This window comes from Chiloscyllium punctatum, chromosome 26 (assembly GCF_047496795.1).
Source record: "Chiloscyllium punctatum isolate Juve2018m chromosome 26, sChiPun1.3, whole genome shotgun sequence".
In the NCBI taxonomy this organism is placed as follows: Eukaryota; Metazoa; Chordata; class Chondrichthyes; order Orectolobiformes; family Hemiscylliidae; genus Chiloscyllium; species Chiloscyllium punctatum.
The window spans coordinates 20,965,114-21,109,292 of NC_092764.1; the positions used below are offsets into that span (position 1 = coordinate 20,965,114).

General features: G+C 40.7%; 1 long non-coding RNA gene across 1 annotated transcript; it reads left to right on the forward strand.

The window, feature by feature from the left end:
• Positions 1-43,552: 43,552 nt before the first annotated feature.
• Positions 43,553-114,953, forward strand: LOC140496159 (uncharacterized). The gene is made up of 4 exons (XR_011964187.1): positions 43,553-43,664; positions 58,556-58,645; positions 98,455-98,697; positions 114,761-114,953. It is a non-coding gene; the product is annotated as an uncharacterized lncRNA (long non-coding RNA).
• Positions 114,954-144,179: the final 29,226 nt, after the last annotated feature.

Sequence of the window (144,179 nt, forward strand, 5' to 3'; positions counted from 1 at the left end):
AAGAGGACTAGAGTAGAACCTTAACTTCTCTTTTATTCCTTTATGGGATGCGAACGTTGCTGACTAGACTAGAATTTATTTCCCAACCCTCACTGCCTTCAAAATGGCAGTCAGCTGTTAAGTTAAGGGTCATTTCAATTATCTGAGCTACATAAGAGCAGGGCCTTCCAGTAGGTGTCCTGCTTGCTTGCTAAACATGAGTAAGTCAGCATTGAGCTCCATATGAAAAGAATAGGATTAAGTCAGCCAAGCTACTCAGGGTATTTCAACTATGTGAAACTATGTGATTCCAGGCACATTGACAATATGCTGCTTAGTTTATGCTGGATAGGAAGCAAATTGAAATCCTTCATCATATTACCTCTCCACATCTGATCTGAAACTCCCCTTTCCTTGGGATCTTACAATGACCACTTTCAGAATCTGCTGTGATTCCAACACTGAGGTCCAAGTGTTATCATGCTCTGAAATGGGAACCTCCTTAGCTAGATCCCATAGGTCCAGTTTTCACATGCCCTGAACAATTTAGAATGAAAATAGAAAACAAAATACTGAGCATCTATGAAGGCAGAAACAATGTTAATGTTACAGGTCAATGTCCTTTCATCAGAACATCTATCAGTAATGTTTCTTGAATATATGGTCAAAAGGTAAGTACTTATGTTTATTGTCTGTACTGTGTACACTTTAATCAGTTTTTGTATTACAAACACTTTACCCAAGTGCTCTTGTTGGTGAGGTGGACAAAGGAATATGGAATTTGGTTTGTGGTTCAACTCAATTTTATTAACAAAATATCCCTTATTAGAACACTGTGTGAGCATTTCTTAAATTCCCACAATGTTTACTTTCTATTTAGTTCTATCCATCAGAGAAAGGATATTGCCCACAACAATCCATGTGTTTGAGCTGGTCTGTTGAATCTCCTTACTCTCCGAAGTACGGCTGGCTCTCTTTCACAAAGATGGGTCTTGAGGTTGGACTGGATTTTCTCTCTTTCTCTGTCTCTCTCTCACTCTCTCTCCTGGTGCTCAGAGCTCTGCTGCTGAGCCAGTGAGTCTTTACAGCAAGATTTCACTTAGAGGGTATGATCCTGGTGTTTGTTCTTATCCCCCCTTGTCCCTGGCATACCAGACTGTTCTATGCCCTTTGGCCAATGGTGTCATAAGCTGTGCTCAAATCATCCAGTGGGGTCACACTGACATAGGTGCCATATTGGGAGGGGTAAAGTGCACATCCTCAGGCAGTCAAGATGCCAGAATATCTGATCAACACCCCTCCAATCCACCATTATCATTGCCTCAAAGTTTTGTCCTTAGCCCCTCCCTTCTGACTGACATCCTGTCCCTCAGTGACACCACCAAAAACTACAACTACAGGTTCCATATGCACAAAAGAAAGTAAAATTTCCAAAGCAACAATCTTTTGGGGGCTAGATTACAATACATCTTTAAATTTGAAGACGATCAAGAAAAGTCCTAAGAATCCTATGTGATCTTACTTATGCTGTCTGTGCTTTGTAAGTTCCAGACAACCCTGCTCAAATATCTCATTACATGGCCCAGTGATAAATCCTGATACATAATGCTCCTGTAATAATGGAATAGTGTATTAAATTACAGATTCTATAAAAAATTGTAAGAAGTTGCAATGGCATGAATTGCAAACTGTAAATGAACTCTAACTTACCAATTTGACTCATTCTGTAAGATGGTGAATGCATGCCTAGAAATGCAGCATCTCATCAGAATTAAACAACATAGCTTTCATTTCAGCAATAAATTATGTACTCTGCTGTGGACCTAATGAACATTACTCTTTAACAGAAAGTAAGAAGATCAGTTAGAAACATAGGGAGTGAATTTAAAAAAAATTACTGGCCACTACTTTGATTAGATCATTTTTCTTTCATTGGCATTCATGAAATCATGATATCTAAAAGTGTAATTTTGAGTATTATGTAATGCAGTAAATTTCAAGCAAAACAAATTACGATTATTGTATTTTGTTGAAAAGAGACATATGTTGCCTAAGGTGTTTACCATACTCTCATCAGGACAATCACAAGAATGCCAAATTTTAAATTATCACAGCAATTTACATTACAAGAGTCACAATGGTTGGCAAATTGACTCTGACTGGCTAAGGCATTGTTGTGGAATAGGTAACAGAGAACCATAGATCCAGAAAAGCTCTGGAATGTATGGAGCGATAAGCTCCACGGTAATTGAATAAAGATCTGAGGCTTCAACACATTCATTTTGTTTGCAGAGAATGAATATCCATTTCTAAATGTACGTCACTTCTAGCTGTAAAATAAGGTAATGGTTCTGAAAGGGTGAGTGTTGAAGACTAAAATTAACACTACCAAATCTGATAGTGCCATACAGTCTTGAGTGGCAAAGCAAGGAGTCCACCTCAGGGTCCCAATGAAGACAGATATGTCAGCAATGCTTTCTATTGGTCTTGATTATTATATCTAATGTAGCTTGTATCTATTACTGCCATACAATATTGTTAAAACAATTTTTTTTCCATTAAAACTCATTACCTGTTGATTTTCTTATCACTGTTAACTAAATGGGCCTTTAGTCTCAGAGGAAATGATTATTGGGCAGCATTTTATCTAAACTATAAGCTGGTAGCAGTTGATGCCACAACACGTATATCACTAGCAAGTGTAAATGAGCCATATAAATAATTTGAGTCTTAACTATCATAAAGACTGCAAGAAGAGTCAAAGCCAAGAAGTTAAGGAATGTGAAATTCTGGAAAATAATTAAACACTGCAGGAGATATGACAATGAGCCAGGGATTTCATTACAGTGAAGATATGTGAAGTGGAAGTAAGTATTAGATAATGTGTTTAAAGCTGAAAAGTGAGGAAAAAAAGGCCATTCAGAGAAGGAATAACTTCGGCATAACTGATCAGTTCCTGATGTGTGAACTCATATCAATCAAAATGGGAAAGATAGTGGTGCCAAGTAATATTTTCTGTATCTGCCATGGGTTGAATCATATGTGCAGTAGATAGATTGCAGGCTAAAGGAGTATCGCTTACAATGTTACAAATTTTTCTCATGATCGGCCCTGAAATGCAAGAGAGGTCCTGAAGTAATCTCCAAGATTGTTGAGCAGTGTTCAAGTCTGACCCCAAAATTATTTTATGAAGAGTAGTTGTATTTGATAGCTCTCAGATGGCACCGCCAGGACAGTACCTCAGGACTGCTACTTAACTGTTCGCTGGCAGATTACTGGATTGCTATGGCACCAAGCAGGACTCCTTGCACATCACAATGCAAAGTTAGCATGGTAGAGGTTTTGCAATGGCAAGAACGAATTTTGAAAGAAAGAAGTATAAACTTCCTCTGCGGCACTAAGATGTTCGATAACTGCTCCTTGAGCTGTATTGGAAGCTGCAACTTTGGCCATCAAACATTACATCGTGGATTGATCCACAAGTGTGTCAAGGGAATTGATCACACTTGCATGCTGGAAAAGAATGACTCCAAACTTAGCACAAAACGCTGTGCTAAATTTGTCCTGGACTCGACTGAACTCCTTAACATTCATGACAGGCTTGTGGGTAGAGTACCCAATGCAATGTGCATCTTATTGGGGGTATACCTAGCAGTGTCCTAGTGACGTTCTTACTTGAGTCCTCTGCATGTGCAGACTCACCATCTAATGGACTGGGACCAATTCAAGTCTGGCATCCTTCTTTGGCTGCAGCATACTTGTGTTTGCTATCTCATCATGAATGTCACGCACCAGTATGTTATCCCCTAAATGATACACAATGTTAAGCTCTGAGCTGGTGGCCGTGTTAGTGTGTAAGAAATCAAATTGTGGTGGGCCTTCATCACTTTCTCCTCACTGCATCCAGCCTAGAAACACCTCCACAGGATTCCTCTTTAGATTTCAGAAGTGCTAGCCATCATAGTATTGGCCCTTTACTGATACCTCCAAACAACAAGCAATGGATTTGGTACAGCCTAGATGGTAAAATCAGTGAAATGTTCAGGCAACATGATATTGTTGCAATGCCAGCATTGCAATCGACAGGCACTGGTTGATTGTACATTGCATTTTCTGCACTCCCTTTCTGTGAAACCAAGTTAGCACCCAATGTTTCACTGATTTGATATGGGACACATTTAACTCTGTGGTGATACCTAAATTGCTCTTTTACTCAGAATAATTCCAACCAGACATTCTAAATTATTGAAAGAATTTACTTTATTACCTCTGGGAAAGTCCAATTTCTATCAGATAAATTATTTGTAGTTTTGCAGATGACTATAGAATGTGTTTCAAATTATTTTATACACCATATACAGTTGTACAGACAAATGCAAAAGGAATTTAGAAGCTTCATGCATTTAATTTGTTCCATTTTATTAAAATGTTAAACACATCAAGAATTAATTCAGCTGTAATTACGTGTTAAAACTGGGATCCAAAGGAGCTTGTTCTATTTGGCTGCATTTTAAGTTGTAAAACTGCTGATTTTTGTAGAGAGCAAACAGGCATTCAATACCTGCCAAGCTTATTTATTCAATGATCAATGCCTCCTTAATGACTAAACAGCTTTTATTTCCAATGATCTCCAAAGGTTTTGAGTGGCAGTTTTTGTTGCTGAGCTCCTATTGTCTTCAGATTGGCTTCACAATGACAATGGTGGGTGGAGGGCAGGATGCTGATCACCAGATACCACTTGTGGCAATGAACCGTGCACCGCTGACTGACAGCTCGAGCCCCCTTCGTGCTTTGTGGGTCACAGTCACAGATGGCTTCATGCTTAAAGGAGCAATGACCATGGAAGGATGGTCGGACTCCATCCAATGGCCACAATAAAGAGGTTCAGCATCCGCTGCACTTTCAAACTTCAAAACATTAATCAACAACAGACGTTTCTACAGACTGGAGCAATCAGTGCCTTTACAGAGTTTCATGCGTGTCTTGACTATTGCCAATTTTTAGCCCCAGCACACTTCACTGTTTTAAAATCTCTGAAAAGAATGCGAATCACAAAGATCTTACAATTCTGCCTGTTTGGGAGGAGGATGCCTCAAATAATTAGTGTGAAACCCGGATGCATCTTTTTTCCCCAGATACCTAAAGCAAAAACCCATTAAGAAAACCAAGCTGACAAAGAAAACAGCATTAGGAGCCCTGTGGATTAATAAAACAATCATATTTCTTGAACGTGAATCATCTGCTTTTAATCATACTGGGGAGAGGGTTCCTTTCAAAAGTTAAACCTGGCCAAAATCTCCCTGAGGTCTACTCATTGAGCAGCTGGAGAAAGACGAAGGAAAAAAAAATTAATAGCGAAGTTAACATTTGAACTTAATAATTAAAATTCACCACTTGTACCTAGAGAGATCATAAAAATTTATCCTTTTACTTATAATTGTCCATGTGATTCCCATGGGTTAGGAGATTTTAGCAGTTCCTAGAATGCCTTTGGTCCTCTTTACAGCTAAATTTGATAACAGGTCGAATACATTTACACTGAATGTAAATATGTTGAATAAAATGTGAAATGAAATTGGCCTTAGAGAGCACTTGCCTGCTTCTGGACTTCAAAAGTTCACAGCATGCCTAAGGCATAATAAAAAAAAGGCTGCACCTTCACACACATGTTTATTTTTATTAACTATAAAGAAGTAATTTATACATTGGTACCCCTCCTATGCAAGAATTACTTCCATATTTTGTGGTTTTTATTTTTATAAAACTTCTATAAAAGTTTGCTTAAAACTATCAGTATTATCCAAATGGGCTCAATTTATCCTGCAAATTAAAGGATTCATTGTCTTGGCAATTAGGTGTTGTGGTGAAATAAAACCACATATTTATATAACAAAAAATTTGGCTTGGGCACACACATTTGTGAAACGTGTACAGTGCAGTGACAAACAAAATAATAATCTTAGGATCTGGGAACATTGCATCATTGATTCTACAGAGTGAATCTCTACAAATGCTTGAATTCAAACACAAACATGGAAAATTCTGGAAATGCTCAGCAGGTCAGATGTCAGCTGTAGAAGGAGACGGAAGCATAAACGTTGGACAAAGTTTTCTTGAGGGCTATGGAACCCCAACATTGAGGCAAGATAATGTTCAAGAAACTGTACTTCTGTGGGATTGAAGAATGACCAAGCAACTTTCCCAGATACCAGTTTTGAATTTACCTCTGTTCCTACTGTTCAGTTATGAAGGGCTTTTAATGTTGCTAGCCTAATCAGAGAGAGAGAGAGAGAGAGATAGCGAGGTAGGTGTTGCTGAGGCAGGTGGAAAACCACTAGAGTCCCATTCAATTAAAGGGATTCTAGAGGCAGAAAATTAAACAAGTAAATCAGATTGGAGAAATTGTTGAGGATTGGATAAGAAATGCATCCAACTGGATTGTTGGGACAACAACTGATATGGGTTTCGCAATATTATTCTGGAATTGTGGTTCATTACCCTCTGTGAGATGGTTTCTTGGAGGCATTTGCTGAGGTATTTGTCTTTCAGGATGCATAGTGGTCGTACGTTACCTGTAGCTCCTGGGTCGAGTTTAGCTTTGGTCTGCCTGTTCAAAAGTTCTGATATTAATGGTTGTAGAAGTTTCTAATTGACATATTCTGTTGACATGGAATGTGATGTTAACAATAATATGGAGAACTGGGTCATATTCTGAAACTTTCCTTTCGTTTGATTAATTCTGACCCTCATTGATGTATTTGCATTTGTTTACTTTCCTAATGCTACCAGTGTTGTGGTGTTGTATCATCTTATTGGTCATCTGTGTTTCTTCTGGGATTTGTCTAAGCTTTTGAAAACAGATTTCCTGCAATTATGTGCCCAATATCCCTTTCTGCCATATGATTTACATGTTGAAAAGCTGGACAGGTTTTAGCTGGTGTAACAAACTAAATCTGTCACAGATTTTGGTAGCTTGGTGTGTTTTGTTGACCATAGCAATCATGCTGGCTCCATCTAAAAAATATGATTGCTTTGGCCTGCCACAATGGCTTTACATTTACATTAATCTTCAAGAAATTTATCATTGGTGTGGCCCCTTTTCTTAACTAATAGATACAACTTTAATAGGAGTGGAGGTGATTACTAACTTAATGAGCCTCTGTGAAAGTTCCTCTTTGAAAAAGTTCCACTCATGACCTTTGGTGCTGCATCTTCTGACAAATTGGTCAATAGACCAGTATGTAAGTTAGCTCAATGAGCATGAAGGTTTGTTTTCAGACATTTAGTATCCATACTGGCTAACATCATCAGTGAGAGTCTCTGGTGAAGCGCTGGTGGTATGTCCCTCCTCTCTATTTATAGGCCTTGGTTTCTGAAGGTGGGTGATGTCATTTCCGGTTCTTTTCTTCAAGGGAAGGTAGATAATGTCTAAATCGATATATTTATTGATGGTCAATAGACCATTGGACTAAATGATATAATTGGAGTCTGCTAGTCCTGGAATTAATTCTTATCCTGAAGAACTTTCCAGATGTGTTCTAGTTCTTTCTAATTGTTTGCAGAAAGACCAGTTATGATGATCCTGAGAAGAACTTCCTAAGTATTATTGTCTCAGTACTATCTGTCCCTTCATCAGTAAAACAAAACTGAATACATTCTTTACAGAGTTGTTGTTCTGGAAGTGGTTTCACTGGATACCGTTCAGTCCATAACTAAGCATTTTCCTTCCTTTTTTTGTGCAATTCTTGGCAGTGTTTGAGAAGTGGAGTGCAATGGAGGCTTTGTTTATTTCTTTTGCTGGCTTTTCTTCTATTTTGAGATTTCCTTTATTTGCTTCTGGTTCCCTTTATTTTTCTAAGTTGTGGCTTCTTTATTTGTCTTTCTGTTCTTAAAAACTGTTGCTTTAAGAACTACAGGCTTGGAATTCAAGAATCACAGGCCTACAGTTGTCGGTTTTAGCCAGTAAGTGACATTCATACCAAAAGGATGTGATGACTTCATGCAGGCTCCCATCTGTAATTGTATTGATTTGGAGAAAGAAAATGGAAAAACCAACTGACACTTACACACAGTTAACTCTTTTTTTGTGTGTAGAAAATTGCTGTTCGTGTTTTAAAGCTGTATTTTCTTCGAGGAATGCTTTGTAGCTGTGGTAATAACACCATTTAATTTTTTTTTAAACCATCAGGACAACACTGTCTTATTTATTTTGTTAAAGAGAAAGAGAGCAATTAAGAGAATTCACTGCGATGGATTTGTAGCTTTTGGTTTTGATTTTATTTGTAACTTGAACCTTATTATTATTATAAGACAATAAGAATCATCAAGATTTTAGTTGTGACTTCTTTTTGGTCAATGCCCTATCCATAGGTCTGTGCAGGTGTATGTACTCATTTAAATGGATGCTGCTGATTGTCCAAATTTTCTGATTTCCAGACCTGTAGTCCAGTTCAACTTCAATTCAACAAGGTTCCCCATGGGAGACTGGTTAGCAAGGTTAGACCTCACAAAATACAGGGAGAAGTAGCCATTTGGATACAGAACTGGCTCAAAGGTAGAAGACAGAGGGTGGTGGTGGAGGGTTGTTTTTCAGAATGGATGCCATTCTGAAAAACCAGTGGAGTGCCACAAGGATTGGTGCTGGGTCCAGTACTTTTCTTTTTTTATATAAATGATTTGGACGTGAGCATAAGAGGTATAGTTAATATGTTTGCAGATGACACCAAAATTGGAGGCGTAGTGAACAGCGAAAAAGGTTACCTCAGATTACAATGGGATCTTGATCAGATTGGCCAATGAGCTGAGAAATGGCAGATGGAATTTAATTTAGATAAATGTGAGGTGCTGTATTTTGAGAAAGCAAATCTTAGCAGGACTTAAGGGTGGCACGGTGCCACATTGGTTAGCACTGTTGCCTCACAGCGCCAGAGACCCGGGTTCAATTCCCGCCTCAGGCGACTGACTGTGTGGAGTTTGCACATTCTCCCTATGTCTGTGTGGGTTTCCTCCGGGTGCTCCGTTTTCCTCCCACAATCCAAAAAATGTGCAGGTTAGGCAAATTGGCCTTGCTAAATTGCACGTAGTGTTAGGTGAAGGGGTAAATGTAGGGGAATGGGTCTGGGTGGGTTACGCTTCGGCGGGTTGGTGTGGACTTGTTGGGCCGAAGGGCCTGTTTCCACACTGTAAGTAATCTAATCTTATACACTTAATAGTAAGGCCCTAAGGAGTGTTGATGAACAAAGAGACCTTGGAGTGTAGGTTCATAGCTCCTTGAAAGTGGAGTTGCAGGTAGATAGGATAGTGAAGAAGACGTTTGGTATGCATTTCATTATTGGTTAGAATATTGAGTACAGGAGTTGGGAGGTCATGTTGGGGCTGTACAGGCATTGATTTGGCCGCTTTTTGAATATTGTCTATAATTCTGGTCTCCTTCCTATCGGAAGGATGTTGTGAAACTTGAAAGGGGTCAGAAAAGCTTTACAAGAATGTTGCCAAGGTTGGGTATTTGAGCGATGGGGAGAGGTTGAATAGGCAAGGCCTGTATTCCCTGGAATGTCGGAGGCTGAGGGGTGACCTTATAGAGACTTATAAAATCATGAGAGTATGGATAGGATAAATAGACAAAGTCTCTTCCCGGGGTGGAGGAGTCCAGAACTAGAGGGCATAGGTTTAGGGTGAAAGGGGAAAGGTATAAAAGAGACCTAAAGGGCAACCTTTTCACACAGAGGGTGGTACGTGTATGGAATGAGCTGCCAATGGAAGTGGTGGAGGCTATCACAATTGCAACATTTAAAAGGCATCTGGATGGGTATATGAATAGGTAGGGTTTAGAAGGATATGGATTAGTGGTGCTGGAAGAGCACAGCAGTTCAGGCAGCATCCAAGTAGCTTCGAAATTGACGTTTCGGGCAAAAGCCCTTCATCAGGAATTCCTGATGAAGGGCTTTTGCCCAAAACGTCGATTTCGAAGCTACTTGGATGCTGCCTGAACTGCTGTGCTCTTCCAGCACCACTAATCCAGAATCTGGTTTCCAGCATCTGCAGTCATTGTTTTTACCCCTTAGAAGGATGTGGGCTGGGTGCTGGCAGATGGGACTAAATTGGGTTGGGCTATCTGGTCGGCATGGACAAGTTGGACCAAAGGGTCTGTTCCATGCTGTACATCACTATGACTCTATGACTCTAATTCATTCTCTAAATATCTGGCATGGAGCTCTTGAAATGTTCATTATAGATGACCACTGTTGCTAACCATGATGCAACTTTTGCATCCAAGAGGGTAATTTATCTAATGTGGCAATGCTTCCCTTTCCCCATGTAAAACAAAAAACTAGGCATGGATAATGGGATAGGGTAAAAACAATGACTGCAGATGCTGAAAATCAAATACTGGATTAGTGGTGCTGGAAGAGCACAGCAGTTCAGGCAGCATCCAACGAGCAGCGAAATCAACGTTTCGGGCAAAAGCCCTTCATCAGGAATACTATGGATAATGGGATATTGAAGAATCTAACAGACATTTAGTACAGTTCATTAATATATGTAAATATTACATTCATAGACATATCAGTGTCTGGGTTCACACTAAAGTATTAGAATATAAAGAACAATATATTTCTCTTAGCAAACCATGCTTTATGCATTTTGATTTAAGCTGGAGGATGCGATCACTCAAACCCTAAGCCACATGCTACTGTACAATGATAATGTCATGAGAATGCCTCTGTTAACTGAACACAGTGTCTCTTAAAGTTATACTGATATACTGACCATGAGCCATAATACAGCAATAGATGCTTTCTTACAAAACCATAAACTCCTCTCGATCAAGTAGAGTTCTAACTTTCATAGCCTCCATCCTGTGACTAGGAGACTGACAGCATTGACCTGGCAACCTTAAAGGCTGGAAGTCAGTTCATTGTGGCTAGTGGTGCCTCAGCATTGTCCTGTATTGGGAGCCCTGAGGTATATGAATCAGTTACTTGTTGCTGGTCTCCTTTCCAATCCATCACTGGGAAAGTTAGCATTCTGACATGGATCCTCACTATTTTGCCAGCCTTTCCCCACCTTTCCACTTCCAACACCACATGGGCTCAGGAATTTTTGGCCAATGTTTCAGATCAATAACGTTTCCTTGAAGTGGAAGGTAGAGAAGTAAAAAAAGTGTGAAGGAAAGAAAAGGAAAGATTGATGATCGGGGTGAAAGGCAGAATAGATTAATTGTTAAAAGACATTACAATGTAAGGTAATAGGAAATGGGAATGGTAAATAAAGAAATATTATTTAGCCCGGAGGATATGAGAATGCTAAAGTCATTACCAAAAGATGCCTTCCAGAAGCCAAAATTGCTGGAGTCCTGAAGGCTGAAAAGTACCCAATTTTAAGATCCATTGGAACAATGTGGGCACTAGAGGACAGCGGAGTTAGATGGTAATGGAGCAGAGTGTTAAAGTGAAACATAACCAGAAGCTTGAACTCATGGTTACATGATTATTGGAAGTGTTTCTTTAAAGCAATCACCCAAGCATCTCCTTATTTTAAGCAGCGACTACATTATATTCAACTGAAAGGCTGTCATGTAGATCGTTGCTTAATAGCAGGGAATATTTGAGGCCATGGATGATGAGAAAGGTGGAGGTAAAATGATACATATTGCATCCCCTGTGCTTGCTGGGAAAGTGCCCTGGAAAGGGGAAGAGTTATTGGCAGCTATTAAGGAACAGAAGGGCTTAAGAAAGGAATGATCCCCTCAGAAACCAGAATTGGGAAATAATGGGGAAGATAGATTAAATATCTCCACAGTGGAGGGCAGAGACATTCAGCTGATGGTTCACTGAATGCAGAGACTGGAGGGTTGGAAGGTGATGACAAGAGTAAATATATGAGCAGAAGTACAAGAAATGTCACACTTGATGGGTGTCAAGGAAGCTTCTGAGAGCTTAATTTCAAAGGGAAAACAGTACTAGAAACTGATCTATGCTGTTGTGTGAGTAATCTCAGACTGGGAACATGACAAGAGAAAAGTGAACAGTTTGAGATTTTACACTTCAAGGACACACAGATGGAAATAGGATTAAAAGCCAATTGAAACCCTGGTCCGTGCGTGCTATGAAGGTTTGTGCTATGACGATCACAGCTCAGAAATTCTCCCCATCATCCCTGTGTTGCAGGTTAAAAAAAAGGAACTCTATCTCCTTCGTTGATGGAATCCAGAAAATAAGTGAAACTGCCCTCAAAAGAAAATAGGACAAAGGCTTATCAGTTGACATGCAAAGCCAAGCATCTAAAAATCACCAGTATCACCCAACACACCAGCTGTAACATTGCACTGTTTACTCTTCATGAAACTCAGAGACTGATCTGTATATCTTTTTCTAGCTTTTATCATTTTTGGACTCAAAATCATTTCTAATCTGAGATCATGCATGTTGAATTGTTCTTTCCCCTTGCATTTTAGTAAATAAACATGTTCCTTTGTTAACTTAAAAAAGCCTGGTTAAACTGGCTCCTCAGACCTTATTGATTTGAGAGAAAGGTATCCACAAGGGAAGGGATCCTTTTTAAATTAACCTTGTTGCAGCTAATCGAGGAGCGGGTGAATAAATAAAGGGATGCAGCTCACTCAGGAGTTTTACAATGTAGAGTACCCTGCCTGGAACTATAACAAATTGACGAACATTGTTAAGGAACTATTTATATAATACAGTATCATGTGAATGTGAGGGAAGAGTGGGAAATTTGAAATAAAGTTAATGACATTTGCCAGTCAGGACAAGTGCAGAAATAATACCAATGGAGTTATCAATGTACTGGACAAAGAGGTCTAGGAGGTACCTGAGTAAGATGAAACAGAAAATTATCCATTTATCCCAAGGGTAGGTATAACAACCATATTTCTCCCATAGCAACATTATTTAGAGGATCTTAGTTCAGAAAGCAGAAAGGCTGGAAAACAAATGAATGTAATGTGACAAAACACACATAGATTGTGTGATGGAGCAGCTTTACAGCTATATCATAAAAACTTCACGAAGGCACATGCTTAATGCTGCAATGTTTTCTCACAAACATTCACACTGAACTCCACAAAGGACTGAACTGTTAATCCCACTTGTTCCTTTAGATTAGGCGAGGCTTTGAAATACTGGAAGGGAGTGAGCAGGTTTTTTCTTCTTTATCATGCATCTGTCCATGATTGCTATCAATGCAGGCCAGCGGTGAAGTGAAAGAAAGTGCATTAGCAACAGGGCAAAGGACAGTGTCCCAGTGTGGAATGTGCATCTGCTACAGCGCCAGGCAAAACAAGTTAGTAGCATTGATAACACAGTAACCTTCAGAAACCAAATCAATACAGAATTCTTAGTCTTGACAGATCCAATTTTTATCTGTTTAGAAGATCTAGGTCAGAGCAGAACAATTCATCCAAAATATCATTTCAACAAAACAGTTGTGATTCTTGTGGAAACGCTCTACTCAATAGTCCTTGCCCATTTTCATTAACCCATAGGCTACTTTTTGCTTTCATTTTCTTTAGATTGAGCTGTATGCTTTAGTTTTCAATTTTTGAGCCTTTATAAAGGAAACATAACTCTCCATGTTCTCCCCATAAAATGTGATTTTAAATGTTCTCTCTACCAAAAGCCCCAAAACCCAAGCTAGCACCAATCCAAGATGGCTGATGGGTTCAGATATATCATCATCTACAGATTATTGTATTTCTTTGCATTTATAAATTCCACTCTGGTTAAAGCCATTCATTACAATTGCATGTAGGAAAGTATACAAAGTACAATCAAGATACAGGTATATTTGCCAAACAACATAAATAAGGACATACCTGCATTTGTCCCAAACATAATGAGGGAAGTTGATCAAATAGAGCCCAAAATTCCCAAGATGGCTATTCTGGCGCTGATGTATATGTAGCTACAGTTTGCAAATGGAATTATGAAGTGAGCAGGACACGTTCATCAATAATGATATGTGCCCTGATTTTCATCCCTGGATCGGGTGCACAGAGACATAAGTATTTTTGATTTCATGAAGTCAAACTTCTGCATTCCTCATTTTCAGGGGTATGGGCTGGATTGAAAGCTGGATCAGCTGACACAGGAAGAAATGAAGAAGCTTCCAGTTCTGAATGCAGGCAGGGCAGAAGGCCTGCCTCAGAGATTACAGGCAAGGCAATGGTTTAGTGATATTTTCACTAGACTATTAATCCAGGTAATGTCTGAGGACCTACCCAAATGGCAGATATTGGAATTTGAATTCAATAGAAATCTGGCATTAAGAGCCTAATGATGACCATGAAACCACTGTCAATTATCAAGGACAAACCGATCTGGTTCAGTAATGTCTTTTAGGAAAGGAAACCTGCCATCCATACTGGTCTGATCTACATATAACTCCAGACTCATAACAATGTGGTTGATTCTCAACTGCCCTGTGGGCAATTAGGGATGGGCAATAAATACTGCCTATCCAGCAACATCAACATCTCGTGAATGAATATTTTAAAAACCCAGAACTGTATCTAAAAGCTAAAATCAAAGAAGAAAACATCACATTCATCTCTCATTTCCCTTCCTCTGTATGCCCCAACAAATGTCAGCTGAGCCTCTCTGTCCATCCAGCAGCATCCCTCAGTGCACTGCACCATCCTATTCTCCTCTACTTGTACAGCATGGCTAATCATATGCCATTGACAACTTAATACCTATTTCTATTTACCATGCTTTCCCTCTTCACTTGCCATGTCAAATAATCATAAATATCTGAAAATTAACATGCAGACAGGAGAAAAATGAAGTTGTTTTAATAAGGTGCCTGTATTTCATATTACATTACATTGAAAAGAGCATTCTCAATTATAAATCACACTCTGACAGGCATTTACTCCATATATTTGGACTGGAGTTGACAATTCCTAACACTTCTTAACATATCTTGATAGTTCTTGACAGATCTATATAGTTTTGACACTTCTTAATAGGTCATGAAAGTTCCTGACTGCACCAAAATGTCTTAGCAGAACTTGACACTTCTTGACAAGTGACAATTCTTGACAAGTTTGATCATTCTTAACAGTCTTGATCCTTCTTGAGATCTTGATGTTTCATGACAGGTTTTGACAGATTTGACATTGCTTTACAGATCCTAATAGATTTGACCTTTATTTTATTGCTCTGAAAGTTCCAAGGGATTTATGAACAACTTACACATAATTTTCATGCAAGCTAACAATGGGAAACAGCACCTGATGACTAAATCTGATTATTCAATAGCCCCTGAACTGTTCCAAGTGATCCTTGAAAGATTGTCAATAAACATTGCCCTTGTTCATACACAGAAATAGATGTCGCTTCATTGTAACATCATGCTCCCTGATATTATAAATCTCCAGCTGACTTTCCAGACAGTTGTCAGTGTCTCAGCCATAATAAGCAAAGATGCCTGCTTGCCTTGATTCCATCTCATAGTACATTAAAAAAGTCTTACTTGCTGGCTTCATCCATGAAGGCATACATGCAAATGAGTTGTGGCTCTTCTCACAGCTAATTTTATCATTGAGCATTTGTGCTATTCATGTACAATGCACACAACCATGTTGAATTTAGACACAATGTACTATTTGATTTGGCCTAAACTAATCCATGGTCATTGAATGTAAAGCGAGATTCAAATCAGTGAAGCCACTATTAAAGCTTACAGTGCAAATAGAAACACACTGTTTTCTAAATTCAGGGATTGATACACTCATGATGAGAGAGCACTGCATCATTACATGAGGTATTAAGCTGTGGTTCTCCACAATCCACTGAAATTACAGTCCAGATTTCACTGTTGAAGCAGGTAGTTCAAGTCAATCAGAACAGCCTTATCATGGAAAAGCAGACAATTGGTTGCTCCACGTGGGTGGGCAGGTTAGATTCAGACCCACAGCCTCCAGAAGTAAATTGGCAGTTTGCAAAACATGGGGCAGTTGAGTGCTGAGGTGGATTAGTTAAAAGATCTGACTCTTACATGTGTGAGGATATCCAATCCTCCTGAAAGAGATGTCCTTCCCGAAAGTAAATGTCCTCACCATGTATGCTAAGAGCCAAACTTTAAGGAGTGTTCCCTCAAGAAGGAGCCCTATTTGGACAGATGGAGAGAACTATTGACTTTGCGTTATTGACATATTTAAATGACTGAGCTATATTTTCCTTTCTGTGCTACATTTCATTAATATCATGCTTTTTGCACAAGACTGAGTAATAAAGTGATTGAAGCACCTATTATTGATACTGTTAATGGTCTGTCTAACATTTTATAGGGTTTTAGGAGCAAAAAAAAATTTTTTTTCTCTGAATGGTTTTATACATGTCATTGTTTCAAAAGGGTTTTAGTTCTGCATTTAGCATATACTTGATGATGGGCATATAAGAGTTATCAGGGATGGTGTGGAAGTGAGGTTAGTGGCATGAGTTCATATGGAAGGTGGCACCAGGACATAGAATATACCTGGGAAGGGTGTGATCATTGGTAAGACCTTTTGAAAGTGAGACCTTTCAACATATTTCCAAATTCAGACTTTGATTCATGACTTCTCTGATGAGTCATGGCTACATATCATGTAGAAGCTCTTCCAAATTCATAAAAATTGCAGGGGGCTAGGAGGTGTCCAACACTGCAACAGAGTCAGTGGAATTGTGGAGGGCATCCTGAAATTGAATCCTGCTCATCAACTTTAAATAACTCTTGAGTCATTCTGAAAAACTCTAGGCCTATAAATTTATCATAATTTACTGAAATAGCTCAGTAGGTGCCCTCATCAACATTGTTCCGACTCAACAAATAAATTGGTCATTCTTTGTATTTCTGTTTGTGGAATATTAATAGCACCAATTCTTGCTATGTCACATATATCAAAATCACGACAATCCTAGAGCAATTCATTCAATGATATGCTCTGAGATATCAGTGACTGATTTGGTGTTTTGTTTTAATATTTCCTCATGGTATTTGAGTAACATTCTCAAGCACCCAAAGACCATGTGGCATTCTCCACTCACATTATTTTCCATACTGATTTGGTACCACTTATTGTTTTCCTAGGCCATTTCAGAAGACAATGAAGGGTTAACACTGTGCTATAGAATTGGAGATATATGCTGCTAGATTGTGAAAGAATTCTCCTACTGAAGAGCATTAGTTTCCTAGTCGGGTTTTGACAACAATTCATGATTTCACTACTATCACTACTAATGAGATCAGCATTTTATTCCAGATTAGTTAATGAATTAATATAAATTGCTGTGCTGTCTACAGCCCCTGGATTACTGGTTTAATAGCATTACCATTATGCTACCAATACTTTACAAGAGCTGCATTTTCTTAAACAAGTTAAAATAAGTAGGTTTCTTTCACTTTTAATTTCATAAGAAGGAAAATGATAGCCCTGGAGGAGTGTGTAGAAACTGGTTGTTGAGTGGGATCATATCAAATACATTTTGAGGCTCAGTGCACAGTTTCAAGACTTGAGGAGTATAAGCAAAGGCATCAGTGCCATATGGACACTGTGTAAATTAGCATGTACTGCTATTATTATCTGACTTAAATTCTATGTGTCTGATTCTTCAAGGGCTGGTTCACAATAAGGAATTTATTACTGATTCACCAAAGATTTCGAAATGTAGCTGCACCAGTGGGTATGACCTAGAATGTCACTGGGGATGTGGATGAAAACATGATTGACAAATCTCCTAGTGCTACATCTGCTGTAATACCCAAAACAGAATTGTGGGAATATCTCCAAGGTGTGTGGAGCCAGTCCCATGTTGAGTTCAGAATTCTGGTGGTCCGTCTGTGTTTGTTTGAAATTCAGCTCAATAACTCAAATAAGAATAAAGATTCCCTGGAATGTAAGCCAATGGTGTCCAGACAGTTCTGTCAGCGAGTTCAGGAAGCTGGCTGAAAAATATTGGGTAGGGGCCCAGCTGTAAAACAACCTGCAGGGAGCTAATAAGAACAAAGTGTTCCTGGTTTTTTTAACAGATTGAAAATGAATGCTCATGCACATTTTAACGACCCTGTTGTCTTCAACACAATGGACATTTGTTGTAGATAAGTATAGAATGAACAGCATGATGAGATTTGTTTTTCCGAAACCTAAATTCTTGTTGAGCTCTGCGCTCACATTTACTGGGTTGTGGTAAAATGTGTAGGAGTGGTATCAGCAATGTCAGAGGCACTCATTCTTTTTCCATCCAGCCTTTGACAACATAGCAAAAACACTGTAATTACACAAAAAAACAAAACTGGGGTGCCTGCACTCGAAATCACTTGAATGCAACAATACTGCTGCTGATCCACAATCTGACTGACAATCCCCAGCTCTTACTTGTAATCAAACGTAATTCTTTGGATGTTAGGTGAAAAAAATAGTGAAGACATCTGATAGCAAAACACCATTATAGAAACTCAATGCAGGCCAAGTTCAAACTGAAGTCACATGCAATGGATTTTTTAGTTCTTACTAAACCACACATTTCATGGTGAGAATTGAATAACATAAATTGACAGTCCTTTCCAGGGAACTGGGAATAGGTGTTGGCTTTGGCTCAGTGGTAATATGCTTGCTTTTAATTCAGCAGTCCCACTGCCTGAGGTGCTGACATCTCGTTGGAGCATTGTATCATAGAAGCACTTTTGAATGGGATTTTAAACCAGGAGTACTGTCAGGTCCTTCTGTTGTAAACTCACATGGAGTACATGTGACAATAGAGCTAATTCATTTCAGGTGGGATTTGGCAGATTCAAACATTTCATTCAAACAAAATATTGTCGTACCCAACAGTAACATTTCAAGAAACACAAGCAAAGAACAGGTTTTCTGCCCATTCATCTTCTTACTGTTGGTGGGAACAAGTTGCATGTAAACTATTTTTGAGGGTTGCATTCAAATGGTCGATACTTAAAAGTGCTTCATTTAACTGGTAGAACACTCTAGTGAGTCCTAAGTTGCTATTTCATTTTAGCAATACTCTTTCTTTGGGATGTAAACTTTCACTTGCTAGGCTGGAATTTATTTGTCCATCCATGAAGGCTTTTATGGAGATCACGATAAGTCCACTGCTTGCAGCCCGTGTTCAGTAGGTACACCCACAGTGTGATTTGGAAAAGAGTTCCAAGACTTTTATCTAAAACAGGAGGTGAACAGCAATATAGTTCAAAATCAGAATGTTGTGTGATTTGGAAGGAGTGGAGTAAAGGATTAATTATACTCTTAATCTAAGAATAGCTTCTGAGCACATGCATCCAAGCACATATATCATAGTGATGTCAAATCACATGGAACTGTGACCTGGATCAACAGGCATTTCCTCTCTTACCACCCCTTGTAAATGCTACATTAAATAAAGCTTATTAATAGTCACACAACTGAGCATGGATTTGATTTTACTATGTGATGGCAAGTAATGACAAGACCCATATCACCAGAGGCAAATGGAAAATCAGTGCCCAAAGTGAAGCTTAGGAGCAGTACAATGCAGTGGATGAGGAATGAGACCAGGCTGACAAACTGACTGCAGGAGAGTGGCAAGAGCCTGGGGAGGATCCCATTGGCATACAGTGCAGCGAGCAAATGACTTCAAGGCAAACCCAGTCAACAGAGCAGATGGCCCCGTAAAACATGGACTCTGACTTGGAACAGCATTCTGCTCTAACTTACCCAAGAACTTTTCAGACAACACAAGGCCCCAGATAGGCTGAGCGAGAACAAAATCGTCACTGCAAATGCAGAACTGCAGCAACAAAAAAAAACTTATAAAAAATGGGTCATCTTTCATTTGAAAGCTTCTTGTACTGGCATGAATGAGATCCAGAGAAGGAAAGAATGCCCCACACGCACTACCAAAACTATAGCTGTAGTCACAACACGTCCTTTATTCAAAAATACAAAGTCACTCCTTTTAAGGCAAACCACACAGCAAATGATTCCTCTTGAGGGTGTCATTGACCATAATGGTGACATTATTCAGAATATTACCATTACTGTCAATGACCAATACAAGCACATTAAATTAGATGCAAGGGCAAAGTCACTGTTTAGTCAGACAGTTGTAAATGACTGAAAAGATTACTCTTCAACCTCTATCAACCACCAAGCTGAATAGCTCAAGGCAAAAGGTCCACCTCAGGCAATCCTTAACACAAAGACAAATAAATCGTTGAAACACTGAATTTTGTCCAATCTCAGCCATGTTCACTGGTAAGGCTGGCCTCAAAATCGTCCTCAAGGTGGACACAGTTATAAGGCAGGAGCAAGGGCTTATGCCTGAAATGTCGATTCTCCTACTTCCCTGATGCTGCCTGGCCTGTTGTGCTTTTTCCAGCACCATACTTTCTAACTAAGACAGGAAACAGTAAATTAGTTGAAGTAACAATTTCCAAAGCTCTTCAAAGACCTAGAGATTCTGAATTCTGCATATCACATTACACTGAAGACAAACACTATATCCATCTGCTTGGTCACATTCAGGAAAGTCCCACACCCATTAAAGACAAGATACAAACAGCAAGTAATGTCATGCTTAAAAACATGTTGTTCTGAAAGTCACAGAACAACACTGTACATACTAGTTCTCAAACCAGATGGATACATTAAAGTTTGTTTCAACTATACACATTTTAACAACATATTAGGCTGACAGTAACATCCAATGGTATCTGTAAATGAAAACCTAACTAGATTTGCAAACAGCACACTCTTTGTTAAGTTGGATGTGAACAGTGGCTTCTGATACCATCCACTAGCCAAGAAGTCCAAACGGCTAATCACAATCTCAACACCATATGAATATTATTGCTTTAATCTCCAGCTCTGTGGCATCTCACAAGGTGGAATTTTGAACCTGAGATATTCCAGTGGACAATGTCCAAGATACTGAGAGATAGGGAAGGCATCACAGCCACATGGATGACATTTTCATCCATGGGTCCACTGAAACACAACATAATGTCAAGGTAAATGGATCCTTGAGAAAGTTACAGGATGCCAGTTAAAACTCACTGACAAGTGTGCATTCTCAGCATCAATGAAATAAGTGGTGTGGTAAACCTGGAGAAGACAGAAGTCAAAAGGACATTTCCGCCACTCAGGAATATTAATCCAAAGGTTTATAAGAAATTGGTGGAAAAATTCTTACCCCAACTAGCCCAAGTTTTGAATTCACAATCTCTCCATCTGGACATCCACTAGAAGATCCACCAGTGCATCAGGCTACTTCCAAGTGATGGGGTCGGAAAGCAACAGTCCATAAGGTGGTCAGGTATATTGTGAACAAGATATATTTTCCAAATTACCAGATAGATGCCTGTGTTTGAGCTGTAATGGAACAGTTTGGCTAGGAGGTGCAGCAGGTTTTGGAGCACAGGTTGTCAGTATTATTACAAGAATGTTGTCAGAACCCAAACCCTTTGCAATATCCAGTATCTTCAGCATTCTTTTGATACCCAGCAGTGATGGAGTCCACCTTCAGGTGGTTTCGACTCTATCAAGGCTGCAGTTTTTCTTTGTCTAATACAAGGGCAGCAAGAGATATTCTCACCAAGTTCCCTCCGCACACTCACTTTCCCACTCAGTTTTACACTGGAAGGAATTCCTGCCCATTGAAGAGAAAGGTTGGCATCTATGATGCTGTAAATGACAGAGTGAGATTGCAATAGACCCCTCACATATAACTGAAGATGCTTGCAAATCCTTCAATCTTGTTTTCTGCACTGATGTTCTGTGCTCGCCCTTCTTTGAGTATGGGGATACTTGTGGAGCTTTTTTCATCAGGCAGTTATATAATCAGAGAATCATACAGTATTGAAACAGACCCTCTGGTCCAACTAGTCCATGATGACCAAATCTCAAATTAAACTAATCCCACTTGCCTGTACTTGGCCCCATATCCCTCCAAACATTTCTTATTCATGTACTTATCTAAATATCTTTTAAACATTGTAACTGTACCCAAATCCACAAACTGATAAAAAAGGTAAAAACACATGGGATTATGGGTAGCTTGACAAGTTGAATCCAAAATTGATTTAATGGCAGGAGACAGAGGGTGTTGGTAGAAGGCTGTTCCTGTGACTGGAGGCCAGAGGTGTGTCACAGGGATCACAGCTTGGTCCCTTATTGTTTGTGGTATATATATATAAATGATTTGGATGAGAATATTGTAGGAGATGATAAGTAAGTTTGCAGATGACATGAAGATTGTCCAGGTGGTTAATTGTGAGGAAGAAGATTTTTGGTTTCAGGAGGATATGAAGAGATGGGTCAGATGGGCAGATCAGTGGCAGATGGGATTTAACCATGATAAGTGTGAAGTGATGCACTTTGGAAGAAGACAAGGAAGTACTCAATGCATGGCAGGGCATCAGGAAGTTAAGAGGAACAGAGGATTCTTGGGATGCTTGTCCATAAAGTTTTGAAGATGGCCAGGCAAACCTTTCAGGTCATTGAGAACGAATATAGGACACTTGCCTTTATTAAATAGAGCATAGACTGGAAGAACAGGGAAGTGATGCTGGAGCTGTATAAAACCTTGTTTAGTCCACAGTTGGAGTACTATGTGCAGTTCTCATAAACCACACTATGGGAATGATGTGATTGCACTGAAGGGATGCAGGGGAGATTCACTCGGCTGTTGTCTGGGATAGAGCAGTTCAGCTGGAAAAAAACCTGGAAATTTGCGGTGTTTACTTTGAAGTACAGAATGTTGAGGGAGGACCTGATAGAGGTGCACATAAGGGGCATGGGTAAGGTGCATAGAAAGCAGCTATTCACATTAGTTGAAGGATCAATAAAAAGGGGACAGTTTTAGAAGGGATTGAGAAAACATTTTTCACCCAGAAAGTGGTGGGGGTCTGGTATGCACTAGCTGGGACCGTAGTTGAAGTGGATAAACTTACAACCTTTTAAAAAGTACTTGGATGAGTATTCAAGATGTCATAACATTCAAGGCTGTGGGTCTAGTGTTGGAAAGTCAGACGAGTGCAGATTTAGTGCAGGTTCTACAGACTCAAGGGTCCAAAGGGCCTCTTCTGTGTTGTATGATTGTTTGATTCTATGAACTTCCTTGCCTTTCTTCTCTTCGCCATCATTGATAAAGTCCAGGATGCAATATGCATTATTAACTGCATAAAAGCAGAAATTACTGGAAAAAACTCAACCGATCTGTCATCAGTGGAGAGAAACCAGAGTTAACATTTTGGTTCCAGTAAATGATGGTACCTCGGAAAAGGTTGGTATTTGTGCAGAAGATGGAGATGGCAAAAGGGGGAGGTATCAACAATAGGTGGAGATAGAGCTCAAAGAGAGAGAAACACAGTTGAACAGCCGAGGGAAATGAATATAGCTAATGGGGACTATTAGTACCTGACAATGGGTGGTATGTGGTACCAACTCATGTCTTTTGAAGATAGATTGAAGGACTTAGGGCTTTTCTCATTGGAGCGAAGAAGGATGAGAGGTGACTTCATAGAGGTGTACAAGATGTTGAGAGGCATAAATAGAGTGGATAGCCTGAGACTTTTTCCTCCCATGGTGGAAATGTCTATCACAAGAGGTCATAATTTTAAGGTAATTGGAGGAAGATTTAGGGGAGGTGTCAGAGATAGGTTCTTTACTCAGAAAGTGGTGGGTGTCAGCAGTGGTAGTAGAGTCAAATGATTTGGCACATTTAAGTGACTCTTGGACCCGCGCATGGAAGATAGTACAATGAAGGGTATGTAGGTTAGTCTGATCTTAAAGCAGGATAAAAGGCTGGCACAACATTGAGGGTCAAAGGGCCTGTACTGTGCTGTTTTGTTCTATGTTCTACAGGTTGTTAAATTTGTAATTTAATTGTTCATCATTGGATGTGGTATTGCTTCAATTATGGAATGGCTTCATCTTCTCAGTAATAACTGTCTTGTTGTTTGGTAGACATGTGGTCCTGCAATATACCTTTACCAGACTGGCATTGCATTTTAAACATGCATCTCGTGCTGCTACTGATATGCTGATCTACACCCTCCATTGAACCAGAGTTGATCCATTCAATTGATGGTAATTGCGGACTGAGAGACATACCTATCCTGTGACAAGCTCAGGGAACAACACTTCATTTTTTCTTGAGGCATTTTACAGTCTCTAGGACTCAATATGTTAGATTAGATTCCCTACAGTGTGGAAACAGACCCTTTGGCCCAACAAGTCCTCACCGACCCTCCAAAGAGTAAACCACCCAGTCCCATTTCCCTCTCACTCATGCACCTAACACTAGGAGCAATTTAGCATGGCCAATTCACCTTTGGACTGTGGGAGGAAACCAGAGCACCCGGAGGAAACCCATGCAGACACAGAGAGAATGTGCAAACTTCACACAGATAGTCACCCAAGGCTGGAATTGAACCTGGGACCCCGGTGCTGCGAGGCAGCAGTGCTAGCCACTGAGCCACCGTGCCACACCTGGGCCATGGGATTACAGATTGGGGTTGAACTGAATACAATTCCTCTGCTAATAATGTCCCACAGATCCACTACCCTATTTCAAGTTCCTGAACGTGTTTGAAATGTCTTACATTTCGTGGTGAGATAGTCGCAAACAATATGATGTTGTTGGGTGCTCTCAGGGTTTCTAATGAAACTATCATTTTTTTTCAGGTACATTAACTAATTTGATTTCAACTCCCCAGATTTGATCTCATTAATCTGGAGCATCACTCCAGTCTGATGACATTATCACTCTACTACTGTCCTCATGTATGTAAGTTTTCTATTTGATGGCAAGAATTTCTTCCACTGTAAAACTGAGTGAGAAAGTGAGCGGGCTGAGAGGATATGGTGAGACTGTCTCCTGCCCTAATTGCTGCCACTATGTTAGACAATTCAATGCCTGCTATTCTTTCCCTTGACAGCCTGAAGCTAGACCCAATGACATCAGTGAAAGGGCCCAAAAAACTGTGCTCTGTGTTATCCTGTCACATTACTGCTAATGCATAGGAAATGGAGATTAGTGGTGGCATGCAGAGGTGTGAAGATTGCTGAAGACAAAGGAGAATATGGACTGACCTGCTCACCTATCTCTTTCCTATATATCCAAAAGGCTGACTACAGCTCCTGTGAAAGGGTAAGCATGTCAGGTAGGTGTGAGGCTTAGGTGCTGGGAGGGTGGGATGCCAAATAAATGTTGATATCTCCTGAAACATTTCACTATGATAGTTCTTCTGCTACATATAAACAGAAGCATTTGCAGTCATAGAGTCTTAGATATGTACAGCATGGAACCAGATCCAACTCATCCATGCCAACCAGATACCCTAAATTAATCTAGTCCCATTTGCCAGTATTTGGCCCATATCCCTCTAAACCATTTCTATTCACATACCCATCCAGATGCCTTTTAAATGTTGTAATTGTACCAGCCTCCACCACACCCTCTGGTAGCTCATTCCAAACACACACCGCTCTCTGAGTGAAAATGTTGCCCCTTAAGTCCCTTTTAATTTTTTCCCCTTTCACCTTACACCTATGCCCTCTAGTCTCGGACTCTGCTATCCTGGGGAAAAGACCTTGGCTATTCACCCTAACAATGCCCCTCATGATTTTATAAACCTCTGTAAGATAATCCCTCAGCCTCTGACACTCCAGGGGTAATAGTCCCAGCCTATTCAGTCTCTCTATAGCTTTAATACACCAACCCTGGCAACATCCTTGTAAATCCTTTCTGAAAAGTTTCAAGTTTCATAACACCTTTCCTAAAGCAGAGCGACCAGAATTGAAAGCAGTTCTGCAGCCACTTTTCTTCTTAATTTTCTAGTTAGCTGATAGTACTGGGCTATGCCTGTCGGGGACAGATACTATTTTGAGATCACTCCGCATAGTTGAAAATGGGCCAGAAGCACACTGGATTGGGCTTGCATTCGATAAGTTGCTTTGACCCACTTTCTGTATCAGTACTGCTCCAAGGCAAATCAACACGTTACTATCAAGATTACTGGCATTCTACAAGAATGTTTACACTTGCAATAATCCAGGAAAATAAAATTGTGTCTGATATGCCATATGATCATTTCATGCTGCTGATGTTGTGGGTAATTCATTTTATTCAACCTCAACATGTTGGGATTGCTGGTCAGAATCTTTCAGAAAGGTGGAGGCATATTTCCATTCTGACAGGTCCATCAGGAGAAAGTATAGGAGAAGAAAAAAATATTACCACTTTTTCACAAGTCGGTTGTCATGTTCTGTAATTTAAAGGTCCAGCAACTCAGACAATCACTTTGATATTTCCTGTGAAAGAATCAGCATGTAATGTGGGTCTGAGGCTTGGGTGATGGGAGGGTGGGAATGCCAAATAGTTAATAAGTAAGGCTATCAGGTAGGTAGAGGGTAGAGGGGAGAGTGAAAAGAAAGTGGGGTGCCAAGTGGGTAGGGGACAGGGTGTCAGTGAGTTAGGGTATCAAGAATTAGGGTGCTGTGGGGTAGAATACCAGGACACAAAGTAGTAAGAGGGCATAGGATAAGTGATGAAATGTTCCAGGTAGGTTGGCTTGAATGGGAGTTATCAGGTCCATTGAGTTGGAGGGGGGGTGGGGTGGGGGGAAGTGTGATGTTATAGGAACAGATGGTGTTGGTTCCCTGGGGAATCATGGAATGGTGCCAGCTGCAGGGAACAGTATTGGGTAGTGCAGTAGATGGGAAGGTTAGTAGGGGTCGGGTGCCAGATAAGTAAGGCATAAGTGTGGACTGCAGATGCTGGAGATCAGAGTCTAGGTTAGAGTGGGGCTGGAAAAGCACAGCAGGTCAGGCAGCATCTGAGGAGCAGGAAAATCGACTTTCGGGCAAAAGCCCTTCATCAGGAACGAAGGCCAGATAAGTAAAACAGGTCAGCATACTTTTGGGTGTCTACAATTGGACCCAGGCATGAAGGAGAGATAGACGATCAAATGTGCCATCACATTTCAGGGAAGTGTACAAATAGCAAGGCAGTAATAGTAAGGGATTTCAACACTCAGTACTAACTGGAATAGTGGATTAGTGGTGCTGGAAGAGCACAGCAGTTCAGGCAGCATCCAACGAGCAGCGAAATCGACGTTTCGGGCAAAAGCCCTTCTCCTGATGAAGGGCTTTTGCCTGAAACGTCGATTTCGCTGCTCGTTGGATGTTGCCTGAACTGCTGTGCTCTTCCAGCATCACTAATCCAGTATTTGGTTTTCAGCATCTGCAGTCATTGTTTTTACCTAACTAACTGGAATAGTTTTAGTGTGCAAGGAAATGAGGGGAAAAGTTTCTTAAATTACATCCAGGACTTTTTTTTAACCAGTATTTAGAAAGCTAAACAAGGGCAAGTGCAGATTTTAACCAAATATTTGGAAATGGTTTGGGGCAGGTGAAAGACTTATCAGTAAGGGAACATTATGTAGATATTGACCATATCTCAGTTCAATTTAGGACAGTTACAGAAAAGAGTAAGGATGGGCTGGGAATTAAAATTCTAAACTTTGGAAAATCTAATTTTACTAAGATAACTTACAATTTTGCCCAAGTGGACCAGAAGCAATGATTTGCAGATTAGGAGGGCTAAATGGAATACTTCTGCTCTTACATCTGCTGCGATAATTGTGTCAGAACAGTGGAAGAAATTCAAGAAGGAAATAGCAAAAGTACAAGACAAATATGTTTCCTGTAAAGACAAAGAGTGAGAACAAGTCTGGAGAATGCTGGATGTCAGGGGACATAAGGTAAGGGTTAAGAAGAAAAGATAAACTTATGGCACATGCAGACAGCTCACTACAGCAGAGTCTCTAGACGAGTGTATAAAGTGCAGGTGGGATCTTAGAAAATAAATTAGAAAAGCTAAATGAGTGTATGAGAATGTACCGGCAAGTAGAATAAATGTTCCATAGGGCTCAGCACTGGGGTCCTTGCTGTTTGTGATTGACATTAATGATTTGACCTTAAACATCAAGAGCATGATCAAGAAGCTCATGGATGACATCAGTGTTGATCGGGTAGTTAATAGTGAGGAGAATAGTTGTAAAACACAAGAGAATATCAATAGATTGGTCAAGTGAGAGTGCAGTGGAAGTGCAAATTGATGTCAACCCAGAAAAGTGTGAGATTATGCACTTGGGGAGGGCTGACAAGGCAAAGGATTACACTATGAATGGTAGGGCACTGGAAAGTACTGAAGATAGAGGCATTTTGGTGCACATATCCATATATCACAGAATGTAGCAGGGCAGGTAAATAACATGGCTCAGAAGCATATGGGATACTTACTTTTATTAGCTGAGGTATTGAACATAAAAGCAAGAATGTTATGCAGGAATTGTATTTAAAAAACCCAGTTAGGCCACTACTGGAGTACTCTGTACGTAGTTCTAATCACAATACAATTTTAGTACAAGAGAATTTGCAAGCTAAATCTTGCCTCAATTCCTGCAACTTATTTGAAAGATGCAGCAATTTGTTACCAAGATTGAGATAGACCTTCCTGGACATCCCTTGCATTTCTGCCACAACTCTCACTATAGCTTACAGCATTTAGAATCTTGTGTTTTTTCTCTGTGAGCCTATCAGTCTGGCAATGGAGCAGAGCAGTAAGATTGGGTCCTAGAGCGCAGGAGGTAGATTGCATCCCTTGGTGGTGGGACATGGGGGGTCGGGTTTGATGGCAGGGGAAGGACATTGTAGGATCCCAAGGGGTTAGAGTTGGGGAATGTCTGATCTGCTGGCAGCGAAGGGGGTTTCGATCCTGGGGGTAATGATTGTGTGTCAGGCCTTGGGAGAGAATTGGGTCCCAGGTGTAGACATTAGTTGCTGGCTCAGTCTGGGGAAATATAAGTTGGGGATGTGGGAGGTACATTAGGGAATCAGTTGAATAATTACTCAGGTATTAGACTTGACCTTTAATAGTCTAACCTTTCCTCAGTAATTAAATACTTAACTGCAGTGGAACCCACTATACTGGTAGAGTCATAGAGATGTACAGCACAGAAACAGACCCTTCGGTCCAACTTGTCCATGCTGACCAGATATCCCAACCCAACTAATGCCAACTTCCAGCACCCCGCCCATATCCCTCCAAACCCTTCCTATTCATATACCCATCCAAATGCCTTTTAAATGTTGCAATTGTACCAGCCTCCACCACAACCTCTGGCAGCTCATTCCATACCCGTACCACCCTCTGCGTGAAAAGGTTGCCCCTTAGGTCTCTTTTATATCTTTCCCCTCTCACTCTAAACCTATGCCCTCTAGCTCTGGACTCCCCTATCTCAGGGAAAAGACATTGTCCATTAACCCTATCCATGCACCTCATGATTTTATAAAACTCTATAAGGCCACCCCTCAGCCTCCGATGCTCCAGGGAAAACAGCCATCGCTTGTTCAACCTTTCCCTATAGCTCAAATCCTCCAACTCTGGCAACATCCTTATAAGTAATTCAACAATTTACATTTTGCTAGGGTTCCAGGAGTAGAGGTATTAACAAAAGGAATTTTCTGCTTCCTGGCTAAATCTTTCAGAGACTGCTATGATAGGAATTCCTCAGGGCTCCACACACAATTCCCATCTACTCCTCAGAAACAATTACCTGGCCATCGGAAAATCTGAGCCACGTACTTTAGATCTTTCAGTACATAAACAATATATTCCTTCTGTTTTCAAAAGTTGGGAATTTCAGCAGAACCAAGATTTCTTTGGTGCAAATTGAGAAACATGGCTGTGTTTGTTTTTAGTGTAGGATTTCACTTCATAGGTAATGCCAAAAGGGTTTCATTAAGAAACCATCCTGACATTAAGCATTTGTTTTTCCACATTTTGAAAGTTGAACTCTAATGTCTCTTGGTCTTTCTATTCCATTAAAAAATGTTGAATTCAAAAACCTATGTTAACAGCATTACAGTAACACTCCGTCTTGTTGATGATGCTGTCTTCCAGATGAAACATTATACCGATGTCATATATACCCTTTCAGGTGGAGATAAAAATTCTCATGCCACTATCACAAAGAAGAGGAGAGACATTGTCTGAGGTGCCCCTTCAATATTGATTCTTTAAATTACAACAACTTCCAAAAGAACCTACTTATTATCACAATGCTGTCTGTGGAAGCTCACTGTGTGAAAATTGGGAACTGCATTACAACAATGACCACATATGAAAAAGTACTTCATTGGCTGGGTCTTGAGGTTGTGAAAATGACTATGTAATTGCAAATTCTTTCTTTACTCCTGAGTATCTTCACTACTCTCTACACAAATTCCCTTGAAAGCCATAAATATCTTTAGCTGTAAGAAGTTCTTGTTAGTGCGATTTTGGCATGAGATTTAACAGTTATAGCATTTCTATTGCATTATAACTGGAAATATATAATTAAATCAAAATATTTTGTTGAGACAGGAGCCTTAAATATTGGCACATCTAATTTCCTAAGTCATGTGATGTGTAAAAATAAGGGCTACAAAATTCTCTGGATCAGTTAACAGCCATCTCTCATTGAGCAAAGGACTTTGTTTTCTGAGTTCTTGAAATAATATTAAATTACTGTGGTGAAATGGACATTGGAGCTCATTGCATTTAAGTCATTTGGAACTTTGAGTTTACTATTTTCTTCAGTGAAATTAAGCTGGACATTTTCAATCAGTTCTCAGCGGATGTGAAATCAGTGTGAACCTGGGCATAATTCGAAACTAATTTGCTGTAATTAGAAAACTTCACTGAGAGGTCATCAGGATATTAGATGCGGAAAATGAAAATGTTAAATTGCACAGTAGACTGGAGACAAGAACACAGAGGCAATGCAGAGTTATTTAATTTGCATTTTGATACTTGCTCAACAAAATCAAAGGGTGATACCTGATGACATATGAACACATGAAAAAAATGGCAAACAAAACATCAAGCCTACTCTAAACTAATGATGGACGGAGTAACATGACAGACACCTCTTACTACTGTTACTATTCCATCATCACACCTAACCACACACACTCTGCTAATATAATGCCTGGAAGAAGGGATAGGCAAAAGTGCAAAAGCCAAGGCAGACATATCTACTATGGGAAAATTTCCCTCCAACCCTATTGACGGAGATTTTGACCTTGTTCCTTTTTCAACAACATACATCCTCAGAATAGTTGCTCTGTCCCAGGCAGCTCAACGAAGTGAAGACCTCAATCTCAGCTTTCCTGCTTTACTCACTGATTGACCTCTGACACCTCTCAGCAGGAAGATGAACATTCCTACCGTTTGGCTCCATAAAATCTTTCCTCCATAAGGAAAGGAAAAATAAACATAAATGGAGTTGGTAGTCATTCAGGCTGTTGAAGAATCCTGACCAGAGAAGACCCCAGGTACCAGTCCTGATCAAAGATCCCGACCCAAAACATTGACTTTCCTGCCCCTCTGATGCTGCCTGACCTTCTGTCCCTTCCTAGCTCCACTTTTTATCAACTCTGACTTCCAGCATCTGCGGTCCTTACTATCCCCCAGACCACTCCCTTACCCCATTCATCACAACTGAAGTCTTTTGTAGATGTTGGGCCCTAAGTTACATTTTCAAAGACTTAACTCCCCAAAATAAATAGGTGCAATGCATAGTAATTTGTAACTCATTGAAAATAAAACTAGAAAATGTTCCACTTCTCAGGTCAGAAATTTCTTTCCATTGGGGCACATCTTTAAAAAAAATCTTATGATACAACACATGCCTTTCAAATGAAATCTGAAACTAATGTCCCAGCTGAATGATGAAGCTACCTTGACAACTACTCTGAGGGGGAACAAAGGAGTTCTCCCAATGTCCCAGTTACATTTAACAACCTCACCCTCCCACAAAAACGTCAATGATCTGGTAATTATCAAATTGCCATTTGTGGGATCTGTCCATGAGCAGGCTTCTGAATTTCCTACACTACCAACAGCAACTATTATTCTAAAGTATTCATTGGCTGCAGAGTAAATTGGGATGCCATGACATTGTGAAAGGTGCGAAAAATGTGAGCATTTTTATTTTTTGAAAAGGCAGTGATGGGCAACATCACTGCTGGGTGAAATGATGCAGTCCATAGGTGGGAAAGATGTGAGAGTTATACTTGACTGAATGTGGCACGAATACCCATATATTTTGGGGAATCATAACCTTAATTATAATTAGAATGAAAATTGGTTTGCAGTTTGGGGCTTCTGGTGGCAGGTAAGTAGTCTGGTCTCTGTAAGCATGCAACACAATGTTGCCTGATATCTTTTTATTGAAACTAATGGGAGGTGGTGACATAGTAGTAATTTCACTGAGCGAGTAATTCAGACCCTAGACAAATGATCTGGAGATATGGCTTTGAATTCCACCTTGGCAGTTGGTGAAATTTGTATTCAGTTAAAATCTGGAATAAAAAGCAAGTCTAATGGTCTGTGCAACCAATGTCAAAGATTCATAGAGATTTGCAGCACAGAATCAGATCCTTCGGTTCAACTCGTCCATGCCGACCAGATAGCCCAACCTAATCTAGTCCCATTTGCCAGCATTTGGACCATATTTCTTAGACCTTTTCTGCTCATATACCCATCCAGATGTCTTTTAAATGTTGTAATTGTACCAGCTTCCAACACTTCTACTAGCAGCTCTTTCCATACACAGATCAATTTCTGCCTGAAAAGGTTGTCCCTTAAGTCCCTATTAAATTTTTCTCCTCTTATCCTGAACATATGCCCTCTAGTTCTGGACTCCCCCACTCCAGGGAAAATACTTTGTCTATTTATCCTATCCATACCCCTTATGATTTTATAAACCTCTATAAGTTCACCCCTCAGCCTCTGACGGTCCAGGAAAACAGCCCCAGCCTATTCAGCCTCTCCCTATAGCTCTAATACTCCAACCCTGACAACATCCTTGTAGATCTTTTCTGAATCCTTTCAAGTTTCACAACAGCCGTCTGATAGGAGAGAGACCAGAATTGCACACAATATTCCAAAAGTGGCTTAAACAATGTCCTGTACAGCTGCAACATGACCTCCAACTCCTATACTCAATGCTCTGAACAATGAAGGAAAGCATACCAAACACTTTCTTCACTATCCTATCTACCTGCGACTCCACTTTCAAGGAGGTATGAATTGCACTTCAAGGTCTCTTTGTTCAGCAACACTCCCCAGGACCTTACTATTAATGTTGCCTGACATCTTTTTATTGAAACTAATGGGAGGTGGTGACATAGTCCTGCTCTGATTTGCCTATCCAAAATGCAGCACCTCACATTTATCTAAATTAAACTCCATCAATTGTTGTAAATACCCATCTGGTTCACAAATGTCCTTTATGGATGGAATCTCTCATCCTTACCTGGTCTGGCCTATGTGATTCCAGAGTCATGACAAGTGTGGTTCACTCTTAATTATCTTCTAGATCATTACGGATGGAATGATAATTGCTATCCAGCCAATGGTACACACATTCCATTGACAAATAAAATAAAACCTTGCTTTGCCAAAATAGTATCAGAGTGTGGTGACTCTTTGCGCATCATCCCCAGCAGATCCTTACATTTATTATAATTATTCTACTCTTTTAAAACTCAATTTTAAATCTATCAGATTTATTAACAATGTTCTCTTAAACCTGCTTACAGATCTGGCGATCTTTTGACTTTCGGGAACAACCAAGCCCCTAACCCCCGTGCTGACCCTGAGGAAGGCTTTCTGGAGGGCCTGACTGTGTCAAATAATGGGACCTGACTGCCAATGCTGGAACTATAAGCATGATAACAGAGACACCTCGACATGTACCACCTTCTCAAAGACTCAACCCAAATAACCATTAGCAACATGACTCTATGACTCTACTCAACCTCATGGAGACCCAACATCGAGACCCTGCAAAGCAATTAACAGCGTGACCAGTCTCCAGGACCTAACCGGATGCATCAACATCACTCTTGGAATGACAAGCTACCCGCATCAGCTCCCAGGCACAAGAAATGTGGGAGATGACATTGGTGGAAGTCCAAGCTATATACCTGCCTCTCGAAAGGACATTCCTGGGCCTTGCAGACCTCATTCAGCCAGACAGTAACACTTACCCGACCCAACTCCAGGTGTGATCACAGCCATATTTCCTTTCCATCGTACTTTTGCCACTTTCTGTTGATGGACATCAACAGCAGCCGATCCTCAGACTGGGAGTTCCAGGTTAGAGCTCTCTGTGCAGGTAATCCCTCATATGCAGCCCTCTTGACCAGACCTCCAGTCCAACAAGCTCCATTGCAGTGCAGGCTCCCTTCAGCCCAGCTACAGAACCCAGGCCTGCAACGTGACATAGGGATTAGAAAAAAAAGAAAATAATATCTTCTTGGACATATTTGTGTAGTTGGTGATACTTTGTTGTCAATGAGTTCTCACATGTGTAAATAAATGTTCCATTCCCTCCAACATGCGAGTGTGTGAAAGCTTCTGTCTAGCTACAAATGCAACATTTCAGGTACTAAGCCCACACATTCTTAACCACCTTGCCCCACTCCGCCCCCCCCAAGATACACACACACACACACACACACACACACACACACACACACACACCCCATGTTCCCTGGACCACGGTGCATGGTGAGCAGACAATGCGTGAGTCACGGGCTAATTGAATCTGGAAACATAGCACCATCACTCCAGGTACACTGACATTACTACTGCATCACAAATATTAGAGGGGGTCAGCCATTAGGCTACTACATTAAATAGGGAGATATGATTGCGCCAAGGAATTGGACTGCACACAGTAGGCTACTGCCTATGGGTCACAAGAAACCTGGACCTTGTGAATGTGTTACACCATTGGAATGTGGGCGATTGTGTAATGGTGTTGCCCTTTTTTTATAGAATCCCTACAGTGTGGAAACAGGCCCTTCAGCCCAACAGGTTCTTCCCGACCGTCTGAAGAGTAACCCACCTAGACCCATTCCCTTCCCTATTACTCCATAGTATCCCCAATCAATGCACCTAACCTACACATCACAGTACACTCTGGGCAATTTAACATGGCCAATTCACCTAACCTGCACATCTTTGGGCCTGTGGAAAGAAATTGGAGCACCTGGAGGATACCCACGCAGACACAGGGAGAATATGCAAACTCAACACAGATAGTTGCCTGAGGCTAGAATCGAATCCACGTCCCTGGCGCTGTGAGACAACAGTGCTAACCACTGAGCCACCATGCCACCCTTTGAAGGACCTCGCATCAGTTGAACATGCAGCCCCCTCCCTCACAGATGGCAACACTTACCCAACCCAACTCCAGATGTGGTCACAGCAATAGTTCCTTTCCATTGTACTTCTGTTACTTTCTGGGTGATGGACGTTAATAGCAGCCGATCCTCAGACTGGGAGTTCCGGATTCCAGTTCTCTGTGCAGGTAATCCTTCATATGCAAACACCCCCTTCCTGGCAGACCTTCCCATTTCCCCACTGAAGCATGTATCTGAGTCTGTATTTATCCACTCCTCTCACACCATCTTGCACCTGAATCTCAGGCATGACAAGTTGTCCACATGCCAGGTAGTGTGGTATACTGTGCCTTACTGGAAGCCAGGGTGCTGCTTATCATTAATCACCCCTTTCCATCCCATTCTGGACCATATTCTTCCGCTCCTTAAAACTGAGTTTCCCCCTTTAGTATTGTCATGACCTAAATCCCAGCATCTGACTCCAATCTCCATTATTACATTCCCCAATCTCCTGCCCATGGCACTGGCCCCATGATAACCCATCATAATGTTAGTGGACAGTCATCTCCAGAGTGACTATGGCCTGCCCCAGCTCTAATATTTTATCTGCACAGTTCCCTGACTGTGTTCCTGTGACATCCCAGTCTGCTTGCACTCTGGACCCAGGGGGCTGATCATTGGTCCAGAGGATCAACATCCTGACTGTGACCATCCAAATCACTCAAATGACTGTGCCCAAACTCCTAGACTAATAATGGAGCCTGACCTTCACATACTGTGCCAGGACCCCCGATTGAGTTATGATGAGACGTTGGATAGACTGGGACATTTTTTCACTGGAGCATGGCAGACTGAAGGGTGACCTTATGGAGATCACTAAAATCAGAAGAGGCACAGATAAGGTAGATGGTCGTCAACTTATCCCCATGGTAGAGGAGTCTAAAACCAGAGGGCATAGGTTTAAGGTGAAAAGGCAGAGACACAAAAGGGTCGGGAGGGGCAATGTTTTTCACAGAGAGGGTGGTGAGTGTCTGGAATGGGCTACCAGAGGCAATGGTGGAAGTGACTACAATTTTGTCATTTAAGAAATATTTGGACAGGTATGTGGATGATACACGTATGGAGGCATGTGGATTAAACACAGGCAAATGGGACTCAATTAAATTGTGAAAACTGGGTGGCATGAGCAAGTTGGGCTGAAGGGCCTGTTTCTATGCTGTAAGCTTCTGTGACTCCATGGCTGAATGGTACCTCAGTGAGGACTCCTCTCCTTAGACTTTGAGACATGCCTGTTGTCTTGCAGTACACACAGGATGATTGCTGAATAAGCGGCTGGCACCCAGTGCACTGTAAGATTCATGTCACAACATCAATCTTCACCAACATGACCACCACTTGACTGATGACTGCTTTGCCTTTCTGTACTTTGCCTGCTCAGCCATACCATAATGACACATAGTGAAGGCAGTATTGCCTTGCCTTGGTCACTGGGATGATAAGCTGCCTACCTTTGGGTCTTCATGAAGCAGCAAAGCAATACTGCATTTACTACATGCCATTAGGGTGTGGATGAGCAGGCAAAGTACAGAAAGGCAAAGCAAGAGCGGGATACTGTGAGTTTTCAGCTCAGCAAAAAGCAAATGAGTGTGAAGCGAGTAAGCGAGTAAGCGAGCAGACACCGAGCTGATCCAATCTGTGAGCTGGATATCCATTGTTCCATGTAGTGTTCTTGCAGCAAAATTGTAATAGTAGTCACTGGTGCAGCATGAAACGTACAGTAAATGCACTGGCACAGCTGAGAGGCTAGCTTATGTCAGTGCAGTGTCTGTGGACACGTGCTGCATGAGTAATCACTCCAGCAGAGTCCTCTTACAACATTGATGCCATCAATGCCATCTGGACATTGATGGCAGTGCAGATGAGCAAGTGGCAAGGTGGAGTTGCCAGATACTCACATTGACTTCTACGTCAGAAATTCTGTACTTTCTATCGTCAGGTGGTATAATACTGACCTGCATATTAGTGAGGCGAGATTCAGTGTTTGGTGTTCAAAACTTACTATCACTGCTTAAAGCTTATGGGGGTTGAGGAATTTAAAAAATAATTCAATATCAGGAATTGGATTTTTTCATTTTCAGCACATTTTCCCAACTTATCTTGCCATTTCCCATGTTCTGTATTGTTCAAGACCATGGAAAGTTCTGCCCATAATATGAACATTAGAAAGAGGTGCAGGAGTAGACCATTTTGCCTCTCAAGCCTACTCTGCCATTCAATAAGACCAAGGCTGATCTGTTTCTATTTCAAACTCTCTTTCCTACCCACTGCCCCATAACCCATGAATCAACCCAATTTTAAAACAGTGCCCTTAATTCAAGATATACTAAAAGATAAAACATACTTTTCACACCCACAGTATCAAGGCCATTCAGGGTAGAGTCATAGAGTTATACTGGATGGAAACGTTACCTTCGGTCCAACTCATCCATGCTGACCAGGTTTCCCAAATTAAACTAATCCTTTTTGGCTGTGTTTAGCCCATATCCCTCGAAAGCTTCCCTATTTATACACCTGTACAAATGTCTTTTAAATGTTGTAACTGTAACTGCGTCTAACACTTCCTCTCGCAGTTCATTCCATTTACGAACAGGTCCCTATTAAATCTTTCCCCTCTCACCTGAAAAATACGCCCCCTAGTTTTGAACTCCCTGATCTTCACTATTCACCTTATCTATCCCCCTCATGATTTTATAAACCTCTATAAGGACATCCCTCAACCTTTTACACTCCAAACGTTCCCAGCTAATTCACCCTCTCCTGATAACTCAAACCTTCCATTCCTGGCAACATAGGGAAGTTCAAAACTAGAGGGCATATTTTTAAGGTGAGAGGGAGAGAATTTAAAAGGGACCTGAGGGGCAGCTTTTTTATACAAAGGATGGTTCATATATGGAATGAAATGCAAGAGGAAGTGGTCGATCTAACTACAGTTACAACATTTAAAAAACATATGTACAGGTGTATGAATAAGAAAGGTTTCAAGGGATTTGGGCTAAACGCAGCCAAAAAGGACTAGTTTAATTTGGGAAAGCTGGTCAGCATGGATGAGTTGGACCGAAGGCTATGTTTCCGAGCTGTGTAACTCTATGACTCTATACACACTCTTTTTCTGAACCCTCTCATATCTAATAACATTCTTCCTTCAAACTTCAATCAATTCACTCTTCATTTTTCTAAATGCCAGTGGATTCAAGCCTCAAAGGTCCCTGAACTTCTAATTGAGAAGCAGAGAACATTCACAACTGCTGGAACCAACTGATACTTAAGATAATTAACTTTGTAAGTCCCATCACAGAAAATAAAGACTGAAACGCCAGTTCTTCTTCAAAATAAAAATAGTTTGACGGAATGTTTGATGAGGGAGACTGCATTGAATAATTATTCTCCAGCTATAAAAACAGCATATCTGCTCTACAACCAATATCCTAGCCTGCCCTACCACCATCCCTTGAGTACACCCTAAACTTCCATTCTTAACTTTGGCTTCTTCTGTACCCTTTCCTTTCTTCAATCAACACGAATAGGTATGTCTTCACTACTTACACTTTATCTTCTGGAATTGCTTTACCACATTGTTCCACCTTTTACTATACCTTTAAACCCTGTTCAATAGCATCCCTTCAGCCATGCCTTTGTTTTCATTATTGCAATAAAATGTGAATGTTACTGGCTGGGCCAGCATTTATTGCCCATTCTTAATTGGCATTGAAAAGGTGATGGTGTGCCATCCAGTAAAAGTGCACCCATAGTGGTTCTTCTTGGTGGAAGCCATAGATTTGGAAGGTGCTGCTGAAAGAACCTTGGTGAATTGCTGCAGTTCATCTTGTAATGGAACATATTGCTGACACTGCGCATTGATGGGATGAATATCAAGTGGGCTTTTTTATCCTGGATGATGTTAAGATTCTCAAGGATTGTTGGAGCCGTACTCATGCAGCCAAGTGGAGAGTATTCCATTACATTCCTGCAATGTGTCTTGTGGATGGTGGACAGGCTTTGAGCGTCAGAAGGTGCAAAACTCATGCAGAATTCCCAGCTACTTTCACCACAATATTTCGACAGCTCTTCCATTTCAGTTCTGGTCAATAGTGACCACTCTCTCCCATACCCTCAAGATATTAATAATGCAATTTAATAGCATTTAATTTTCACAAAAAGCTGTGGTCAGATTTAAGCTCATGTCTCACAGCATTAATATAGGCATCTGGAAGTTTAACATTCGAACAATGTCACTGCATCCTTATAATAACCCATGCTAATATCTTCTGCTTAGCTCAGTATTTCTTTTTCCACGTGCTTCCATGAACTGTCTTGAAACAGTCTTTAAAATCAGAGACCCCATATAATTGAAAGCTGTTGTAAATCATTAGAAAGCTACAATAACTCAGTTTGTGGGCAATGAATGAGACCCCTCCAGCATCTACAAGAATAGGGTCAGCAGGCATGTAGCACCCTCAAGTTTTTCTCCAGTTACACCCCATCCTGTCTTGAAACATACATCCATTCCTTTGGATCAAACTCAATGAACTCCCTTCTTCACAACACCATGTATATACCTATTCCAGATGGACCACTTCTCAAGGGCAGGCATAGGCAATAAATTCTTGTCAGCACCACCCACATCCCATGAAAGAATTTAAAAAGTTATCATGTTTGGGACTGTAACCCTCCATCCATCATAGAATTATGTTCATATTAAATAGTATTCTTTGAATAAAGTACAGGAGAATTGAGTACAATAAAACTATAACAATTACCATAATACTCATTTGTGCAATCTGAATATTTTTGCTGAAAATTGAACAGAGAATGTGATAAGTATCTCAATGTTGAAGACAAGCAGGCAAAGAAGGGGGAGTTATGGTCAGCACTGTGAGTGCAGAAATCCATCATCTCTTTGCTGACTGGGATAAATTCTATTTATAACACATGTTAAACTGTATTTTTGGAATTTCTTTTTTGTTTTTATGACCCCACAAGCATAGTGATATGAAAAAAAATATTTCCACAGTTCTCAGACCACACATGTAGTCTTATGTACCCTTCCCCCTTTTCCAATTAGGTTTATCATTTCAGGGAATAAAGGGAATCATGTTCTCCATCGTGCCCTTTAAGATAATCAAAGTGTTTGTGGTTTCTACTGAACTATACTAAGCTCAAAATGAAGTGAAATATAAAATAAAGCAACTTATTGGGCTGATCCTCTACTTAGATCAGCTGTGACATGCACTTTCACTGCATATGTGTTTTTCTTTGCGGAGAGCAAGAGAAATATTCACAGAGAGCATCAATTTTATAAATTCATGACCTCAGTGATCCCATGTCAAAAAACCAAAACAAACATTGTCTACCTTGTTTCACATAACGACTCACAAGGGCACTTTCCTTCCCCTCCCTGCTCCTCCTCCATCATAACTGCTTTATATACAAAGCCGAACAAATGCACAAAAAGCCAGCAACATAAAGTTCTCTAATGTTTTCAGTCACTTGCCTGGACTTATTAAGCTGAAAATGTAAGTTCAGTCTGAGAATTTATCCCTTTTTTCTGCTGGTAAGTAAATAAAAGTGTCAGGCAAATGAGTGATTTTTGCTTCGTTGAGAGAACCAACCCTCTAAATTATATTTTAAAAGAAGGAAGCTGTACTCAGTTTGAGGCTACTGAATGCTGTTGGATTTTGTTATGCTTAAAATTAGCAGAGTACTGAAATACTCCGATATAAGAAAGAGGTGACTATGTTATTGAACATGTTATTGAGCATTGATCATCCAAGATAATAAGTAATATTCAGAGATGGGACCACCCCCAGTGGAGAAGGTCATTTTGCAAGACCACGTGCTTTCAATTATACAATGGACTCCCAATCGACCCATATGTTTCCTGCATTCACCTTTTGCACTGTCACATTAAACTTCCTTCAGTCACAAGCAAACATAACCGGTTCATAAATAAAACAGTGCAATCACTAAGTGTGCAGTGAAGTTTCACAAAAATACATTACTGGCGCACATTTGTAATCAGATTGTTTTTAAAGTATCTCAACGAGGATATTAACTCCAAAAACAAGGAGAAGAAGAAACGATTCATTTGCTCAGAGTTAGCTAAACTGTCACTGGCTTGTGCACTGTACTGTGCTTAACTGCTTCATGGAAGTTATAGTTCAGTACATTTTTCATTTTTCAATAGTGCTACATAAAAGCAAGTTTATTAATTATAGTGGTATTGTTATAATTATTCTTACCATTTGTCAAAGTAATACGTTCATCAATTTCACAGTGGGTTGATGATGGGCAATTCAAATTGTGACAAAAATGAGATATTAGTTATATATCCTAGATCAAAGATATCTTTTGTTCATGTATTCTATGTTACCTCAGGTATTATGTTGCATGAATTAAGACAAGCATGGTTTTAGTATAAATCAACGATCCTCCTGGGATTCATTAATATGGGCCAGTCAAACCAAATGCTGACCATTGAGGTGTTAGCAAGCAACAACGATCAACCATGCACCATGAAATCATATAACTTCATGGGAGAATTCAGCAAAAGCATGCAGCAGCAATTAGTTTGAGAAAAGAAAACAATTCCTACTTCTAACCAACAACTGACTCCTCATTACATCAAAGCCCTACCCTTCCATGTAGACCATATGGCCTGACTTTACTTTGTTTATCAGTGACATAACAAAGCAATAAATCTTTCCACCCGCAATTCACCATTCATAGACACAATGGGGAAAGAATAGCTCCAGCCACTACATGTAGTGACATCATTAATGCATTCGTGTTAGGAACCGTTACAAAAGGGTATAAGTATACATTTTGAGAACATTTATAATTTCACTCAAAACTCTTATTAACCCACTCCACGTAATTATTATACCACTGACTTCAATTCAGAAAATTTACCTTAAATATTCCTGCGTTGTTTCAAAAAGAATAGAAAATCCTGTTGAAGAACATGAAAAGAATTGTTCAAGATGGTACGTGGACATAAATTGATGTCTTGCAAGCTGATGTCTTCAAATGTTGACAAAACTGACTCTGACTTACAGATGTCATGTGTATACAAGCTCAGAAATATCTGCTTAACAATTTTGTTTAATGCTCATTTCAAATGTACTCAGATACAATCTTCACACAAATGGTTTTGCAGCAATGAAAGATTGCTCTTAACCCAAATTCCAAAGAAATTATTATTATAGCTCAGCCTGCGAACATGTTTTATTTCCTTCCTTAGTTCTCAACCTAATATTTAGATTGACATCAGACAGAGGCAGTAACTATGATACATTTATACATTATGCTCATTATATACTACCTTTCACATAACTTTCTTTTTCTGTTCTTCCAAAAGGTACCAATGACTTGTAAAAAGAAAATTAAAAATCTGCACATTAATTATTTCTTTCACCATCTTCTGACAATCTTCCAGCAGATCCACTAAGTAAACTAATCAATGAAAGAAGCCTCCTTGACTGAATTCCAAAAATCACAGAAGAAACGAGGAGTGAAAAAAAATTATAATTGTGCAGCTGGAGAAAATATCACCTCCTCTGGGATGATGGAATCTTCAAATAAATCCAAAAGGCTTTCTCTGGCCTCAGCACAGGACCAATGGACTATGTCAGATTTAAGAAACAAATTCTGTCTCCTAAGACATCAGGAGAAATGCATGAACAGCATTATGGACACCTTTCTGTGAACAACTTTTTTTTGCTACGTTTAACACAGAGTTCAGAGTGCACTTAACTGACAGGCAGTCTGTGCAGCCTAATTGAACCTTGGTGGTATAGTTTAATCACCTGAATACCTTAACTCCATTCTGCCCTCAATCACTCTTTTAATTGTTGCTGCTTTATGCAGGACTGTTGGGAACTTTCTGATAAACTGAGAAACTAAAACAAATAAAGTGTATCTGTATCATTTGATTTTTGTATTAGCTTTCCCCACTTTGCATTGCCAGTCTCACTAACAGTCCTCACTCTGCCAGCACTTACTACATATCCTGGAAAACAGACAATGTAGCATTTGGCTGATATGAAGCTACCTTTGAAGTTGTCAGTTGTTTATTGTACTGACTGACTATTTCAAATAATTTGAGTTGAAATATTTTTGAATAGGAATGGTGTATACTTGTTCTTCCATCTCAGAATGTTACAGCTGTTATGATTCTTTTGGTGTTTCGTAAAAGCAACAAGTGCACCAGTTCAAACTCATGTGCTGAGTTACCAGAAATAAAATTCAATGTGCATTGTGAAACGGCATGCCACAATTTGCACTGCTCTGAAAGTTGACATTGTAGAAGCGGTACTGAAAATTTATCACGGTTTACTAAATGCATTGATTTTGCATCACCAAACAGATTTTCTCAGCCAGGGTAAGTTGTTGGCTTTTAATAATCATCTCTACTACTTCTTTTCTGAAATTAATTCATAATTACATTTGATGTGAAATGTAAAGAAAGTGTCTCTAGACTGGAATAATGATTGGGATGAAAAAGTCAAATGCCGTAGCAAGTTGTCAAAGAAACATTAAAAATTATTTTCTAATTTGAAAGGATGCCTTCTTTTCTATGCTTTAATGATTTCTCTGCTCACCCTGTGCAAGATATTTTTTCAGTCTTTAAACGGGTCACATGGGTGTCAGAAAGCCAGCCCCATTTTTGCTAATGTGGTCATTCAGATACATATATACTGCAAATGTAATATACCCCTTAGCCAACTATGATTATACATGTTGATTTATTCAAAAATGGGTAGTTGCCATTCTAGATAAAAATATTTTTTTTAAAATGTGAGTTAGTAATTAAGTAATGCAGAAACGTGTCACGCTAGTCTGAGTCTCTTTGTAACTAAATCGGACCATTTTACTCATTAGAATTCACTTCAGCAAATATAAAGAACAGTGTTCAAAAGTCAATGTGATGAAATTTTTTTTTTTGCAAAGTCTGTATCCTATTTCAATACCATCAGTGTTTGAACCATCTCTCCCATTGCTTTAACTTTGAGAATAGTTGACAGATACATCCTGCACAAGGTTATCTTGCAGATTTTATACGTTTATTTCTCTGTTCCCTAAAGTATATCCTTATGTGTGTCAGTGATGTTTTGCTCAGGCTTTGCTTTCTTACATTACAAACATATTATGAATATTATGGATTAAACAAGATAAATGCATGTGAAATATATTTTAAAAGTCTCGTTGTAGATATGGCTATCATTAGATTTTTGTGTTCTTACAAAGAGCACTTTTAATCTGGTGGTAATTTTTTTTCTTACAACTTGACAGTCTGTATACAAATACTTTAATTTAGTTTTTACAAAATTGTAACATCAGAACCAGAAATCACCAAGTTTTGTTAGTAAAAGTGCTTGGTTTGGATTGATATAATAATTATCATATCATTTTTCTTACTCATGATAATTGGTAAGATTTTGTATTACAAAAATATCCTTTATTCATAAAAAATATCTTTATCTACTTTCACAGATACTAAAGCAGTTCTGAACAGTCTTTGCATATCAAGATAACAAAACAATAAAATTTGACATTCTCTTTAGTTGCAAAATCAAAAGCATTTCTTATTCATGGAGGACACTATTTATGTACATTGAGGCAATGAGAGGGTCTGACAACTGAACAGACCCTCATTATACTTCAACAGAAAGACCTTAGATGATAGTCTTTCAAGATTCAGAACCTTAATGCATAATCATGGTGTGTACTTCAGTACAATACTGAGCATTTTTGGAGGTTTCCTACCTCAAATGTACTTTTGGGTGAGATTTAAAGCAGCCTGCCTCAGTGGGAACCTTGGCAACTGGGCCTACTTCATCATTGGAGGGGGCTTGCAGTTGCCTCCCACAGTAGGTAAGCCTACTCCTGACTGGCTCAGTCAGTGGAATTGACTTAGGCCAGATTCCCAGCCGTAAGATGTCAATTAGATTCAATACTGAGCCTAATGACACTCATTATCCCAAGCTCATCAGAACTTAGTGGTGTAATCTCATGGCATCAGAAGGTAGCAGGGCAAACTGTGACACGTTTGCCAGCAGACTCCTCCAAAGGTTGTTAGCAGACACTCAGTTCCCAATCAATGACACCAGGCAGTGGCTGGGAAGGGATGTAGTGGCCGACAACAACCACCTCATTACCCTTTCCCCGATCCGCCTCCCTTGCCTCTCCCACGAATCCCCACACCATGGTGCCCATCCCAACTTCACTCAGCTGTGGCCTGAGGTCTTGCTGTAATCCTAGACCTTGGCTAGATGCAGTGCTGCCATAAGCCATCGTGCCAGTTGGTGACAATGAATAGAAGCTTATTGGCTGGCATCTCTGGGGAGGTAGGATTTCTACTACCAGGGAAGTCAATCACAGGGAAGATCTAATGGCAGGCAGTTAAGTGACTGAAAGGCACTTGATCATTTCAGGTCACAGAACTGGCAGTGGTTCTCCACCAGTTCACCGATTACAGTAGGCACAACAAAGTGTATTGTGTATTGACAATTTTGAATTTAAAGAAGAATTAAAAGATCCCTGATGCTATGTGAAGACAACAAGTGTTATGATCACACCTGGCATGATTACAGAGTGAACTTAAAAATTTCCACATGTTCATTTGTGGTTGCCATTTTAATTTGAGTGTTTCAATTTAGAAGTGAACAGCACCACAGCTTTATGCTTTAATCAAGGTGAATGCAATTATTGTTAAAACTTGTTTAAATAAAAAGTGATAGGGCTATGGCTAACATACAGATGCAAAAATTTAAATTACATAAAAATGATTTAATATAAAAAGAGAATTTGATCATCCTGTGCTATCAGCGCAGGCCTCACTTGCTCGAAAATTCTCCTTTCAAAGTCAAGGGTAGAAAATGTGAAGTCATATTCAACAGCTGCAATGGCTTCTCTGGTCAAATGGTTAGAGTTTGCTCCCACAGGTGGACCGAGCAGAACAGCTCTTGGCAGTGAGTGAAAGCTTCTTTGTTTTACTTCTGTGGCACAGCAGGTTGTAGCTCTTGGTAACTTGGTCCCAGATACCCTCCTCTGTCTGCCTATTGATGGCTTCAAGATGTCTCTCTTCTGATCTCGGCACAAAAATGGTTGCTCACAGCTAGAGGTTTTATACAGTTCAAAACATAAAATAGCTCTTTCGCTGCAATATTGACAATACTACGGGGTCTGTCTTCCGTAATGGGTAGTGAGTTAGCTGAATTAGACCCTTGCTAAAGTTCTCTTCACACTTCTTCATGTAACAAGTACATTCTGGTCCCAATGGCAAATGAAGCCTTCAGGATCATCATGTCGTCTCTGGGAGCCATTTTGTAAAGTTCATTGTGTCTACTTTAAAGACAGATTAGCTGCCTGTGGAAGCAATACAATACTATAACTACACTTTCATGACAAGGCAAAGTGTTCCAGAATCTTGCTCAATATTCTTCACTCATCAAACCCTACTGAAGACTAGGTTAATGGGTCACTGAGCTCATTGCACTTTGTTCATTCATTTCAATGGTCAAAATGATTGTCACATTTGACAATCTAAAAAGTCATGGGAGTTGAAACCAATTTGTTGTTTATGAATGGGATATTTGCACTCCATGTTCTTAAAAACAGAAGATCTTATTTGGTTATTATGGCAGATAATTCAACTCCATGGAAGTGAGGTGAGGAGGCACAGCGGTAATATTGCTAGACTAGGGATTCATAATCCCAGGTCAATGTTCACCAGCAATGTTAAAAAAAGGTTTTAAATCCTGCCACAGCAGCTGCTGGAATTTAAGTGTAACCATTAAATCTAGAATTGGCAGCTAGGCCAGGCCAATAATGGTGACTGTGAAACTCATCGTACAAATCCATTTGGTTCACTGATGTGATTTAAGGAAGGAAATCTGCTATCCAGATCTTTGGCAATGTAAAGTCTGTCCTCTGAAATGGCTACCACTTCAAGCGCAATTGGGGCTGGGTAATAAATGCTGCCCTTACCAGTGATCCCCATGTCCCATGAAATAATAGAAAGTACAATTGCTTAAGCATTTGAAAAATATTGAGATCAATTCATATTTGGAAAGGGTAGAGAAATGGCTAGGCTGAAGAGTAAAACTTCAGGGACTGGCACTAACAAAGCAGGCTGAATATCCATCTTTCGTTCTGTGATTTTTAAAACATATTTCTAGAGAATATGATAGAGCACAATACAAACACAAAAGTTTGGTTAAATGTGTAAAGTGAGCAAAATCAAGTCAGTTGTCTGCTTTAGATCTTGCTCAACTTTCAGGCAGTGAACTGTTACAAATCTACCTTTTCAATAAAGTCAATGAAAAATCTTCATTATATTTCTGACCATCTCCTAATATATTAATTGGATATGCTAAAAATAATTAAATTGCCAAAAATACGTCCAAGATATGAGCCTAATTTTATCTCTGTGCACATGGATGGCTTTTGAGTGCCTTAAAACTGTACCCATGATCAAAAACTCTGTAAAATATTATGTGCATGATATGAAATATGTTTCAACATATGGGTGGGACTTCAATTTTCAGACACCTTACACTCTATAGTTCACTACAACCTTTTTTCATACATTTCCAATTATCTCATTTCATTTTGAAATTACTGCTTAATTTTAGATTTTCATTCTCTTTGAAAAGCTTTTATACTGTTTATTGTAGACCTGCAGTTCATTAACTGGAGATCCTACTTTCAAATTTAGCCAAGTGTACAGAGATCACTGATAGTTAAACTTGAAAAATCTGATGTTGACCTGCAAAAGAAAAATATACTGCAACTTAAAGACATGATTGTTTGAACTAATGAGAAGCGATTATATTTTATTATTTAACGTTCCAAAAATAAGCAAATTTACTTCAACCAATTAATCCAATCAGCCAAATAAAACAAGATGCTAATGCAAAGTGAATTTGGATTGAAATAATAGTCTGAATAACAAAGTCACCTCGACTTTCTGAACACAAACTGCACAGAGCAAAAGGGCATCCAAAAATGCTGTGATTGGCTAAATATCTACCCATGTCTTCCCTCTTTCCAATGCATTCAATTCAATTTTCTCAAGATTAAAGGGGTACTGATACAAAAATACTCTTTTCACATCTTTATTTTTGTGTTCTTGCCGTACTCCTTTGGATTGCAATCCATCAGAGAGTCTGACAGGGAAGAAAGACAGAAATCTAGTCAACAGTCAACAACCTCAAACCCTCCTCAAGCCAGCACCATCATTTTCTGCAAAACCCAACAACAACACTGATTGCCATGCAACCTTTTCAACGATCTGTGTGTACTGAACAATGAGAGGACTGGTCCTGATTACTCCTTACAAGCAGTTCATTGACATGCACTGGTGTGTGCTACAAAAGAAAGATGCAGCCATCAATTTAACAGGAAAACTTTTACTTCACCTACCTTGGAAAGAATGCTCAGGAAATGCCAAGGAATCTGAAAAGGGGAAAATAAATGTGCTTGAAGAAAGAGCAACCACAATGGATTTGATGGCCACCTGTGAGGGACACACATCTTACCAGAATTGGTAATCAATGTCCAAATTCAAAACATGTAGCAATAGACACGTTATTGTATCAGTTCAGAGTATTAGATTAATTTGAACCCATTTAGGAATAGCCTTGTTAAACAGACATTTATATAGTGGACTAAAGTGACTTTGTGCAAGGACACCATCTAGTGGTAAAACTAAATGAAACAGTTCATTGATTATAAGCACTTAGTTCTTATCAAAACGTAAGCACACTTATAGTTTAGTGAGCACTCTAATTAGAAACTAAAAATTGATATTTTAGTTGGGAATTCTCACCGTGATGGTTGCCTACATACACTATACCATATATTATTTCCAGTCTAAAGTGACAGGCACGAAGAGGAGATGCCCAGTGCCACACATGGACATTTAGAAAAAACAAATTCTGAATCTGTCCAAAAGTTAAATGATTTTCATCAGATCTCAATTTCTCTGATTCAAGGCTTTGATTATCTGAAAAAGCATTGTTGCTTTTCATTTCCATCGCAATGTAATCCTGTGAGGAACACATTGCATAAAGTTCACTCAACTTTACATGGACCTAGGAAGTGGTTTGGAGGGGAACCTGCAAGTAGTGGTGTGCCCATGTATCTCCTGCCATTGTCCATCTGGATGGAAGTGGTCATAGATTTGGAAGGTGCTGTTTGACAAACCTTGGTGAATTTCTCCAGTGTTATCTCACAGATAACACTTAGGGTGCAACTGAGTATCTGTGGTGGAGTGATTGAATATTTATGAGCGCAATGCCAATCAGGCAGGCAATGTTGCCCTGGTATCTATGATGCTGGGGACCTCTGGAGGATGCTGAGATGGATCATTCACTCTGCACTGCTGGCTGAAGATTGTTATGAATGTTTCAGCCTTATCATTTGCACTGATGTGCTGGGCTCTCCCATCATTGAGGATGGGGATATTTGTGGAGCCTCCTCCTTTACTGAGTTGTTTAGTTATCCACTAACATGTATGACTGGATATGGCAGAACCGCAGAACTTAGACTTGATCTGTTTGCTGTTGGATCACTAAGTTCTTTCCATCACTTGCTATTTATGCTGTATGGCATGCAAGTAGTCCAGTTTGGTAGCTTCACCAGGTTGACACTTCATTTTTATAGACAATAGACAATAGGTGCAGGATGAGGCCATTCTGCCCTTCGAGCTTGCACCACCATTCATTATGATCATGGTTGATCATCCTCAATCAGTACCCTGTTCCTGCCTTATCTCCATAACCCTTGATTCCACTATCCTTGAGAGCTCTATCCAACTCTTTCTTAAATGAATCCAAAGACTGGGCCTCCACTACCCTCTGGGGCAGAGCATTCCGCACACCCACCACTCTCTGGGTGAATAAGTTTCTCCTCATCTCTGTCCTAAATGGCTTACCCCTTATTTTTAAGCTGTGTCCTCTGGTTTGGGACTCACCCATCAGCAGAAACATGTTTCCTGCCTCCAGAGTGTCCAATCCTTTAATAATCCTCTATGTCTCAATCAGATACCCTCTCAGTCTTCTAAACTCAAGGGGATACAAGCCCAGTCACTCCAATCTTTCAACATAAGATAGTCCCGCCATTCCAGGAATTGACCTCGTGAACCTACGCTGCACTCCCTCAATAGCCAGAATGTCTTTCCTCAAATTTGGAGAACAGAACTGCACATAATATTCCAGGTGCGGTCTCACCAGGGCCCTGTACAGCTGCAGAAGAACCTCTTTGCTTCTATACTCAATCCCTCTTGTTATAAAGGCCAGCATGCTATTAGCTTTCTTCACTACCTGCTATACCTGCATGCTTGCCTTCATTGACTGGTGTACAAGAACACCCAGATCTCTCTGTACTGCCCCTTTACTTAACTTGACTCCATTTAGGTAGTAATCTGCCTTCCTGTTCTTGCCAGCAAAGTGGATAACCATACATTTATCCACATTAAACTGCATCTGCCATGCATCTGTCCACTCACCTAACCTGTCCAGGTCACCCTGTAATCTCCTAACATAGAACATAGAACATTACAGCGCAGTACAGGCCCTTCGGCCCTTGATGTTGCGCCGATCAAAGCCCACCTAACCTACACTAACCCACTATCCTCCATATACCTATCCAATGCCCGCTTAAATACCCATAAAGAGGGAGAGTCCACTACTGCTACTGGCAGGGCATTCCATGAACTTACGACTCGCTGAGTGAAGAACCTACCCCTAACATCAGTCCTATATCTACCCCCCCTTAATTTAAAGCTATGCCCCCTTGTAATAGCTGACTCCATACGTGGAAAAAGGTTCTCACTGTCAACCCTATCTAACCCCCTAATCATCTTGTACACCTCTATCAAGTCACCCCTAAACCTTCTTTTCTCCAATGAAAACAACCCCAAGTGCCTCAGCCTTTCCTCATAGGATCTTCCTACCATACCAGGCAACATCCTGGTAAACTTCCTCTGCACCCGTTCCAGTGCCTCCACATCCTTCCTATAGTATGGCGACCAAAACTGCACACAATATTCCAGATGCGGCCGCACCAGAGCCTTATACAACTGCAGCATGACCTCAGGACTCCGGAACTCAATTCCTCTACCAATAAAAGCCAGTACGCCATATGCCTTCTTCACTGCACTATTTACCTGGGTGGCAACTTTCAGAGATCTGTGTACATGGACACCAAGATCCCTCTGCTCTTCCACACTACCAAGTATCCGACCATTAGCCCAGTACCCCATCTTTTTATTACTCTTACCAAAGTGAATCACCTCACACTTAGCTACATTGAACTCCATTTGCCACCTTTCTGCCCAGCTCTGCAGCTTCTCTATATCCCGCTGTAACCTGCCACATCCTTCCTCACTGTCTACAACTCCTCCGACTTTCGTATCATCTGCAAACTTGCTCACCCAACCTTCTAACCCTTCCTCCAGGTCATTTATAAAAATGACAAACAGCAATGGTCCCAAAACAGATCCTTGCGGAACACCGCTAGTGACGGCACTCCAAGATGAACCTTTGCCATCAACTACTACCCTCTGTCTTCTTCCAGCCAGCCAATTCCTAATCCAAACCTCCAACTCACCCTCAATGCCATATCTCTGTATTTTCTGCAGTAGCCTACCATGGGGGACCTTATCAAACGCCTTACTAAAATCCATATATACCACATCTACCGCTTTCCCCTCATCTACCTCCTTAGTCACCTTCTCAAAGAATTCAATAAGGTTTGTGAGGCACGACCTGCCCTTCACAAAACCATGCTGACTATCCTTGATCACATTATTCTTATCCAGATGTGCATAAATCCTATCCCTTACAATTCTCTCTAAGACTTTGCCCACAACAGAAGTGAGACTCACTGGCCTATAGTTACTAGGATTATCCCTACTCCCCTTCTTGAACAAGGGAACCATGTTTGCTAGCCTCCAGTCCTCTGGCACTACTCCTGTAGACAAAGAGGACACAAAAATCAAGGCCAATGGCTCTGCAATCTCCTCCCTTGCTTCCCAGAGAATCCTAGGATAAATGCCATCAGGCCCAGGGGACTCATCTATTTTCACCCTTGCCAGAATTTCCAACACCTCTTCTCTACATATCTCAAAGCCATCCATTCTACTTATTCGTGCCTCAGTATTCATATCGACAACAATGTCCTGTTCCTGAGTGAATACTGACGAAAAGTATTCATTCAGTGCCTCCCCAATCTCTTCAGCCTCCACACGCAACTTCCCATTACTATCCTTGATTGGACCTATTCCTACCCTAGTCATTCTTTTATTCCTAACATACCTATAGAAAGCCTTAGGGTTTTCCCTAATCCTACCAACTAAGGACCTTTCATGTACCCTCCTTGCTGCTCTTAGCTCTCTCTTCAGGTCCTTCCGGGCTACCTTATAACTCTCAATCGCCCCTCTTGAACCTTCACGCCTCATCTTTACAAAGGCCGCCCTCTTCCATTTAACAAGGAATTCCAATTCCTTATTAAACCACGGCTCCCTCACACGACCCTTTCCTCCCTGCCTGATAGGTACGTACTTATCAAGGACACTCAATAGTTGCTCCTTGAACAAGTTCCACATATCAATTACGCTCTTGCCTTGGAATCTACTTTTCCAATCCACACATCCTAAGTCATGCCTCACCGCATCATAATTTCCCTGCCCCCAGCTATAACTCTTGCCCTGGAGTACACACTTATCCCTCTCCATCACGAGAGTAAAAATCACCGAATTGTGGTCACTGTCCCCAAAGTGCTCACCTACCTCTAGTTCTAATACCTGGCCTGGTTCGTTACCCAGAACCAAATCCAGTATGGCCTCACCTCTTGTTGGCTTATCTACATATTGTGTCAGGAAACTCTCCTGCACACATTGCACAAACACTGACCCATCTAACAAACTTGAGCTATAGCTTTCCCAATCAATATCAGGAAAGTTAAAGTCTCCCATAACAATCACCCTATTACTGTCACTCTTCTCCTGAATCATCTTCACAATCCTTTCTTCAATGTTTCTAGGACTATTAGGAGGCCTGTAAAAGACTCCTAACAGGGTGACCTCACCTCTCCTATTCCTAACCTCAACCCAAACTACCTCAGATGGCAAATCTTCGTCCATCTTCCTTTCCACCGCTGTAATACTATCTTTGACAAGCAAAGCCACACACCCCCCTCTTTTACCCCCACCTCTGACCCTACTAAAACATTTAAACCCTGGAACCTGCAACAGCCAATCCTGTCCCTGATCTAGCCATGTCTCCGTAATAGCCACAACATCGAAGTCCCAGGTACCAACCCACGCTGCAAGTTCACCTACCTTATTTCGTATACTTCTGGCATTAAAGTATACACACTTCAAGCCACTCTTCTGTTTACAGGCACCCTCCTTTAAGATTGATGCCATATTCCTAACCTCCCTACACTCCAGGTCCTGCACCCTAAAGCTACAGTCTGGGTTCCCATGCCCCTGCAGAGTTAGTTTAAACCCCCCCAAGAGCACTAGCAAACCTCCCCCCAAGGATACTGGTGCCCCTCAGGTTCAGGTGCAGACCATCCTGTTTATAGAGGTCCCACCTTCCCCAGAAAGAACCCCAGTTATCCAAGTACCGAAATCCCTCCCTCCTGCACCATCCCTGTAGCCACGTATTTAACATCCTCCTCACATTTCACCCTGCCACCCAGCTTTGTATTATCAGCAAATTTGCTAATGTTACTATTAATACCATCTTCTATATCATAAATATATATTGTAAAAAGCTGCAGTCCCAGCACTGATTCCTGCGGTACCCCACTGGTCACCGGCTGCCATTCTGAAAGGGAACCGTTTATCATTACTCTTTGTCTCCTGTCAGCCGACCAACTTTCAATCCAAGTTAGTACTTTGCCCCCAATACCATGCGCCCTAATTTTGCTCACTAACCTCCTATGTGGGACTTTATCAAAGGCTTTCTGAAAGTCCAGGTACACTACATCCACAGGATCTCCCCTGTCCATCTTCAGAATTACATCCTCAAAAAATTCCAGAAGATTAGTCAAGTATGACTTCCCTTTCATAAATCCATGCTGATTCTGACCTATCCTGTTACTGCTATCCAGATGTGTCGTAATTTCATCCTTTATAATTGCCTCCAACATCTTTCCCACCACTGAGGTCTGACTAACTGGTCCATAATTTCCTGTTTACTCTCTCGCTCCTTTCTTAAAAAGTGATACAACATTAGCCACCCTCCAATCCACAGGAACTGATCCTGAATCTATCAAACTCTGGAAAATAGTCACCAACGCATCCACGATTTCTCAAGCCACGTCCTTCAGTACCCTGGGATGTAGACCATCAGGCCCCAGGGACTTATCAACCTTCAGACCTAACTGTCTCTCCAACACCAATTCCTGGCAAATGTAAATTCCCTTCAGTTCAGGTTCTTCAGCCACTGTTACCTCTGGGAGATTGTTTGTTTCTTCCCCAGTGAACACAGATCTGAAGTACCAATTCAACTCTTCTGCCATTACTTTGTTCCCTGTAATATATTTCCCTGTTTCTGTCTTCAAGGGCCCAATGTTTGCCTGGTGCTGTTCTTGGCATGTCCCTCTATATTTTTCATTGAGTAGAGATGATGTCGACATTCATAGTTCACAACATATCCCCATATGTGCAGGCTGGAGGTTGTGAGTGTCTATTAAAATTTTCTTGAGGATATTGAATGACAACAGAGTAGAATTCTACAGTCATTGGACAGCATTTTCTGTCTTCCCCAAGACAGACATTCAGTAAAAACATTACTGCATTTGTAATCCAGAACCCCAGGCTAGTGCTCTGGGACACTAGTTTGAGACCCACCAGGGCAGATTGTGAAATCTGAATTAAATAAACAAGTCTGGAATTAAACAAAGCATGCCATAAAGCATGCCAAAGCTCTTCTGAGGAACACCATCACTAAATTTGATACTGAACCACATAAGGTAATGCGCAGATGATCAAAAGTTTGGTGCAAAAAGCAGTCTTAAAAGAAGAAAGAGAGGGAACAAGATATGGTGGGATTTGTAGAGGTTTGTAGAGCTAAAGGTGGTTACAGTTATAGGGAGGCATTGATGGTTGGGGCTGGGGAGTACATGGGAAGGATTCAGCCTGAGACTGAAACCACCAATTATTGTAAAAGAAAATCTGGTTCTCTAATATTTTTGAGGGAGGGAACTCTGTTGTTAGATTAGATTACTTACAGTGTGGAAACAGGCCCTTCAGCCCAACAAGTCCACACCGTCCCGCCGAAGCGCAACCCACCCATACCCCTACATTTACCCCTTACCTAACCCTACGGACAATTTTAGCATGGCCAATTCACCTGACCTGCACATCTTTGGACTGTGGGAGGAAACCGGAGCACCCAGAGGAAACCCACGCAGGCACGGGGAGAACGTGCAAACTCCACACAATTCTTAACTAGCTTGCCCTACAGAGCATCTCCAGATCCATTGAAATGTATTTGACTCTTACCTGCCCTCTGACCAAATAAGTTCAGGAGATAAATGTTAACCTAACCAGCACTGTCTGCATCCAGTGAATGAATAAGAAAAAAACTTCTTCAAAGCTGTGATGATGGTAGGTTAATTGACGATGAAGTGATCGAGCTGAACACATCTGTTCTTCCACATATTATACCCATCAGGAAATATTCAATAAGCTCTTTTTGTCTTGAAAAGGGAAGATGAGGGATGACCCAGTTGACATCCCCAAGTTTATGGAAAGTTTGTTCAGGAAAACATCGAGAAGAAAATATTTCCATTTGCATGCGGGAGCAGAATAAGGGGCGATAAATATAAAATAGTTATTAATAAAACCAATAAGGAGTGAAGAAAAAAAAATGTGCTGTCATCCTTTGGTACCTTGAAACATCATTATTTCAATACATTCCAAGCTGGCCCCCCATGTACATGTTCTATTTTTCACAAACTCAAAACCATCCAAGACACTGCTGCCTATATTTCAAACATAAATCCCAGTCAATTATGATCCCTGTGTTGTCTGGCTATTGTTGGTTGCTATTTAAAAAACATCTTCATTTCAAACCCCTCCCATGCATTCCCCAGCCCCAACCATCAATGCCTCCCCTTACCTCCACCCTATAACTGTAATCACCTCCAGCTCTACAAACCTCCATAAACCCCATCATAATTTGTTCCCTCTCTTTCTTCTTTTAAGACTGCTTTTTGAACCAAACATTTGATCATCTGCCATATTACCTTGTGTGCTTCCGTGTCAAACTTAGCATGATGGTGTTCCGGAGAAGAGCCTTGGCATGCTTTATGACACTAAAGGTACTGTTTAAACCCCACTAATTATAATACAGACCTCACTACCAAAGGAATCATTGAATTGAATGGCACAAATGCAAGGGAAATCTAAGTAAGCACAGGGGTAGAAAGAAAAATGATATGTTGATGAAGTGAAATGAGGAGGTGTGGGCAGAGGTCCATATGGATCATAAACACCAGCATGAGCTTGTTAGGCCAAATGGCATGTTTCTGCGCTAAAGTAATCCATAAATGTAGAACTCACATGAAGACCACACACAGACAATTTCCAGTACAGGCGTTAGATAGCTATTAAAAGTAGGAATCGAGACAAATGTTTTCCACTCACTATCCCAAATGTGCTGGACCAGTTGCAACACCTCCACTGCTACGTTGGCTGAGATTAGACTGTTGAACAAATCATGTGTCAAAGAATTAAACTTGGAACCTTCTACAAAACTCAATTTCTCTTCAGGTGGGACATTTACCAACTGAGTCACTGGGGAAAGAGTATTCATGTTTAAGCCTGCTTCCTGTCTACTGAATGAAACCTGGCAGGCAAGTAATAACAAGGTTAAGGTTTAAGATTGCAAGAGTAATCTAAGAGAAAAATAATGGAATTACCAAAACTAATCTTGCTGATTCCAAAAAAATGCCATGCACAACATGTTCTGTGAATATCTTGTGCACAATCACTTTAATTTCATGGGGTAAATATTCAACTTGCCGTTCGAGTACAAAATTGACATTGTGACTTATTTGTCCACGAGAGAAACTATTTGATTTTCACTTCAGTCAATATAATTGGATCTGAACATTAGGTGCTTGTTAAGAATGGTGAATGGTCTGCAAACCAGTCTTACACTCAGCAGCAAGTTCAAACCCCAGCTGTGATAGTTTTTGAGCTATTGAGACTATTAGCTGTGAATGTCATTAATAGATTACTTCCAGTGTGGAAACAGGCCCTTTGGCCCAACAAGTCCACACCAACCCGCTGAAGCGCAACCCACCCAGACCCATTCCCCTAAATTTATCCCTTCACCTAACACTACAGGCAATTTAGCCAAGCCATTTCACCTAACCTGCACATTTTTGGTCTGTGGGAGGAAACCAGAGCACCCAGAGGAAACCCACACAGACACGGGGAGAATGTGCAACCTCCACACAGTCAGTTGCCCGAGGCGGGAATTGAACCCTGGTCTCTGGCGCTGTGAGGCAGCAGTGCTAACCACTGTGCCACCGTGCCACCCATCAAGTCACCAATAGTCACCAATCAAAATGGAAGATAGATAAATCTTCATCTTAATTGCTCCAGACTGTGAAGAATGCATTTCAGAAATTCAGCCTTGAACCTGACTCAAAATCTACAAATTTTCTGTTTAATAAATTAAAGAACCTGTATTACTGTAGCCATTTCCCACAGCTTAATAAACATCCTAAGGCATTTTGTAAAACAATTTGAAGCACAGTCACTGCTATTATGTAACTAAACAGGACAGCTATTTGCAACCATCCATGAATGAGATGAATGGACAATGTCTCTGGTTTGTAGTGGAGCGTGAGGAAAGGGTACAGACTAGAAAAATAGGAAGACTTTCTGCTCCTCTTACAAGTGTTTAATAAAAATTTAAGATAGAGCAAATCATCAAACTCTTTAGCAAGCTTTCATCTCGTGTGATGATGGCTTGCATCTTGGTGTTAACCATCAACTCGTGTGAGTCTGGTACACCAGTCTCACTTGAAGTCACTGCTACATTTGCAAGAAAGACAGTGAGGTGAGTAGATAATTTCTTTAGGCTCTCATCTCAGCCAAATAGGCTTTCTATTTTTCTTACCTCTTCCAATGCCTCTCAAATCAATCAGCTCCTCAGGGTAACAGCTATTGATAATTGTCTCCTAGTTTACATACTAATGTCTACCTTCTTCACGCCATATTTGACAATGTCTTTGCAGAGGATCCGTAAATATTCAACAAGTACTGACAGGCTGCCAGCTCACCCCAGATGGAAGATCTTTGAATATATGGCTGTGATTCAAACAAAGGTAGGTTTCTCTCGCTACGTGACATTAGTGAACCAAACAATCAACAATGGATTCAAGATCATCATTCGACTCTTAGTTCCAAATTCCAAACTCAAACAACATCATTTGCCATGGTAGGATTCAAACCCAGGTCCCCAGAACGTTCCCTGGATCTCAGAGGTAATACCACAAAGCCATCACCTCTCCTGGGGCACTAATCAAGCCAAATGATTTTTAGATGTCAACTCAATGGACACTATGATCTCCATGATTTTTGTAACCTTTCCTGTGCCTCCCTATCCATTTTTATTTACTAGAAATTTGGAGTGCTAATTATAGCTGCAACAGAAGTTAATTTAGATCTTATACAAAATACACAAACACTAGAAAAAAAGGTCAGTTTTAATGTGTCCACCATTCCTAACAAAGAAGCATTGATGATAATCCAGTTTTCTCCAGTAGTGTAAATGGCCTGTCTCTGTGTACATACCACATGTGGATTCTGGATGCTTTAGACAAAAGAGACTGGATATCATATTTGTGCAAACTGATAAACACTTACTATTTCTTTAGTTCAGAAGTAAGACCATAAGATCACTGGAACCTTCTTCGCTCAGGTTCTAGTTCCATATGAACTGACACGTGTTAGGGTTCAGCTGGAGTATTGTGCACAGTTGTGGGCCATACAGCATAGGAAAGATATGAATACATCGTAAACAGTGTGGAAGCAATTTACAAGAATAGTTCCAGAAATCAGAAACTTCGGTTGAGGATAGATTGAAGAAGTTTTGGGTCCATTCTCCTTGGAGAGATAAGGGCCGCTTGACATTTATTAAAAGCCTTCAAAGTCATGAACGGGTTTGATAGATTGGATAGAGAGAAGCTGTTCATACTCGGAAAAAGAATGGAATCATAGGGCATAGATTTAAAGTGATGTGAGAAATACCTTTTTTTCACATAACGAGTAGTTATGTTTTTCATATAACAAGTAGATAAGATGTGGATTGAACTACCTGGGAATGTGGTGGAGGCAGGTTCAAATGAGGCATTCAAAAGGTAATTGGACGATTATTTGGATAGAAATGATGTTCAGCAATATAGGGAATAAGCAAGGGATTGACACCAGGTAGGAGAAAGTGAGGACTGCAGATGCTGGAGATCAGAGCTGAAAAATGTGTTGCTGGAAAAGCGCAGCAGGTCAGGCAGCATCCAAGGAGCAGGCAAATCGACGTTTCGGGCATAAGCCCTTCAGGAATAGCTGAGCATTGACGCCAGGTAATAGAGCCGGTGCAGGCACAATGGGATAAATGGCCTCCTTCTGCACTGTAACAATTCTATGATTCATTGATATTGCAATCCACCTATTAGCAGATAGCTTTTTACCCCATTCATTATAGCCACTGCATTCATGGTCAATGCCTTGGTGAGATTGATAATTGCAATAAATGACTTTCCTTTGTTCATGGCATTTTCAGTGCAGCTGCCAGGCTGAAGAGATCATGCATGTTGGAGATCTTCTACTTATAGAGTCAGAGAGTCATAAAGATGTACAGCATGGAAAGAGACGCTTCAGTCCAACCCGTCCATGCCAACCAGATTTCCTAACCCAATCTAGTCCCACCCGCCAGCACCCGGCCCATATCCCTCTAAACCCTTCCTATTCATATACCCATCCAAATGCCTCTTAAATGTTGCAATTGTACCAGCCTCCACCACTTCCTCTGGCAGCTCATTCCATACATGTACCACCCTCTGCGTCTCTTTTATATCTTTCCCCTCTCACCCTAAACCTATGCCCTCTAGTTCTGGACTCTCCGACCCCAGGGAAAAGACTTTGTCTATTTATCCTATCCATGCCCCTCATAATTTTGTAAACCTCTATAAGGTCACCCCTCAGCCTCCGACGCTTCAGGGAAAACAGCCCCTGCCTGTTCGGTCTCTCCCTGTAGCTCAGATCCTCTAACTCTGGCAACATCCTTGTCAATCTTTTCTGAACCCTTTCAAGTTTCACAACATCTTTCCAATAGGAAGGAGACCAGGATTGCACACAGTATTCCAACAGTGGCCTAACCAATGTCCTGTACAGCCACAACATGACCTTCCAACTCCTGTGCTCAGTGCTCTGTCTAATAAAGGAAAGCATACCAAACGCCTTCTTCACTATCCTATCTACCTGTGACTCCACTTTCAAGGAGCTATGAACCTACACTCCAAGGTCTCTATGTTCAGCAATACTCCCTCGGACCTTACCATTAAGTGCACAAGTCCTGCTAAGATTTGCTTTCCCAAAATGCAGCACCTCGCATTTATCTGAATTAAACTCCATCTGCCACTTCTCAGCCCATTGGCCCATCTGGTCCAGATCCTGTTGTAATCTGAGGTAACCCTCTTCGCTGTCCACTACACCTCCAATTTTGGTGTCATCTGCAAACTTTCAAGTCACACTGGGATTCTCAGCCAGGATGCTCAGTTTGACAAAGGAAATGTCTTGATGTTAGTTCTAATCGCTGTGGTCACCTTTATTCTTGTGCAGTACTTTAGTTGTTATTATTTTGGAAAACTAAACCAAGAGCATTGTGAAAATTATCAGGAAAATATGACAGGAGTCAACTTCTCACTGCACCATAAAATATTATTAAGAAAGATTTTTGTACTGTGGATATATCTTAGTCATCAACTACTTATGAGGTTTATGAGTACTTGTGAGATTCAGTTTAATATCCAAAACCTACACAAAACATAAGCTGAGCATTATCCTTCTGTATGGTTAGGAAAATTGCCCAACCCACCAACACTGTTACTTTGACAGTTCACTGTATGCCTTATCAAGCAATAGGATGCCATTTTAATTTTTAACTTGGATGTTTTATTTGATTGTCGACAGTTTACTAAGTTAGAAAGATTGTATGTCATAAAAGATGACCATTGTCATGAGCACATGTTATCTAAAGAATGTTACAATTATTTAAAATACATTTTATTTCAAAACAATACCTTATTCATAAAAAAATTCTTTGCATATACGCATTGTCACAAATGCAGTTTAGTTCTGTTCAATAGCATATCAAGTAAACAAACAAAAATTTGTGTTTGACTCTATCTCAACAAAGCAAAGAAATCTCCTACACATGCAAGTCTATATTTACATGCATTGAGGCACCAGGAGGGTCCAGTAACTGTATGGACTCCCAATTAACTTTAGCAGAAAGCCTTCAGACAGTGGTCTTTCCCCACTGTGTCTTGGTGGCAGCTGCCCCAAGCTTTAGGGTGACCCTCAGCACATAGTCCTGGACCTTGGGATGTGCAGGTCTGCAATACTTGGTTGAGGTCAACTCCTTGTCCTGGAAGATCAACAAGTTTGCATTGTTATTACTGTTGTTGTGTCGCCACAGTCTTCCAGACCATAGGGGCTGCTCTCTCATTAGAGAGAAGTGACCAGTGGTGATTTAACCTGAGGGCCACCAGACCTCAGGTGAGGGAAGAGGTTGGGAAGGAGAGTCCTTCATGGTAACCTCAAACCAGTGATAGGAATTGAACCCATACTGTTGGTAGCACACTTCTCTGTAAGTCAACAATCCAGTCAACTGAGCCAAACTGATTCCCATTACTGTTGTAATCTAAAAAACACAGCATCAAATTGTAGATAACAGCTTCGAGAAACAAACACTATTGATATTAACCAGCTAATTAATCTTTTTGATGATGTTGGTTGAGGGATACGTTTTGGTCAGGATGATGGGAAATCATTCCTTTACATCTTTCAAATATTATGAAACAATATTTGTATAACCTAAATATGAATATTAAAAGAACTTGCATTCACTGTATTTAATGTTTTTTGCCTTTGTCGCAAAATTCACAGCACATCAATCAGATGCCCTGAATTTTGAAGGGTAACCGCTACTGTTATAAAGGAGGCCATTACAACTTCAGTACAGCAATATTACACAAAGAGCAAATGAAATGATTGACCAGTGAATCTATTTTGTTGGTGCTTGAAGGATGAATCAAGGTATCAAAACCCTTGGCTCTTGGAATAATGCATTAGGCTTTTTATCCAGCTAATCAATAATAGGGTTTCAGTTTAGTTGTTCATCCAAAATATTGCATCTCCATATATTCTGAAGCAAGTTTTGTTTCTTCTTTGTTGCTTACTTTTCAAATAACTTACAGGACATATGATTCTTCATATGCTTTTTCTATGTCCCAGGAGTATATGAGCATACATCTGAATGACAATTAACATAAGCATGTTGATTTCATTGATTTCAATCTTAATAGAGTAGAATTAATTTGATTCAACCTGGGAAAGCTTTGAGAATTATTTTTGGAATTAAGTGTATTATTTTTCACTGACAGTACTTCATTGAACAAAATCATATTAACTTTAAGTGGGTTAATGACTGCATTCTAACAATGCACAGATGAGTTATATATAGACGTGTTAAACAAAGCACTGGCAGAGAAAATCAAAGTCCTAGAGGCTATAGATAATAGCCACGTGGTTACAGCATATATAGTTACCAGTTATATATTGGAAATTATCATTAATTTCAGGAGTAAATTAATGCTGGAATAGAATCAAATTAAAGTTGACATGATCTTTAATTCTAATTGAAAAGCAAATTATGTGTTTTAAATTATTATTGCAAAACTAATTTTTGTAGTTTTTCCTTGCCCCACCTTTTGGGTTTCTTTGAGATTTGTTGGGGGAGGAAGGGTGATTATTCAATCTTATGATGTTTTTAATGTTCCATTCATTTTGGCACTGCCCATATTCCAGGGGGCAAAGGTCAGAAGCATCAAACAGTGTGCTGGTGCTGGTTGCCCATCATTTTAACATTAGTCCAGGTTTTCCTAGGAGTAGATTTGGGTGTGAGGGCATTTACACTTGTAGCAAGATATGTCTGAGTTGTGTCAGAGAACATCGAAAACTGTTATTAACTTTAAGTATGTACATGAGATAATAAGACAAGATGATTCTGGAACAATTCCATGAGATCTGAACTAACCAGAATACTGATCCATATGCATGTGCTCTGTAGCTATTCTTCAAGTGAAGGTATATTTAACCCTTTACACTACAACAATCAGAGTTGGGTCTTTATTGTCAGTAGCTGTAGAGCTGGCCTAGCCATGCTGAAGAGCATACAAATGTCCCACTTAATGTTACAAGGGAGGTGATGACCTACCAGTATTATTTCTGGACTGCTAATCCAGATAATGTTCTGGGAGTTTGAATCCCACCATGGCAGATGGTGAAATTTGAATTCAATAAATATCTGGAATTAAGAGTCTAAAGACAACCACAAGTGCATTGTTGATTGTCAGGAAAAACCCATCTGATTCACTAATGTCCTTTAGGGAAGGAAGTTTTCCATCGTTACATGGTTTGTCCTACTTGTGACTCCAGACCTACAGCAACGGAGTTGACTCTTAACTGCCCTTTGGGCAATAAATGCTGATCTAGGCACAAGTGAGGACTGCAGATGCTAGAGATTAGAGTCGAAAGCGTGGTGCTGGAAAAGCACAGCAGCTCAGGCAGCATCTGAGCAGAAGAATCGAGAAAAGCCCTTCATCAGAAATAAATGCTGATCTATCCAGCAACACCCACATCCCATGAATGAATAAAGAAAGGAGGAGTGTAGAAAGCTCTTCTACAGTGGTACCCATTGTTGCTAGACCTTACTAGCCAGACGGTTGGCATCAATCTTAAGGTAATTCAAAGATGAACTTGAATTACGCTTCATGATGCTTCTTTAATTTTTAAACTTACCCAGAATTGTATGAGAAATTAGTTTCTAGCTGCTAGTCTCCATCAGAAAAGCATTGTGTAAGTTAGTTACTGTCTGAAAGGGTTAACCAACATCACAAGAAAACCTCCACCCATCAGAATATGAAAGACTGATTCTGGGAAGAGTTGACCAACACTGTGCCAGTTCTCCATGAGTTTTAGTGATTGTTCATAATGTTAGTGGCCTGTAGTTAAAGGAAAAATGTGTATTTACCGTTAGGTCGTGCCAAATGAGCTGTGAATGCATGTAATGCATTGCCAGCCGTGAAGGTGGAAGCAGAGTCTTTGGGGACATTTAAGCGACTGCTGGACATGCACATGGATAGCAGTGAGTTGAGGGGTGCGTAGGTTAAGTTACTATATTTTACATTACGATTAAATCTCGGCACAACATCGTGGGCCAAAGGGCCTGTTCTGTGCTGTACTTTTCTATGTTTTATGTTCTATGTAATAGACAACCACATAAATTTAATGCAATGTAACTAGCTACTAAGTAATAATTGTTTTCATTGTTTAATCAAGTCCTGACCTATCATATCACATACTGAGCAAAAGAACCCACCAGTACATCCCAATCACATTGGATTTTGTGGCAGAGCGTCCCAAATTGCACTGAAGGATCCGACAACAGGAGGTATTCCATAATTCAATTTTGTCCAAGAAAAAGTGAATGTCAAATCAGTAGGCAGACTGGAAGATGATCCCCAACGAATTCTTACCAGACAACTGACAATGTGGCCAATCCGTATGTAACCCAGACTGGAAAAAGCCCAGCTAGAACTAGCTGAAAGACAACAAGTGAAACATGGACAACTAGTGCAGTACATTAGCCTTGTGATTACAGCAAAGAGTGTGGTGCTGGAAAAGCACAGCCAGTCAGGCAGCATCCAAAGAGCAGGAAAATCAACGGTTTGGGCAAATGCCTACCATCACTTTTGCCTTGTGATTACCGCATATATAGTTCCCATCTATATCAGAAATTGACATTAATTTCAGGAGTAAATTAACATTGGAATAAAAGTGAATTAACATTGATACCTTAAAGTGTTCAGTTTTGCTCCGAAGAAGGAAATACACAGTCAATATCAAACCTGCTAATCTCCAGGGGGATTGAGAACATAGTCAATGTTGAAGCATTGTTAAAAAAGTCCTGTTTACAGATTAATAATGAATAGTTGATGAGGGATCAGGATGCATACCTGTGATAAAATGTAGTATAAGGCAGCAGCTATCAATAGGATAGCTTATGATAGCTTAGGAAGTGACCTAAAATCGTGTGACACTCAGTATGTAGAAGGCTCGCCTTCAAAGCTTCTTTTCACTACAAGAGACATGTCAATAAGCACATTGACAGTCTACCTCTTTTGTTTCAGCTCTGAAGTTAGATTGCATAGAAGGCTGAGGAGCGACCTGATTGAGATCGACAAGATCATGAGGGTTATGGGTTAGGGTCGATTAAAAAAAGCTTTTACTTTTACTTCCTCTCAGTTACCAGGAGGCTTAGATTTAATATAATGGATCAGAGATTCATAGCGAATTTAAGGAGAAATTTTTATTACCCCAGAAGATTAGATTAGATTAGATTTCCTACAGAGTGGAAACAGGCCCTTCGGCCCAACAAGTCCACACCGACCCTCCAAAGAGTAACCCACCCAGACCCATTCCCCTCTGACTAATGCACCTAATACTATGGGAAATTTAGCATGGCCAATTCACCTAACCTGCACATCTTTAGACTGTGGGAGGAAACCAGAGCACCCGACGGAAACCCACGCAGACACGGGGAGAAGCAGTAGTGCTAACCACTGAGCCAGTATCTGAAAATAATTGTCTGACAGGGTGATAGAAGTGCGAAACATCACAACATTTAAAAGGTCTTTAGATGACCACTTGAAGCACTTTCCTGTACAAAGGCTGAGTATTGGGAAATGGGATTAGAGTAGACAGATGTTTGATGACCAGCATATACACAATAGGTTGAGGAACCTCTTTTGTTGCAGCAATGTTCTATCAGTCTACAAAGTGTCACGTAACAGGCAGAAAGCCAAAGGATGGGTAGAGGACCTATAGAGTCAGTGACAGTGATACTACTGATGGTATATTGTTGCTTTATTTAAATTCTCTATCAATATCCACCCTCAACCTGAAAGGTGCTGTGACTTGCACATTGCAGGTGGAATTCCTGCTTTCCTCTCAATTTATCGTTCCTCATATGTCTTCACTTGTGATGTAAATGTGCTTTCAGGTCATCAAAAACTCCCCTCTAGAAAACCACTGTTGCCTCAGGGGAAGGGTGAGAGCAACATCAGACCTCTGCAAAAGAAGCACCTTCACTTGATTCAACATTTAGAGCAACCAGTTTGGATACTGGCACTACCCATACCTTTGAGGGTAATATAGAGTAGGGATCTTCACATGGTGAGATGCTGGGCACAAGTATGTTGCAGCCAGTGCAGAAGGAAAGCCAGCCAGGGACCTCACCACAGAGCCAAGTTGCAAATTAATTTTGAATTCAGATGGAAACCTTTTTGGGAAGGTCTACAGAAAAGTAATAGGAACATAGGACCAGGAGAAGACTGTTTGGCTTGTTAAGCCTAATATGCTCTTCAGTTAGATTTATGGCTGATTATTGACCTCAGTATCACTTTATTATCACCATATTCCTTGCTGCCATGAGTTACCAGAAATTTATTGATTTCTATTTTGCAAATGTTCAGTGATAGAGGTTTCATAGACTGCTGGGGTTGAAAATTACAAAGGTTCATCACACTGAAATTCCTAATCAACTCAGTCCTAAATGTTCAAATACACTTGAAACCTCCATGTATTCTCCTCACAATTAATATTCCCACCTTTTGTTTGTCAACAGCAAATTGAGAAATATTACATTCGGTCCACACATCCAAATCATTTATATAAGATTATGAACAGCCATGTCAATTACATTGCAGGATCAATGGATGACCAGTTTATTCCTACTTTCTGTTTTCTATGTGTTAATCCTTTCTCAATCCATTCCAATATATTATCCCTAATCCCATGTTGTTTACTAAAACTCTGTATTGAGGATTATGAAAAGTCTTTTGAAAATCAAATACACCACATCTGCTATTTCTCTTTTATTATCATCCTCAAAAACCTCCAATAGGTATGACAAACATGATTTCCCTTTCATAAATCCGTACTGACTCTGGCCAATTTAACCATTGTTTCTTAAGTGTTCACTTATCACTTTTCACATTTTCCCTCTGAATTATGTCTAATGAACAAGTCTGTGTGTCTCCATTTTCTCTTTCCCTTGCTTCTTCAGTAGTAGGATTACGTTTTCTATTTTCCAGTCTGTAGCAACATTTCCAGAATTTATAGAATTTTGAACGATAAGGACCAATGTGCCCATTATCTCAATAATCATTACTTCATCATTCTGGAATGTAGCTCATCTAGTCCAAGGGATTTATCAATATTTAACTTCATTAATTTTTAAAGTTCTGCCTCTGGTATTACTAATTTCTTTCCATTCCCCATTTTTGCAAATCCCTTGGTTCCCTAATATTTTTGGGAGATTTCTATACCTTCCTCCCTGAAGGCAGACAGAAGGTAACTGCCATTTCCATTGTAAATTCTTCCATCAACTCTACTCAAGTATCTAAATTTGTCTTAGTTTTGTTTTTGCCTTTCCATGTCTCTAAGGAATAGTTCACAGCTTCTTGTGAGCTTGTGTTCATATTGTCTTTGTCCATTCTTTACCCATGAACTGGTTTCTAAACTGCTTCTCATCCTTAGTTGAGCTATTTTTTCTGGCATTTTAGAAGCCACTTCTTTTGATCTAATGCAATCTTTAACTTATTTAGTTAACCACAGGTGATTCAGTTTTCTTGTTGAGTTTTTGTATCTTTGAGGAATGTACATTTACTGTAAACTACATAAGACTTTTTAAATATCAGGCATTGCCTGTGCAACATCAAATCTTTTTGTGTAATTTCCCTGTCTACCATAGCTAACTTGACCCTCACATCCTCACAGTTTCCTTTGTTCATATTTGATTTCAGAATGAGCTATATCACAGTGAAACTTAATATGATATTGTAAACTATAGTTACTGTTCTCCAAATATTCCTTTTTTTAAGCAAGGTTATCAAGTGGCCCTTTCTCATTACAAAACAGTCAATTTATAATGGGCTAATTCCTGGCCGGTTCACCGATGTTTTCCAATATTCTGCTCCAGAAATGCATTTCAAATGCATTCCAGGAAGCTATGCTCCACACATTAATGCAGATTAGATTTAGCCAGTCTGTTTGCAAATTGAATGTATCCATTATCACTGTACCATCCACGTAGTATATGGGCACATGCACCAAGATGCTTAATGCTCAGCAGGTTCCAGTCAATGGCTCATGCTCCAATATGGCAGAGAGCATTGTGCATTGCTCAGAGTCCATTATTTCTACTTTGGAAGTCGTGGGCACCCCTACGGTAGCACTGCCAGACTAACACCTGAAGGAGCATATACTGTCTGCAGTTTCAGGTTGCACCTCAGTCTAGATGAAGCTTCCTAATTTCATTGATGCACAGACAGTGATCATGAGATCCCTCAGACTGATATACTGCCATCATGGGTGCACATAGAGTTATAGAGATGTACAGCATGGAAACAGACATTACTATCCAACTTGTCAGTGCTGACAAGACATCCTAATCTAATTTAGTCCCATTTACCAGCACTTGGCCTGTGTCCCGCTAAACCCTTGCTATTCATTTACCCATCCAGATGCCTTTTAAACATTGTAATTGTACCAATGTTCAATTAGCTACCCAGTCCAAACATCTACACTCCAGAAAATTAAAATGATCACTGTCACTCTGTGGGTGGTACTACTGTACCAGGGAGCATGAACTTGTAATCCTGTCTTGCAATAACAAGATTCATGCCATCTGGAGCCCTGACTGTTGCTTGTCAGCCAGCCAGCTCAGACAGCTGCAAGCGATAGTGAATTAGTTCAATGTGATACTGGATCTTCATGGCCTAGAGTTGCTCATGGTAGTCAAGCAGGAGGCTAGAAGTACACAGTAAGCCAGACAGCTTCAGGAGGTGGAGAAGTCAACATTTCGGGTATAACCCTTCTTCAAGACTGGGGTGGGGTAGGGGGAGCTGCAGATAAAAAGAAGGGGTTAATGGTGAGGTAGTGATAGGTGAACATTGGTGGTGGGTGCAACCTGGTTGGTCGATAGGAGGGATGAATCCGGCTGGTAGCTAGAAGGAAGGGTCGGTAAATGGAATGGAAGGGAGGAGGCGGGCCTGGAAAGGGAGTCAGGGGATGGGTGGGAAGAGTTGCTCATGAGCATCCTATAGGACCATCTGCAGTCTCCACCAGTCAGAGACAACAGCCTTCCACCAGTAATCCTGTAGTCATTGCATAAGAACACTACCAGGTCAGGACATTAATAAAGGCAGGTACTGAAGTGATGCATATGGGTGAACAGTTCATTTCTTTGCATTATCACATTGCTGGGTGTTATTGAATGCAAGTATCTTCTGTTGGCCTTTATTGAGCAATGCTGGTTAAAGGGAGTTTTAATTGGGTCTCCTGTTTGGGAAATGTTGGGAAGGTCCTTTTAATTGATAATGAAGACACACAGGCAGTCTTTCTCTTTCTATTGAGTTTTAAGTGGTGGATGTAATATCTTCTTTTTCTCTTCCTCCTCCTCCTGTTTCTCCTTTACTTGTTCTTTTTACTCTCCTTTTCCCAAGGTGGCCTTTAGATCCCAACGCCCTCAGTATCACGAGGTTATCGGACGATCTAGCATAATACCTTAAAATGGACACTCTCCCATGTTGCTATTGCAGAGATCTCCTTGAGCAATTGAAGCAGTCAAACCAAAGCTAGAGTAGTTAATTGTTCCATTGTGTTCCCTGCAGCTCCACAGTGTTCACAACAACCCCTCTGACCTCATACAGTGGGATGGTAGAAGAGAGTCATGAACCATATATCGAGAGTGGCATTCTGTATGACTGAGCAGCCAACCCCTGGCATACCTTATAGGCCAGTAGATGTCTGCCTCTGTTAACTATCATGGAACAAAAACATCATGGAAGCTGCCAGCTCATTAGTATTTATCTCTTGGTGTGTTCACAAACCAAATATCCATGCATTTACTTCCAGTTCCTGTACTGATTCCCTATTATAATGGGAGCCCTGGAGAGCTACATATGTCCAGTTGATTGCATCTGTTGTGATGCACCTTCATGTGGCACATCCAATGATACTCTACCTCACTGTTCACTGTAAGATAAGCTGTCACATATACTTCTATGTACTCTGCAGACTGAGCAGAACAACAGTCCTGCAGACCAATTATGTTCTACACAATACAACAGCTCCCATTGTACATACTTTACTTCAAAAAAAACACTGCACACTATTGCTCTAGCAATACTTTTTGTATGATTGATACATTCACACTAAGCAGAAGAATGCAACAGCGTCCTGCAGCACCCAAAAAGCTCAGCATCCTAGCTAATCCATGTGTTTGACAAATCAGTTCTGAAGAAGTGTCACTAAACTGAAAATGTTAACTCTGCTTTCTCTTGACAGACACTTCCAGAACTGTTGGGTTTCTCCAGCAATTTCTGTTATTTGTTTCAGATCTTCAGCATCTACAGTTCATTGTTTTGTTTTGTTTTACAAACCTACTGTTCTGTCCTCCGGGAGAAGAGGGTGAAGTCCCCTCTCCTAAAGCACAAAGGCTCTTTGACCATCTTGAAGCATCTATGAATAGTGGACAAGAACACCACAGATTCTATTTGGCTTGACAATATATTGGAGCTCATTTAAGATTGCCTGGAATGATGAAAATCTAATGCAGAAACTATGGCTTAAATGCAGTTTTCCCCATGAAATTAATTTGCTGAAATTCTTTCTACTTTTAGTAGAAAAGTCAGCTAGATGTTTTTGCAGCAAGTGCAGCCAGCTATGGGAGATGAGAAATAAAGGATACCAAATGAGGCTTCGAGGTAACACACTTGAAATAGAAAACACATTGATATTTGAAAGGGAATAACAACGTCATCAAGAAATCGTCACGATTTTAAATGGATTTTCCAAGCCAAATCAAACTTCGTGACAAACTTTCCCTTTCTTGGTTTGAAATGAGACACTTTGCAATGGTTTCCTTGACTTTCCACAATTGGGGGATTATCAGCTTTCTTTACTGGATCAAAATTACAGCAGCAAATTCTGCTAAATAGCTGTGCATATAGAAGCCAATCTTTGAAATGTAAACACAATCTGATTCTAATTCCTGTGGTTATCACTTGGTAAAAATATTTAAGTGAAAACAGATTCCCCTATTCGGCTTACACAAGAATCCAGCCTGCAGCAGAATTTTCCAAAAGGAAAGTTACTTAAAGGGTGATGATAGATTCTTTCTGCATTTCTTCAGCACTTTTAGAGACAATTGAACTAAAGTGAATGGGCAGCAAAACAAAATAATGACTTGTGAACAGTGTCTGAGCAGCTGAGTGTACATGCAGAAGCGTTATGTGTGTTATTTCTTCAGATGGAGGTAGAAAGTAATATTCAGTCATTAAAGACTCCAATGGATATGTTACCCTGACAGTTGGCAGCCATATTCCACAGTAGAATATCTCATTGGTTTCCTGCTAAACTGGCTGAGACATTTTATTTTGATCAAAGTCATTGGACATAAATATACATGTCCTATTGTCAAAACAAGAGGATTTGACAGAATACGAATTTGGGAAAATCAGAAAAGGTGACCAAATCTAAAATTAGTGATACAGTAAGGTCACATTAACTGGGGTCTGAGAGAGGAGTCCTTAAAAGCAAGGGACACTTATAAGTATCCCTAATTATGATCCAGGTTCAAGGCTCACCTACCATGGAGATGTGTAACAATATGTCCAAAATACTAATTTTTTTAAGCAAGCCTGAAGTGAGGAAAACTCAGACCACTTTTGGAAGACTGTGTTCAATTCTGATCTCCCTTCCCCCAGTCTCCTTGTTCAATTCTGATCTTTAAAATAATTCTAGAATGAAAGTGAGGCAATTGGATGTGGCTACCCAATATTTAATTCCTAATATTATAAAGCAGGTTGCATTTATATAGCAATTTTATATAGAAAAATGTCATAAGTGGCTTCACGGAACTATAGAGGGGAACATTATGAAAGATGACTAAATTATTAACCAAAGAAATAGATTAACACTCATGTTAAGGAGGAAAGAGAGATGAGAGTGATGAAGTAGGAAAGATGTTGTTAAATTTGAAAGGGTGCAGAAAAGGTTTCAAAGGATGTCACCAAGGTTGGAGGGTTTGAGCTATAGGGAGAGGTTGAATAGACTGGGGCTATTTTCCTTAGAGCATCGAATGCTGAAGGGTGACCTCATAGAGGTTTATAAAATCATGAGGAGTATGAATAGCGTGACTAGCCAAGGTCTTGCTCCCATCATATGGGATTCCAAAACTAGAGGGCATAGGTTTAAGGTGAAATAGGAAAGATTTAAAAGGGATCCTAAGGGTCAATGTTTTCATGCAGAGGGTAAAACGTGTTTGGAATGAGCTGCCAGAGCAAGTGGTAGAGGTGAGTACAATTATTACATTTAAAAGATTTTTGGATGGGTATATGAATAGGAAGGGTTTAGAGGGATATGGGCCAAATGCTGGCAAATGGGACTAGATTTATTTAGGATATCTGGTCAATATGCACATATTGGATTCCATGTTGTGCAATTCTATAACTCTATGAGTAGTTAGGATACGGAATGCACTGCTTGGAAGTGTATAGTGGGCGCAGGTTGGTAAAAATAACATGCAAGGTATGGGGAGAAAGCAAAAGACTGGCATTCGGTAATGATGCTCACTCAACCAGCTGGTGCAAACACAATGAGCCGGATGGCCTCATTCTGTGCTGTAACACTCTGAATGTGAATGACAAGAGTGAAAGAGATCTTTGAAATAATTCCAGAGTTAAAGAGAGACAATTGGATGTGGCTAACTAATATTTCATTCCTAATATAATAAAGCAAGTAGCATATATATAGCAGTTTTACGTGGAAAAATGTCACAAGTGGCTTTGCAGAACTATAGAGGGAAACATTATAAAAGATGACCAAATTAGATTAGATTAGATTAGATTAGATTAGATTACTTACAGTGTGGAAACAGGCCCTTCGGCCCAACAAGTCCACACCGCCCCACCGAAGCGTAACCCACCAATACCCCTTCATCTACATCTACCCCTTACCTAACACTACGGGCAATTTAGCATGGCCAATTCACCTGGCCTGCACATCTTTGGAGTGTGGGAGGAAACCGGAGCACCCGGAGGAAACCCACGCAGACACGGGGAGAACGTGCAAACTCCACACAGTCAGTCGCCTGAGGCGGGAATTGAACCCGGGTCTCTGGCGCTGCGAGGCACCAGTGCTAACCACTGACATGTTAAGGAGGAAGAAGAGATGGAAAGTGATTTAGAGAGAGAATGGGCTTAGCAACTGAAGACACTAATAATGGGGGGAAAACAAAAGTCTTGTTTGCCCAAGAGGCTAGAACTAGAGGAGGGTAGATAACTTGGAGAGTTGTAGGACTGAGAAATGTTACTGAGATAGAGAGGGGCAAGGCCGTGGAAAAATTTAAATAGAAGTATCAGAATTTTAAAATTGAGCTGCTGAACCAAGAGTGGTGAGGCTGAAATGAGCTAGTAGATGAATTGGATGAGAAGGAAGTTGTAATATGGGCAGCTAAAATTTCAAGGGTACAAAACAAACTTATCTGACATTACAGCTGTACAAATGAGGAAAAATGTCAAACATTATGATGTTTAGTTGAAGTAGTTAAACATATTTGTTCAAAATTCCTCTCTGCAATACTTTAACACAGGTTGTTATGCTACTGAACAGGTTAGCACATGCCTTAAGACATCATATGTATGAAAACAGTCCTGATTGTAAGCTCTACTCTGTGGTCTTTGGATAAAAGAATTTGTGGCACTGAATTTTATTCCACAACATTTTTGAATTAGAATGCGGAGAGTTTGAATCCCCAAAGTAAGTGTGCTACATTTGACAGTGGCTTTTTTTTTAACACAGCTACCTTGATTTTACTTTACTTCAAGGTTTCCTTCCGACCAATAACAGTGGGCATGATGTGGGCACATCCTCAACTCTGGTATCCAGTGAAGCAACCTTTTTTCATTTTAAAATTCTTATCCTTGCTTTCCAATTCTTCCAGAGTCACTCCCCACCTGCTCTCTGGAAACTCCTCCAGTCTGACTACCTACTAACATGTTTGTACCCCTCCAATTCTGGCCACTTGCACATCTCCACTTTTAATTCATTCACTAGTGGTGACTGTGCCTTCACATGCAAAGGTTTTAAACTCTGGAGTTTCCTCCCTAAACATCTTCACCTCTCTACCTCGATTTCCTCATTTATCATGCTCCTTAAAAGTTATGTATTCAATGAAGCATCTGCTTTAACATTTCTAAATATTGTTCAGTGTCAAATTATATTCCTGTGAGCTATTTGAGAGCCAATTAATACAAGTGCTATGCTAATATGTAAAGCCCATGTTCTTCGTGCTATTAATTGACTGTCCTTGTCCTTGTAGGTGTTAGTGGTGCTGGGTTTGGAAGGCGCTGTTTAAGAACTTTGGTGAATTTTTGCAGAGATTCTTGTAGATGCTACACACTGCTGTTGCTGTTGTTGTGCTGTGGAGGGAGTAGATGTATTGTCAATCAAACAGGCTGCTTCATCATGGATGGTGTCAAGCTCCTGAAGTGCTGTTGGAGTTGTACCTTTCTAAGTAACTGGGGAGTATTCATTCCCAGTCTTGAGTGTGACTTGTAGATGATGGACAAGATTTGGGAGTCGGAAAGCAAGTTTCTTGCTACAGTATTCCTGGCCTCTGACTTGCTATTGTAGTCATAGTATATTGCTCTTCCAGTTCAGTTTCTGGTCAGTGGTAACCCTCACAATGTTGGTAGTGGGGTGTTTCAGGATAATAGGAGAAAGTGAGGACTGCAGATGCTGGAGACCAGAGTTGAAAAATGTGGTGCTGGAAAAACACAGCAGGCCAGGCAGCATCCGAGGAGCAGGAGAATCAATGCTTCAGGCATAAGCCCTTGACGAAGAAGCCCTTGAAGAAAAAATCCTGAAGAAGGGCTTATGCCCGAAAAGTCAATTCTCCTGCTCCCTGGATGCTGCCTGGCCTGCTGTGTTTTTCCAGCACCACATTTTTCAACTCTGTTTCAGGATAATAGGCAAAAGTGAGGACTGCAGATGCTAGAGATCAGAGTCTAGATTAGAATGGTGCTGAAAAAGCACAGCAGGTCAGGCAGCATCCGAGGACCAGGAAAATCGATGTTTCGGGCAAAAGCCCTTCATAATGGCTTTGCCACTGAATGCCAAAGAGCAATAGTTAGATTCTATCTTGTTGGAGCTGGTCACTGCCTGGGACTTGTGTGACTTGTGTGAGTGTGACTTGCTAATTAGCCCAAGCCTCAATATTGTTCAGGTTTTGCTGCATTTGAGCATGAACTGCTGCAGTATCTGAGGAGTCACAAATGGCACTGAACATTTTGCAATCATCAGCAAACATCCGAACTTCTGACTTATGATGGAGAGAAGGACTTTGATAATGCTACAGAAGGAGATTGGGTCTAGTTCCCCTGAGGAGCATCAGTGGTGATGTTCTGGAGCTAAGATGATTGATCTCCAACAACCATCTTTCTATAACCAATGGAGAGTTTTACCCCTGATTCCTATTGACTCACATTTTGCTAGGCCTCTTTGATGCTGCATTCAGACATTTATGGCCTTGGTTAGGTTGATTGACCATGCCAAATTGTCCATAGTTCTGGAATGTGGAGGCTAGATGGGTTAGCTATGGGAAATGCAGGGGTACAGGGATGCAGTGGGTCAGGATAGTATGCTTTTCAGAGGGTCAGTGGGGACTCAATGAGCTGAAGGGCCTGCTTCCAAACAGTAGGAACTCTATTATTCTAAATATGTAAATTGAAGAAATTGGGATTGTCCATCAGACACCTGTCAGAATGGACAAAGACTCAATATCCCTTTTATGTGATTCAGCCAAAGGGGCAGTTAGGGTTTGAGGAGAGAAGGGGAGAGATGCACTTGCTCATAACAGGAGGAAGACCCAGAGACAAAGCACAGGGAGGAGGTCAGCCAGAGGTGTTGTCCTGGATTCAGTGTGGAAAGTGGTTAGTGAGAATGTATTTCAGGATTGGTAAGTATAGTTGCATGTTCACTGACATCCTGCTGTGCCTGCTCTCTCACCCTGAGATTCTCAAGCCTACTTAATTATATCAATCCTCACATCGACATGCCTTTCAGGTACAGTCATTTATGCACTTCTTCAAATCCCCAAAATACCATCCACTTATTATTCACCTTCACCCTTATACAGTATCAAGCCTCCCCCTCATAACTCCCTCACTAAACAGACTCCATCCATCAGATACACATAGGACATTCACATGTACGTGACTCTTTCCCACCTTGTAGAAGAAGGAAGCATGGATTATCCAAGGAAATGGATTGAACTGGAGCAGACCATCTGCAAATCACACAGTGCACATTTGTAGAGGAGGACGTATTGAAAAGGAAGAAGTGTTCTTAACCTGATCAGAGATGGGTTAACAGGGACTTTCCAGTGACTTGGCATTTTGAATAAAATCTACCCACGTATCATATAGTGAGTTTGTTTGAACAAAAATTGAAATTTATTCAAAATTGGAATGATTGCTTGCAATATTTTTACCTTGCCAGGACTTCACTTTTAATCTTTCATGGGAAGTAGACATTGCTTGGAAAGGCCAGCAGACATTATCCATCATTAATTGCCTTTGAATTGCTTGTTCACTTCAGAGATCTATTAAGAAATATAAAAAACATAAAGAAAGGAGAAGGAGTGGATTGTTCAGCCCATTGAGTCCCTTCTCCATTCACCAAGATCATGCTGATCTTCTATCTCCTCCTCATCTCCATCTGAAGGCCTACCAACTATCTTGAAACTATGACCCCTGTGTTCTGGACCTCAGCCACAGGAAACACTCAGTCTACATCCAATCAGTCAGAATTTTATACATTTCAATGCAATCCTTTTTCAATCTTCTAACCTCCAGGAAATACAGATCCAGTCTCTCCTCATACAAACCTGCCACCCTTGAACTGGTAGAGTCAATTCATTTGCTGTGGATCTGCAGTTGCATTTAAGTTAGACCAAGAACAATGGCAGATTTACTTCCCAAAAGGTCATGAGTGATCAGATAGCATTTTGCAACAATTAATGATAGTCTCATTAGTCAGCATTACCAAAACCAGCTTAAAAATCTTGAGTTACTAATTGACTGTGGAGGGATTTGAATTCATGTCCCAAGTGCTTTAGCCTGGGACCTTGGATTCATGCCTTTATCTCACAGACATACTTTACAGATAGAGCAGAAGTTAGTGAAAATCACTGACAATGAAGCTTCAGAGGAACTGATAGGCCTTCAAAATGTTATCACCACAAATGCAGAGAGTGGAAGGGTTCACCGTGTTCAACCATGGACAGAGTGGCACCACAATGGATCACCATTATCTCCAAATATTTGCAGAGCCTAGATGGTAACATGTTCATCATAGCAAGGCTGATAGATTGAGTCATCTAGACTAGAAACATTAGCTTACTCTCTCTCTCTCCATGGAAGCTGCCTGACCCATTATGATCTCCAGCACATTTTGTTTTCTGTGACAGATTCCTAAGCCTCATCCCTGCAGCTGCCCAATGATCTGCACTAAAGACCTCTCCAACACATCAATAACATTGAATTCAGCTGAACTGTGAGAAGAATAATTGCAAATGGAAATTTTGTGTGCAAATGGAGACTCCACTCAAAGGCTTCAGTGTTTCAACCACTGCTCACCTCTCAGTCATGATCTATCAAGTTACCTCGTCTTCAAATGGTCAGGTCCAGCCCAGCAAAGCTCAGACACTGTCTTTGACAGTGTTCTCATGGGTTCCAAAACCCAGAGGATATCATTAATGGGCATCTCAGCAGTCAGAGTTTGGTGCATGGATGTAGCATAAGCGTGCATATGGGTGCCTGACAAAATGTTCTTTCGATAAGCATTTGTTCACAAGTTGGAGAAAGTGAAGACTGTAGATATTGGAAATCAGCCCTCATTCCTGATGAAGGGCTTATGCCTGAAACGTCGATTCTTCTGGTCCTTGGATGCTGCCTGGCCTGCTGTGCTTTTCCAGCATGGTTTGATAGGGGCTAAAGATGAATTTTCAAGTACTGGATCATTTGCAGTGCGTTAGAGGGTGGATGGAACAGGTAAGAGTGGTTATTACATTTTATGGTTCTATGGCTTCACTGCTGAAATTGAAGGGACACCTGCTTTAATAAGAGCTTGTCACCCCCAGTTATCAATCCTCCCTTCTTCTTCCTCTTCACCCTCTGAGTAATCCAGGAATGGATTGCTCCTCTTGCAGGAGTAAATCTTACCATTATATAAACCATGATCATTCTGATCACCCTGTCTGATATGTATTGAAGAGCATTTCCCAATCTATCCAGCCCATTGAAGCACTCCTTCAGCATGCTGATGAAATACATGTCTGCTGATAATGGAGAACTCAGCAATCTAACAGTGTCCGTGGAGACAGAAGAACTGTTAATGTTTAACACTCAATGTGGAGTGAAGTTCTGAAGGATTCATATCAGACTCAAAACATTAACATTGTTTTTCTCTCTCTGCAAATCCTGTCAAATCTGTTGAGTTCCTCCAACACTTGCTATTTTTATTTTAGAGTTCCAGCAACTGCAGTTTTTCTGCTTTTATATAACATGTGGCATTGTTCCCAGTGTACTCTCTATTAGGTCCCTCTCTGCTGGACTCCCCCCTCTGATGGCCTCCTATTTGAGGAACCCTCATCTAGATTAAGACTGTAGGACAATGACTAGCAGGTTGCTGAATTCCAGTCAACTGACCTCCAATCAAACTTAACATATGTTGTGCCAAGCTATAGTTTGTAATAGTTCAGTGCAAGTGAACAAATCCTTTCCCTTAGTAAGTGGACTTAAAAAAAAGTTCTAAAACAATGCAACAGCACAGAAAACAATTGCTGCTCCTGGAATTCGAGGAGATCACCTCCAACACCTAAATTAAGTCGAAATACTAGCTGCTACAGCCAGAAATTTTCCCGTCCTCCATCCCGGATTACCCAGGTTCATAGCTCCTTGAAAGTGGAGTCGCAGGTAGTTAGGATAGTGAAGAAGGCGTTTGGTATGCTTTCCTTTATTGGTCAGAGTATTGAGTACAGGAATTGGGAGGTCATGTTGCGGCTGTACAGAACATTGGTTAGGCCATTGTTGGAATGTTGCGTGCAAATCTGATCTCCCTCCTTTTGGAAAAATGTTGTGATACCTGAAACGGTTCAGAAAAGATTTACAAGGATGTTGCCAGGGTTAGAGGATTTGAGCTATAAGGAGAGGTTGAATAGGCTCGGGCTGTTTTCCCTGGAGCATTGTTGCTGAGGGGTTACCTTATAGAGGTTCATAAAATCATGAGGGGCATGGATAGGATAAACAGACAAAGTCTTTTCCCTGCGTCCAAAACTAGAAGGCATAGGTTTAGGGTGAGAGGGGAAAGATATAAAAGAGACCTAAGGGGCAACTTTTTCACTCAGAGGGTGGTACATGTATGGAATGAGCTGCCAGAGGAAGTGGTGGTGGCTGGTACAATTGCAACATTTAAAAGGCATTTGGATGGGTACATGAACAGGAAGGGTTTGGAGGGATATGAGCCAAGTGCTGGCAGGTGGAACTAGATTGGGTTGGGATATCTGGTTGGCATGGATGGGTTGGACTGAAGGGTCTGTTTCTGTGCTGTACATCTCTATGACTCTATGACTTTTTGGCAAATTTCTGTTTAAATGCAAGCCTGTAATATTTTCTTGTGCATGTATCTCGACAAAATGGAAAGTGTAGCTCAAACAATGTTCGGAAAGATGGGCAGAAGAATGGACTAACATGCAATTAGTTGCATTGAGTCTTGAGCACAAATACTCCATGGAGTACTGGCATTTATGCTTCTCTTGTGTCTGTTTTTAATTGTCTTCTTTAAAATCTGTCAACATACCTGTGTATTCATTTCTTCCTCATGTGCTTACCTGACTTTCCCTTCAAAGTATCTATGCCATTTACCTCAATTACTATCTTTGGTAGCAATTTCCACATTATTGCCATTCTTTGGTGAAGCAGGCATTTCCTGAATTCTCTATGTCCTTATTAGTAAAAATCTTACATTGATTTCCCCCAGTCTCGAGCTTCTCATAACTGGAAACGTTTTTCCCATATCTATTCCATCAAATACTTTTGTAATCTAAAAGAACTATTTAAGATCACCCTTCAGCTTTTTTTTTCTCAAGATTGGGCCTTTTTTCTGATATTTGTAATTCTTCCATCTTCTTTCGTGCTTCCACATTATTTATGTGTGGGCCAAAACTAAGTACAATATCCAAGTGCAGTCCAGCCAAGATTCTACAGACTTCCTTTGTTTTCCAATTCTGTGGCAGTGTTGATCTGCCTAAGGGCAGGTCTCCTGCTTATTTCTCCAAGCTCTGTGGTCTTGCACTTTTAACTTCACTTGATGGTGGAAGTCTTCCATTTTCAATTTCAAGTTGTCTAACAATTATCATTCTCTTTCTCCCCTTGGTCTCTATCCTTCTAGTCTTCCTTCAACAAGCTCTCATGCCTTCAAGTATTCCTAATCCAAACTTGTTGCCTTTTCTTAAAACCAGGTTTGAGTGATCTTTCTTCTTTCACTTCCTGAGGTAATATTCATTCCTCTTGCCTTCAGTCCAAGCGATCCACTCCATTCATCTCCAGAATCACATTTCACACTTTTCACATCAATAGATATTCATTTTTCTCAAGGCCCATGTTTCAGTTCCACATTCAAATCCTTCAGAAATGAATTTCTGTGTTTGGCTTGTTTTTGTTTCAAAGTGTTATTAAAATGATTTGCATTAATATAGTACATTCTATGTACTCAGGATGTTCAAAACAGCTTGTGATGATGTTACTCCTTTAACAAGGTTAGGTTGTCCTTGAATTTTTTTTTCAGGACGTCATAAAGAGACAGGCTACAAAATGTCTGGGGTTGATCAACTTGAGGAAGCTTCCAAGTTTTAAAAGAAACACTTGTACAATGAAAGGGGAGTGGCTTGTTCTCCCTGCTCTGCTTGCCTGTAGTTTGGTTTGGGTTCAGAGCTGCTAGGCAGTCAGTTTGAGGCTGCTGGTCAAAGAAACAGCCCCATGAAAGAAGGTGTTCCGTGCTGAATCTCTCTGCCATCTCTCTCTCTCTCTGCCATCTCTCCTATAAGACAGTGAGTTTGATTTTACCTTTTTTGCCAAGGAGTGTTTATGGGGATTGTTGCAGGAATTTGGAACAGCATCATGAAGATGACGAGTCTGTTGGGTTTTTGAATAGATTAAGTTATATTCTATATTCTGTTTTCTTTTGTTTGCGTTTCATTCGGTAATCTTGCAAATAAATTCTGTTTTGTTTAAAACTAAGTGGATGGGCCAGCTGCATCACTCCTGGAATATCCACCTTACACCTGCTTAAAACAACTCGCAAAGTTAGGGTCCGGGCTACTTTCTTGAAATGTGTTGAGGGAGTCTGGCCTGGTACATAACAAGCTAATAAAGTGCCTTTGAATTGTAGTTATTGTTATAGAATTTGAAGTTACAATGTTGTAGCTATTGTGTGATTTGTTAACAATAATCAGTGCATGTTAGAAAACGATGTGGTCGATTTAAGATTTTATAGGCGCTAACCAGTCTATCTATATGCATGTAGAGCTGGTTATCACAGATTACAGTTTCTTTTTCAGGCTTTCCCACACTCAGCCATGTCGAAGTGGGACTGAGAATATGCCATGAATGAAGAAAAAGAGCTCTTATTTGAAATGAAAGATTAGGAACATGGGGACATAGGAACGTAGGCCATTCAACCCCTCGAGTCTGTTCCGCCAGTTAATGAGAAATGGCTGCTCTGTGACCTAACTCCATGAAACTGCTTTTGGCTCATATCCGTTAAAACCTCTGCTTGACAAAGAATTATCAGTCTCAGATTTAAAACTAACTTCAGTCAACTTCTGCGATGAAATATAATTAATTGCTACAAATTAATTAAGTGTTGTTCATTGCATTAAATCTATTTCATACACAGCTATGATGTATTTGGTGTCCTTCAAAAGAAACTAGAGTGGTTAGGCCATGTGCTTGCTTCCTGTGCAATAAAACAGAGCACATAACAATTGCCTGTGTATATCTAAGTATGAACATTCACTACAAAGGACAGAACATTCTTCTCAATTCTTTTGGGATTTGAGTCTCACTGGCAAGACCATCCTAATGCTCTTGAACTGAGTTACTTATTAAGTTGTTTCAGAGAGCAGTTAAGAGTAAAGCACATTGCTATGGAGCTAAAGTCCCTTGTGGGCCCAACTAATTGAAAATGGCAGATTTCCTTCCCTAAAGGATATTAGTGTACCAGGTGCATTTTAATGATACCCAATGATAGTTGTCATGGTTACAATTACTAAAGCCAGCTTTATATTTCAGACTTTATTAACTTATTTGAAATTTTACTAACTGTCATGGGGGGGCATGTTCCCAGAGTATTATTCTCGTCCAGTGACATTATCATTATGTGACCACCTTCTCATGAATAAGGTAGAATATCTGACAAATCTTTGTCAGTTTGGCAGAAATGTTGCACCAAGAGAGTAGTTTTCATCAGCTGCGCCACAGTTCATCTCTTGGATTGAACTGTTGAATGAGATGGTACCTGTAACCAATAAACCTTCTCATTTCACGCAGGGCTACATTAATTTTATGGTTTCTTTCAGTTTATCAAGTAACGGGAGCCTCTTCTGATCTCTATTATTTTTCAGAAGAAGAAAAGTCAAATCTGATTGTAAAGCAGAATTAGAAGGAATAAATAGATTACTGACACAATTCAGAGCATTCTTGGATTTCATTGAACATTATAATTTTGCCATGTTCCTGATTGATCTGAAACTTTGCAGTATTTGTTTTGTTCTCCAGGTTGATGATGAATTTGTTTCTGTGTGGACCATCATCAAAAGGAGATCAGATGAGTGGCAACACCAAAGCAAGCTTACAATTAACTAAAACAATAAAACCCAGAACTCAGAAGTCACAGCTGGGAGGCAAAACCTTAATGTTTGATTGCTTAGATCTCCAGAAATGGTTGGGATTTAATGTCTTAAACAAGAAAATATTGATTTAAATCCAATCAAATTGGAGCATGCTGCAGTGAGGAAGATGAACCAGGCAGTACTAATTTGATCAGTTATGTGGCGAAGCTGTGGTTACTTTGTAAAGAAGAAATGACAGCTTGTGTGGCAAAGTTGATTCTTTAAGGAGACCATAATGGTTGTGACAGCATTTTTTTAATGGTATTGTCTGAGATTGAGTAACAGCCAAGCAAAACATGAGGCAAGTACCTGTCAACTAGTGTGAACAGAAAATCTTTCACCATTGATTACTGATGTTAGTGTCAGAATGAAGCTGAGTCATTGTGTGCTTCATGTATGGAAACATTGTTTAACTGGGTGGGTATCAATACAACTGTTGAAATATAAAGAGGTGGAACGTAATACTCTTCAATCTTTAAAACAAACCAATACAAACACCTTCTGGGGAAATAGCTTTCAGGCTATGTCTTCTGCTTCCATCTTTCCCTTTGTCACCTTATAGCCATGTCATCAGTCAAGTACTAGAGGTACAAAGCTCTGGAATTCACTCCCCAAATCCCTCAGTTATTCCCTCTCTGCCCTCCCTTGACCTTTCTTAAAATGTATTTGTTAATTAAACTATTCATTACTTTTATTCATAGGTCCTTTTTTTAGCTCAGTTCCAATTTTTATTTTGAATTGGAATGTTGCCATAAATTCAGCCCACTTCACCCCTGCTGGCTCATCAGTAGAAATACAGGGCAGAATCTTCCGAGGCTCTGAATGATATGGGCAGCGCTGGAAAGTTGGGAAAATCATGTGAGATGACCCAAGAGGAACTTCTTGAGGTAAAGGGGAGAAATGGCCAATTTTCCAACAAAGTGTTGAATGGTGAGATGGATTTCTCACCAGTGAATGGTGAAAGGTCTTTTAGGTAGATTTTAATACATTATCACGTTATTATTATCTAATCACACCTTATTAATAAGCAGTCTCCGATTTTCCCACTCGGAGGATAGAAACCAGACGGTGACAATTCCTGATGTGAAGTCAGAGTAGATACCTGCTGAATCCAGTTTGCTGCAAGCTGCTCTGGATATCTATCATGGGCACTAGACACCAACATCTAAGGGCATGTTCCATGGGCAGTGATCATACACCCACCCACCATCACCGGACTTCAGCATTTGACATGACCACCATCACCGCATCTTCATGTCACGTCTCTAATCCTCTGGTAACATGATCCCCCATTTCAATGTTGCACTTAGGAGTGTAATGGCATCTTCCAGTGGATTGCTGCTGCTAGGGCACTTAATGCACAGAGATAGGCACCCAGCTCATCAATTCAACCAGGCTGCATCAAAGAACAACTCACTCGCTCTCTTAGTGCCCGTTCATTTTGTGTCAAATTTGATGCTCACAGTATTTGTGCCTTGCTTTGCCTTGTCTTTTTGAACATTACACACTCAGCCAGATCTTAAAACTTCACAGTACTTCTCAGTTGCCTTGCTGCGTAATGCAGACATATAGTCAGGCAGTCTGTCTTGGCTATTGGCACCCATGAGTTCAGAGGGTTGCTATATGCCTTTCACATTGCTACATCAATCTCACACCGGCTCCATGTGCCAGCAGTGCATATGGCAAACACACTGCTTGTGCATCAACCCAATGACCATATCTCAAAGTCTAAGGGGAGTGGTCCTCAGTTAAGACAATGTGGGGCTGCTGTTGGTCAGTGTGTTCCAGTAAAATCAGTCAAGTGCATCAGCTGATTTCAGTCCTTGGTTGACCACTAGTGGCAGTCAGGCTCTGGGAGTCAGCAGCACTACAGGTTGGGCAGTGGGCTTTAGTTAGTCCTGCAGATCCAATGGATTCAGTCAGGGGATTGGTACTACATCAGCTAGGGAGCTGCACGGGTATCAGTCAGGGGCATGGTCACCCATCAGTTAGGGCTGTCCGTTGAAATCAGTCAGGAGGTTGGGCCACGGTCACTCCAGGAAGTTATCAGAGGTAACTGAGAAGTTTAGGAATTCAAATCAGGAGATTGGAGGCAACAAGTTGGGAGGCAGAGGGCAGAAAACTTGTGAAGGGGAAAAATGCAATGTGTAAGGGAGGGGAGACAACACTGGATGATAATTGAAAGACATGGGATACTGCAGGATGGGATTATTGACAGATACCTACCCAATGGATTCTATGTGGGGACTGTGCAGCACAACAGTTGCCATGACTAAACTGCAGGGCCAAAGCTCAGAAAGTAACTTTGAAAACTGAGGAGATCTTTCCAATTGGTATGTGAAGGATCAGTATTGGTGGGCTGGCCAGGGATATCAGGATTAAAGGGGCACAAAGGTACTGCCTTCATTACCAGACTGAACATGAAACTCACTGTCCCAAGTGCAATCTGCATTGCCTTCCATAAGGACATGCCTCCTAAATGGGCAATAATGAACATTGCAAGTGGAAAATGGTTACAACCACAAGTAGAGTGGGCAGAGTTTTAGTTCTGTTTCTGTTTGAGCTGATGGACGCTGGGGAAGGAGTAGCACTGACAAGGCTGTGTGGCTTTGTTAATAAACAGAGCATGATGATTGTGCACTGGCCTGCACAATGAAGTGTCGGCCATGCTCTCATATGTCCTGAGATGCATGGTTGGTTTGTGGTAGCTCTCCCACAATGTACCCAGTGAGGAGTAACTCCAGGCTCCCAATATTTGACCAGGCCGAGCAATGGCAAATACTTCTGCCAACAGTGAATAGGAATGCATGATACAGGGGCATGGTGCAAACTGAATGAGGTTTGGAAGACAGTGAGAAAATTTATTGGGCCTGGCAGAGAGCTAACCTCTATGGAACTCACCAAAAATGACACTCAGCTGTTTGCTGGTGAAGGTTCAGCCTTTAGAATTAATCCCACTCCCTTTTTTTCCTCTTCCATCCCTCTCTTCCCAGAGGTTCATTTTTCTTTCTTCCAAGAGTTGTTTAATTCCCTTTCAAGCATTATTTTTAAAGCTGCTTCCGCTATCCTTTCAGGAAGTGCATTTCAGGTCACAGCAGTGCCTTTGTATTATTGGTGACAGCTAATGAGTCTTGCTTACTTGATCAAAAACTGGTTATTATTTTGAATACCACTGCCAGATCTCCTCTTAAGCCACTCTTCTCTCAGAAGAACAACCCACATATCCAGTATCTCCAAACAGCTTTCGTCCCTCATAATCCCTGACACATTCCAGTGTATTCCTTCGACACCCTCTCTGAGATCTGACATTCTTTTTAAAGTGTATGTCCACAATTAATGACAAGACTGCAGCTGTGGTCTAAGCTGTGTTTTATAACAGTTTAGTACAACTTCTTTGTTCCTATAGTCTGTGCCTCTGCTCATCAAACCAAAGACTGTTATGCTTTTTTTAAACAGCATTTTCATCGTCAGATACTTCTGTTCCTGTAACCCTTTTAAAATTCAACAATTTGGTTTTTAATTCTTCTCCTCATTCTTCCCATCAAAACATCTGACTTCACACTCCTCTGAACTAAATTTCTTGCGTGATGTGCCTGCTCCATAATCAACCTACATTGGTCCTCCTGACTCCTCACTATTCTTCTCATTGCTCAGCCCTTTCCTGAATCCTATGCCATTCAGAAACTTTCAAGTTATGTGTTGTTTGCAGACCAATAATCATACATCAAAGAGAATAGTGTCCTCATGCCAGTACCTCGAGCTCACCCTTGTATAACTTCCTCTTTGAAAAGCAAAGATTCTCCAATATTCCCTGCTTTGTGCCACTTAGTCAATTTCATGCTCACACGACCACTGATCCTTTAATCCCATAGGCTCTAGTTTTCATAAAAGGTTTATTTTGTAGTTTTATCCTACGGTTTTTAGAAGTCTGTATTTTTATCAAACTGTAATCATTTTTGGATGTACGTTTGCTCACTGAGCTGGAAGATACATTTCCAGATGTTTCATCACCCTGCTATGTAACATCTTCATAGACCCTCCAGGTAATCATTTTTCTTACACTCACTTGTGGGAAGTGGGCATCGCTGGCTGACCAGTATTTATTGCTCATCCCAAGTTGCCCTTGAGAAGGTGATGATGAGCTTCTTGAACTACTGCAGTCCATGTGCTGTAGGTTGACCCACAATGCCCTGAGGGACAGAATTCCAGGATTTTGACTCAGTGACCATTGAAGGAAGAGCAATAGATTTCCAAGCCAGGACAGTGAGTGACTTAGAGAACTAGCAAATGGGGTCTTCCCATGTATCTGCTGCCCCTGTCCTTCTGGATGGAAGTGGTCATGGGTTTGGAAGGTGTTGACAAATGATCTTTGGTGAAGTTCTGCAGTGCATCTTGTAAATACTACACAATGCTGCTACTAAGCATCAGAGGTGGAGTAACTGAATGTTTGTGGATGTGGTGCCAATCATATGGGTTGTTTTGTCTTGGATGGTGTCAGGCTTCTTGAGTTTTGTTGGAGTTGCACCCCTCCAGGCAGGTGGGGAGTATTCCATCAGATTCCCGATTTGTGACTCATAGGGAGTGGACAGGCTCTGGGGAGTCAGATGGTGAATTACTTGTCATAGTATTCCTAGCCTCTAACCTGCTTTTGCAGCCACTGTATTTATGTGGCAAAACTGGTGAGTTTCTGGTCAATGGTAACCCCCAGGATGTTGATAGTGGGAGATTCAGCGATGGTAACACCATTGAAAGTCAAGGGTCGGTGGTTAGATTGTCTCTAATTGGAGATGCTCATTGCCTGGCATTTGTGTGGCTGGAATGTTACTTGTTCAGATCTTGTTGCATTTGAACATGAACTGTTTCGGTATCTGAGGAGTAATGAATGGTGCTGAACATTGTGCAATCATCGGTGAACATTCCCACTTCTGACTTTATGATGGAGGAATGGTCATTAATGAAGCAGCAGAAGACGACCAGACCTAGGTCTGTACCCTGAGGAACTCCTGCAGATGACCTGGAGCTGAGATGACTGACCTCCCCTAACCACAACCACCTTCCTATGTGCCAGGTATGGAGAGTTTGCCCCTGATACCCATTGATTCCAGTTTTGCTACGGCTCTTTGATAATACACTCAGTCAAATGCGTGCTTGATGTGAAGGACTGTGGCTCTAACTTCACCTCTGGAATTCAGCTCTTTTGTTCATGTTTGAACCGAGGCTGCAAGGAGTTGAGTGGCCCTGTCACAGAGCAGGTTATTGCTGAGCAGTTGCTTTCTGATTTCATTTTTAAGGCCTTTTTACATGACTTTACTGATGATCGAGAGCAGACTGATGAGGCGATAATTGACTAGGTTGGATTTGACCTGCCTTTTGTGTTACAGGACATACGTGGGAATTTTCCACATTGTCAGGTTGATGCCAGTGTTGTAGCAGTACTGGAAGAGTTTGGCTGGGAGAATGGCAAGTTCTGGAGCACAAAAGTTCAGTACCATTACCAGAATTTTGTCAGTGCCCGCAACTTTTCCAGTATTCAGTTTCTCCAACCCTTCCATGCTACCATATGAATGCAATTGAGTGAAGACTGGTAACTGTGATACTGGGGACCTCTGGAGGAGGCTGAGATGGATCATTCACTCCGCATCCCTGGCCGAAGATTGCTGAGAATACTTCAGCCTTATCTATGGCACCGATGTGTTGGGCTATTCAATCATTGAGGATGGGGATATTTGTGGAGTGTCTTCTTGCAATGAGTTGTTTAATTGTCCACCACCATTCACAACCATATATAACACGATTGCAGAGTTTACATCTGTACCCTTAGTTATGGGGTCGCTTCGCTCTATCAGATTAGATTACTTATAGTGTGGAAACAGGCCCTTCGGCCCAACAAGTCCACACCGACCCGCCGAAGCGCACCCACCCATACCCCTTCCCCGACATTTACCCCTACATCTAACACTATGGGCAATTTAGCGTGGCCAATTCACCTAACCTGCACATTTTTGGACTGTGGGAGGAAACCGGAGCACCCGGAGAAAACCCACGCAGACACGGGGAGAATGTGCAAACTCCATACAGTTAGTCGCCTGAGGCGGGAATTGAACCCGGGTCTCTGGCGCTGTGAGGCAGCAGTGCTAACCACTGTGCCACCGTGCCGCCCACAGTGCAGCTTATCCTATTTGTTAGCTTCACCAGGTTGCCATCTTATTTTTAGTTATGCCTGGTGCTGTTCCTGTCATGCCCTCCCACAATCTCCTTTGAATCAGGGTTGATCCCCTGGCTTGATGGTAATGGCTGAATGGTAATGGGGGTATGCCAGGCAATGAGGTTACAAATTGTGCCAGAAAACAATTCTGCTGCTGTTGATGGCCCAACAGCACTTCATGGATGTCCAGGTTTAAGCTACTGAATCTGTTTGAAGTCTGTCTCATTTAGCATAGTGATAGTGCCACACAACACGATGGAGGTTATTCTCAATGTGAAGGCAGGACTTTGTCTCCACAAGGAGCGTACTGTGATCAGTCTTACTGATACTGTCATGGACAGATACACCTGCAGCCGGCAGACTTGCAAGGATAAGGTCAAGAATGTTTTTCCCTCTTGTTGGTTCCCTCACTATCTGCTGCAGTTGCAATTGAGCAGCTATGTCCTTTAGCACCCAACTAGTATGAGCAGTAGTGCTGCTGCAAGCCACTATTAGACATTAAAACCCAGTGTACACTTTGTACACGTGTCATCCTCAATGCTTCATCCAAGTGTTGTTCAACGTGGAGGAGTATCTATTCATCAGCTGAGGGAGGATGGTACATGGTAACCAGTAGGAGATTTCCTTGACTATTTTCAACCTGAAGCTGTGAGATGTCATGGTGTTCAGAGTCATAGTTGAGGACTCCCAGGGCAACTCCCTCCCATCTGTCCACCACTGTGCTACCACCTCTTCTTGGTCTGTCCTGCTGGTGGGACAGGGTATGATTCCATGAGTGTGACTATGTCAGATTGTTACTTGACTAGTTTGCCAGACACTTCTCCCAATTTTGGCATTCGCTTCCACATGTTAGTACGGAGGACTTTGCACTATCATCAGGAATGTTTCTGCCATTGTCTTTTCCCATGCCTTGGTCGATGCCAGGTGACTTTGTCACAATTGATACAACTGACTTGCTTGCTAGGCCATTTTAGAGGACAGTTGGAAGTCAACCACATTGCTGTGTGTTGGCCAAACCAGGTGAGAATGGCAGATTTCCATTTCTGAAGGACAGAGTGAACCAGGTGGGCTTTTTCAATAACTGGCAGAGGTTTCATGGTTATTAATTGATTCTTAATTCCGGATGTTTTCTTTTGAATGCAAATTCCACTATCTGCCATTGTGGGATTTGAACCTGAGTCCTGAGAACATTAGCTGAGATTCTGGATTAATAGTCTTATGTATTAATAGATGCCAGTAGATCATCACCAGTTAGAATCCCTACAGCCCAACAAGTCCACACCGACCCTCCGAAGAGTAACGTAGCCAGACCCATTCCCTTATCCTATTACTCTACATCTACACCTAATGAATGCACATAACCTAAACATCTTTAAATACTATGGGCAACTTAGTATGGCCAATTCACCTAAACTGCATATCTTTGGATTGTTGGATGAAATCGGAACACCTGGAAGAAACCCATGCAGACACGGGAAGAATGTGTAAACTCCACGCACAGCTCTTGAATATTGAGCAAAAGCCACATTTTGATGAGATATTCATACTTGCATTCATCAGGACCATTCACAAGAATACAAATTAAAAAGGAAAACTAATTGCATGAGGGACAATTGCTTATTGATTGGCAAGCAGACTGTGATTGGTTGATGTTTTGCCATGAAGAATGGATGTATTGATGGTAGTTGACTGCTAATAGCCAGGCATTATTATATTTTAAAGAAGCAGACTGAATTGAAACTCTCCAGCTGTCTAGCACTTCCCATATATAAGGAAAATGTTCAATTTTTGAAAAAACCTCCATGATCTCAAGCTTTACTTCTTGCAGTTACAAATATATTTCATCCAGACCAAGTCATACAGTCACAGAGTCATAAAGATGTACAGCACAGAAACAAACCCTACAGTCCAATTTGTCCATGCTGACCTGATATCTCAACCCAATCTAGTCCAACCTGTCAGTACCTAGTCCATATTCCTTCAAATCCTTCCTATTTATATGCCCATCCAGATGTTTTTTAAATGTTGTAACTATACCAGCCTCCACCACTTCCTCTGGCAGCTTATTTCATACCCGTACCACCTCCTGCGTGAAAAAGTTGCCCCTTAGGTCTCTTTCATATCTTTCCCCTCTCACTCTAAACCTCTGCCCTGTTCTGGACTTCCCCACCCCAGGGAAAATACTTTATATATTTATCCAATTCACGTCCCTCATGATTTTATAGACCTCTATAAGGTCACCCCTCAGCCTCTGACGCTCCAGGGAAAACAGCCCCAGCCTGTTCAGCCTCTCCCTATAACTCAAGTCCTTCAACCCTGGCAAATCCTTGTAAATCTTTTCAGAACCCTTTCAAGTTTCACAACATCTTTCCAATAGGAAGGAGACCAAAATTGCACACAATATTCCAACAGTGGCCTACCAATGTCCTGTAAAGCTGCAACATAACCTCCCAACTCCTGTACTGAATACTCTGACTAATAAAAGAAAGCATACCAAACGCCTTCTTCACTATCCTAACTACCTGTGACTCCACTTTCAAGGAGCTATGAACATGCACTCCAAGGTCTCTTTGTTCAGCAACACTCCCTAGGACCTTGCCATTAAGTGTATAAGTCCTGCTAAGATTTGCTTTCCCAAAATGTAGCACTTCGCATTTATCTAAATTAAACTCCATCTGCCACTCCTCAGCCTATTGGTCCATCTGGTCCAGATCCTGTTGTAATCTGAGGTAACTTTCTTAGCTGTCCACTACACCTCCAATTTTGGTGTCATTTGCAAACAAGTTATTTTGAGTATGACCAACCTGTTACGGTCATTCATTTAATCTATTTTCAATCTATCCAATAACACTCCAACATTGTTCTTTAACTTTCTTTGCATTGCAGTGAGGGATGCACAATGGCTCAATGGTTAGCACTGCTGCTTTGTAGCACCGGGGTCCTGAGTTTGTTTCCACCCTCAGGCAACAGTCTGTGTGGAGATTGCACATTCTCCCCATGTCTGAGTTGGTTTCCTTTGGGTGCTCTGGTTTCCTCCCACAGTCCAAAGTTGTGCAATTAGGTGGATTGGCTGTGCTAAATTGCTCACAGTATCGAGGAATGTGTCGGCTTGTTGATTTGGCCATGGGAAAGGCAGGGTTACAGGGGTGGGTCTGGATGGGATGCTTTTCGGAGCATCAGTGTGAACTCAAATTGCCTGTGTCCACACTTATGGAATTCTATGATTGTGGCAGCATCCTTCTCTCTATTGAATGCAGATATAGAACATTCATTTAGAAACTCAATGATAAAGTCTGCCTTGACAAAATTATCTCTTCTTTGATCCTGAATTAACTACAGTCCTTTTAATTTTTATATTGTTATGAATTTCTTCACTGGTGTTTAATTTATGCTTCAAGAATCAGTACATTGTGAATATCACAAAATCAGGAGCACAGACTGTGCTGCTATATTTCCCTGTTCTAAAATGTTCATTATATTTCTTATTACCCAGGGTGAAGAGACGGAACCTGTTGCAAGTGTTTCTATTAATCAGGACAGTGCATTGGTCATAAAAGAAGAGTGTATTCAGTGAGTGTGTGTGTATGTATCTGTCTGTGTGAGAGAGAGAGAGAGTTAGGCTGGTCTACTGTTAGTTGTTCTGCTAAAGGCAGTTACAGGTTGGTTCTATGAAGTTGATGCTCATGTATGTCCTAGTGAATTGAGTAGCTCTGTGAAGTGAAGGTTCAGGGAAGTCCCAGGAGTAATGAAAGGTGCAAAATATGCTGTGTGTCACTAAAATTTCAATGCTCCGGAGAGTGGGGCCTTAAAACCCAAATGGTGCAATATTAGAGTGCAGGAAATATATTCAGTGGCAGCATTAATTTGGTGAAGTTTACTGTTTTTGAAAAGCAGGAGTTATGCCTGTCAGTAAGTGCCAAATTGCAGTTTCTGGGAATCCAGCAGAGCATCGTCCCAGGAGAGGAAGGTGAGCCACCAAAACCTGCGTCATTGAGGCTGTCCATGAAGGCGGGGCCATGAAGAAAGTTCAAGGCAAATTGGTTGCAAGTGAAGAATAGTAATTCTTCCAGATGTTTAACCGTTGTAAAACTGTATCTTCTTATTTTTCTGTATTTTTGAATGTGAACTGAACTGGGAAACGGACTATTTTAAAAACCAAGGGTAGTGGAAAGGATTGTTACATTTTTTTAAAAGCCAGTTACCAACATTCATTGTAAGTGTTTTTGGACTTCAGGAAAGGAAGGTAGTGTCTTTTTTCTTGAAGTAAGTATGTTGCAAGCCTGAAGAAAGCATGTTTATTTTCCCTCATTAGTTACAGTAAACTGTGTTTTTTAACAAACACGTCAGAGACATTTTAAGTGTGGACAGTCACCCTGTGCCTTCAGCAACCAAAAGGATATTTCTGGTGATCCCAATGGATAGGAACATTCCCAATGTTTCCCTCTGCCCATGATACTCATGCATTGTTTTCGATCTGTTTGTGTAAGCTTGTGGGGGACATATATAAGGGATTTATGTTTTAACTAATAAATTGATATGTCATTGGTTCATAATTGTTTATCTGTATCTAGAATCAATTAATTTATAATGAATTATAATTCTTGTTTTAGCACAGAAATCTGATCCATACTTTCTGTCAGTCTGAGACTATAAGACAGGTAAATTGTAGCGTTGTGTATACTTTTATAGAACCTTTAAATTTTATGACAACTTGGTGAAGAAGAGTATGCCACACTTGAAATGTTAACTCTATTTCTCTCTCTACAGCTGTCCTGTGACCTCCTGGGTTTCTGCACCATTCTCTATATTTGTTTCATTTACGAATACTCTTTATTTCCTGCCAGCCAACCAATCTTCAATCCATGCTAATATATTACCCTGTACACCTTTGATATGGCAACTTTATTAAATTATTTCCTGAAATTCAATTTACATGCTATGGTTTATCCATAGCCTCCTTTGTTACTGCTCCAAAGAATTCTTAGAAGGTGACTTCACTTTGGCAGAACCATGCTGATTCTTCCAATTACCTTGTGCTTTTCTAAGTATGCAACTGTAGTATCTTTATAAATTGATTAACATCATATAGTCATAGAGTCATGCAGCACAGAAACAGACCCTTCGGTCCAACTTGTCCATGCTGACCAAATTTCCCAAGCTAAACTAGTCCCACTTGCCTGCATTTAGCCCATATCCCTCTAAAGCTTTCCTATTTATTTATCTGCCCAAATGTTATAACTGCACCTGCTTCTACCACTTCCTCTGACAGTTTATTTCACATATAAACCACTCTCTGTGTGAAGAAGGTGTCCCTCAGGACCATTTTAAATCTTTCTCCTTTCACTTTAAAAATATGCTCTCTAGTTTTGAAAACACCCCACACTAGGAAAAATACCTTTGCTATTCAGCTTATTTGTGCCCCTCATGATTTTCTAACCTCTTTAGTATCACCTGTCAACCCCCTACACTCCAGTGAAAAAAGACCCAGCTCATCCAGCCTCCCCTTATAACTCAAGTCCTTCTCTCCCAGCAACATTATTGTAGGTCTTTTCTGAACCTTTTCCAATTTAATAATATCCTTCCTATAATGAAGGAACCTGAACTGTACATTGTACTCCAAAAGTGGCCTCCTCAATGTCCTGTATAAAATGTTCTCCATGACCTACATTAAGCTGACTGACCAGTAATTTCCAGTTTCTGCCTCCCTCCTTTCTTGAATAGAAGGATTATTTTTTCCTGAGTTCCTCTTGAAGATCCTATGCCTGAAACACCAATTCTCCTGCTCCTCGGATGCTGCCTGAGCTGTTGTGCTTTTCCAGACTCTTGACTCTAATCTCCAGAATCTGCAGTCCTCACTTTCTCCTTACTTTGCTGCTGTCCAGTCCAATTGAACCTTTCCTGAAACTTGGAAAATTAACATCAAAGTGTCTACTACCTCATTAGTAACCTGTTTTGTGACTCTAACTGCAGTCTGAGTGGAATAATCTTTACGGCCTTTATCAGGTGAAGACAGAAGCCAGGCAGAACAGGAATTCTCATTTAAATGCCACAAGGATAATCTAGGACCCAATTAATAATAGAAATTGGGCTCTGATTGGGATAGTGTGAATGTGAATGCTAGCATAGGTATTAATCCAAAAGGAAATTTAGTGAGCTGAAAAATCCATTTCAACCCATGATTTGGAAGTGCCGGTATTGGACTGGGGTGTACAAAGTTTAAAATCACACAACACCAGGTTATAATTGGAAGCACTAGCTTTCGCAGTGCTGCTCCTTCATCAGGTGATTTCAACACAATTATCAATTAATTTTTTTTTCATTGCAATTTCCTCTTTCCAGCAGCAACAGTAGACATGAAATACATCAACATGGCACTTCCTCTAATCTGTTACTTACAAGAAAGGTTTGAGCTACAGGGAGAGGTTGAATAGAGTAGTGCTGTTTTCCCTGGAGCATCGGAGGCTGAGGGATGACCTCATAGAGATTTATAAAATCATGAGGGTCATGGATAGGATAAATAGACAAGTTATTTTCCCTGGCATGGGGGAATCCAGACCTAGAAGGCATAAGTTTAAGGTGAGAGGAGAAAGATATAAAAGAGACCTGAGGGGTAATGTTTTCATGCAGAGGGTGTGTATGGAATGAGCTGCCAGAGGAAGTGGTGGAGGCTGGTACAATTACAGCATTTAAAAGGCACCTTGATAGGTATATTAATAGGAAGGGTTCAGAGAGATATGGGCCAACTGCTGGAAAATGGGACTAGATTAGGTTAGAATAGCTGGTCAGCATGGACGAGTTGGACCAAAGGGTCTGTTTCTGTGCTGCACATCTCTATGACTCTAAAATGCCAAAATGGATTTGGGAGATGCTAGGAGGAATCTGAAGGAGACACTAAGTCAATGTAGATTCAGGGCACACATGGCTGGCTGTTTAAAAATGAACCATCTGATGGAGCCAGTTAGAGAGCTGGTTGGGTTTTCACCTGTGGTTCTATGATTTGTAAGCAAGCGCGATCAGAAAGTGGTAAATGGTGCAACCTCCCCAGGGTCTACTCAACTGGACACAGATGCTGAATCTAGGGTGGATCACTGAGACTGATAGAGGCAGAATTGCAACTTTGCAAGGTTCTTCCATGCATGCTCCCAACAGTGACAGAGATGGTGGATAGACAGTAGTGGTTTGGCATCCTCAAGAATTAAATGAATGACTGTAAAAACCTCCCCAATGGAGCTTGAAGCACTGTTCTCAATCAATTCTACACAGGGCATTGTCAGAAACAGGCAGGAGATGGCATTTATCATAATCAGGGTGATTGATAGCTTTTCTTAGCCCTTACAATACATTATCAATCTTCAGGCACCTCTCCAGTTCAGCTATCCAGAAAAAGTAATGAAACATCATACCTTAATGTTTCTGTAACCTACTCAGAGCTTCCCCACCATACGATGATCGATGTCTGTCGAATGAATTTCTGGCATCATTGCTAATTTGCCTTTTACTGAATTGGCCATGGGTCCAATAACCTACTTCTGGATGGTTTGTTTTACGTGCGGTGTCTTCCTGACTGGAGAGCTGGTACTTCTCCAGGGCAGGCCCACCAAACCCCTGATTCAAAGAGGCGGGGTCAGACCACCATCAAGCCTTTCCAAGGAGTCAAGACCCCAGTGGTCAAAGACTTGCCACTGGCCAATCAGAATTTGGCAGCTCATGCACTCATTAATGCCATCAAAGAAGCCTTTGCTGCTCCCAAAAGGGTTCAAGGGTTGTTTAAGGGGAGGGGGGGGGGGTGGAATTTATTATTTATTATTTCCTATTCGGTGGCATTTTTTATTGACAAGTTTATCCTGTTTGAATTTTGTGAGACCAGATATTTGAAAAGACAGCATCCTACCTATCACTCTGAATGCTATTAGCATGCATATCCATAACAGATGTTGTTTTAAACTTTGCCCTTTGGAAAGGCAGCTAGTTGATCTCAGAAAGCCAGGCACTGACACTTATGGGACACTGAAATAGACATGACCAGTTCACTATCGATTGGTAACTTACATGGCTATAATACCAAACTATATTGGTTTTGTCTCTGCACTAATGATCTTTCACTGTAAATTATCTTACACATGGACAATTTTTCTTCCAGTCATATTTATGTTTGCCCTGTGCAGTTTACTATAGTGTAATCATTAATACATCTATATGACTGTGTAAAGGCCTGGGAATGAAGGATATATCAATACCATATAATATCAGTCAAGTACATGTGCACTGTCCCTCTGTTGAACAACTGGGGTTATTGGAACAGAAATGTGGGCACGTGACTCAGTTTACCGGGGCTCAATTCCCCTGCAAGACAGTGAACTGGAGGTAGAGTTAACCCACCAGAGAGCCATGGAGTGGGATAAGTAGAGACTGAAGTTGCATGCCCTCTGAGATCAAAAATTGCTTAACTGGCTACAGACTCAGATTTTGAAGACCTGTGTGCACTCATCAATGTTGTACAGATTCAAGACCAGGCTCTTGAAGAAAAGATGACGAGGCAGAATTATGTTTGAATTGTGTTTGATTTACAGATTCACAGGAAGAGATGGGCCTGGAATGTCAACATCTTGAAGGAAATCCATGAGAAGCATTGAAGTGCCCAAGATGCTCAGGAGAGGAGGCTGGGAGGGTATTGGCACATCCAACAAAGGCCATAAAAACCAAGTTACAGAAAGGAGATTGAAGTGGGTCACCACAGGAAAGAAGAATGGAAGAAGACAAATAGATGGATGACAAATAGATCCAAGAGGATCTGAAGAAGAAGCCCTGCAATAGTAAGTGGACACCTGAGAAAGTTGGGGGTAAATGGAAGAACTGCAAAGCGGGAAATGGGAGAGGGAAAAAAAAGAATAACAGTCAACTGAAGGTGTCACAAGGAAGTCAAATCGGGTTTGTTTGGCTGAATTTCTCTTGCCATTCATGTTCAATTTCACACACCAACAGAATGAAACCTGGGGTTGTTAAGGAATATAAAAAAACATATGCTTTTTTGAAAAGCTAATTGTTTTCAGGCGTTGTGGCTGGCAGAACAGGAAATCCAATTAACAGCAGCTGTTGTGGTGAGTTAGAAGGTAAAATTACATTGAACATTACGTAGGAAGTGTATGTGGTGCATCGACAGAAGAGGATTATAAATGGAAAAGTAGCTACAATAATTGCACATTTCTCTGACTTCATGTGCATTGAATTTTGGTAGATGTTCTATTTTATTACATTGTTATTTGAAAATGATTTTGTATAAATTTGGTTGGCACATTTTCAATTTGTAAAGGGGATTGATTCCATTGCATTCTTCACTCAACAGACATGGAATAAGGCCAATAAAGGAACTTGTGTTTTACAGTATAAGACCATAAGATACAGGAGCAGAATTAAGACATCTGGCCCATTGAGTCTGCTCTGCCATTCGATCCTGGCTGACACATTTCTCAACCCCATTCTCCTGTCTTCTCCCCGTTCCCTTGATCCTCTTACTAATCAAAAACTATCTACCTCTATCATAAATGCAGACAATGACTTGGTCTCCACAGCCTTCTGTGGCAATGGGCCACAGGTTCACTACAGGTTCAACCCTCTGGCTGAAGAAATTCCTCCTCAACACAGTTCTAAAGGGTTGTCCCTTCACTCTGAGGCTGTGCCTTTGGGTCTTGTCTATCCTACTAATGGAAACATCTTCTCCACATCCACTGTATCCAGGCATCTAAGTATTCTGTAAATCTCCATCAGATTCCCTCCCTCACCCTTCTAAACTGCATCAAGTACCCAGAGTCCTTAACCACTCATCATGTGACAAGCCATTCATCCAAGGGATCATTCTGTCAACCTCCTATGGAGCCTCTTCAAACTCAGCGCATCCTTCCTTAGATGTGGGCCCAAAACTGTTCACATGGTCTGACCAGAGCATTATACAGCCTCAGCAGATCATCTCTGGCTTTGCATTCTAGCCCGCTTTAAATGAATGCTTGCATTGCATTTGCCTTCCTGACTACCAACTAAACCTATATGCTAACCTTTTTAAAAAATCCTGAATTAGGACTACCAAGTCTTTTGTGCTTTAGATTTCTGAAGCCTTTCCCCATTTACAAAATAAACTATTGAAAATTGCTTTGATTCCAGAATATTTGATCATTATTAAAGCTTATTATAGGGCTAAAAATCTACATATACCTGATTACAGCCGTCATATTTTTAACTCCATACAAATAAGCTCCAGAAATTGCTGTTTGATTTATTCTACAAGAATGATGTATTTAGTCTCACCAGTACTATCAGTGGAATATCCATGCTATATTATATATAGATATTGTAACAGACAGAATGAATGCATTTCTTATTCATGTCCATGTTTAGTATACTTACATATAAGACAAGCATATGCCCTGACTGATTGCCCTGAAAGACAAATAAGTGCCCTGCCCAATTAAATTAATCCAGCCGCAAGCTTTCTGTGAGTTTTAAAATAAATAGGATTATTTATTATCACGTGCTCACCCCAGGTTTTCAAAGTGTAATTTCTCACTCATCTCACATACACACAAAGATTAGATAAAGGTGAAGATTTTTAAAAAGCTAGTTACAGCTTGTAAGTCTTTGTGTAATTCCTGGCAGACTTGGAGTTTCGCAGATGAGGTAGTTCTTTAAAGTGAAAGTCTTATGAAACAAAGGATTTTTGTAAACGGTGAGTGTTTGTTTGGCTAAATTTCCAAGAATTCGGTTCCCAGGTAAATAAATTTTAGTACAGGGTGGGGCCAGTCCATCTCTCAGCTTGGGTATGTCACTTTCAAGATATTACTAATTATTACCTTGGCTGCTTGAATGACTTATAGTTAGGTTGATGCATTCAGTGGAACTCTCCTTTGTCTGTGAGCAGCTTCTGGTGAATTCAAAAGCACACAAAAAATGATTTGATCAACATGTGACTTCCATACGTTCAAATTCCTTCTTCTAAATAAAGAACAATGTGTATTTCTGTTCCGATCATTCTGTTATGTTATTGACACTGTAAAAGTCAGCCACCATAGTACAATGGAAAGTCAATGGATTACATTCACCTTCATGAAATACACAGTGTGCATTTCCTGCTGCCAATGTGGGGCTGATTTATATTTTCATCGGATTATTTGTGGAAGTTATTAAAACTTAAAGTTCTGCTCTTTGCTCTCTTTACCTACTGAAGGCTTTGATTTATTTTTGTGGTAGATTTCCCTGGACACCCTTCAGCCCCTCTCTCTCTGGTACCTTGTCGGAATGGACAGTCGTGAATCTGAGCATTACATTTCAATGTACTATCGAACCCTGGATGTATGTCATGCAATTGTATGAAGTACACACTGAAGTACATCTCTGAAAGACATTTACATACGATGTTGCGCCGACCTTATTTATAAAATTTGTGACCTATTTTTCACTGTAGTGGTTTATTTCTTTTAGTGTGGATACCAACTTTTTTCTGCCAAGTTTATATCTTCTGCACCTGCCACTAGGGGTAGCAGGAAGGGGTGATGAAGTGAAGCTACATCAAGTCCCAGGAATATACCAGGCTATGTATATGGTCTGACATGATCTGAACACTCTAACTGAACATTTTAACAGCTGGAAGTTGCTAACCACTGTACTAGTAAACTACAAAATCCATATGGCCTGGGTGGAACAAAACTACAATTCCCAAAGTACATTTCACCTCAATGGTAAATTAATTGCAAAGTAATGCCAGACTAAACAGGAAAAGTGCCTTGCACTAAATTAAAGCAACAATACATTACTGTGTGCACTGCAATGACTTCAGTCCTCACACAGGATAATACTTAACCCACACCCCCAAGAGTACAAGACTTACTTTGTAACCTTGCAAACTTTTTGTTTAAACTTCTATCATTTTCTGGCACACAATATAGAAAAAGAAACCAAAAGCTATACCAAATCAAAATTTTATGTTTCTTCTTAGCAATTCTTTTTAAAATCTCCTTTCAATCCATCGCACATGCCTGTCGGCAAAATAAGAAAATGCTTCAGTTTGAAACAGGTTAGTCAGCAAGTAGGTCAGAAAACGAAGCTCATGTTGTTGAACTGACCCTTCTGATTCCAGCTTTTCAGCTAAAGCTGATTGAGGAGCTAATTGTTGGTACATGTTAGTAACTACAAATTGCTCATCAAAATGCTGCTGCCAGTAAAGAATGACTCAGTGGGGTAGCTGACAGCAATATTTAGTACGTTCATCATTGTGAAAGCTGAGAGGTTCAAAATGCTTTCAATTTATCTCCACTTACAAAATTGACCAAAGCGCAGGTCAAGAATGACAGACAAGCCAAAGATTCCTTCACATTGCCCTAACAATGTGACTTAGCCTCGAGGTTCAGAAATCACCACCCATCCCATTGGACTCTGAGACATTTGCTTATCCTACAATTTCAATCCTGGTGGCCTCATTGAGTGAAATTGTTGAATTTGCACCAATTAGTGTCAAATTTATGAGCAGTTTAGTGCTGTGCACTCATGCCCTTTGGGAATGGAACTGCGACTGCTGGAACTCATTTCATATTGTGCAACACAACTAGCAGATCCTCTAAGCCAATTGTTTGAAAGTAAAACACAGGCTTTTTACATGATTGATTTCCCCACTAACTGGACCTAACGCAAGCAAAATAAATTGCACTGCTGGTCCTCAAATTACAAAAGTGCTCACTTAGTAAACTAAAGTTGGAATCTCTTGTGTACCTTACCAGAAGCCTCGTTCACATTGGCCTTTAGGGATTAGACTATAACTTCTCAATGAAATGCAAAGACCTTGAAATTATACCATGCGGTGTTCGTGAATGATTTTAATGTTTTTAAATATATCATTTAACCTCCATTTTAATAAAGACAACAATTGGATTTAAGTTGGTTATTGCAGTGAAATAGGGGCATATATAATTTCAAGCAAATACTTCTATGTTACTATCGTAAATACTTATATGTTACTTGCAAACTGAACTATGTCAAGTATTAAATGAAAACGGAAATTGACGTACAATCTCAGCTGGTCTTCAGCATCTTTTGGACAGAAAGCATTTTTGGTCCAGTGACCCTCCTCTCATTTCTCTCTACAGTTGCTGCCAGACCTGTTAAGTTTTTCCAGAAATTTCTGTCTTTGTTTCTGATTTCCAGCATATGCAGTTTTTGTTGGCCTTTATGCAAAATATTAATCACTCCTCATATAAGGTACAGCATTTTCACTTAATAAGATAGCATTTTCAAAATAAAATCAAGCATAATGTTATTCTAAAGAAATGAAAATTGGTCCTAAGAATATTTGAATTTAATCTGCAAAACTGGATTCCATTAAAAATCCATCGCTATCTTTGGGTATGATCAAAAATAATATTGCCATAGACCTGGTCTCTCACCAGACCTCAGGCAAGATTGAGAAGGAAAGTCCTTGCTGGCAGCCACTGATCCAACGCTCTTGGCAGCACTCTGCCTTGCAAATTAGCCATCCAACTAACTGAGCTAACTGACCCATTACAAGAGCACTCTTCATAATGTTAAACATACAACCTATTTCTGTCATTGATCCCAGCTGACATTATTACTGGACAGATCAAATCCCAGACCGTAACCTGGCTTAATGGAACTTTTTTTTAACAAGATGGTCTTTCACTGAAACACAAGCAAAAATGCTGCTGATTTACTTTAACAATAAAATGGAAATTATTATGCAATATAAATTATTATGCAATAAAATAGAATAAACCAAGCTCTTTATATATATAATGCAAGCTTAATGATTTCAAAACACACAGTAAACTACAGTCCCATCAATCCCAACAGCACTCCTTTACAGTTCTCACATCATAGAGAATTTTCTTCTATCTCTTCTTTGGATCTTAACTAATGCTTCAGTTTGATTGCCATTTCCCTGAGCCTTAATTCTGTTGAGCATAGATTTGCTTAGCTTCAAGTAACCACTTCATGGTGTTAGGTGAACACTTGTGGTATGAAACTTTAAAACTAAACTCCTTGCACTGAGTTAGCTTATTTTTAGCAGTTGTAAATTATTCAATTTTTTCAAAAACACTTTTATACTTCCAATGTCAGCCAGGCCTTTTGCAAACTGAAACTAAAAAGGCATTTCAAGTTCGAGGTGTTTCCCTTAAGACAAGAAAGGAACACAATTAAGGACCCTTCTAACTGAAATCTAATATGCTACATTATTTACTTTGTTCATTCATGAAATCTCTCCCAGTGTAAAAAAAGAAAAATCCTACTGACCTCCAAGAATCTAGAATTTGATGGACATTTTAAAAGTAGGATTCTTCCATTTGAACCAGAGATGAGGATTAATTCCTTCTGTCAAAATGTTGTTAGTTTTTCAAATTCTCTTTAGAGAGCACTGGAGGCTGGATCACTAAACAGAATGAAAGTTGAGTGAGATTTATGATTTGACAAAGGGGTCAAGAGTTGTGGGAGAGTGGCTAGGAAGTGGAGCTAAGACCACAATCAGATTAGCCATGATCTTATGGTTTGCAGAGCAGATCCAAATGGGCTAATGATTTAATCCTGCTCTTTGTATTCATGATTTTAAGATTTTGCTTAAGTTGAGTTTGTGGACATTATTGCCTTTTTCTGACCAGTTAATGCTTACACTTCGTAAGGGCAAAGGACAGCTGATCTATGATTACAATGTCTCTTGTTCTACAACCTGATAGTACATAGAGGAGATCCTGCAGAGAAGAGAAGAAGGAGGAGGAAGGGTCTCCAGAAAAGGCAACACCATCAAGGGTTTTCAGAGAGCACTTCTCCTGCCCTCACCTGGCTAAGGAACAATGCCTGAGACAAATTAGATTCAACAAGTGGATGGTCACTGAGCAACATTACCCCCACCAGACCTGGAGCTTCACGCCAGGGTGAGCACAGGGCTGCTAGAGGCAGAAGATCACCATTACCCTTACGTATATTGGGTCCATGTCCTTCCAGGTGAGATCAGAAGACATTGCTGACATTTCCCAACATGCCAACCATCACAGTATCTGGGAGATGATGTGGTTTTACACACCTGATGAAGACATTTCATCACCATCTCACTCAGGAAGAGCAAGCAGGATGAAAAGTTGTGCCCCTTCACCTGGAGAATGGCATTCCAATTGACACTAGATGGCATCACCTGCAATGACATGGCTCTTTGGGTCCCCCTAGTGTCAACAGAATGTGTTATGGTCATTGCAAATTTGATAAATGGTTGGTATGCGACTACATCAAGATCTTAATTTTACAGTATTCCCACTGTTTTGGCAGCAATCTAGTACATTCATCCTGTGCCAGTTACCCCTACTTACTGTCTTCAAATCCTTGAAAGAACCAGCAGCTGGGTTTTTGGGGACAATCACTACCCTCTTAAACAAGACCCTGATGGTCCTGTTCCACCAGCCTTCAGTAAGAGCCATAGGGCCTCTTGGAGTTTTGTTGAGCAGGCAATGAGTCTCCTTAAACAACAGTCTCATTACCTTTGCAGAAATGACTTGAGGATATCATGAGGGAATATAGCCTCTTTCCCTCTAACCACTATGTTGATACTGTTATATTTTTGGAGCCTCCCCATTGAACACATGCTGTATTTTTATTTGCCTTGAAACTGCCTGAATCAACTATCTTCATCCACGATTGTTTCTGTGTTGTCTTTGAGAGAGACAGACTGCCTTCAAGAGCAGAAGGCTCGCTAGGATACATGTTAACCTCTGTATGGCTTTGGACCCTTAGTGTGTGTACAGCCAGCGTGGGTCAGCCTGGGCTGCATTCCACAATCATTTTAGGGTGAGGGGGGAAGACAAAAAGGGACCTAACGGGCAACTTTTTCACCCAGAGGGTGGTACATATATGGAATGAGATGCCAGAGGAAGTGATGGAGGCTGGTACAATTGCAACATTTAAAAGGCATCTGGATGGGTACTTGCATAGGAAAGACTTAGAGGGATATGGGCCAATTGCTGGCAAATGGGACTAGATTAGGTTGGGATATCTGATTGTATGGACGAGTTGGATTGAAGGGTCTGTTTCCGTGCTGTACATCTCCATGACTCCATTAGAAAACAGAAAAGAATCAATGCTTGAACAGATCATGAACCATGAACATCAAGCCTGGTTTATAGCAGAGAGAAATGTGTATACCATTGATTTGAGGCAAACAACTTAGATGCATTTTTCTCCATTCTTTCATGGGATGTGGGTGGTAGGCACACTTGTTGCCTATTCTTAATTGCCCTTTAATTGAGTGGCTTGCTAGGACCAGTCATGTGGCCAATTAAGAGTTAACCACCCCCATGTAGGCCAGATCAGTGAAGGTGCCAGATTTCCTTGCCTAACCGACATTAGTGAACCGGATTGGTTTATATGATAATTGACAATGGGTTCCTGGTTACCATCAGACTAGCACTTTTTAAAAATAAAATGAAACATGAAGGAAATAGAAATGTGGACTGAAAGGCTGAGATGAGGCAGATGGAATTGAAAGGCAATCATGTGGAGTTTAAGCAGCAGTACAGACTAATGGGGTTGAAAACCTGATTCTGCATCATAAATTCTATGTAATTGTCTGTAATTATAACTGTGACTTCATTTCAATAATATGTAATTGGCTTTGGGACGTCCTGAGGGTGTAAAATGACCACATAGGCACACTCCTTCTTTCTCCCTTTGTCTCTATCACACTGGATTTTTAGCTGTTTGATATCAAACCTTTTGACATAACAAGCCACGAATGGAAAATGAAACAAAGTCAACCCATATAAATGAATACTTTACAGCTCACTCCCAGTGGAGCAGATGATGACATTCTGTGCCTCAGCAGTAGTCAGTGCATTAAACAGACTATTTTGTTACTGCTATTATTTTGTAGTGACCATTATTATGACAATTTGAGGGAATTTCTTCAACATTGAAAAAAATTGAAAGATTTTTTATGTTCACAGAACTTACATTTTATAGCAAAAATGATTTCAGCATAGTCTAACCTTCAAGTTGTCCATTTATGTTTTATGTGTAGGAGCAAGGGAATTTATCTTTTTTTTTACAGTGGATGACCCCATTCCCAATATAACAATCAGAAAGAAAGTGAAGGTTAGATTAGATTTTCTACAGCATGGAAACAGATCCTTCAGCGCAACAAGTCCACACTGACCCTCCAAAGAGTAACCCACCCAGACCCATTTTCTTTTGACTAATGCACTTAACACTATGGGCAATTTAGCATGGCCAATTCAACTGGCCTGTGGGAGGAAACCCATGCAGATAGAGGGAGAATATGCAAACTCCACACAGAGAGTTGCCCAAGGCTGGAATCAAACCCGGGTCCTTGGTGCTGTGAGCCAGTAATGCTAACCACGGAGCCACCATGCTGGCAATGAACATGGTCAATATTTCGATTGCACAATAACTTAAGGATATGTGAATTAGAAATGGCCTTTTAATTATCAATTTACTTAGTGCTTCATTTAGAATCCTTGTCAATCGTTTGCATTTCCAACATGTATGTGCCTCTCTGTCTTTCTTAACTTCAAATTTTAATGATTTCATATAGTGTACATTTGATAAATCTTATTTCTTGCCATGATATTATCCAGATATGTTCCAAACAGATTAATTTGTCAATGACTATTCATCTTGTGTAACAGCAAAGTATTTTTTGCTTCACAATGATACTGTGGGTTGGTAAACAAATAGTCTTCAGTTCAGGATTCAGATTTGTGTACAATACTGCTAAAGGAAGTGTCATCTTGCATCCAATGAAACGATTGCAAATGCAAAGAGGAGAATGGGATAGTCTTTCATTCAAACAAATCAGAGGGGATATAATTAATGGAATGTTTAAGATTATGAAAGGATAGATAGATGCAAATAAAAGCAAAATATGGCAAATTCTACACTTCTGAAATAAAAACAAAGTGCTAGAGAACCTCAGCAGATCTGGCAGTATTAATAGAAAGAAACAGAGTTACCAAACCATTATGACCCTTCTCTCAGATGGATAGAAGCTCCTTGATTTTGATAGTTTGGAGCTCAGTAAAGATTCCCTCTGCTGCTTCCTGGGATCAGGTGTTTGCTTTATGAGGAAAGGCAATGCAGATTGGGTCTACTCGCACTGGAGTTTGGGAAAACGAAAGTTGATCTAATTGAAACATATAACATTCTTCAGGCGCTTGACAAGATTGTTTCCTCTCATGGGAGAATGAACTAGGGAACATAGTTTCAAAATAGGGATCTAAGAGAGACATGAGGAAGAATTTCTTCTGTCAGTATATGTCAGTTTGTTAGTATATGGAATTCTCTTTCCCAGCAAGCAGTCGTGTCTGAATCATTAGATTTATTCAAGTTTAGGCTTGACAGATTTTTGATTGACAGGTGAGTCAAGGGTTGAGGAGCAAATTACTGCAGTTGGTGCAACCTGTACTGGAAACAAAAAAATGCTGGAATCACAGCAGGTCAGGCAGCATCTATGGAGAGAGAGAGAGAGAGCAAGCTAACGGTTCAAGTCTAGATGACTCTTCATCAGAACTGACATGAAGTGTGAAGGGGGCAACATTTATGCAATATCATATGGGGGGTGTGGAGTGCTGGGGGAAAAAGGGTGCTGATAGTGCTGATTAAATGATCGGAATGTGAAAATAGCAGAACAATAGTGTGCCTACCTAATACACTGGAATGAACAGACAGGAGTAGAGGGAGGGGACTGAGGACGTGGTGACAGAGAATGCAATAAGTAAAGCGAAAAGAAAGGGAAGGAACGGGAGTGGGGGGTTCTGAATCTGCAGGTGTTGAATTCAATATTAAGTCCAGAAGGTTGTAAAGTGCCTCGTCTGAAAGTGAGATGTTGTTCCTCCAGTTTGCACTGTATTTCACTGCAGTATTGTAGCATGCACTTAATCTGTGTTATCAACATCCTTCTTAACCATCTTATTTATATGTGAAGGGAAAAGTGAGGACTGCAGATGCTGGAGATCAGAGTTGAGAGTGGGGTGCTGGAAAAGCATAGCAGGTCAGGCAGCATCCATGGAGCAGGAGAATCAACATTTTGGGCATAAACCCTTCCTCATTGCTGATGACGGGCTTATGCCCGAAATGTCGATTCTCCTGCCTCCTTGGGTGCTGCCTAACCCACTGTGCTTTTCCAGCATCCTAACCTATATGTGATGCAAAACTTCAAAGATTTATATGCCTGAACCCCTTGGTCTCTCTGTTCTATAACAAAGCCCAAGGCCCTACCTTTAATTGTATAAGTTGGTCTTGTTTCTTTTACCAAAATGTAATACATCGTATTTATCCAAATTAAATTCCATTTGCCTCTCTTCAACCCAATTGATTAAGGTCTCTTTGTAATCTTAGATAATATTCTTCAATGTCCACTATACCACCAATCTTGGTGTCATCCACAAACTTACTAACTGTGTTTTGTGTGCATTCATCAAAATCATTTATATAAATGACAAACAAAAGTGGACCCAGCACTGATCGATGTGGAACACTGTCAGTCACAGGTCTCTAGTTCAAAAAACAATCTTCCACTATCGCTCTCTATCTCCTGTCGTTAAGCTGACTTTGTATCCAATTGTCAAACTCACCCTAAATCACATGTGATCTGACTTTACTATTTGGTCTACTATGTGGAACCTTGTTGAAATGGTTATGAAAGTCCACATAATCAATATCTACCACTCAGCCCTCATCAATCTTCCTGGTTACTTTCTCAAAAAACTCAATCAAGTTTGTGAGACTCGATTTCCCTCACACAAAACCATGCTGACTATCCCTAATCATTCTGTGCCTCTCCAATTATTATTCAACATCTAAGCCCACATTTTTATTGAGTTCAAGTTCCATCGTAGTGCTATTATGGGATTCAAATCTCAGTCCCAAGAACATTAGCTGGCTCTCTGGATTAATACTCTGCCGCTAATACCATTGAGTCATCACCTTCCCATGATTGTGATCTTATTGAATAGCAGAACAGGCTTGAGGGGTTGAATGTCTATTCCTGCTACTATTTCTTAAGATCTTATTGAGGGGTTTGGAGCTCAGGGCTATCTTAACCAAGGTTAGCCATAAAAGTTTTAGAATAGTGGCCAAGAGGAATGTATTTCAAGAGTGGTGAGGCAGTTGAATTCATTTCCAATGTGTCATCAATATTTAGTTAAAAGTACTTCCAAATCAACCTGTTGGACTATAACCTGGCGTTGTGCAATTCTTAACTTGTCCTCTACAGACATAAACACCGGCACCCCCACATCATGGCTAATTTTTAGGATTAGGTATTAGTGTGAAGGAAAAGAGACCAAAGAGATCAGGGAACAGAATAGGGAAATGTGATTTGATCCTGGGGCCGAGTAAGTGTCAGCCAGGATTGTTGCACCATATGGTGAGTTTCCATGTTGTAAGTTCCATGTTTCCCTGTCTCTCCCACAGCAGCTTCACATCAGCTGCAAAAATATTGATGCAACAAATACAAGATATTGAAACTTTGAGCTGATCATGGCAATCATTTGCCTTCATTTGTATGCCTGTTAGAAGTGCTCTGCACAAATGTTAAGCATGATCCATTCTGAAAGCAAGTACCTCTCCCAAATGATACACTAATGTAAAAAAACCACAAAAATCCTTTTTCCATTTGTCCTGGGTCACTTCTGGCAGTATATTACAGCTTCTGAGTAAAATCTATCTCTGTGCTTCCCCACAAATAATAAAACTAATTTTGTGCAGTATGTCGATAAGAGGCATTAAAAGTTGTTAGCTTTGCGTCTAAGAGTATTATAGAGGAAGGGGGAGATCAATGAAGGTTTGTGAAAATGCCATTGAATGCTGCCATCCAGTGGTTATTCAATATATAACATCTCTGTGTTCTGATCAATCTGTTTAGGTTGGTTTACTGTGGGCTCTGTGCTCAGCAATATTTGTATTGTAACTGTTTGTTCTTCTAATGTACTGATAATCTACTTACAGAGCTTTCTTCAAGATAGAATTTATCTGGGTAAGTCTGAGGTGCTGCATTTTGGGAGATCAGATTTAAGGAAAAGTATACAGTTGATGGCAGGACCCTGAACAGCATTGGTCCAGATCCCTCCATTCCTCAAGTCCATAGCTCTCTGAAAGTGGCCACTCAAGTAGATAGGGTCGTAAAGAAGGTATGCTTGCCTTTATTGATCTGGGGACTGAGTGCAAAAGTCAGAGTGTCATATTGCAGCTTTATAAGAGTTTGGTTAAGCCACACTTAGAGTATTGTATTCAATTCTGGTCGGAAAATTGCAGGAAAAATATGTAGTCTTTGGAGAGTGCAGAAGAGGTTTAAAAGTCTGTTGTCTGGATTAAAGAACATGAGCTATAAGGAAAAGCTAGAAAAACTTGGGTTATTTTCTCTGGATTGATAGAGGCTGAGGGGAGACTTGATAGAAGCCTATAACATTATGAAGTGCATAGACAGAGTTCATGGTCAGATTCTTTATCCCAGAGTTGAAATGTCTAATACTAGAGGGCATGTGTTTAAGGTGAAAGGGGCAAAGTTCAAAGGAGATGTGAGGGGCAAATCTTTTACTCAGAGAGTGGTAGGAGTCTGGAATACCCTGCTGGGGTGGTGGCAGAGGCAGATAAAATAGAGGCATTTAAGGGGCTTTTAAATAAGCACATGAATATGCAAGGAATGGAGGGATATGGACCGAGGCAGAAGGGATTAGTTTAATTTGGCGTCATATTCAGCACAACATCATGGGCCGAAGAAGCTGTTCCTGTGCGGTACTATGTTCTATGTTCTATTTTCCTGCATTACATTATATCAGATTTTAAATTGTTCTTACATGCATTTAGATTTTGAGAAAACACTATGCATTGAAGAATATATAACTTACAGGAAATGTATGGCAGCATCTGTGGATAGAGAAACAGATTTAATATTTCATGTTAAAAAATTTTTATTCAAAGTCTATTTTTTTTCTAAGACCAGCAAGAAGAGTAAAATCACTACTTGTCAGTGAATTAATAAAATGCACTTGGCTCAAACATTTTGAATAGTTAGTTTAAACACTCCCTGTTTAAATCTGCAGAGAATCTTTTTTTCCCCAGATAGCACAAGTAACCAGTTTCATAAGAAAATCTACAACAGTAGATTTGTGAAATAAGAATAAATAAGAGTTTGGATATTTTGCAGCAATTATTGTCTGCAGTGATCAGCGTTTTAAGTTGGCCGAAAGTTTCTATCATTATTTCTTGAAGGTGCTTAGTAGAAAACTTTTCTAACTAAATATTGGGAAGGTGATTCATTTGCTAACTTTGTAAAGCCAATCAAAAAGAAAATCTGTGGTCATGTTCTTTTTCGCACCAGGTCCAGAATACCCATCAACCATACCCAGTGACCTACCCTGGCTTCAGGCAACAAAGCTTTGATTTTAAAAATCCCATCCTTGTTTTCACATTCCCCTCTATGGCCTCAGAGCTCTTCTAATTCTGCAGTCATTTCTATCCCTCTAAGCCTCCAAGATATCAAATCTCCTCCACCGAAGCTATGGAATTCCCTCCCCAGGCCTCTGCAGTCTCTGCTCTATTTCTTCCATTAAGGTATATCTCGAAACCAAAGTGAACCATGTATTTGATCATCTGTCCAAATATTATCTCACATTGTTCAGTGTCAAATGTTACATCAAAATGCACCTGTAAAATGGCTCCGGCCATTTTACCATCTTTAATGTACTATATAAAAACAATTTGTTGCTGTTGCTGTTACCTTGATGCCTTTTTCTGTATAATTTCACTAAACTGAATGGAAATAATACAGAACGGTAGGTGTTGATAGATGTTAAGCTAAAAACAAGTTTCAATCCTTTTGTTCTCTTGTCAAAGCCTCACTGTGGCTGACAGCACAGCTCATCAAAGGTGGGGTGCTGCCAGTCCAAAATGCTACAAAAGCTTGCAACAAAAAAAAACTTGTATATTTATTTTAGCAAAATGTCATTACAGTAAATTAGCCCATGGTATATTGCTTCCATAAGCAATGTGTTCAATATGGAAATGATTTGCTCTTAAATAATTTAAGGAATTAATTCATAGACTGAAACAAAAATACAATACGTGATATAAATAAATAAATGCATTACTAAAGATGTTTGTTAAGACAGTGATAAAAATGCAGTCAATGATCTGGTAAGTTTCATGCTCATAAGGGAATAAAAAGGTGAAGAAAAGTGTTTTTCTTAGCTTCTTGTCCCACAATCTATTGTTTGCTTCATTTTAATATGTTGCTTGGTTCTTTTTCTTCCTCAATACAGACATTAAGAGCATCAATCTTTTGATTTTAATATACAATAGTTTCTGCCCCTTCAGAATTTGGAATGTATTCTTTAATTCAAATACTTTGATCAGGAGTTAATAGTTGCTGATCAGTCACCTGGAACCTTATGTTTTACACAACCATGTACTAATATGGTAATAATATCCATTGCAGAATGTTTTAGGTTGGAAAAGGGAATTGAAAGGTGATAATAGTATAAGACATGTTTGACAATCAACTCAAGTCCTGCCCATCCCTGATGAAAACACACTGAATATTTTGAATCACCATTAGTGTGTAGTCTCTGGAGATCACTGCAGCTTCTCATCCATTTTCATTCAATTAACTAAGGAATTACATTAAATTAAAAAGGCAAAGTTGCTATGATCCCAGAGGACCACAGGGCTGCTCTCTCATTTGAGAGAGACAACTGGTGATAGTTTAACCTGAGGGTCACCACATCTTGGGAAAGGGGAAAGGTTGAGAAGGGGAGTCTTTCATGGTAACCCTTTTTGATGTAGGAAGTGGACCCATGCTTTTGGCATCACAACCCAACTGACCAGCCAACTGAACTAACCAACTCTCTTCAGTAAGTTAACAGTCCATTGGCCAATGTGATACAACTTGAGCAACTGTTACAATGAGCAGTGACCTTGAGCTCATTGAGATAGGATAGATAGGCAGATGTCTCAAAGCTCCTGTGCCAAAATAAAGTGCAGCAGAATATTTTAGAATATGTAGGAAAGGACAGATGATTCACAAGTGCAGTCTTTCACTCCATGTCAGTGCTGCCATCATCAGCTAATTAGACAGTTCAATCCAGCAAGCTGAGCTACTTTTAATTATCACCAACACACAGAAACCAGACAACAATCAGTCAGAAGGAGAAGGTGAAACATAGGTCAATATTATAGGATGGACCTGACAAATGGTCACTTTGATTCATTACTGCGTTTGCAATGTGTACAGGCATTCTGTCCAATTCCCACATTTGAGATTCTTTTTACCAATAATTTTAACTAATTGTTTGGATATATTTTTGATGTTAGTGCAACTGTGCAAACTATTTCTGCTCGTGGTCAACATAAAACATTTTTGGTTTCATATTATGATATACGTTGCACTAGGATCGGTGTATTCCTGAATTTAATTCATCATTGTTACTGTTGGGTGGCTATGAAGACACGTTGGTATGTGAAATAAACTCTGTGGACTCTAAATTGAATGCCCTCTGACTACAGGATACCCGTGTTTCAGAGCATCTATTTTATGTAGAAGCTTTGGAGTCAGCAAGAAGTGTTTAAGTGGCTGCCTTCTACTCCTGGTAGACTTCTGTGACTTGCAAAAACTGTAGAAACCAACAGACAGCTTTGGAATTACAACAGCTAAATAAAATGAGCCAGCAACTAACCAGTGGTTCATCAACTCTTTGAATAAGCCTGATGAGTTGGAGGAGGGATGGGTGTTATGAGTAGATAAAAAGGATTGAAATATTTCCACTTTTCTCAACCTCATGAGTCAGCCCCAACAAATAATTTATTTTCTTTTTTAACACACAGCTACGCCTCAGTCTAATCAAATGCAGATAAGCAGTTCACTGGAAACAACCAAGGAGACAATTACAATATTTTCTAGAATGAAAGGAAGAGCAATTTTATTATTTGTTAACCTCAACAAACTTTTAAAAGACGAAACATCAAAAACATGCACACAAACACAAGTATGAAGTTTAAAAGGGGATTGTGTCCAGTATAAAAGGTAAGATAAACAATATGCAGTTTAAAGTTGTTAGCATGCTCTTGTAGTATTATACTTTAACTTGGGACCACAGTTGGTTAGGAATGTTCTGGGTCAATGTCAGCTGTGAATGTTGCAGATATTTTTGAGTCCTTCCTGAGGGAGTTGTAGAGTAGAAAGATAGAGAGAGTGCCTTCTCTAGTCCTGGTTTGTACATTCCAAAGTCTGAGCATCTTGCTTTTAAATGAGATAATTGCAGGCAATGCCTTTCATCTCCAATATGTGAAATGTATCATGCAGGTGTAAGTCAAATTTGAAGTGACATATTTCTTCACACCTGATGGCCTTTGGATTCTTTTATAGAAATGTTGATTTCAGTTTAGTTGTTTTCTTATTTACCGATGCTAGGTAATAAACCTGGCCAGGTGTTAGATTTGGAGGTAGGTGAGCACTTTGGTGATAGTGACCACAATTCGGTTATGTTTACTTTAGCAATGGAAAGGGATAGGTATGTACCACAGGGCAATAGTTATTGCTGGGAGAAAGGGAATTATGATGCAATTAGACAAGATGGGGAAGGAAACTGCAAGGAATGGGCACACTTGAAGTGTGGAGCTTATTCAAGCAACAGCTACTGTGTGTCCTTGATAAGTATGTACCTGTCAGGCAAGGAGGAAGTGGTCAAGTGAAGGAGCCGTAGTTGACTGAAGAAGTTGAATCTCTTTTCAAAAGGAAGAAGAAGGCTTATGTTAGGATGAGATGTAATGGCTCAATTAGGGCACTGGAGATACAAGTTAGCCAGAAAGACCTAAAGAGACCTAAGAAGAACCAGGAGGGGACATGAGAAGTCATTGGCAGATAGGATCATGGAAAACCCTAAAGATTTCTATAGGGATATCACGAATAAAAGAATGACGAGAGAAGGATTAGAGCCAATTAAGTATAGTAGTGGAAAGTTGTGCGGGGTGTCTGAGAAGATAGGGGAAGCGCTAAATGAATATGTTTTGTCAGTATTTACAGTGGAAAAATACAATTTTAGATTAGATTAGATTACATACAGTGTGGAAACAGGCCCTTCGGCCCAACAAGTCCACACCGCCCCGCCGAAGCGCAACCCACCCATATCCCTACATTTACCCCTTACCTAACACTAACCGGAGCACCCGGAGGAAACCCACGCAGACACGGGGAGAACGTGCAAACTCCACACAGTTAGTCACCTGAGGCGGGAATTGAACCCGGGTCTCTGGCGCTGTGAGGCAACAGTGCTAACCACTGTGCCACCGTGCCGCCCACAATGTTGTCCAGGAGAATATTAAGATACTGAGATACTAGACTAGACAGGATTGAGGTTCACAAGGAGGAGGTGTTAGCAATTCTGGAAAGTGTGAAAATAGATGTCCCTTGCTGGTTGGGATTTATCCTAGGATTCTCTAGGAAGCTAGTGAGGAGATTGCAGAGCCTTTGGCTTTGATCTTTATGTCATTATTGTCTACAGGAATAGTGCCAGAAGACTGGAGGGTTGCAAATGTTGTCCCCTGTTCAAGTAAGGGAATCGAGACAACCCTGGTAATTATAGACCAGTAAGCCTTACTTTGGTTGTGGCTAAAGTATTAGAAAAGCTTATAATAGAGGTTATTATAACTTATAATCATCTAGAGAGGAATAAATTGATTAGGGATAGTCAACCTGGTTTTGTGAAAGGTAGGTCGTGCCTCACAAACCTTATTGAGTTCTTTGAAATGGTGACCAAACACGTGGATAAGGGTAAAGCAGTTGATATGATGTAAATGGATTTCAGTAAAGCATTTGATAAGGTTCCCCATTGTAAGCTATTGCAAAAAATATGGAGGCATGGGATTGAGGGTGATTTGGCAGTTTGGATTTAAAAGTAGCTAGCTGAAAGAAAGCAGAGGGTGATGGTTGATGGGAAATGTTCACCCTGGAGTTCAGTTACTAGTGATGTACCACAATGATCTGTTTTGGGGCCACCACTGTTCGTTATTTTGAGAAATAACCTGGATGAGGGCGGAGAGGGATGGGTTACTAAATTTGCGGATGATACTAAGGTTGGTAGAGTTGTGGGTAGTGTGGAAGGATGTTGCAGGTTACAGAGGGACATAAGCAAGTTGTAGAGCTGGGCTGAGAGGTGACAAATGAGTTGAATGCGGAAAGGTTTGAGGTGATTCACTTTGGAAGGAGCAACAGAAATAAAGAGTACTGGGCTAATGGTAAGATTCTTGGTAGGCTAGATGAGCAGAGAGATCTCAGTATCCAGGTACATAGATTCCTGAAAATTGCCACACAGACTGATAGGGTTGTTAAGAAGTCATACAGTGTGTTAGCCTTTATTGGTAGAGGGATTAAGTTTCGGAGCCATGAGGTAATGCTGCAGCTGTACAAAACTCTGGTGCAGCCAAACTTGGAGTATTGTGTACAGTTACCAGAAAGACGTGGAAGCTTTGGAAAGGATTTAGAGGAGATTTACTAGGATGTTGCCTGGTATGGAGGGAAGGTCGTATGAGAAAAGGCTGAGGGACTTGAGGCTGTTTTTGTTAGAGAGAAGATGGTTGAGAGGGGACTTAAATGCAACATATAAGATAATCAGAGGATTAGATAGAGCAGACAGTGAGAATCTGTATCCTCAGGTGGTGGTGGCTAGCGCGAGGAGACATAACTTTGAATTGAGGGGTGATAGATATAGATCAGATGTCAGAGGTAGTTCCTTTACTCAGGCAGTGGTAGGGGTGTGGAACGCACTGCCAGCAACAGTAGTCGACTAGCCAACTTTAAGGGCATTTAAATGGTCATTCAATAAACATATGGATGAAAATGGAACAGTGTAGGTTAGATGGGCTTCAGATAGGTTCCACAGGTCAGTGCAACATCGCAGGCCAAAGGGCCTGTACTGTGCTGTAATATTCTCTGTTCCATGTTCTGTGTTCTAAATGAATGAATGTGGCCATTTCGCATCAGTAGTTTCAAAACAATTTTAGGCCATGAAAATCCCAGGCATTAAAATAAATTGTTGGATGCCAAAAATTGATAGTCCATATTTTAATTACTATTATGACAGCAGTTGTTTGTTTCTCATGTTGCTTAGTGAATGTTCAGCTCTGCAAAGTTAAGGTTTGGTCTTAGGTGAGATGTAAATTTGCTAAATGGCAGCACACTGACCAACACCATGAGCTACCTGCTCTGTTTACTTCCAGTGGACATTAACCGAACAAGCTACTGCCTTCACCAATATGACATTCAATAGAAGAATTGTGTGCTCACACAAGTATTGCTATTTTGTACTCCAAAGGACAGCCAAGCAGTAGTTTCACCCATTTCACCCTCAGTAGATCACTGCCAACAGTGTAATAATTTATATCTTATTTTTTGTATGCTGATTTCTATCTTGTGCCTTTATTCATGAAGGTTATTCTGTTTTGTAAGGACAAGGTCTGTAAGCCATAAAATAAGCAAAATATTATTCTGCTGTTGAAGTGGAATTGTTGAGTCCCTGTTAAGCTAATTGCTCTATTTTACTGCGAACATTCTAACGTCATTTTTCTTTTGTAGGTCCTTTTCAGTTCGAGATTAAAGAAGATGATCTTTCATAAAACCCGTTTCAATGTCATCAGTTGATTAATTTTCTGTTCATGTGGATTTTTAAATCTCAAGCTGCATCCAATAAAAGTGCACCCAGTACTCTAAGACTTTCAAAATTCAACACTGAGATTTGTGGCAGGATTTGCCCGACCCTTCAAAGTTGTGTTTGGGGGCTGGGCAGATTCAGGAATGCATGTGATTTGGGATGGGGGTTGATTGGGAACTCTGTGTGGAAGTTTCCAAGACACATTCCAACCTCCAAGGCTACTCACTTCATGAAGGCAGACAGAAAATCAGCAGAAATAAGATGCTAATTAGGATTAATTTTTCTCCAGTGCTGGCATTTTAATGACATTGGAGTAGCTGCTGATCGTGTTGCGGACATCACCGGTTTGATTAATTGGCACTCTGGGATGGGGTAGGAGGGTGAATACCCAGATTTGTACCCATCAGCACTCCACCCCAAAGTCCCTGACAGCTACACACACTTCTTTATTTCATGCATTCTCTTTGTTGAAGTGTGCTTGCATTCCCTTGTCTACATCGGCAGAACCCCACATGGAGCTGTTAGCTTTTTGATTATGGTGGCTGCCACAAGAGTCTGCTGCAACCTTTAATAAGGCAGAGAAATACACTTGGCATTGCTATCAGGGGAATATGTGAAGAGGGAATGGGGTGGTCAAATATCCAACTACCTAGAAGAGTGTGTCTCCCAGATGGTTGCACTGGTAGGCCTCATTATGAGATAAGTAAGCTAAGCCGATCTCCCACTCAGGCTTAAATAAAATAACATTAAAATTGGGATCAAGCTGAAAATAGTATCATACACGCCATCTAATGCTTTATCTGCCAATTCAGAAAAATATGCACACATTATTATTTGCTATGCCTGAAACTAATTTGCAAAAAAATTGAATTTTTAAAAAAAAGAACAAAGTTTCTGCTTTGGGCTTAATGAGTGATCCAAATGTGAGTAATATTCCAAAAATAAACTAGTTTGAGAAGCTTGATTTGCTTTCGTTTACACACAGATTCATTCTCACTTTGCCAATTCAAATTCTGCCATGTACTTCGGCAAGTGGGCAGGGTTTTAAATGTAATTCACTTTCTTTAAAAATCCCTCATGGAACTTCTCTGATAAATTTAAAAGTAATAACTTGATGCAGCTTGACTAATGCAGCTCAAAATGATGTCAGTTCCTTCAAATAAATCATTTTAAACAGATTGCGCAGTCCCTGGAGTGACGTACTGAAAATGACAGACGTGTTAATCAAATATACAGAAATATTTGTTAATTATGTTGAGGTACAGTTTTTGTTTCAAAAATAGACTCAACCACTTCTAAAATCTCCCAAAAGAAGTTAACTTTTGAGGCTTCTTGAAATCTTGAAAGCACAATTAAAGGAACCCTCAATGGTGGTTAATTCACCCTGGGGGTGTGAACAGTATTGTGGGCATAGTTTCTAATGCAACTGTTTTCAAACTAGCACAATGAATGATAAAAACTCCATTTGCACTGGATGGTACTTTCCATTAAAATTCCACAATCTCTTGCAACAGTTTTGCCAACTGCAGATGAATTGCACCAAACACACAATCAACTCGAATCTCCAAATCATGATCTTCAAGGTAACAAATAAGAAATGTGCAAAACACAAACATTCCCAACCCTTTTAAATTTTGTTGCGAGTGCAATTTGGAATTTGGAGGCCAGTGTGTAGGCTGCAGTTTTTTCTACATGAAATGAATGGTCCCTGCCAACCTCTCCCAAAATTCCAATGCACGTTCCCAGGCAAACATAACTCAGTAAAACCTAAGTAAAGGCAAAATACTGCAGATGCTGGAAATCAGAAATACAAACAGAGAATGCTGGAGAAACTCAACAGGTCTAGCAGTATTTATGGAAAGATAGACATTGTGGTTAACATCGTGGTTCAGGTTTGAGCCTAGTTTGACTCTAATGAAGTGAAATGTCACATTGGACCTTAAACGTTAACACTGTTTCCCTCACCAGAAATGCTCTCAAACCTGCTGAGATTCTCCAGCATTCTCTGTTTTTATTTCAAAAACACCTACCCTGTGTGGTATATTTTCTTCCATTCCACATGACAATTGGCATGACGATCAAGGGTATATATATATATATAGAGAGAGAGAGAGAGAGAGAGACAGACAGAGACAGAGAAAGAGGCATTTGGGGGGATCAAACATTCAGGTGGTGGGTGTTCCAGCATCAATGTTTTTAGAGCTGCAAAATATCAGCAAGGTGGATTATACGAATATATTTTGAAAAATAACATTTGCCGCAATCTCGTCTGGTATCTACCGGCTTTGAAATCCCTTCAATCAACAATATAAAGTTGTTGTGCATGAATTTTATTATTTTTGTCTATTGGAGAAAGGAATCCTCCTCTTGAGCAAAACAAAAGAACAGGAAATAACGCTGTGTCACACCTTTGTGTGTTGAGGTTGAAGGCTTTCCAGATAACTGATCACAAAATAGTTTCTCTCCCTGCACTTGCATTGATAAAGTCTTTACAATAACAAGACGTTAAACTAATTATTATAATTTCTCATTGCTATGTGATCTGATGGTTGTTTCTAACAGTATTAGTGACATTGTAACCTGGAGGCTTGTGTTATAATGTTAGTAAAGGGTGCAGTTTAGGTAACAGAGCATCCCCTTTCCAATCAGTTCAGAAGCTCTATGCAGTTAGCAGCTTGCTGTACACTCAAACCCCATGGTCTGTAAAGTGGATGAAATGCATTCTCTTCAACCAGGTTGCTAAAGAATGTGTTAATGGTATGAAGGCACTCAGTCACTAGTCTGTGTGGTCAGTATAATGCAAAACAAGAAGACTATGGAAAAAAAAATACACAAATCTGTTTAGGATTTCAATACTGACCCTTCATATTTATCTTCAAAATGACTCTCCTGAGAATTGTTCCCCACCTGTACTCTTAAAGATTTTGTATTTGTAACCATGTATCGTTCAAGGTGGGAGTATTGATGCTGGGCATTTGTATGCTGCTAATAATATGTTTGTCCAAATCACATATGAGGAATCATATGTACATGGAGGAGAATTATAAAAGGAAAACAGCACCAACATTTTAGTGATTGTAACAAGGTTAACCAGGTAGACCTTATAGAATATAAGTTCCCTGATAGGGGCTGTTAACCCGTTCTAATCAGGGAGCCCTGGCTGACAGTTACAAACAGGAGTGTCAGAGTGTCATATCTGCAATTGCAGTTAGATGAGATTCCCAAAGGTATGCTGCAATTAATACCATTAAAAGTTTGTACCAATACACAAGACTGCTGTTTGGAATATCATTAGCCAGAGCCATTTTTCAGTGGACAATGGAGAACATTTTACAAAGTCTACCCCAGGTCACCATTTATTTGGATGACAAGCTAATAACAGAGAAGATGTACTTAGACAACAGAGTCGATAAGACAGGGTTACACCTGTTGGAAGATAAAGTAAGGGTGGCCAAAGATGCCCTAACTCCTACGTCTATGTTTGAGCTTAGGTCTATCCTTGGATTGGTGAATTATTTCGGAAAGCTCATACGTAACCTGGCCTTCATCCTGCCATTCGTACATCCATTATATAAAAAAACTCAAAGAGGAAAAAGCCGTGCCACTGGTTGAATTCAGTGATGCATTCTCATTCTAACTGTGTGTAATTACAAGTTATACCACCAACCAGGAGGCCAAGTAGCAAATGTCGTTACCTTGAGCTGTCTCCCACTAGCAGATACACCACTACTGGAAGAGTCTGATCTGGTTTTAAACTTTTGGACACTCTTCTGGTCACTGCTGACAATAACAGACTGTGGCCACAAAAAAAAAGATCCAATCCTGGAAAAACTAAAACAGCTGGCACTGACGGGGGAAACCAAAGGGCCGTTACAATGTGGACTGGCGAGACCAGGTCACCGTGGAGGATGGCATATTACTGTGGGGAGCAAGAGTGATTGTCCTGACCAAAGATCGTTGACATATAACATAGAATGTTACTGCACAATACAGGCCCTGATGTTGCACCGACCTGAGAAAATAATCTAATGCTCATCTCACCTACACCATTCCATTATTATCCATATGTATCTTCAATGCCCTTAATGTCAGCGAGTCTATTACTGTTGCAGGCAGGCTGTTCCATGCCCCTATTACTCTCTGAGTGAAGAAACTACCCCTAACAGCTGTTCTAAATCTATTACCCCTCAATTTAAAGCTATGTCCCCTTCTGTTAGCCTTCACCATCCAAGGAAAAAGGCTCTCATTGTCCACCCTATCTAACCCTCTGATTATCTTAAATGTCTCGATTAAGTCACCTCTCAACCTTCTTCTCTCCAACGAAAGCAGCCTTAGTTCCCTCAGCCTTTCTTCATAAGATCTCCCTTCCATACCAGGCAACATCCTCGTAAATCTCTTCTGACTCTTTCCAAAGATACCACATCCTTCCTATAATGCGGTGACCAGAACTGCATGCAATACTCCAAATGTGGCCTTACCAGTGTCTTGTACAGCTGAAGCATGACCTTGTGGCTCTGAAACTCAATCCCCCTACCAATAAATGTCAGTGCATCGTGTGTCTTCTTAATAACCCTATCAACGTGGGTGGCAACTTTCAGGGATTTATGCACCTGGACACCGAGATCTCTCTGTTCATCGATATTACCAAGAATTTTACCATTAGTCCAGTACTCTGCATTCCTGCTATTTCTTCCACAAATTTACTAACCCATCCTTCTATGCCCACATCCAGATCATTTATAAAAATGACAAACAGCAGTGGCCCCAAAACAGATCATTGCTGCACACCACTGGTAACTGAGGTCCAGGATGAACAATAAAAATCTCCACCAGCAGATACCCACATTCATGGGGATGGCCTGGACTTAGTTACACATTGGCTATGCCAGCCCGTTCATGGTCTCTATGTTCTTAGTCATTGTGGTTGGATATTCATAGAATTAATTCGTCAAACATGAGGACTGCATTAGAAAGGATCAGACCATGTTTTGCAAGACACATGCTTCTTCAAGTGTGCATCATAGACAACAAGTCATCATTTACCAGCAGGAAGTTCAAATATTTCCTCAGGTTGAATGGCATTTGGCATATAAGGACAGCTCCAAACCATTCATGATCTTGCAGAAAGAGTAGTCCAAACTTTGAAGGCAGGCTTAAAGAAATAGCCTCCAACTTCACTTGACATCCATCTGTTCCAGTTCCTGTTTGATTATTGGGCCACCCCTCATGAAACTACAGGGACAGCTCCAGCAGAGTTACTAATGGGGAGAAAACTCTGCACCAGGTTAAATCTGATATTCCCAGACCAGTGGAGGAGGGTGAAATAGCAGCAGGAACACTAATGCCAGACACAAGACTGCTCTAAGCGAGAGAGACAGTTTATTTCAATGGACAAAGTTTGGTGTCAAAACTACAGAAATGGCCTGGCATGGGTAAGAGGCAGGATTGCCATGAGGTCAGATGCCATGATGGCCAAATTTTGGGTAGGTGAGGTGGTCCTGAACAAGCATACAGCTCCCATGAAAGTTGCAAACTTGCAACAGGGCAGGAGCAAAACACATCCCTAGTTCCTCAGAAGAGCTGGATAGGCTGTTGGAATCTGTGGGTTCTCCCCCTCCGTTTAGTGTAAAAAAACCTTGGAGTCTGAGATGGACATGGTAGATGTTGCAGCCTCAACACCTTTTGCTGCCTGAAGAAGAGGATGAATTTCTTCTGAGATGCTATAGGTGCAGGAGGAGGGCTAAGGTTGAGTACACATCTCCTGTATCTGAGGCTGAGTTTGTGGAAACAGACCTGGTGCAAAAATGCCCCAGGAGAGATTGCAAGAAAGTAAACAGTCCTATGTTCCCAGACTTAGAAGAGTAGGGATAATGAGGTTGGCTAGGTGGACCTCATAGAATATGAGTTCCCTGATTGAGGCTGTTAATCTGGTCCAATCAGGGAGCATTGGCTGACAGATATAAACAGGAGTGTTAGAGGTTCTGGTCACTCTGAGAACTGGCTCTGAGGATACTGAGCCAGTGTCAAGTACTGTGAACGTGTAAACCGAGGGTCATTTAGTGACAGGACACCAGCCTCTGTGGAGTTATTTCAAGCGTGTTGATGCCAATGTCCTGTCTATTCTGTGCTAATCCCAATCAGTCAGCATTCTGCTCATTGTGCATCTTACTTATAGTTTGCTGCCTGGCCATTGTCCTTAGTTCACAACCATTATTATTGGCTGCCTTCAGATATTATTGTCAACTTCGAACCATTTTCTACAATTAACTGCAACATGGTTGCCATTGCAATGAAATAAGTTACTGGTGGGAGATGTGAGAGTATCTATTGAATAAAAAGGATATTTTTCAATTACTGGCAACATGTTAGAGTCTATTATAAAGGCTGTAATAGCAAAGCATTGAAAATACATAATGTGATCAAACATGGCTTCATGAAAGGGAAATCATGTCTGACAAATTTACTCAAATTCTTTGAGGAATTAATAAGCAGGATAGATAAAGGGAGAGTAGTGGATATAATGTATTTGGGTTTTTAAGTTGACATTTGATAAGGTAGCACACATTCGGCCACTGATTACGATAAGAGCCCATTGTGTTGGAGATAGTATATTAGTATGGATAGCATTAGATTGGCTAATTAATAGAAATCAGACAGTTAGGATAAGCTGGTACTTTCAGGACAGTGGTTACTCAGTGAGCTATAATTAAGATGCACAATGAGCAAAATGCTGTCTGATCGGGATTAGCACACAAAAGGACAGGACATTGGTAACTAATGGAGTGTCATAGAGATCAGTGATGGGGCCATAATTATTTACAATATAAATTAATGACATAAGTGAAGAAGGTGAATGTTCTCTAGCCAAGTTTGCAGATGACACCAAGGTAGATGTGAAGGCAAATGGGAAAATGACACAGAATCTCCAGGGCAATAGAGATGTGAAGCAAGTGAGCAAAAGCTTGGTAGATGAAATATAATGTGGGAAAAAAAGTGAGGTTGTGCATTTTGGCAGGAAGAATAGAGGAGCTGAAAATGATTGAAATAGAGAAAGACTGCATAAGGCTACAGAAGAGGGATTTAAGAGTACTCATCCATGAATCACAAAGAGCTAACACTTAAGTTCAGTGAGTAATCAGGAAAACAAATGGAATGTTGACCTTTATTTCAAAGGAAATGGAATATAAAAATAAAGAAGGTATGCTGAAACTAGACAAGGCACTAATCAGACCATGGCTGCAATTACTGGGAAGGGTTTGGGTCTCTTATCTATGAAGGAATGTGTTGGCATTGAAGGCAGTCCAGAGATGATTCACTGGACTGAATCCAAGTATGGACGGACTGGCTTATGAGGAGAGGTTGATTGATTGGGACCTGTGCTCATTGGAATATAGAAGAGTAAGGCATGTCCTTATTGAAACTTATGGGTTCCTTAGGAGGCTTGACAGAACAGCTGAGGAAATGTTGTTTCATCTTGTGGGAGAGTTTAGTACCAGAGGGCATTAGCTCAGTATAGGGGGTCACACATATATGACAGAAATGAAGAGATACTGTTTCTCTCAGAGGCTAATGATGTGTGGAATTCTTTATCAAAGAGGGCTGTCAAGGCTGGGTCATTAAGTATATTCAAAGCTGAGATAGACAGATTTTTAATCATTAAGGGAATTGAGGATTATAGGGGAAAATCAGGCAAGTAGGTTTGAGAATTATCAGATCATCCATGATCTCATTGAATGGTGGATCAGGCTTAGTAGCCTACTTCTCTTCCTCTTTCTTTTGGTCTTATTCATTTGTTGATAAGTAGAAAACTGTATTTTCTACTTCATAGACTACAAATCTTGTTTGTATGAGACCATTACTGGCAGCGACTGACGAGAGTTATCGGAGCTGTAAACCACTTCGCATCAATAAAATGGAAAATTGTAATGAACGTATAAAAATGCATAATTTCATTGCAGCTGGGGACTGTTACCTGTTGTTTATCCCAAAAATAAGCTGTTAACTACAGCGTTACAATGTAGAATTGAACTGGATCCTGCAGGTATTTGATAATAATCGTTCTAAAAGGCTGACTCTGGATTAGTTAACACAACAAACCTTAAATGATACATGGGAGCCTGTTATTCTGTTATTGTCATCCACAACAGGAAGGTGTCCTGCTGCTCAGACTATGGTTTTCTGTCCCATAAAATCAGAAATATTTTTTTTTAAAATGACCAATTAGATTACCCGGAGTGATTTGAGTTATGGCCAAATTATGGTTGGCAGTAATTCCAGGTAATGTCAAATAAATCAAAACCTAGACGCCAAAAAGAATTAATAAGACAATTGTAATGCACTGAGAGAGAAATAATGAGACATATATCAACAAAACTGCTGTAAAAGATTAATGGCACTTTTTTCATGGGACGCCACCATCAGCACAAGTCAATACTGTCCCTTAAAATTCCATTAAGTGCACTTATAATGACTTTAAGATTAATGAATATGACTCGAATTAGTACATATTTTTAGTAAAGTGCATCTTTTAAATTTCAAAATGCTTCTTATTCCCCCGAGGAGTGTGGAAACACCAATTGCATTAAAAATGAAGGAGCATAACTAAGGTAAATGTATATTGCGAAGTTGGTCATCAACATAAAGCAGTAGCAATTTTCACTGATTACAGCTTTCCTTGCATTCGGTCCTATGGAATGGCTTGTAACACGTGTTGTGGTTAATACTGACATCAAGATGTTGATGTTGGCACTTAGTTACAGGGTTGTCTTTCAATTCATTCCAAATAATAATCTGAGGATAGCAGGATTAAGATGCTCCAGTTCCTTTGTACAGTCCTGTCAATTATACAAATGGTGCATGATCTTGTTTGGATTCCACCTCCATGAACAATCATGACCTTCTTTGTTTAAATCCCATGTCCACACTTGTTGACCCATTCCTGGCTCTTGCCAACTCCTCACTCGATCACGTTTATTGTGATGTGTGATCTTTTGAGTAGTCCTTGCGAATTATGAAGGCACAGTCTCAGAGTCAATTTCTTAGGAAGGATAGAGGTCTTCAGCCTTTTGCCCATCAGTAGCTCTGTTGGTGCTAAATGACACTAGGGTAGGATGGACCACTAATTTGATAGTGCTGCGTATAAAGTAGAATTTTCCTTCAAATGTAACTAAACCAATTGCTCCGAGGAAAAGTCACTGGACCCGAAACATTGACCCTGCTCTCTCCACAGATGCTTCCATATATGCTGAGTTTCTCCATCCATTTCTGTTTTTGATACTGAAATCCGGAATTGGCTGCAAATACTTGCTCTCAAATTGTTGTGTTTCCTGAACTACCACATCAGAAATTCTGTGTGTTGCAAGCATTTCATATAAAACTCAGATAAATATTTCTGTTGTTGCCACATATCTCATCCAAAGATGTGCAGGTTAGGTGAATTGGCCATGCTAAATTGCCCGTAGTGTTAGGTGTTGGGGAATGGGTCTGGGTGTGTTGCTCTTTGGAGGGCCAGTGTGGACCTGTTGGGCCGAAGGGCCTGTTTCCACACTGTAAGTAATCTAATCTAATCTAAGTATTCTAATCATTTCTTTACTTCAATCCATTGAGAGAAATAATCAGTTTAATACAATGAAGTTCATCTCCACACATTCCCAAGTTATGGTTAGGAATTTGTTGAATATTAATGGTACAATTCATGCTGCTCTGTGGATGTCATGTGTTTGACAATTGGCAGTGAATTCCTCAACATCCCTAGAGATCTCAGACCATGACACTGCCACCACAACGTGTACCCTGTACTTGGTCATTCCCAAGTGTTCTAGGTGCAGGATCCACAAGTGGTCTCTTGAAGTGAAGCTAGGATGTTAAGTCATTGATCACACATTTGTCTGTCAGAAACAATGGTTGAATGATTCCTGTGTTTGAAATACACTTTCACGGTCATGTCATTGAACCTGTGATGCAGCCAACCCTCAGTGTAATATTAGCAGATGTTTAGATCTCTTAGTGTGTATTTTGCTCTAGCCAAACCCATTATAAATTGCTGGCCATTGTGACATGATGGACAAAGTGTATGATTCGATTTCTTCGATGAAATTGACATTGTGATAGTAATGTTGTCAACTGTTGCCCTGGAGAGAGCATCTGCTGTTGTCTGCACTTTACCCTGCACATAGACTGAATTACAAATGAACCCCAATAAATTTTAAATATTTGTATTCTCTGAGGCACGTTTTGTCTCATCCCATTGATCAATTAAGGGTTTGTGACATGTTTTGATGACATGATGTAATCTAAAAACATCTTGTAAGCCCATATAACAGAATGAGTTTCCCTCTTCATCACAGCTAAACATGTTTCTGTATCAGGTAATGTGCCAATGCAAAATAAACTGCTTTGTGACAGTAGTAATGTCACTGACCTGTAATCCAAAAGACCCAGGCTAATGTTCTGGGAACAAAAGGTCGAATTCCACCATGACAGAGAATGAAGTTTATATTAAATAAGAATTGGAAATTTTAAAAAAGAGCTGGCCTAATGGCGACCGTGTGACCACTGTAATAAAAATGCCCATCTGGTTCACTAATGCCCTTTAGGAAGGGAAATCGGCCATTCCTACCTGGTCTGGTCCTACATATGACTCCAGACCCGCAGCAATGTGGTTGACTCTTAATTGTTCTCTGCACAGTTAGAGATAGCCAAGAAATGCTGGACTAGCCAGCAATACTCACATCTCAGGAGCAATTTAAAAAAAAATGTACTGATGTGAATCTCATAGCCCTGAACCTAATTAAGGGGGAATCACACTTGACGAAATACCCGTCCCTGACACTCAGCAACTCCTGTGGGCCATTGAATTCTGCGTCCAGCATGCTAGACTGGACTTAATAGATTGGGCAAAACAGAATCAATATTTAAAATCTGGAGAGACATTCCCCCTGCCTTAGAGCCATATTAACATTTTACTTACTACTAATCACATGAAAAGTTAGTTTCGACCGTAGAGTAATGGGTTAGTTTGTGACCTAAATTTGAAGCTTGTGGAACTGTTGAAGCATTTAGTCCACGTCAATATTTAAAGAGTTAATAACCTCGGTTATTCAGGTAATATTCTCTCTGGTTTTTTTTGTGTAAATGTCATTCTAGTTAATTCACAGAGTCAAAGCCGTGTTGATTGATATTGTGTTAGATTTGGTGAATTAATGGTTTAAATCGGTATGTCTGAATAGTTCAACAAGTCTAAAAATGAAGCTGCTTGGTAGTTATGGGAGACTGACCCATAAAAGGCCACCCACAAACTATGTTGTCAAGGTGCACTCAAGCTTTTGGACCTGCTGATGGGCAACTCATTGAACATCGGTACTTTCACATCAGCCCTTCAAACACTTGTCAGACATTGACCAATTTGGGTCTTCAATGTGCCTGAATGAAACATCAGAAACATACACCAACTTTGTCTAAAGGAATGCAAGCTTTGGAAATTGTTTTCAACCAAAGGACTTTTTATTGGACAATGCAGCTGTCTACTTCAGATGCCCACTGATGTTCAATTCCATTTTTTTAATGTATAAACTCAAAAGTAAAGAAAAAGGGTTTGTTTATTTTATTATTTATTCAGTCACAATATCACTGTCCAAGCCAGACTTTATTGCCCATGCCTAATTACCTTTGAGAAGATACTAAATGAGCTGCCTTCCTGCAAGTCTGCAGCCCATGTGGTGTAGGTATAGCCAGGGTGCTGTTAGAGGGGTTAAACAATATTCACTGTTGACTCGGAGAAAGTGAGGACTGCAGATGCTGGATGCAGAGTTGAGAGTGATGTGCTGGAAAAGCACAGCAGGTCAGGCAGCATTCCTGAAGGGCTCATGCCCGAAACGCCAATTCTCCTGCTCTTCGGATGTTGCCTAACCTTTCACTATTTACTAGCTCAATATATCAATATTTTAGGAGGTGGAAATTTGTAACTGGGCTCCGAATCAAGAGTCACTTCTACTTGCAGCAGGCTCACTCCATAAATGGAGAGACATTTGAGGGCTTTTATTCAAAAACTTCTGTTTTTTGTTCTGAAATATTTATTTTATCTGCAATGGCTGATATAATAAACCCTGACATTGGAGTCAGCAATGGGGGGATTATTTGAATACACTAGGATACTGGATAATCAATGTTCTCTCCAGTACAGAAGCGAGATGCTGTCGTTCAGACCACATTTCCAAATCTTTTGAAGCTTTTCTTTGTATTCAGCATCTATTGGTTGAATCACAAACCCTCTATTGCCCAGTTCCAACTCACTAAGAACTGTGAAAATGTATTCCATTATGATTTTCTCACTATCTCAATGCAATGTGGATGAGTAAGAAGGTAAAGACTTAGAAACCAAATAACGCTTGGACTTGCATGTGCTTCATGGTGATAATATTTCCATGAAACAATATTGAAGATGACAATGCTATAATTTATTATGGACTTCAGAAGAGGTTCTCATAGTGGGGTGGCTATGGACAGACTTTTCCCAGTCCTTAAGCAACATGGACAGTTGCAACTTAGTTGGGTTAAAAAAATGGAAAGCATAGAAAAATGAGTTAGGAAAGATGAGACATTGAGGAAAGTGTCAAATTTTGTGCATAAGGTTTTAGCACCGAGAATGGCAACTTGCTAGTCAGTTATGGGCCTATTTTCCTGCTATAACATAATGATATTACTCAATTGCATCCCCTTGGTTACTGTTGTTATTTAGCCAGGCAGTGGAAAGAAAGCAGACAGCAACAATTCACGACACAAACATCTGAGTAGGTAATGGGTGTCTTCAGTTTGCTGATATCTTCTTCAGGCCTTCACTTTGGCCAGCATTCCCCTTCCCCTCAGGGTATGCTCCATCAGCAGCAACTTTTGACAGGTTCATGAAAATTAGTTCAGACATGCACCAGCTTCAACACATCGCATGGTACATCTCTACTTCACTTGTAATATATTTCTCCCCCTTCAAGACTACACTTTGCAACTGATTGTTACCTTTCATTGCAGTGCTGATGCCAGGATGGTTGGCACATGGGCACATGCATTTGACTCACGAATCAGCGTAAGGTGCATCCCAAAGCTCTTAGAATGCTTTCTTAGTGCACAGTCTCCTACCTTGATGCTCACAGTATCTCTGCCTCGTCTTTTCTTGTCTTTCTGCATGTTGGCATCTCACTCACAGCTAAATATCTCATAGTAGTTATCCCTTGCCTTAACTTTTAGTGCAGGCACATGGCCAGGCAACCTGTCATGTTTGCTAGTGATGACCAGTCAAAGGTGCTAACATTGCTGTATGGTGCGATGTTATGCCAATGTCACACCTGTAGACGTTGCCAGTAGCTTACGTTGCAAACATCCCAAATGTATTTCAACCGAATGGCAATGTCTCAAAGTCTGAGGGGAGTTGCCTTTAGTAAAGTCAAAGCGTCTGTCAGGGATAAGAGCACAGTCAAGCTTAGAGTTGTCCTGGAAAAGCACAGTAGGTCAGGCAGCATCTGAGGAGCAGGAAAATTAACATTTCGGGAAAAAGCCCTTAATTAGGAATGAGGCTGACTGTCTCGGGTGTGGAGAGATAAATGGAAGGGGGGGTGGGGCTTGGGGGTAGTTAGCTGAGAGTGCAATAGGTAGATGGAAGTGGGGTCAGGGGTGATAGGTTGGAGAGTTGGGTGGAGCGGATAGGTGGGAGGGGGATTGCCAGATGGGACAGGTCATGAGGATGTGCTGAGCTTGAAGGTTGGAAGTGGGGTAAGGTGGGGGGAGGGGAAATGAGGAAACTGGTGAAGTCCACATTGATGCCATAGAGTTGCAGGGTCCAGAGGCGGAAGATGAGGCATTCTTCCTCCAGGTGTCGGGTTGCGAGGGAGTGGTGGTGGAGGAGGCCCAGGACCTGCAAGTCCTCGGCAGACTGGGAGGGCGGAGTTGAAATGTTTGGCCATGGAGTGGTGGGGTTGATTGGTGTGGCTGCCCTGGAGATGTTCTCTGAAGTGTTCTGCGAGAAGTCATCCAGTCTCTCCAGTGTAGAGGAGATCGCATTGGGAGCAAGGGACACAATAAATGACATGTGTGGAAGTGCAGGTGAAACTTTGATGGATGTGGAAGGCTCCTTTGGGACCTTGGGCAAGGGAAGGGGGAGGTGTGGGCACAGGTTTTGCAATTCCTGTGGTGGCAGGGAAGGTGCCAGGATGGGAGGGTGTGTTGTTAGAGGCCATGGACCTGACCAGGTAATCGTGGAGGGAATGGTCTTTATGGAAAGTGAATAGGTGTGGTGAGGGAAATGTATCCCCGGTGGTGGGGTCCATTTGTAGGTGGCAGAAATGTCGGTAGATAATGCGATTTATGCAGAGGTTGGTGGGGTGGAAGGTGAGGACGGGGGACTTCTGTCCATGTTGCGGTTGGAGTGGTGGGGTTTGAGGACAGAGGTGAGGGACATGAGTGAGATGGGTTGGAGGGCACCTTCAACCATGAGGGAAGGGATAGTATGGTCTTTAAAGAAGGAGGCCATCTGGTGTGTTCTGTGGTGGAACTGGTCCTCCTGGGACCACGTGCGGTGGAGGCAGAGAAATTGGGAATACGGGATGGCATTTTTGCAGGAGGTAGGGTGGGAGGAGGTGTAATCTAGGTAGCTGTGGGAGTTGGTGGGGTATGTAGAAAATGTCAGTGTTGAGTCGGTTATCATTGATGGAGATAGAGAGGTCCACGAAGGGGAGGGATGTGTCAGAGATCGTACAGGTAAATTTAAAGTTGGGGTGGAATGTGTTGATGAAATTGATGAACTGTTCAACCTCCTTGTAGGAGCACGAGGTGGCACCAATGCAGTCATCAATGTAGCGGAGGAAGAGGTGGGGAGTGGTGCCGGTGTAACTATGGACTGTTCTGCATAGCCAACAAAGAGACAGGCATAGCTAGGCCCATACGGGTGCACATTGCTACCCCTTTGGTCTGGAGGAAGTGGGAGGATTCGAAGGAAAAATTGTTGAGGGTGAGGACCAGTTCAGCCAAACGAATGAGAGTGTCAATGGAAGGGTCCTGATGGGGAAATTCGGAGAGGAAGAAATGGAGGGCTTGGAGGCTCTGGTCATGGCAGATGGTGATGCAGAGGGATTGCATGTCTATGGTGAAGATGAGGCATTGGGAGTCGCGGAAATGGAAGTCTTGGAGGAGGTGGAGGGAGTGGGTGGTGTTTTGAATGTTTGTGGGGTGTTCCTGGACTGGGGGGAATAGGACAGTATCGAGATAGGTGGAGATGAGTTCGGTGGGGCAGGAGCATGCTGAGACAATGGGTCGGCCAGGGTAGTAAGGCTCGTGGATCTTGGTAGGAGGTTATGCAAGTCCTAGTCCTCCTCCATCGCCACTCCATCGTCTCATCTTTCACCCCGGGACCCTTCAACCTCATGGCATCAATGAGGGCTTCACCAGTTTCCTCATTTCTCCTCCCCCCACCTTACCCCAGTTCCAACCTTCCAGCTCAGCTGTGTCCTCATGACCTGTACCACTTGTCCATCTTCCTTCCCACCTATCCTTTCCACCCTCCTCTCCACCTCTACCTTTACCCCTCACTTCCATCCACCTATTGCAGTCTCAGCCACCTTCTCTTCAGCCCCAGCCCCCTCCCATTTATCTCTCCACCCCCGAGTCTCCCAGCCTCATTTCTGATGAAGGGCTTTTGCCCAAAACATCAATTCTCCTGCTTCTTGGATGCTGCCTGACCTTCTGTGCTTTTCCAGTACCACTCTAATCTTGACTCTAATCTCCAGCATCTGCAATACCCATTTCAGCCTAGGAGATAAGAACCATAAGTCAAGGGGGATCATGTATATCAGTCCAGTGACTTGGGCATGGCCAGTAAACCCCTTTGGTGTTCAGAGTCAGAGGTTCCATATTAGTGTAGCCTCGGAGTGGGTCATGGCTAGTTATGCAAGGTCCACTGTAACCATTCAGTCAGTCAGGATATAACTCAGAGATCAGTCAGGGGCCTGGTCAGTCATCTGCTGAGGCTGTCCTTCCAAGTTGGTCAGAGCCTACAGAGAGTCCTGGAGGCTTGTTTACTGCAAGTCAAAGAGTTGTTTCTGGGGGCCATTTTCATGCTAGGCAGGTTGGGCAAGTCACCTGTGGGGATTGGAAGCAGCATTTTGGGATGCAGAGGAGACAATAATTGTGAAGGAATGGGGGTAACAAGGCATTTAAAGAGTGGGGATGATAGACCATGGGAAAGTACAATGTAGCATAAGTGTGGGTCATCAACAGTCACCACCCTGGCATTGAAGGAGAAAAGTGCATAGCAACATTTGGTGTGACTAGACTATCAGCCTGGGGCTTCAGGTAAAGTGAGTGGATGAGCATTTAATTACAAGAGCTGGGTGGTAACACAGGGAGGGTCAAACTCAACGGGGCTGACAAAGAGGGTAAAGCACAAACGAATACAAAAGTTTAGGGGAGTCAACTAGATTGACGGACTTAGTCTCACAACTCGCTCCATGAGGTCCTGAGTCGCCTGTCATCCTCTTCCAAATCACAAGTGCACAATGGGAATGAAAAACGGCTGCCACCGTCCCCAAACAGGCAAAGTAAGTGGTTCTTTTTGTGTCTGAAGGAGCGGGCTCTCCTTGTGAATGGTGTTGCATAGGATGGGTTAGAATTGTTGATGATATTTGACAGTTGGATCTTGAATAGTCCTGTGATGGGTGACTCACCTTCCTGTAAGCACCGATGACAGCACAATCAACTTGTTTCTCTGTACTTGCAACTTATTACACTGTACAAGAGAGGGCTTCATTCTGAATCATTGGATTGCCCCTTGGACCAGGATCACCATCAGTGCCAGGAATGAACCTAAGCCTCCAGACCAGCCATTGATTGAGGAGTCCCTGATAGGCAGAAGGGCCTGAGACTTATTGTTTTCATTCCTTTCTTTTTCATTCTTTTTACTTGCTGAATAAATATTCATATTTAAATGAATTTGTATTGTCAAGTCTTCTCATAACTACATTTATCTGAACCTGAAGAATCGTTTGGGTACACTTTGTGATCCATGACAGATGTGAGGCCCTTCAAGAGGCAATATTCAAGGCAAGGGTGAAAACATCTGTTTTCATAGATTTCTGGATGGGAATCTTATTCATTAACCAATCATGTCAACTAAAAATCCTGACCCAAATAATTGTTGATTGTGAAGCAGAAAACAAGTTAGATGAGCTACAACGTTTCACTGATGTTCTATAATTCACAAACACATTCCAAGGGCTTATAGTCTGCTCAAGGACCAGGAGCTGCTCATCTCAAACCTTGAACTACAAATTTGCACACCATTATCCTATACGTAATGCTGACTTCGAGACATAGTCAGAGAGATGTACAGCACGGAAACAGACCCTTCAGTCCAACTCGTCCATGCTGACCAGATATCCTAACCTAATCTAGTCCCATTTGCCAGCACTTGGCCCACATCCCTCTAAACCCTTCCTATTCATATACCCATCCAGATGCCTTTTGAATGCTGTAGTTGTACCAGCCTCCATCGCTTCCTCTGGCAGCTCATTCCATACACGTACCACCCTCTGAATGAAACAGTTGCCCCTCAGGTCCCTTTTATATCTTTCCACTCTCACCCTAAACCTATGCCCTCTAGTTCTGGACTCCCCCACCCTAGGGAAAAGACCTTGTATATTTATTCTAACCATGCCCCTCATGATCTTATAAACATGTATAAGGTCACCCCTCATCCTCCAACACTCTAAGGAAAACAGCCCCAGCCTATTCAGCCTCTCCTTATAGCACAAATCCTCAAATCTTAACAACATCCTTGTTAATTTTTTCTGAACCCTTTCAAGTTCTGCAACATCCTTCTGATGGGAAAGAGACCAGAATTGCATGCAATATTCTAAAACTGGCCGAACCAATATCCTGTACAGCTGCAATATGACCTCCCAACTCCTATACACAATGCACTGATCAATTAAGGAAAGCATACCAAATGCCTTCTTCACTATCTTATCTACTTGTGACTCTACTTTCAAGGAGCTATGAACCTGCACTCCAAGGTCTCTTCATTCAGCAACACTCCCTAGGACCTTACCATGAAGTTTCTAAGTCCTGCTCTAATGTGCTTTTCCAAAATACAGAACCTCACATTTATCTAAATTAAACTCTATCTACCACTCCTCAGCCATTGGCCCATCTGATCAAGATCCCATTGTACTCTGAGATGACCTTCTTCACAGTGCACCCCACCTCCAATTTTGGTGTCATCTGCAAACTTACTAACTACAGGTCCTATGTTCACCTCCAAATCATTTATATAAAATGATGAAAAGTAGTGGATTCAGCACCGATCCTTGTGACACACCACTGGTCATAGGCCTCCAGTCTGAAAAGTAACCCTCCACCACCACCCTTACTTGGGTAATATGGAGGATGGAGTGAATGGAGAAGGTCCCATTGTTCCCACAACTCTCACAATCTCCTATTCTATGTCTGTTACTTGTCTTGTGCAGCGTACATCTGAAACATGTCTGCAATGTTAAAGGTCCTTGCAGAGGTATTCCATTACCCCGCTTGTCAGATACCTCCAAGGCCAAATGATTGGAGGGTGATATTAAGAAGGTGTGTTCTTTGAATACTGAATGATCACATTACTGAGAAGTTGCTTTGTCTCTGACATTGCCCACATAGGCTCATAGGAATTATCATCAATGGATCCAGGCACAGAAGCTGCTCTGTGTTCTTGGCACTATGAACATCTACAGAAATTGATGAGGAACATGTACATCTAAAAACCCAGGAGCAAGAATAACCCCCAATGAACATGGAACTGGGAAAGTGCTAGCTGTAATGCTTCCAGCTAAATGTGCCTTTAAGATCCAGAGAGAGTGCGGGAAGTGGGGGGGGGGGGGGGGGGGGAGGTCCAGCACTCATCTTACGTGGAGTGTCAGGCAGAGGAATGGATAGTGTGTCTATACTCTACAGAGAGCTAGCAGTCAAATAGCCATGTCATATTGCCCAGTGTATATGCAATGGTCAGTGAAGGTGATAAGATATCTCCTTAACATAATGCTCCCATTCTTGCTCAGGTCTGAGTGTTTGTTGCAGTGCAGTACAATGCAGAGAGACCACTGCTTACTGCTTGGATTCTTTGCTTTGCACAACTGAAGAATGCAATGTGTACTGGATGATGAAGATCTGCGAGAGCTGTATCTGTGATATTGTGTGAAGTAGGAAAATGAGGATGTTCAACAGAAGAAACACCACTTTCTCCATCCTACAGCACAGTATAATTGGTCACAGTAACCCAGGCGCAATTTGTTCGATAACCAACATCACTGGAGCTGAGTTGTGTGAAATCATCTTCCACTGACTGTAAATACTTTGATATTGCAGTGCCCAGATTCTCTGTTTAATCCCAACTGCAAATGGAGCTAACTAGTTTGTTCTTTCTCCACTTTCCCTGTTGTTTAAAAAAAATAAGGTTGAAAACTGATGGAAACTTTGACAATCTCTGATGCTTCTTCATTCAATAATGATAAAGATTCATGCCGCTACGGAAATATTTATTTTTCAGGCATGGTTAGAGCATCATTCTGCTTGAAGAATGACTAGTTTCTCAACTTTCATTGGTCAGGTCCTGGTCAGATGCTGGCTCCCACTGTGTGGCTTCAAGTTTCACAATGTGGAGGGTGGCAGGCAGGGAGAAGGTGGAGAAGCCATGCCCCTCTGAAGTGTCCTAAGAGAAGTCTTCTAGTGGGCCTGGATGTGGTTTTCCCCCAGTTGGAATCCTACTGGTTCCATCCCTGTCTTCTTGTGAGGAAGGGGCACCTGGAGTTAGGTCAATGTCCCTCAATGTTGATTCTGGGCACCAATGAATACGATGACACAGTACTGGTTTGTCTGCATATTTATCACACACTGAATGTGCTGGACCTGGCTATCAACGGCACATGTCAATCTGTCCATAGAGACAGCCAGATGCAGGCACAAAAGATAACACAGCACACGTGCCATTGGTAGACTTGTCCAATTTCCCATCAAGCCTGCCTGTTGTTCTTGTATCTGTTTGTGCATTTTGACAAAGTTATTGTTACGACACGAGATAAACCCTCCTACTTAATTTAAACCTGTAACACAGAAAAGATTTATCCCTTGCAGTAATCTGTGAAAATTTGAGAGGCCAAGAATTATTTGAAATAAAAATTAAGCACTTTATTTCTTAAAGTATAACAGAGAATAATTAATGAACAATTACTTACAACTCCTTCCTCTAATCTATATTTTACTTTCCCTTCAACAATACTAGTCTGATAAAATCCCCGATTAAGGTTTACTGAAAAAAAATCAAATTTCAAAACCAGCCAACGTTCGAATCTTCTCATTATGTTCGTCTGAAGAATTGCTCTCTAGGTCGGTGTCGACGTTTTTTCTCTGTGCAACTCCTTCTCTAGACAGCAAGTTCTGACTAGCAGCCTATATCTGTTGGTCTTTCGGCAGTTCTCCCCCAGTGGTTCAATTTTCCCCGGTCTTATACCCTCACAGCATTGTGGCTTTTAATATGTCAATACACTAAATTCAAACTAGAATGGAGTTTGGACTTTTTGGGGGAGTTATAATTTAAACTGATTGGCCTAATTCAAATCTGTTTTTGTTTCCAGGCAACCAGCTACCCTCTCTGCAGGACCACCTGTTGCATTGTATTTTCTTCAGAGCACTTTGTTCTATCAGGTAATTCTGCTAGCTTATAACTCTCTTAAAGTTACAGTACACCCACATCTTCATAACACCACCTCCCTGAAGAAAAATGAACCATCATAATGAAAAGATAGCTTCCTTTATTTTTTTCTATTCTTTACACACATTACCCTAACATACTTATAACTTTAATCTAAGTTCACCTTAACTCCTTCCCATATAACAGTATATATATAAAATCTCATCCAAACTTTATCAGTTAAATCCATGATAATGCATCTGCGATTGCATTCTTATGGCCTGCAACATGTGTGATTTTTAAATGAAAAGTCTGTAACATTAGACTCCAACCAAGAGAGTCTCATATTCTTGTCTTTAAAGCATTCTAAGAATGTAAGAGGATTGTGATCCATGCACACAACTGTCTCCAACACATTCTTTATGACATAAACATTAAAATACTGTAAGTTTAGTACCAAACTCAGTAGTTCTTTTTCGATTGTGGAGTATTTCTTCTGGTGGATGTTGAGCTTCTTCGAAAAGTAACCAACTGGCAGTTCAATCCCATTCTCAACTTCCTGTAGCAGTACATCACCAACTTTTATGTCACTAGCATCAATGGTGACTTTAAAAGGTTTTGAAAAGTTTGGTGTAGCTAAAACTAGTTTGGTGGTTAATATTGATTTCAAATGGTTGAATGCCTCCAGGCATTGTTCTGTCCACCGAAACTGTGTTCTTCTTCGGCAAATTGGTTAACTACACTGCTGAAGTTTAGAACAAACTTCCAATAGAATCTAGGGAAAAGTGAGGACTGCAGATGCTGGAAACCAGCGTTTAGATCAGAGTGGTGCTGGAAAAGCACAGCAAGTCAGGCAGCATCCAAGGAGCTGCCTGACCTGCAGTGCTTTTCCAGCACCACTCTGATCTAAACTTCCAATAGAATCTACTGAGTCCTAAGAATCAAAGCACCTCTTTCTTTGATGTTGGCCATGGAAATTCCTCAATGGTCTTTGTCTTTGCGTTCCATGGGGTCAATCCTCCGTGACCAGAATGTCACCTCTGCTTTCATGAATGCAGTTTTATTTAACTTTATTACCAGTTTTCATAGTCATTCAAAGAGCTCTGCCAACTGCACCATGTGATCTTTCCAGAACTTACTTAAGATCATTACATTGTCCAAATAGACTGCACAGTTTATTAGCCCAGCCACAACGCTGTCCATGAGTCTTTGGATTGTGGCAGGATTCGTTTTTCATTCCAAAGGGCATCACTTTAAACTGATATAGCCCATTTGGGGTTACAGACATGGAAATTTCTTTCGCTGTCTCTGGTAAAGGTACCTGCCAGTAACCATGCATTAAGTCCAACTTGGTGATATAACTGGTTGGACCAACTTGCTCGATGCAGTCCACCAATCTAAGAATTGGATATGTCCAATTTTGTCATGGTGTTGACCTTCAGATAATCCATACAGAATCATTGAGTCCCATCCAGTTTGGGAACTGAGACAATCGGTGAACTCCACTCGCACTGGCTTGGTTTAACGATGTCCTTATTGAGCAGGGCCTCCACCTCCTTCTGGACCTGTCTGGCTTTGAAAGGATTAAGCCAATAGGGGAGTTGTTTTATCGGAGCAGTATTCCCTATGTCTACTTCATGTATATTAGCATTAGTCCTCCCTATCTGATTCTTACAAATGTCCTTATACTGCTGTAACAATTCTTTCAACTGCATTCTATGCTCCTGGGACAGATAGCTTACCAATCTATCCCACTCCTCAATGATATCTTCATTTTTTAATCTATTTTGGGGCACATCAAAATCCACATCATCTGGATTTGATTCCTCCCTCTGTGGGGCAGTAACCAACACCTGTTTCTCCAGTTCTTTCCCTCCAATATAATACGGCTTCAACATGTTTACATAACATGCCCTACACCTTTCTTTTCGATCTGGAATCTTTACTAGATAGTTTACCTGACTCAACTGTATCTCAATTTGATGGGGACCACTAAACCTGGCTTTGAAGGGATCTCCTATCACTGGTAACAGTACTCACACACCATCCCCTAGGGAAAATGTCCAAGTCTTAGAGCTTTTATCAGCCATATGTTTCATCCAATTCTGTGCCCTCTTTAGGTGCTGTTTAGCTAAATCACCTACTTGATTTAGTCTCTCCCTTAACTCTGATAGATGATTGAAGTGTGAGATCTCAGACTTTAGTCCTGTCAATTTTTCTTTAGTTAATTTCAAAGAACCTCTCACTTCATGCCCAAATATTAACTTGAAGGGAGTGAACTGAGTAGATTCATTTGGGGCATCTCTAATGCCAACCAATACAAATGGGATACCTTTATCCCAATCATTCGGGTAGTCCTGAGAATATGCTCTCGATGGGATTCAGAATGATATGCACTGGATATAAAGTGCCTAAGCTATCAATTACCTCCTTAAACAGCCAAGCAGTAAAATTTGACTCTTAGTCTGACTGAATCTCTCTGGGTAACCCTCATCATGTGAAGAAAGCCACTAACTCCTTTGCTACTCTTTTTGCCTTGTTACTCCATAATGGAATTGCCTTCAGAAATCTGGGAGACACAACCATTATGGTTAACAAATACTGGTTCCCAGTTTTAGTTCTCTGGAGGGGACATATGCAATCAATTATAACCCACATGAAAGGATCTTCAAATGTGGGAATTGGCAACAAAGGTGTTGGTTTTATTACTGCCTGTGGCTTACCTACCATTTGGCATGTATGACACATACGGCAAAAAGTTAACACATCCTTATGCATTCCAGGCAAATAAAAATATTTTTGCACCTTAACCTGAGTCTTTCGTACTCGTAACTGTGACCTTCTATAGTTAGTTTATGTGCTACTCATAATACCGCCTGTCTGAATGTTACCAGCAACACAATCTGGTGCACTTTGGTCCATTTCTCCTCTGCAGTAACCTGCCCTGGTCTCCATTTCCGTCTTAGGATTCTATCTTTCAAATAATAACCCTCTGCCTCCTTTTCAGAGTACGCATCCACATATATATCTTTTACCATCTTGTCTTGATGTTGCAAGTCTCTTAGTTTTTCAGGAGTAAACACTTCTGTCTGACCCTCTGCTTGTTCAGGTTTTTCCTACAGCAGTACTTCAAACAGGGTATCCGCTAACTGAACCTCAACTCCTTCATCATTCTCTTTACTTGTTGCTTCGTGCTGAGACTTATGATGGTGGGATCTGGTTACCACACTGTCTGAGAGAAACCAGGATATTTCTATTTTAACTCCTCAGTTTCTTAGTCTTCCTTGGGTTCCTCCACCACAAGGGCTGTCACTCCCACCTTAAATCCTGCCAAATCATTCCCAAGAACAAACTGAATTCCTGAAACTGATAATCTGTCAATCAATCCCACTGTAACTTCCCCAGTCTTGAGTTGGCACTCTAACCTAATCTTACATAGGGGAACACTAAATTTCTATCCATTTATCCCACAAATTGCCATACTCACGGGTAACAAATCAGAAAGAGTACATAGTTGCTCATTCCTTACTATCAACAATTGGTTAGATCCTGTATCTCTCAAAATTATAACTTTGTGTCCTTCTCCCCCATTCTTTCTGAGTAAACTTTACCCACAGAGGCAAATTCTTTGTAGACATCAGGTACTAACTCCATACCCAGCCCCTGCCTAGGATATGTACTCTCCTGCAGCTCCTTAGCTCTGCTTGGGGTCTCCTTTACTACCTTCACTAATGCCACTGGCTTAGCTTCTTTTCCCACAATGCCTTTCTTTAACGACCAGCACTGTGACTTTACATGTCCCACCTTCTGGCAGTGAAAACACCTTTTCCCAGTGCTCTTCTGAAAACACTGTAATTTTCCATTTCAGTGAAAAAACCTGAGGCCGGTCACCTTGTGTCCACCCTCTTGGGCTTCTTTTACCTGTGGCAAATTCTATACAGTGCTCTCTACTCTTGGATTGGTAGTGCAGGATCTCCCCTTCTCCCAACTTCTATTCCTCACCGGACGAAATTCTGGACGGAAGCTTGTCTTATGCACCAACATGTATTCTTCTGCTAATTCTGCTGCTGTTCTCACTTCCTAAACTTTCTGTCCCTCCACGTGAATTCTTATGTCACAAAACTGGTCCCTTTCTTCTAAAAGCTGTTCCTTTTCTCAAGGATATTGTGTCCTTGGTTTTTTCAGGGGATCATGTTTTAGAAGTGACCTGTGTAATGAAAGGGGAGTGGTCAGCTCTCTCACTGAGCAGGTCAGTCCAGAACTGGTTAGAACTAGTGAGGAGTTCAGCTCCTTCTGCCCTTCTAACCTCAACCTGGAAGCATTTGTTCCATTGTTACAGTTTTTTTTAAGGGCGTTTGCTTATTGAGATGTTGTGTACATTCAGAACAGCATAATTAATCCTAGTTTGGATAGACTGAGTTCTGTAGGGGTTCTTTATTCTAATTCTTTGTGTTTCATTGTGTAATTTTGTGAATAAATTTTTTGTCTGTTTTAAACCTGATAGTCAACCTTGCTTATTTAATCCGGGTAATTTTCACTGTACACTTACCGAAACAAATTGCAAATTTATGGTCTGGGTTGCCTGCTTAAGAATGTTTTGAGTGGTCTGGCTGAGTCCATAACAGACTGAGGGCTCTATATGGGACTTTAAATAGCGAGTGGTAGGTGCTAGTTTCTTTATTTTGGGTGTAGGTTTGATTGGGTAGACAAAGCTTGGGATAGTAAAGGCTCTTTTAGATGCCAAACGTTTTCTGGATGTGGATGTGGTGACTTTGGAATATTTTCAAAAGGTGAATAAGACCAAGCTGCAGGAGTTAGCAGACAAGCTGGGATTGGACCTGCCTGCTTCTGTGAGGAAAGGAGAGATAGTTATAGTAGTAGCTCAGCA